The sequence below is a fragment of the Podarcis liolepis genome (genome assembly GCF_965112155.1).
Source record: "Podarcis liolepis genome assembly, chromosome: 16".
NCBI lineage: Eukaryota > Metazoa > Chordata > Lepidosauria > Squamata > Lacertidae > Podarcis > Podarcis liolepis.
In genome coordinates, this window is record NC_139567.1 from 28,519,351 (window position 1) to 28,663,150 (window position 143,800).

The 143,800-nt window shown below is 47.7% G+C and overlaps 1 protein-coding gene across 2 annotated transcripts; it reads left to right on the forward strand.

Moving 5' to 3' along the window:
- Window positions 1–420: 420 nt before the first annotated feature.
- ETS1 (ETS proto-oncogene 1, transcription factor) lies at window positions 421–109,708 on the forward strand. Of its 2 annotated transcripts, XM_083479335.1 has the most exons (10): window positions 421–523; window positions 7,750–7,832; window positions 15,338–15,482; window positions 82,980–83,099; window positions 83,926–84,126; window positions 87,707–87,784; window positions 88,500–88,751; window positions 90,643–90,903; window positions 102,694–102,812; window positions 103,499–109,708. In XM_083479335.1, the coding sequence occupies exons 2-10, from the start codon at window positions 7,761–7,763 to the stop codon at window positions 103,712–103,714; spliced, it is 1,464 nt and encodes a 487-aa protein (XP_083335461.1). In that variant the 5' UTR covers window positions 421–523; window positions 7,750–7,760; the 3' UTR covers window positions 103,715–109,708. The 2 variants fall into 2 exon arrangements, with proteins under 2 accessions (XP_083335461.1, XP_083335462.1); XM_083479336.1 differs by lacking the exons at window positions 421–523; window positions 7,750–7,832; window positions 15,338–15,482 and adding an exon at window positions 49,409–49,833.
- Window positions 109,709–143,800: the final 34,092 nt, after the last annotated feature.

The following is a 143,800-nucleotide window of genomic DNA, read 5'->3' on the forward strand; positions in this document are numbered from 1 at the left end:
AACTCAGAATAGAGGAGGGACCCTGCATTGAGGGGTTGGACTAGATGACCCTGGGATACTTTCCAACTCGACAGTTCTGTGTTTCCATGACTCTGTCCACCTGGGCTAGGGGGAAAGGGCAGGCGAATGAGCTATTTTGTTCTGCCCCAACCCCCCGCCGCCCAATATGGCTTCTATCGGAAAGACAGTTTCATTTGGATGGGCTCCTGGCTTGCATAATTGCATTTGTCGGTGGCACCGCGCCAGGTTTCCCTTGCTGCGCTGCTGCTGGCGGTGCGCGGACGAGGGCGGGGCAGAGAAAGATGGCTTTATCCAGCTGCCCCTTTGCCTGCTGCGCCCCTGGCCACACCCCTCTTTCCATTTGAAGAGGCGCCTCTGCTAGGAGCATTGTGGTAGCTCCATCCTCTTTAGCCCCAGCCAAGAGGACTCTGCCAGGTAGTTGGATCAGAGTCCTGAGCCAGGCGTGGAAAGCAAGAAAACCTCCTCCAGCCGCGCGCAGCATTTTTCTCTCCTCTCTGCCCAGGCAAGTTGCAAAGGAAGCCAGTATAAAACTTTACTTCTTGGTAATTTCTTCCTATTTCTTGCTCTCCCTCCCCCCTTGGAGGTTGTGAGCACTGATAGCCCACGATGCTTTCTGACCTATGACTCGCTTTTTCTTCCAGCACTCCGTGGGGAAGGGGTTGCAGACAAGGGAGGGAACGTTGCAATCTGGAGTCAGGCACCCATTCCAACTCCCGCAGTGGAGAGGTGCTTTGTACAGGTGACGAATAAAGCAGAGGGGGAAGAAGTTTGTTTCTGGGCTCAGTGGCTGGGTCTAATTTTTCAAGCTTTGACATTGCTCGGTAGGCGGATATTCCGCAGGGTGTCCAGAGTTGGGGGTGCTAGTTGCTATGGTTTGTGTCCCTACTCAGAGTAGACCCGTTGAAGTTAATGGATATGATGAATTAGTTTCAATGAGTCTCCCCAGGGAAGAACTTTCGATACAACCCTATTGATTAGCAGTAGTGATAATAATAAAATATTACCTTTTTAATATTAATTTTTATTAGCTCTTTCAAAGGTTTTAACAAATTTACTTCACATGCACTTATATTTTTTCGTTTTGACTTCCTGCCCTTCCAGCCCTGATGTTTTTATTCTTATCCTTAATTGCTGCATTATACAATATTAACACTAATCTTATCAATCATCAACATTGGATGGCATGCTTTAGGATTCTTATGCAGATATATTCTGTGTCTGTTTTGAAGCATCCTCATTCTCTCCACGCCCTCCCCCCCCCCACTTCCCATTTCCACTCCTTCTCTTACAATTGACAAGAGTAGTAGCAGGGAAATGGAACTTGAATGAAGAAGAGCAAAGCTGTCGGCCTCGGTTGCCTGTGTCAGAAATGGACCAGTACATCATTTCGGCAGGAAGAAAATAGTGCATTGTGAAGAACGGTCTCCCAGCATGACCAGTATTTCTGGGAAGCATTGTGGGAATTTTTAGCTGCAGCTTATGTTTTCCATTTTGTTTTCTAACCTGGTGCATTGTACACAACTAGTCCTCAAAGTCTTCGAGGCTAAATAATTCCCAGTTTACGTATGTATTTATTGCGCTTATAGTCTCCCTTTTCTCCAATGAGTTCCTGTAGTGCGCGTGGTTTCCCCCCTCCCCATTTTACCTTCCCAACAACCCTGTGGGGTTGGCTAACCAGAGAGCGAGCAATGTATATTTCAGCATGACTGCTTGAAGGATCAAGCTGTCCTTTGTTTTTAAAGTACCCACTGGAGAGTTAATAACAAGAACAGCTTCGTCCTACAACATGGAAGCATGAGATAATGTGATTCGTCCAAAAAGAGAGAGACAAAATTACGCCCAGGCAAACAGTTCTTACCTTCCCCACCACAAGTTCCTAATTGAGACATAATGTGCAATTCTACCATGCTTTTAAAAGCATTGGGCAATACTGTCAAAGCCAGCAATTCCATGGAGGCTTTGAATATCATGCAGGAATCCCTCTCCCCTTGCTTAATGGCTCTTAAGAAGCAATGCCTCTGAAGGCCTGCCACTTTCATCTTATAGGTGTCTGCAGACAGATGACTTGTGCGGGTAATTATAGGTAGGAAACTGATGAGGATCATAGCCATAACTGGGTCTAACCTCTCCATCGGCTCTGGGCCTGGCTGGCCCCTTTGACCTGACTGAAGATATGCATTGCCCCTGGTCTGCAAATGATGTTATATAGACCACAGTTATTTTCGATTCAAGAAGTTCAGAAATGAACACCAAAGGCAAAAGAATGGAGACCTTTCGTGGACTTTAAAAAAACAAACAAACAAAAAACAATTACAGTCAAATGAAACTGAAGGCAGGATTTGAGATAAACGCAGAAGAAGAAAAATGATAAAATAATTGTAATAGAGAAACACTTTGTAATACAGTGGTACCTCGGGTTACAGACGCTTCAGGTTACAGACTCCGCTAACCCACCCAGAAATAGTACCTTGGGTTAAGAACTTTGCTTCAGGATGAGAACAGAAATCATGCTCTGGCAGCACAACGGCAGCAGGAGGCCCCATTAGCTAAAGTGGTGCTTCAGGTTAAGAATAGTTTCAGGTTAAGAATGGACCTCCAGAATGAATTAAGTTCTTAACCTGCAGGAGAAAAGGTCTGAGTAAAAACACTTTTGAGGTAAGGGTGGGAAGGTAACGTATAAAATAATGTGTTTGATTGGATGGTTATCGTGAAAACGTTTGAAAATTTTAATCTAAAATTTAATAAGTTTTGAATTTATATATATATAATTTGCCAAAGGCGAAGACTGGAAGCAGATACCATGCTGGTCACAGGGGCTGTCATTGAAAACAGCAAGTCACTTTTTTTAAAAAAATGCTCCCTTTCCTGCGGGGATCTCTCCCCCCCCCCCCCGCTGCCGCCTTCTCCAATTTATCCTCAGAACAACCCTGCAAGGTAGGTTAGGCAGAAAGATGGTGACTGGCTGAAAGTCGGCCCAGGAACAACAATGTGAATCTGAGTTGTGTCCAGCACACCAAGTGCAGCACCCCACAAAAGCTCTTCTCTTTTCTCTCCCCAGTCATGTTATACAACTGCATAGTAAATGATGCAATCACTGGGGTGTTTCCTTCCTCGTGGCATCCAGCTGTGTGGAGTTGGGGAAGGGAAGGGCACCAGGAGGACATCATCATGGGATATGCTTCCATGGCAAACTGGAGAGCTTGAGCTGGGGTTGCCCTTTGGGAAGCTGGCACTCCTTCCTTGGCGTCTCATTTATTTCTGCCTGCAGCCTAACAGGTCTTCCCTTTCCCACTCCAATTAATGGGTAGAATCACCAGCTAAACCTTTAATCAATTAATTGCCGAGGGTTCAAGATGTGCACTTGTCTAATTCTATGAGTCTGTCTTTGGTTCTGGTGTGCTACTGTAAGAAGGTGTGGAAAATAGAATCTTAAAGTTGGACTTCCTTTGCCTAACGATGAGAGGTGGGGTTTTAGACCATGGGTAGGCAAACTAAGGCCGGGGGTGGGGCGGATCCGGCCCAATCGCCTTCTCAGTCCGGCCCGCGGACGATCTGGGAATCAGCGTGTTTTTACATGAGTAGAATGTGTGCTGTTATTTAAAATGCATCTCTGGGTTATTTGTGGGGCCTGCCTGGTGTTTTTACATGAGCAGAATGTGTGCTTTTATTTAAAATGCATCTCTGGGTTATTTGTGGGGCATAAGAATTCATTCTTTTTTCCCCTTTCCAAAATATAGTCTGGCCCCCCACAAGGTCTGAGGGACAGTGGATCGGCCCCCTGCTGAAAAAGTTTGCTGACTCCTGTTTTAGACCATTTAGACTCCTGTTTTAGGCACCTATTTGAGTGATATGCATTCACGATTCCTGCATTGTAAGGGGTTGGACTAGATGACCCTGGATGTCCCTTCCAACTTCATGATTCTGTGATTCATTTAAGCTGAGTTAATTAGTTGGGTAAATGGCAAGCCATTAACGAACAAGAAGCCAAGAAGGTTTAATTGCTTGAGAGCCCTGCTATCCATTGCACCTTTTCAGCCATCCACATCTTCCTTTAATTATCAACGGCTGCTGCGCTCTGGGACTGAGACCTAAAGTGGAGCAGCCCTCTGTGGCTTTAATGGTCACCCACAACCTGCAATCTGTTGGGTTCCTCGCAAGTGCCCTTGCCTTGACCTCCTGCCTTGTCAGTTTTACCAACCGCCTCTTCGATGCTGTTGATTGTGATGTTCGCCAAAACTAATTAGGCCTTCATAGCTCCTGCCTCTCATGTTCTCGGAGGCTAATGGTGAGCAGAGGAAGGCAGGATATGGGATTTTATAAGCAGAAGTCATCCCCCCCCCCCTGCCCAGACCAAATTGAAGAAAGCCAGGACTCGTTCGCATGTGTATAGCTCAACTGGAGTCTGTACCTGTAGTAGCTCCCAAAATTCACTGGCCAGGATAGATGGCTTGCTTGCTGGAGATGCGGAGTGGAAACTGGCCACTGTGGGCTTATGGAATGATGCCAGTTTGGGGTTGTGTATTCCAAAGGGCAGGGATGCGGGTGGCGCTGTGGGTTAAACCACAGAGCCTAGGACTTGCTGATCAGAAGGCTGGCGGTTCAAATCCCCGTGACAGGGTGAGCTCCCGTTGCTCGGTCCCTGCTCCTGCCAACCTAGCAGTTCGAAAGCACATCAAAGTGCAAGTAGATAAATAGGTACCACTCCGGCGGGAAGGTAAACGGCATTTCCGTGGGCTGCTCTAGTTTGCCAGAAGCAGCTTAGTCATGCTGATCACATGACCCGGAAGCTGAACGCCAGCTCCCTCGGCCAATAAAGCTAGATGAGCGCCGCAACCCCAGAGTCAGCCACGACTGGACCTAATGGTCAGGGGTCCCTTTACCTTTACCTTCTTCCATAGGGCAGGAACCTGTGTTGTCTGGTTGTGAGGCTAATGTAATAATTGGAAAGTCCCAGATTCAAATCCTGCCACTTCTATGGGCTCATTTAAGGCCACCCCAATGAATTCATGACAAGCCATGTTCCCACCTGCAACATAGAGATAATATGTAGGGATAATAATATTGATCTACCTTACTTGGAGGTTTAAAAGGTAATGTACTTTGAACACTGTGAAATGCTGCTGCTATAGTAAGAATAACAGGTTGTAGCCAACACTAGTCCTGCTCAGAGATGGTCCACTGAAATTAATGGATCCGACTAACTTAAGTTCATTAGTTTTGAGTACAACTTTGTTCTATACTATATTAGGATTATTACTACCACTATATCTGATTAGCTTGTCTAAATCCCAGGGATGTGGGTGATCACGTTAGCTCATTTATAAAGATTTCACTTCACATGCTCCACTTCACTTTTTGCGCAGTCACCAGCTCGGCTATCCGTTTGTAATTGTAACTGTGTATTTGTTTACTTGCACCGAGACACCAAAAGGCCAAAGAGTTTTGACAAAGGTCGGCTGCAGAGCAATCCTCATTCTTTGCTAAAGCAGCTGGCTTGTTGTTCTAGTACAGGCTTCCTCAACCTCGGCCCTCCAGATGTTTTTGGCTTACAACTCCAGTGACCAGTGGTCAGGGATGCTGGGAATTGTAGTCTCAAAAGTAGTTTGAATCATAGAATGGTAGAAAGCTTACTAGTTATAGTCAGTGTCAGCAAAATGTTTAGAGACCAAGAAGGTCTTGGTGGAGCTGCCCACATTTAGCCCACCATGCAAATATGGGAGCTCTACTGATAGACAGGATTCAGTATTAAAGCTTCAGACCATCCAAATGTTTTCTATAAAGCTCCAAGTAATTAAGAATTGTACTCAACAAACTTACTCAGAGTAGACCTATTTAAATTAATAGACTGGAGTTAGTCATGACCATTAATTTCTGTGGGTCTACCCTGAATAAAAGTCAGTTGAATACAATCCTGGGCATGTTGGTTCGGATGTAAATCCAAAAACCTATCTGGGCTGCAGTCTCATTGAACTCAACTGTTCCCTGTGTTTCGGGGGAGGGCAAAGATGTTAAATCCGGGATGGAGAACATGTAGCCTTCCAGATGTTGTTGGACTTCAACTCCCATCAGCCCTAGCCCATGCGGCTACTGGTCAGGGATCATGGGAGTTGTAGTTCAGACACATCACCACTCTCCCTGTCAGACTATCATAGCCTGGAATTCACCCCAAACCACTAAAGAACAGCGAGGACCAGAGAGAGACCTTCCCTGGTGGTTGGATTGACCTCAGCGCTGGATCTTCTTCCTTCTGGTTCATCCAAGCAGTCAACTTCAGCCTTCCTTATAACTGAGTTAAAGTGGGCTTTCAATGACCATGGCTTAGCACTGGGATATTTTGTTTGTGTGTTCTTCTTTCGTAATTGAAATATTTGTTACTTACGTAGATGGTGCACATTTTGCCAGAGCTCTGCATACTTTCATATGTATTGGTTCTATACTATCGCATGTCTCACTGCTCTCTTTATTGCTTGTATAATCTCAGGAATATCCATCCATCAGTGAGAGGAGTCCAAGATGCTTAAAGTGAGATATTTCTAGCCCTTAAGAGAAAGAAATGAAACTACCAGTTTCTGCCTTTCTTGCCAGCTGTTTCATGTCACAATCAACCATAAGGATTTGTTTTCTTTTTTGAGCTGCCCCCATCATCCTAATAAATTGAAATCTGCTTTGCCTTTGAGCTTTAAAGAACTCCCCAGTTTCCTTCAGAGCTAAGAGTCTCAAATACTGCTGGGGATGGGGCTTTGAAATGATGAAAAATGACCGTGTTTTGTATGTTCACAAAATATCAAGTTGACACTGCACTCAAACTTCTGCCATTGAGAGAAGGGGAGGAATATAATAGCAGACTCATTCCCTGGATTGTTTAGTATTCTAAGAAACCAGGGAAGTTTTTAAAGGTTCAGTCCGCCATCTTGATTCTGCAGCTTGGGGCCCCCAAACCTCTTTCCTTACGAACTTACCTGAACCCTACATGTGTCACCAGAAGCCATTGTCTGTGTGTCTCCAGTGAGGGAGCTATGAAGGGTGACAATGAAAGAAAGGGCCTTTTTAGTGGTAGCTCCCCAATTACAGAACACTCTTTCCAGGGAAACTTACCTGGGCTCAACATCGCCAACATTATCTCCCAGGACAAAACCTTCAGGTGTTTGGATATCCATTTAATCATAATGTAGTATGGCCTGGTTTGGAGTTCAGCTTTTAGTAGAATCAGATTCATTTTATTATTGTTGATGTACACTTTTATTGTTTTTATATTTTACTCCACGTTAGGAATTTTAAATGCTTCAGTTGCTATGCATTCTAATATTTTGTAAGTTGATTTGAGACGGTCTGTAAAAAGCAATTAAATAATAATAGTACCAGCAACCTCATCTTTTCAGAAGCCTGAGTCCAATGAACAGAGGGTTGTCTCTAATTTAGCGCTAAGTTAAAGTCATGAAGTGGAATCCTTGTTCTGCTGGTGAAAGGTTTTGCACTAGTGGGATGTTGTTGCGCAAGAGAATGCATAAACAGGTTGCTGGTAATTTTGTTGCACAACAGACTGTTGTGCTCAGTTCTTCTGTTGCACAACATTACAACCCAACCGCCCACTCTACGTAAGGGTCTTTGGACCAGCAGACAGAGAACATTGGCTACAGCCTAAAGGCAACGCAGACAAGAGAATCCACCTTCTGCATCATGTCCATCTCTTGGGAATTCGTTTTAACAGGTCCTTTCCCATTTCTGCAGGTGCTTCAAAGATGATGAGTTACTATATGGATACGACTATTGGAAGCCCAGCCCCCTATCCTCTGGCCCGCCCTGCTGTGATGGTAAGGAAGGCTCTGCTGGGCACAATATTTGGGTGGGGAGGCAACACAAGGCAGGGAATGAACTGATCTCAGCCAGGGTTCAAATCAACTGAGTTTAAACATTCAGAATAAACAGAAGATTCAATTCTGTGAGTGCTTGCTTGGGTGGTTAGAGCATGGCGCTGATAACGCCAAAGTTGCAGGTTCAATCCCTGCATGGGACAGCTGCATATTCCTGCATTGCGGTGGGTTGGACTAGAATGATCCTCAAGATCCCGTCCAAATCTGCAATTCTGTGATCCTATAAATAAGTTCCACTGAGTTCACTCAGACTTCAGAGTAAGCAGACTTCTGTACAGGCTGGAGATGGGAGAAAAATTGGATTCAGTGTGTATTTGAAGGCAATCCTACATAATCTGTACTTTCCGAATCTGCATTGCAAGGGGTTGGACTGGATGACCCTCTGGATCCCTTTCAACCCAACAATTCTATGAAACAAGATGCAAGGCGGAATGCAAAGCATCCTTCGATAAGTCAAACTTCCTGGTTTTCTAAGTGAACTTAAAGAAATGGACTTGAAAGTTGGGCTTGGTTCATGCGTGCATTCCACCCCTTGATATCTCAGCACCTGATAGTCCACTTCACACATGCCTTGGTGTGGGGATAGGCATTCAGGGTATCCCCCCCTTTTTATTGGTGCTCAGGCAGGAAGGATCTCGGGGTGTCAGTCTTGATTCATGTGAAAGGCAAGGGGTGCTGTGAGTTTCACATTCCCTGCTGCCTTCCATTGCGAGCACAGCCTGCTCAGACCGGTGACTCACATCTGAAGATGTGAGCAGCCTCCGTCAAGGAGCAATTCTGAGGAGCATGAGATCTCTGCAGGGTGTGACCCTCACACTGGGAGCTGCCAGTCAACCAGGGTGGGGGGCTGGTTTTCTGATTCCTTTGCTTTGGGGCCAGCTGCCAATAAAGGGAAAGCCTTTCTGCCTCCTCTCAGAAAAGGGTGTCTTCAATGCACAGAGTGCTTTTGTGCTGGGGTCTGTCCCCAGACATGTGCAAAAGCATTGGGCTTCACTCCCAATCTGCCCCCAGCCACTGGACATCACCTCCAGGCTCTGTCATGTACCCTAGAGATCGACCCATCAATGTGCCCCCAGACCTGGCGTTGGCTTTTTCCACAAACACCACCTTTGCAGTTCAAGAGTTAGCAATCAAGTGGCCATTGCCAAGGAAGAGGAAATGGTTCATGAAACAAAGAGTGCAGGAGAGGGGACAAATTTGTACAAATGTTGTCTCTGCCAATTTACATGGGATTGCACCCAAGGTTAAAGGCCAGGCATAGGCAAACTCGGCTCTCCAGATGTTTTTGGCCTACAACTCCCATGATCCCTAGCTAGCAGGACCAGTGGTCAGGGATGGTGGGAATTGTAGTCCCAAAACATCTGGAGGGCAAAGTTTGCCTATGCCTGTTAAAGGCCCTTAGTGCAGCGGTTCTCAACCTGTGGGTCCCCAGATGTTGTTGGACTACAACTCCCATCATCCCTGAGCTCTGGCCTTGCTAGCTAGGGGAGATGGGAGTTGTAGTTCAACAACATCTGGGGACCCACAGGTTGAGAAAGGCTGCCTTAGTGGGCTCCTCCTTCTGCCGGTGAAATGTTTTGCACCAGTTGTGCAAGAGGATGGACGAGCAGTTTGCTGGTAACCTCGTCGCACGATAGATTGCACAATTTGTAGCACAATTTCACGCTAGCACAATGGTCACACCAGATTTCCACGTTGCAGAACATGTTAAAACCTCACTTGTCTGCTGGCTCAACAGCCCCTGAGCTAGTGGACAGAGAACACTAGATACAGCCCTGAGTCTAAATACGCACTTCGAAAGAAGGGTCCTGGTAGATTCCTGCATGCCCCGGGGGGCTTTGCAGAGCCTAGAACTGCGTCTCACTGAGAGATGGCACTCAAAGAAAATAAGGTCCTGTTTGTTATTGAGGTGTTTCTCGTGTGAGGCAGAAGAGCCTCAGAAGCCGGGAGAGAATGCAGAACACATCATTGGCAGAAGGTCTGCTGAGCCTGCTATTATTTTGGGATAACAGGAAAAAGAGTTTCCTTCCCCTGAACTCAGCTGTCCCAAGGTCTGGCCCCATCTAGGCAACTGGCCTCCCCCATTATCACCCCCCACAAGCTGTTTCCTTGTTACACCTTTTCTTTCCATAGATGGCAAACAGGAATTGTAGCCAGGATTTTTGTTGCGGGGGACGGGACAGGATAGGCCTTTTGTTAGAGGGGGCATAACCTCAGTTTGCTATGTATCTTTATTTAATTTTATTGATCTAGGGGGGCAGCTGCCTCCCCTTGGCTACACCCATGTGTGCCATATTATTTCTGAAAGACCTGCTTGTTTAAGCCAGTGGTGTCATTGTCCTGCTTGCTTCTGGGGTTAGCAGTGGGGAGGGGGAAATACATTGTGGTGTTTTTTAAGGGCTGTGGTTGATGGTTTTTGCACACACACCATAGGGTTGCCTCATTGTCGTTTTCTGACACAATCTGTGCGTCGAAATCCAGTCCTCCTTTGAGATTTGCACTTCTCTGAATTTCTGTAGCCAGGCAATGGGTGCAAAAAAACAACCCCACAAACCTTCTGCAACATGGGAGTAAAGGTAAAGGTAAAGGGACCCCTGACTATTAGGTCCAGTCGTGGCCGACTCTGGGGTTGCGGTGCTCATCTCGCTTTATCGGCCAAGGGAGCCGGCGTATAGCTTCCAGGTCATGTGGCCAGCACGACTAAGCCACTTCTGGCGAACCAGAGCAGCGCACGGAAACACTGTTTACCTTCCCGCCAGAGCGGTACCTACTTATCTACTTGCACTGTGATGTGCTTTCGAACTGCTAGGTTAGCAGGAGCAGGGACCGAGCAACGGGAGCTCACCCCGTCACAGGGATTCGAACTGCTGACCTTCTGATCGTCAAGCCCTAGGCTCTGTGGTTTAACCCACAGTGCCACCCGCGTCCCTAACATAGGAGTATACCCATCCAATTAAGTTCTACTTAGAGTAGACCCATTGAAATAAATGAACCTATATACTGCCCTTCAACTGAGGATCACAGGTCAGTTTACAATATAAAAATACAAAAACACGTAGCGTAGTAACATACAAAACAATAATCACCCCCCACCCCAGGGAGTTGTCTGTCAGGGATTCTTAAGCAGTGATACCTGCATTACAAGGGCTAAATGATGCCTCATATAACTCATATAGCCAATGCTCTTTTTAAGGGGGTGCTCAAGGGTAGTGCAACAACTTCATGGTGAGTATTGGCGCCTGTTTTTCTAGGGGAGGGGAAGCACTGCAGCTCATACAGTACCATATAGCTCAGTTGGCTAGGGCTGATAACGCCAAGGTTGCAGGTTCGATCCCCATATGGGGCAGCTGCACGTTCCTGCATTGCAGGGGGTTGAACTACTAGATGATCCTCATGGTCCCTTCCAGCCCTACACTTCTGTAATTCTACTCTGAGTAGGGCGAGTGCTGGAGGCAACCCTGCAGTGCCCATCTCCCTCCCCTGAGTGCCTCAAAGTTGCCTCTTGTGCACTTGGGGCTACTAAGGGCAACTTGGCCGAAGGGTTCCCAACAACGCACATGTCCGTCAATCTCCCCGGTTTGCTTGCGTTGACCCTCCTGGATCATCTTGACGTTTGTGATGGCATCCAGTTACTGGTAGCCATGCTCCACGGTGGAATTCTTCCCAGGCCAGCTTTGGCAGTTTTGTTGCTTGAGGATTCTGACTCCGTGGTGAGCTGTAGACAGTCAGTGTTATTTCTGAGCCTGGGGAATGTTGTGGTTGCTCTGACGGAGTCAGAATTTCGCATGTCGCCCTTGCAGGGCTTGATCCTAATAACTTCTGATATCGGTGGAAGCTGAGCCTGCGTGGGAATCCTCTCCAGAAGCATTAGTCAGTTTCTGGATTAATCCTGCTTGGCATTCTGGGCCCATAAAGCGCTCAGAGACATGGCTCGCATGTACTCTTTCCTGAAACGTATAGCCATGAGTATACATACGGAGCCAAAGAATATTAGAAGATTTTGGCCAATGCAAATCAATGCATGGAAGTGGGGGAGTGTGATGGTGGGATTGTACCCAGGCGTCTCTGTCGCAGCCCTGGCTGCCTCCCCGCACTTGACCTGAGATCTACCCCAGGCATAGGCAAACTCCATCCCTCCAGATGTTTGGGACTACAATTCCCATCATCCCTAGCTAACAGGACCAGTGGTCAGGGATAAACACTGACAACTGGGAAACACTGGCCTGCGAGCGCTGTGATCAACTCCGCCCAGAAACCAATGTCCCCACTGTGGAAGCCAGTGGTTCTCCAGGGTTTCAAGCAAATTTCTCTGCCTGCCCTACCTGGAGACACCAGGGATTGAACCTGGAACCTTCTGTATGCAAGGCAAGTTCTCCATCACTGAGCTACGGTCCTACTCAAGGTAGATGCAGCAAATGGCCAATTCCAAGCCTGGGCTCAAAGGTTGCTCCTTCACCAGTTAAGCCACCCCTCCCCCCCAAAAAAGCAGCTTCTCTTTGTGACCTAAGATCTGTTCCAAAGGGCAGTCTCGTGTGGCAGCAACTTCCAGGGAGTTTTCTTGTCCATTTTCTTTTACTTTAAAAAAGAAACAGAGTTCCTGGCGTTGTTTGTCTAAAATTATTCCTGCCTTCCTGTCGCTTCCTATTGCTGAGCCTCCCCCAGCTCCCTTGGGGACAGGGACGTGTGACAGTGCCGCCGCTGTGCTGGTGGAAGGATATGGGTGGGGCAGCAAGGGCTGCAGAAAGCCGCCCTCCGTTTTGAAACAGGCTGTAAGAGTCGGGCCAGAGCGTTAATGTTGGGTTGCTTCCAGAGTATTGGAAGGAAGAGATGCCCAAACAGAGATGCGGGCAATGGGGCAGTTTCAGATGCTGGATTTAGGGGAAAGACCATAGCTTTGCATGCAGAAAAGTAGGCCATAGCTTTGCATGCAGAAGAGTGCAGGTTCGATCCCTGGTAAGGTCTCCCTTGCTGAAAATCCAGGAGAGATGCTGCCAGTCAGTGTAGACAGTACTGAGCTAGATGGACCCAATAGTTTGATAAGGCTATAATAGTTCTTACATGGCCCCATCTTTTCAAGTCAGGGATGTGGAATCTGTGGCACTCCAGATGTTGTTGGACTGCATCACCCATTGGTTATACTGGGAGTCATGCAACATCTGGACATCTGCAGACACCCCCCCAAAAAAACCCCTGCTTTACAGAATCATAGCATTGCAAGGGACCCCCAAGGAACAGCTAGTCCAATCCCCCTACAATGCAGGAATCTCAGCTAAAGCATCCCTGACATACGGCCATCCAACCTCTGCTTAAAAACCTCCAAGGAAGGACAATGGTGACAATGGAGTTGTGTCCATTGATTTCGCAGGGTTTATTCTGAGTAGGACTAACTCAACCACATGTGCATCACTTCCCTTTCTTCATCCTGTAGGAAGCCGGACCCCTCCCCACTGTACTTTGGGGGCTCCTCCAGCTCATTCTGCTGAGTGGAGTGGCCCCTGGATATCTGCCCTAAAGCCCTGCCCCGATCGCACCACCGGAGTCAGGGCATGTTTCTAATGTCTTCTAAAGACATCTCTTTTTGCCCAGGCGTTCTCTGACCCGTGAGACTTGACCTTGTTATTACTGAGTATATGTTTTTATCTGCTCATAGAATAACGTTTGACTGTTTTTATTCATTGAATTTATATTTCTCCCTTCCTCCCAAAGGAGCCCCAGACAGCAAACGCACGCCCAACTTCAAAACAAAAGCATGGCAAAGCATTCTAAAAACAATTTTAGTTACAAACATCTCAAGTTTCACTTTGCACAGTTTCAATTGAAAAACATTCTAAAGCAATTCTGATTAAAAATATTCTTCCGACCAGTGATCTCAAGGTTGCTGGGAATGGTCTTTCCTCAGCCACCAAATGTAAACAGGGATGTTTTCAAATTCACCCTGAAAGTTAATAAGGAAGGAAGGAGAAAGGCGCACCTCACTGGGGAGGTGATTCCGCAATCAGGGAGCCACCACTGAAAAGGCCCCGTGGCAGCATTGCCAACATTTATGTTGAAACTGTTTTCTTTTCAGAATCTAATGATTTGCAGCATGTTCAGCCCTTTCTGCCTCTCTTGACTTGTGTGGGAAAGAGAGGGAGAATCACACAAACACTGCAAAGAGCTGGGGTTTGTGTGTTGTCCTTTCTTGGTGTGGAACCTCCTAGGAGCCACATTCAGTAGTGGGTTTTCCCATTGTACAGTCCAGATAGGAGGTTTGTGCACCCCCGGTTCTCCCCATCTCCAGATGGAGCATCTTTCCAGTTCAGGGGTCCAGTCCAGCTGGATAAGAGCAGTCAAGGAGGACCTGGATTGACCTGGGTGAAGGGATAGCTAAGGGAGAATCCCAAATGCTGCACAGAAAAAGCTGGAGAACCACATGTGCCCTATTCAGCCCTAGGGGCTCCCTATCCCTGCTCTGGAGTTGGATGCACTGAGTGCACCAAACACCCATCAAATGTACCTGTGGACCAGGGTGCACTTTGTAGAAACATTTGCCAAGGCTCCAGTCACTTTCAAAGAATCACAGAACTGTAGAATGGGACAGTTTCTGCAATGCAGAAATAGGCAGCTGTCCCATACAAGGATCGAACCTGCAACCTTGGTGCTATCAGCAGCATGCTCTAACAAACAAAGCTACAGTGGTATCTCGGGTTAAGAACTTAATTCGTTCTGGAGGTCCGCTCTTAACCTGAAACTGTTCTTAACCTGAGGTACCACTTTAGCTAATGGGGCCTCCTGCTGCCACTAAGCCGCCGGAGCACAATTTCTGTTCTCAACCTGAAGCAAAGTTCTTAACCCGAAGTACTATTTCTGGGTTAGCGGAGTCTGTAACCTGAAGCGTCTGTAACCTGAAGTGTCTGTAACCCGAGGTACCACTGTATCCAGGCTCAAAGAACCATAGCATGGTAGAGTTGGAAGGGACCCCAATGTTCTTCTCATCCAATCCCTTGCAATGCAGAAATCACAACTAAAGCATCGCTGACAGGTGGTCATCTAACCTCTGCTTCAAATCCTCCAATGAATCAGAGTCCACCACCTTTTGAGGGAGTCCGTTCCACTGTCAAACAACCCTGACTGCCAGAAAGTTCTTCCTAATGTCCAGTCAGGGTCTCCTTTCTTGTAATTTGAGTCCCTTGGTTCGGATCCTACCTTCTGGAGCAGCAGAAAACAAGCTTGCTCCATGTGGGCGCCCTTCAGATATTTGAAAAGATGGCTCTCGTATCTCCTCTTGGACTCCACTTTTCCTGGCTTAACACCCCTAACTCTCTCAACTGGTCCTCACAAAGCTTGGACCCTTGATCATCGTGGTCCTCTGCACGCTTCCCAGCTTGCACACTTTGAGGTGACTGCCTTCGGCGTCATTCCTCTGGAAACCTTTGCTCAGCCAGGTGTGCTTCTCTTTCCCACAGAGGCAGGGAGATGTCAACCCTTACGAAGACCCGTGGGCGACCTGTGGGTTCCAGTCCACCTGCTACCAGCAGAGGGCATTCTACCCACTCTGGGACGAAGCTGCCATCCAGGAAGTGCCCACAGGGCTTGAATATCACAGCACAGGTAGGTCTCCTCTTGGTTCTGGCAAAGGCATTTTCCTATTTCCCCACCGCAGAATCTCTCCCCCCCCCCCCCCCGCCATCATGTCGCACTGTGTAGAGGGAATATTGATTCTGGAAGCCCGGCTTCGGTTCTTGACCCCGTCACGTGGTCTCTCCCGTTCAGCCTCAGTTATCTATCCTAGCTGTCTGCAAAATGGGAATATTCATTTATCCTTTTCGTGAAATTGACACATTGCTTGTTTGTTTGTTTTTAAAAAAGAAAGGTTTACCAAAAAAAATGTGAAACAATAAAATAATCAATAGGGAAAGAGTAACAGCAATTTAAGACTTTCAGAAAGTTAATAGATGAAACCCGCCCCCCAACTTTCTAGGCACCCGGACAGGCTTGACGAAACAAGAGTGTGTTTTTTGGCAGGTGCCGAAAAGGGTACAGCAAAGGTTCCTGCCTGCTTTCAAGAGGCAGGGAGTTCCAAGGTGCAGGTTGTGCCACTAATGAATTCTTGCAGGTGTTATGTGGCACATGTAACAGTTCCAGTTCCGCCAATGCGGTCAAGTGGGTACATATGGGGTAAGGTGAACTTGTAGGTAATAATCCTAGAACTGGCCTCCCTCATAGGATTGTTGTAAGCATTACAAAAAGACTTTGCATCAAATGCTCAAAGTGATGACGACTTGCTGAATTTATTTATCAGCTTTAGAATTCAAAGACTCGCAATGTGGTCCTGGCTGTGTTGCTTTTATTGTAATCATCTGTGTGATTTTAATGGGAGTGCGAGAGTTTTAACTCTTATCAGTGTTTAGGTTTTTAAAAAATACTATATTTTTAGCTCTTCTTATTTGTATTTGTAAGCTGCCTAGAGTCCCTATAAGGGAAAAAGGTGGGGTCTAAATAATTACATGATGCTAAGAATAACCATGGCTGCCGGCATGTGCGGGGTTGATTTTACAAGGGATGGAACTCATGCACCCAGTGGCGTAGCGTGGGTTGTCAGCACCCGGGGCAAGGCAAGTAATTTGCGCCCCCTAACCCATGGATTTGCACCCCCTAACCCGTGGATTTGCGCCCCCTAACCCTAACCCCCAGATGTTGTGCCCGGTGCAGCCCGCCCCCCTGCACCCCCCACGCTACGCCACTGCATGCACCCATGAGGAGGAGCCTGGCGATGCCTCCTGCTTGTGATGGTGAGGCAGAAGGAAACTCCATGTTCTCCTGAGGGCTGTTGCATCAGGGAAGGGAATTAGCTCACTGGCAGAACACCTGCTTTGCATGCAGAAGGCCTCAGGTTCAAGCCCCCCATCTTCAGGTAGGGTTGGGAATGTGCCCTACCTGAAAGCCTGGAGAGCTTCTGCCTGTCAGTGTCAAGAGTATTGAGCTAGAATGGACCAGTGGTCTAGCTCAGTGTAAAGCAGGTTCCTAAACGGTCCTGAATGCTGAGGACAATTAACTAGGGAAGCAGGCTGCTGCTGCTTCCACCTTCGTGGGCCGCTTTCTGGCAAGTCAGGAACAGCCAATGTGCTGTGCAGCTCCCCTCGCCCTGTGCTGTTGTTGACTACAACTCCCATCATCCCTAGCTATAGCAGCTTAAGTCCACCAAATGTTGAGAGTGCCCTGCTTTGGCCAAGCTCAGCTGGACTAGGTGGAACCAGGGCCTGCCTGATCCTGTGTACAGTGCTGGCTGCCTCACCTCAAAAAGGAGATTGTGGACTTGGAAAAGGTTCAGAAAAGGAGGACCAAAAGGATCAAGGGCATGGAGTGACTTCCCTTTGATGAAAGATTGAAGCATTTGGGATTATTATTATTTTAGTTTAGTTTATTATTATTTTAGTTTAGTGAACCTACCCATTCTTAAGGAAATCAGCCCTGAGTGCTCACTGGAAGGACAGATCCTGAAGCTGAGGCTCCAATACTTTGGCCACCTCATGAGAAGAGAAGACTCCCTGGAAAAGACCCTGATGTTGGGAAAGATGGAGGGCACAAGGAGAAGGGGACGGCAGAGGACGAGATGGTTGGATAATGTTCTCGAAGCTACCAGCATGAGTTTGACCAAACTGCGGGAGGCAGTGAAAGACAGGAGTGCCTGGCGTGCTCTGGTCTATGGGGTCACGAAGAGTCGGGCACAACTAAACGACTAAACAACAACAACAACATTTAGTGAAAAAGTGAATAAGAGGAGACATGATAAAGGTCTGTAAAATTATGCATGGCGTGCCGAATGTGGACAGAGAAAAGCTTTTCTCCCTCTCTCATAATGCAAGAAGTCGTGGACTTCCAACGAAGCTGACTGCTGGAAGATTTGGGACAATTAAAAGAAAGTCCTTCTTCACACAGTGTATAGTTAAATGGTGGAACTTGCTCCCTCCGGAGGCAGTGATGGTCCCCAACCTAGATAGCTTTAAAAGAGGATTAGAGAAATTCATGGAGGAGGAGAAGGCTATTGATGGCTACAGGATGGCTGTGTTCTGCTCTAAGGTCAGAGGCAGTGATGCTTCTGAATTCCAACTCCGGGAAACCACAGGAGGGGAGAGGGCTCTTGTCTTCAAATCCTGCCTGTGTGTTTCCTATTGGGGCATCTGGTTGGCCACTGCGAGAACAGGATGCTGGACTAGGTAGCCCCCCCCTTTGGCCTGATCCAGATTGTTCATCTTATGTTCTTATGACCCAGCAGATGCTCTTCTTCCAACACCCTTCTGTTTCTTAAGGTAAAATGTTGCAACAAGTGCAGGGGTTTCTCCCGCGGCTTCCTCTATGCAACGACTGTTGTTGACTGTCAAAAGCCTCCTCTCGTCATCACTGTGCCACCACCACTTCCTCTGCATTCATCCACCCGCCCTTTTCATGCTGCAAAGCTTTTGCAGGTTGCAACTTTTCTTGTTGGGGGTCCATTTGTTCTTAAATATTTGTTCCTTTCTTTTTGAAAATGCAACTTCAGAAACTCAATGGGATGTACAAACCAATCAAAGGGAAACAAAAAAAACCAAAACCGTGGCTGTGACTGAGTGAAGTACAGAGATTGTTTACATCATCTTCTTCACCTTCAGGTTTAAGAGGATGCTAGTTATACCAAACAGTGGTACCTCCAGTTACAAACGCCTCAGGTTACAAACGCTTCAGGTTACAAACTCTGCTAACCTGGAAGAGTTACCTCGAGTTGAGAACTTTGCCCCAGGATGAGAACGGAAATCGTGTGCCGGTGGCACAGCAAGAGGCCCCATTAGCGAAAGCACGCCTCTAGTTAAGAACAGTTTCAGGTTAAGAACGGACCTCTGGAACGAATTCAGCTCGTAACTAGAGGTACCACTGCATATCGTGCTTTTAATATTCTGCTGGGAGCCACCCAGAGTGGCTGGGGAAACCCAGCCAGATGGGTGGGGTATAAATAATAAAATTATTATTATTATTATTATTATTATTATTATTATTATTATTATTATTATATTGCTGGGCACAACAGTTTTCTTCTTCAGCCTTACCATGAAGCAGGATAGGGATTTCTCTGGACCAGGAGTAGGGGATCTCAGGGGTTGGTGCCCCTGTTCCTAGCCCTCAGCAGTCTCCTCAGGTCATGCCTCTCCAAGGCCATGCCTCCTCTTCCAGGCTCCACCCCTCACTACTCTGGCCCCACCCCCTCCTTACATGCTTTCGCCTTACTGCAGGGTGTCCTTGCATTGTAATAATCCCTCTTGGTTGCCTGGATAGAAAATGTGTCTGTAGGAACCTCTTTGAATTGGTCAGAGGGCACCTGGAGTCCTGTGTTCAGTTCTGGGCACCACAATTTAAGAAGGATGTTGACCACCTAGAACATGTGCAGATGAGGGCAATCAAGATGAGCAAGAGTCTGGAAGACAAGTCCTTATGCAGAACAGTTGAAGGAGCTGGGCATGTTTAACCTGGAAAAGTGGAGACTGAGAGGAGTTACAATAGCCATCTTTAAATATCACATGGAAGAGGGAACAAGCTTGTTTTTTCCTGCTCCAGAGGGCAGGACTCAGACAAATGGCTTCAAGCTACAAGAAATCAGATTCTGACTAAACATCAGGAAGATATTCCACTCTCTTGGTGCCACCACAGAAAAGGCCCCGCCTCCAGTCCCCATTGGCCATCTCATGTAATGAGGGTGCAGAGACCCAGGCCTGCAATGTCAGTCTCAAGGGCCAAATAGGAACATCTGGGAGTAGGCTATTTTAATCCATATTATTTAGTTAGTTGACCTTTCATTTGTGCTTTAAGAGATTTATGCACGCTATCCCAACAATTCTCACTACAACCCGGCAAAGTTGGCCATTATTACAGTGTTCTCTTGTTTCAAGCTGACAGAGAAAGCTGGGAGAAATGACAGTTGCCTCAGGCCACTCAGTGTTTGGGGCTGAGCTAAAATTTTAATCAAGCCCATTTCTGTCCAGGGCCCATTCTGAGATCGCACATAACACTAGTAGTGTTTACTTAGACAGTATTGACTCCTACCAGTAACCTGCAAGGATTTCCCCCTCTTTGTTCTTTTCCTTTTTTTATTTTAATGGGGTTTAATGTGGGGGATTTTTCTGTCTGCCTTACGGCTTCACATAGGCAAGGAAGTCCTATATTTGTGTGTATCTCTAGGTGCTCAGTTTCACTTCTGCTCTGACTGCACATGTGTGCGCAATTTGTGGGGGCCACTCTCAGGATTTGGCTCTGGCTGTCAAAAAAGACCCCGGCACTTCCAGATGGGAACCATGGGGAGGGGTGCTAGTCGGGGGTTTGACAGAGGTTCAAGAAATTGGGGTGGCAACGGATTATTCAGGCTGTTGAAAGCATCTCCATCCTTTTCGGTTGTTTTTATGGCTGGGAGATTCGGGACAGATAAAAGAAAGCTCCATATTTTTCACTCTATAAGACGCACCAGACCACAAGATGCACCTAGTTTTTGGAGGAGGAAAACAAGAGGGAAAAAATTCTGAATCCCAGAAGCCAGAACAGCAAGAGGGATCGCTGTGCAGTGAAAGCAGCAATCCCTCTTGCTGTTCTGGCTTCTGGGATAGCTGCGCAGCCTGCATTTGCTCTATAAGACACACACACATTTCCCCTTACTTTTTAGGAGGGGAAAAGTGAGTCTTATAGAGCAAAAAATACGGTACTTTTTTCACGTTTTCTGTGGCATTAGCTACCCCTCCCAGTTTGGTGTTATCTGCAGATTTGATGAGCAAACCCTCAGTACCTCCATTCAAGTCATCTATAAAGATGTTGAACAACAATGGGCCCAGTACAGAACCCTGAGGCACCCCACTTGTCACTTTCCCCCACGGGGATCTGGTTAGCCGTTGTGAGTACAGAATGCTGGACTAGAAGGGCCTTTGGCCTGATCCAGTTGGCTATTCTTATGGCTTTATATCTTCCCATATCTCCATCCACAGAGCATGGAAGGGCCCTTTTGCTCCCTATTCGGACTTCCTGTGGTGGGGAATAAAGCAGCCCAAGATAAGTGCAATGCAGGGCAAAATCACTCATGGGGGAAAACCTTCCTGAATGAACAAGATGGCTGACTGCACAGTTTAGGCCCCAGCACCTACTGTAGTTCGCAGAGTCTAGTTTCAAATGTTTTTTTTTATAAAAAAAAAATGCCACCCTGTAACCAAATTTGAACCTATTTGGTGTGGGGAGTCGTTTTACCTTCCTCAGAAGAATTTGGGCCTTTGGTGCCCAAAGAAAGATTATTCACATGCTCAATTCACTATTTGTATTCCGCTTTTCCGACAGCAGATGTCAAGCTCAAAGCAGCTTTCAGTAACCACAATGCCATTAAAAATGCAACTAGTACAGTGGTACCTCGGATTAAGTACTTAATTCTTTCCGGATGTCCATTCTTAACCTGAAACTTTTCTTAACCTGAAGCACCACTTTAGCTAATGGGGCGTCCTGCTGCCGCCGCGCTGCCGGAGCCCGATTTCTGTTCTCATCCTGAAGCAAAGTTCTTAACCTGAAGCACTATTTCTGGGTTAGCGGAGTCTGTAACCTGAAGCGTATGTAACCTGAAGTGTATGTAACCCGAGGTACCACTGTACTGCAATGTCCATGACATCAAAAGCACAGTAGCGTATAGCAGCAAATTCCTTCGAAACCATCAATGCCATTCAGTAAAGTCATAGTCATTCAAAAATATTGGAAAGAGCTGCTGAGTGCCAGCTCTTGTGTTAGGTGAGACCCTCTCTCTGGGAAAAGGCTGCTTCTTTGCTCAGTGAAGCAGGCAGCACAACTCCCAGAAAGGAAAATCTTCCATGGTTTTTTTTTAGATAGATGAGATAAGCTCATACGGTGCTGTCGCTGGGCCATAAATCCCAGGCTTTCGGACTTTTGAAAGAGAGATGGTTTTGATGCAAGAATCTGTTCAAGAATGTTATCACTCTCCTGGAGTTCCAAAGATGTTTCTAAGGAGCTATCATTTTTTTGCTGCTGACGCTGGGAGAGAATCTTCAGTACAAATGGCATAAGGGGAGCAGGGGATGAGCCACTGTTGCAAAACTTGGAGGAAGAGTCCCATTCCGGAAGCCCTTGGAGCCACAACTGATAGTGGCAGGGCAGTCCATCACCAATTGCTTTGATCCTTTCAGGAGAGGCAAAATTAAGACCAGCTGAGGCTGCCAGGTTGCTAGATGCATCTGATGGAACAAGGCACTACCAAAAGAACCCACATCCCGAATCAACTAAGCAAATCAAATGTATTCCCACATTATTTTTCCTCGTTTGCTAAATTTATTCATAGGCCTGGGGAATGAATAAGGATTATAAACCCATTATTTACTGACACAAGTCCTCCTCTGGCTTCCAGGTTTTGTGCGGACATGTCCTTTCCTTAATCATAAGGACTAGAAACCTGCAAGAAATAAATAAATGGAAGGCAGCTGTCACATGAGCCCACTGTAAACTCCCAAGTTTTATGTGAGCCTGTCTTCCCCCCCCCCACACACACACATTTAGGCAGACTGCCCAATTTTTAAATGTTTTAAAGTGCTGCATAAATATTCACACATTGATCGGCCCATTCACTATATTATTGAAATTTTACTTTAAAAGGAAAGCTGCTGCAAGGATTATGGAGGTAGAGAGGTTTCTTAGTAACATTATGGGCACTAGCCAATCAGTACTGTGTACAGCAGGGGTGGGGAACCTTTGTCAGCTCAAGGGCCACATTACCTGGTGTGCAGCCTTCCAAGGGCCACCTGCCAGCAGTCAGCTGGATGAGGAACAAAAAAATGAGTGGGACAAAAGCTGATGGAGCTACTGAAGAGTCTTATGAACTGCTCTGAGATCTTCGGATGAAGGGGGTATATAGAATCATAGAATCATAGAATCATAGAGTTGGAAGAGACCACAAGGGCCATCGAGTCCAACCCCCTGCCAAGCAGGAAACCCCATTAGAGCACTCCTGACATATGGTTGTCAAGCCTCTGCTTAAAGACCTCCAAAGAAGGAGACTCCACCACACTCCTTGGCAGCAAATTCCACTGTCGAACAGCTCTTACTGTCAGGAAGTTCTTCCTAATGTTTAGGTGGAATCTTCTTTCTTGTAGTTTGGATCCATTGCTCCGTGTCCGCTTCTCTGGAGCAGCAGAAAACAACCTTTCTCCCTCCTCTTTTGTGACATCCTTTTATATATTTGAACATGGCTATCATATCACCCCTTAACCTCCTCTTCTCCAGGCTAAACATGCCCAGCTCCCTTAGCCGTTCCTCATAAGGCATCGTTTCCAGGCCTTTGACCATTTTGGTTGCCCTCCTCTGGACACGTTCCAGTTTGTCAGTGTCCTTCTTGAATTGTGGTGCCCAGAACTGGACACAGTACTCTAGGTGAGGTCTGACCAGAGCAGAATACAGTGGCACTATTACTTCCCTTGAAGTAATTTATATTTATATGCTGATGGTGGTGGTGATGGTGATAGTGTAGGGAGAGGTTGGCTTGGGTAGTCCTCATTTCCCCCAAAGCTCTTCTGAACTTGCATTGCATTTGTCTCAGAGTGGCAGCTTTCAGAGACAACCACATGCTTGTCTGCTCCTCAGACTCGACTCTGGGGTGATTTTTCAGTCTGAGTTCATTTTGTGGAAAGGTGGGCCTCAGGTAGGCTTGTCATATGTCAGGAAAATTCCTGACACATCCTGGTTTTCAGGTGTAAAAATGGCATGGGGGGGATTTTGGTGAACTGGCAAAATGTCAGGGAATACCCGGATGTATGGCAACACGATGGTAAAAGCAGCAAAAACAGCTCCGAAAGCAATTTTCAGAGGAGGTTGCCCCCAAAAAAGCTCAACCATTTGGGGGTATGAAGAATTTTACTTTTTGAAATGTGGCAACCCTAGTCTCAGCTTGACGGTCTTGTATATGCAGTGCTTAGGAGCATTCTACCTCTCTGCATGAGGCCTGAGGCAATAAAAAAAAGCCTTCCTTTCTAGTACTCCTGTGCCCTGGAGGCAACGAGGCAGGGAGGGCATGTTGCAAAGAGATCAGCATCTGACAACATCTCACGTTTTTGCAACCTGAGGCTGAAAGCCACAACTTACCAGAAATAGGTTCTTCTTTCCACACAGTCCTGCTCAGCTGCATTTTTGGTGGGGGTGAGCCCCGCTTTGAAGTTGTACGTTGGGGAGTTGTTGTCAAATGTCTTCTGAGACTTACAGCTCTTCTGTTTATTGCTCCTCCCTTCTGATTGTCTGTGGGGAAGTTATATGTCAATGACCTTGCCATCCCGCTTTGCTTGAGGGAGGTTTCTGCATCTTCCTGCCCATCACTCCTTCATCCTACGCTGTTCAGGACATTTCCCCTTCACTTTCCTAGCTGCAAAATGTTGTTTTCTTTTTCGTTGTTGTTGTTGTGCTGGGGCAGCAGAGCATTTTATTCCACTTCGGTCACATCCACACCATGGCATTCAAAGCTTGCTTCGCCAAAGAGAGCCAGTGTGGTGTAGTGGTTAAGAGCGGTGGACTTGTAATCTGGTGAACCGGGTTCGCGTCTCCACTCCTCCACATGCAGCTGCTGGATGACCTTGGGCCAGTCACACTTCTCTGAAGCCTCTCAGCCCCACTCACCTCACAGAGTGTTTGTTGTGAGGGAAGAAAGGAAGAAGGTTGTGAGCCGCTTTGAGACTCCTTAGGGTAGTGATAAAGCGGGATATCAAATCCAAACTCTTCTTCTTCTTCAAACCTTTATTGGGCATTACAAATATAGGCCACCATAAAACATCCATATATAAAATTTTAAAATATATACAGATAAACAGCCATGTAAAAATATTTAATAACTAGGGTTTTCATTGGAGGTTCTTCCCACCAAATAGTGCCATTCACTTCTGGTGTTGATTAAAAGCTCCGCCACCCTTGCAGTTACTACCGGGTTAATGTTACACAGATAGCATCTGATACCTTCATTGTGCTGTGATGTTAGACTACCCAGAAAAGGATATAGCATGCATTTGCATAGCTGGTTGTACAGTGGACAGTAGAAAAGAATATGTTCTACTGTGTCCAGCACATTCAAAAAACATCCGCAATGTCTATCATTTCTGGGGATGTTTAAATATCTGCCCGTGACAAAAGCTGAGGGGGGAAATGTTCAGCCGGGGTAATATAAAAGCCCTGCGTTGGACTAGAATTATTAATTTTGAAATATAAGTGCCCCTGTTATCTGCTGGATTAAAACCATAAAACTTGGGGGAGAAAAATTTGCAGCTGACTCAATGTTTTGTTTTTCAATGGCCCTTAATCTGATTTGAATATTACAATAAATATATTGCTCACTTGAATTGTACAAGAGTTCCAAGTCAATACCAATAGATCTGATTTTGCTGTGTAAGAGTTGGAACCATCTGCATTCAAAACACTGTCACGCCACTTCAGCAGCTGTTGATTTCCCCAAAGAATTCTGGGAACTGTAGTTTGTGAAGGGTGATGAGGCTTCCTAACAACTTTCAGTGCCCCTAGCAAGCTGAAGTTCCCAAGGTTCTTGGAGGGAGGCTGCAACTGTTAGTGTGGTATAAGGGTGTTTTCATTGTGCCAAAAATACTCACATGTCTGGAGGTAACCTTACTGAAATGAGCTTCAATACTGTACCCGCAAAGCAAACTTTTTTGGGGGGTGGCAGACAGAGAAAGGGCAGTCGTTCAGCTGCGGAACAAGCACCCTGCACGCAGAAGGGACATTTGACAGGGTGGTCTGGGAAGGGCCTAGATCAAATGTGGGCAACCTCTGGCCCTTCTGGGTGCCCTGCATGGCCCCCTGGGCACCCCTCACTTTGCACCGTGGACTGCCTGATGCCAAGCTTGCCCATTGCCGGCCCTGCAAAAGGGTTGGCTGCCTCGGTGCTGCTTCTGCTGCCTTTGCTGCAGCGTGGTGAGCGCCACTTCCTGTTTCCAACCACAGATTGCACCTGGCAGAGCATCTACGCCGCAGGCGAGGGTGGGGTGTTTGTTCCTTTCAGCTGGAGGGCTGATTTCCTTTCTGTGGCCGTGGTGGGCGGGGCCAAAGGCAAGAGTGGGCGGAGCAAGGGGTACCAGTTTTGCCTTTGAGCTTGCAGGCTGCTTCCTGCACACACTCTCATGTTCGCAGCCTGCAAGAGGCATCAGAAGAGCTCCAGGACCCAGGCCAAAGCCCTCCAGGAGGGCTTAAAGTTGGGCTGGTGAGGGGTGTGTGGTCTGAGGAGAATGCCAAGGGCCACCTTCGGCCCCCGGGTTCCTGTAAGGAGTGCTGAACCAGACGGACCATTTGCTTGGATGATAGCATCATAGAATAGTAGAGTTTAAAAACCAAGGTTGCCTCGCTAAAGTTTCACCTCCACCTTAAAAGTCACACAAGGAATTGGAGTGGGGAGACATCCTGGGAAGAGCACAGAGAAGCATGAGCAGTCCTCCCCTGTCATTACGTAGAATCATAGAATTGGAAGGGACCCTGAGGGTCATCTAGTCCAACCCCCTGCAAGGCAGGAATCTCAGCTAAAGCATCCATGACAGATGGCCATCCAACCTCTGCTTGAAAACATCCCAGTGTGTGGTTTTCAGAGAGGCATGCTGCCCCTGGATTATCGCAGTTGCTTGCCCGTGATAGACCTGTGCTCCATGAAATGGTCTAATCCGTTTTAAGCACACACACAGAGAGAGAGACACCAAGAATATCATCTGGCAGGGAATGTGGAAGTCGCTGACATCTGCCTGCCTCCCCTCAGAGCCAAACCAAAGGGAGTCCTTCAGTCATCTCTTTTCCCATTGAGAGCTAGGGGAAGGTTGACTAGCTCAGAGGCGCATGGACCGCATTTCAGAGATGCTCTCTTCCACAAGCCTCTCAAGAAATATTGGATACGTAACATCCAATGGGTTGGAAGTTTTTTCCTGGATGTAACATTCTTGGTACTCCTTGTGCCTTTGATGGTTTCAGTCATAGGTTTTTGTTTCTGTGTACTGTGCAAGTTGTGTGACCACACCTGTTTGATCTTACGGCAGTCCTTTCATAAAATCATAACATTGTAGAGTCGGAAGGGACTCTCGGGGGCCCTCCAATTCAAGTCCCCCAATGCAGGAATCATAGCTAACCACTTTCCTCTTACCTGCCTATATCTCATCACAAATATCCGGAAAGCCAGCTCTGTCATTTCTCCTTGTGAATGTAACATGGATTTGGTTCTCTTTAGGTTTCTGTGTTTGTCTTGTGAAGTTCCGTTTTGTTATTTGGGCTGTATAGATACAATTCAATAAAAAACACTTTCAAAGAGAGAGAGAGAGATGCTTTCAGTGGTGGGTGGCTTGACTTGAGGGGTGGCGGAGGGGCAAGAAGACCCTTTTTCTCTCTCTCCCACCCCACTCTCCCCCCCCCCTGGAAGTGGTCTATAACCCCCTGCACTTCCCCCATTCATACTTCTTCCTCCCTCATGGAGTTCCCTGGAGGAAAGTTCTCTTTGTGTGCAGCTTCTGGGCCCAATTCCAGACCCTTTCTGGGAGGGGAGTGTTTGTGTGTGTGTGTGTGTGTGTGTGTGTGTGTGTGTGTGTGTGTGCTGTGTGCTGTGTGCTGTGTTGTGTGTGTGAAGGCCAAGACGGCTCAGCAGCCGATGGCTTCTCCAGCTGCAGCGCATTTTCAGAGCCACGCTTAAAAGAGAAGGCGCTGCATTTTTTTCACATTCTTTTATCCTATTTTTAACTGCAGCCTCCCACCTCCTTTCTCAGCCCCTTCTGACATCCCACTCACACTCCCCCCCCCCCATTCACGGACGTCCTCTTGACTGCCGCCTCCCCCGCACTGCCTCTCCGGAGGAGATGAATGGACTCCTTTTCTCAAAGAAGGCACATCTGCGTGAGACGGGCTGGGAGGGAGACCCCAAGAGATTTGGGTAGGGATGGAGGGGGGATGCTGGCAAGGGGTCTGCGGGCACACTGGGGGCCCTCTCCCCCCCCCCCCCGATCCACACACACACACACACGATCCACACACACCCCTGTTATATTTCCACAAAGTGGCGGTGGACAGGGAGACACAGTTGGCAGGGTGATGTAGCAGGACAACAGAGGAAAGATAAGAAACATTAGAGAAGAGGGAAAGAAAAGAGGCCAGATTCATAGAATCCTAGAATTGTAGAGTTGGGAGGGGCTCCCCAGGGTCATCTAGTCCAATCCCCCCCTCGCAATGCAGGAATCACAGCTCAAGAACTTCAACAAGACGGCCGCCCAACCTCTGCTGAAAAACCTACAGTGAAGGGAAGTCCACCAACTTCCAAGGTAGTTCATTCCGCTATCAAAGGCAGCCCTGTTTAGGGAAGTTTTTAATGTCTGGCACTATATTGTTTTTAATATTCGAGTGGAAGCTGCCCAGAGTGGCTGGGAGGGGTATAAATAATCTATTATTATTATTATTATTATTATTATTATTATTATTATTATTATTTGGGGAGCCTCCCAATATTGAGGAACCATGGTTCCCAACATCTCTGACCACTGGCCTTCTGGCTGGGGCTGATGGGAGTAAGAGTCCAACAATACAGTGGTGCCCCGCAAGACGAATGCCTTGCAAGACGGAAAACTCGCTAGATAAAGAGTTTTCCGTTTTGGAGGTGCTTCGCAAAACGAATCTCCTATGGGCTTGCTTCGCAAGACAAAAATGTCTTGCGAGTTCCTGCGGGGGTTTTTTCCTCCCCCCCCCTTTTTCTAAGCCGCTAAACCGCTTATCATCTGATCTGATAAGCTGCTAAAAGCCGCTAATAGCACTAATCCTCTAATCCGTCAATGGGCTTGCTTCGCAAGGCGAAAAAACCGCTAGACGAAGAGAATCACGGAACAGATTCTTTTCGTCTTGCGAGGCACCACTGTATCTGGAAGGCCACAAAATTGCCTGCTTATTTATTCATTTACAGTGGTACCTCGGGTTACATACGCTTCAGCTTACAGACTCTGCTAACCCAGAAATAGTACCTCAGGTTAAGAACTTTGCTTCAGGATGAGAACAGAAATCGCACGGCAGCAGCGGGAGGCCCCATTAGCTAAAGTGGTACCTCAGGTTAAGTACAGTTTCAGGTTAAGAATGGACCTCCGGAACGAATTAAGTACTTAACCCGAGGTACCACTGTATTTCATGACATTTTTATCCCAAGGAGCTCAAGCTGGCATACACAGGTTCTCCCTTTCCCCATTTAATCCCCGCAACAACCCTGTGAGGTAGGCAAGGCTGAGAAACAGCAAGCTTCGTGGCTGAGTGGGGATTTGAACCTGGCTCTCTCCCAGGTCCTTTTCTGGCCTTAAAACTACTACACCACATTGGTTCTTACCAGGTGTCCTGCCTTTGGTGCCAAGGAAATCCCTATGCATCTCATGGTGCTGGTCCACAGGAAGGCAAAATAATGGAAGGGCAGTTGCATCCTGTGGGCCTTGCGGTTGTCCAATCCGGGGTCCTTCACTTCCTTTCTCCCTCGCTGTCTTTTCATGCCTCCTGCTCAGCAATTGCAGTCTGGAATCCTGAGCAGGAGCATGTCATGATGATGCCCAGGAGCTCAGTGTGAAGGAAAGGATGCTTTGTGCTTTGGTGCGTCAATACAGGCCTTCACGATTCAGCCACCATTCAGTTCCATTTCACATTGATGGGGAAACTGGCCTAATCTGCCCTTTCCGGAGCAATAATACATGAACCAAGCACAGCGCCAGCCGTGGAAATATGCATTTCTCTGAATTTTGCAATGCAGTTCTCCCACCGAGTGACACGTACAAAAACGCACACAAATGCATCATGTTCAGGGGAAAGGGCTTTGCAGATAGGCATACCTGAGGAGAGAGTCATGCTAAAAACGCTGATGTTAATGTTTTGCTTTGTTTAAAATTTGTAAACTGACGTGGGAATGTGGAGAAATGAGCTTAGTGGTTGGAAAACTGAGGGAAATGGAAATACAGTGGTTCTCGCAAGACGAAATTAATCCGTTCCGCGAGTCTCTTCATCTAGCGGTTTTTTCGTCTTGCGAAGCAACCCTATTAGCGGCTTAGCGGATTAGCGCTATTAGCGGTTTAGCGGCTATTAAAGGCTTAGCGGATTAGCGGCTAAAAGGCTATTAGCGGCTTAGCGGCTATTAAAGGCTTAGCGGATTAGCGGCTAAAAGGCTATTAGCGGCTTAGTGGCTTAGAAAAGGGGGGGGAGCGGGGGAAAATCGGAACACTCACAAGACGTTTTCGTCTTGCAGAGCAAGCCCATAGGGAAAACCGTCTTGCGAAGCAGCTCAAAAACGGAAAACCCTTTCGTCTAGCGGGTTTTCCGTCTTGCGAGGCATTCGTCTTGCGGGGCACCACTGTAGTCAGAGCCATTAGATAGTGGAACGCACAATCTCAGAAGGTGGTGGACTCTCCATCATTTGCCGGGGGGGTCGTTGAATAGCCACCTGTCAGTGATTCTTGAGCTGTGATTCCTGCGTTGTGGGGGGTTGGACTAGATGACCCTCGGGGTCCCTTCCAACTCTACAGTTCTAGGATTCTGTGGGAGATTCGCCCATTCCCTATTCAGGACTCTGCTTCTGTGTGAAAGCTCGCCAGTCTTGTGTCTTGCCACACTACTGCTGCCTGGATGCAGTCTTGGTTCAACTTTGCGCGCGCACACACACACACACACACACACACACACACACACACACACACACGTCTTCAGACCTAGAGGCAATTGAGTGCAGACAATGGGACCTGCATGTTTTGCTGTGCCTTAACTCAAGGCCTGCTGCCTTCCATGAGGTTTGCTGGCTGCTCACGAGGTGCAACCTAAGCAGCAACATTCACCGTAGAATCGTGGAATTGTAGTGTTGGAAGGGACCTTGAGGGTCATCTAGCCCAACCCCTGCAGTGCAGGAATCGCACACAGACCCCTTGATTGAACACAGCTGCCGCCAACTGGGGTGTGCGGGGGGGGGGGGAGCCAGTTGCAGTTGCCCTCAGCCCAACACTCAGCAGCGCCCCCCACAGACAACCCAGGAAAACTCAACTGTGGCTGGAGGTGGGAGCTGGAGCCGCAGGGAAAAGTTCCTCCACCTCCTGCCTTATCCCATCTTTATTTTTCTTTCCCAACCATTGCTTTGTAAGCTCAAGTGACTTCCTCTCTGGGGTTTATCTATGAATGGGAATCGCTGGGAGGGGGGCAGTGCTGCGTGCAATCCCAGCCAAGAAGAAAAAAAAGGGGGGAGCGGGTGGGAACAGAGGGGGGTGGGTCTGAGACCCTGAAAATAGCTTGGGCTTTCTCTCCACCCACCCCGAACCCCCCCTGTGCTGCTTGGCAGAAGGGAAGCCTTCTCTTGCCAGATGTTCGTTGTGTTTATAGCTGCTGGAGCAGGAGACAAAACTCTCCCATTAATATATCTCTCTCTCTTAACCTGGTGCTGGAGATGTCAGAACTCAGAGGCTGCAGCTGGAAAAGGCCTGTGGGGCGGAGAGGGAGGGAGCAAGACTTGGGGGGGGGGAGCAGGAGGAGGAGGAGAGGTGTCTGCCCTATTCAGCCAGTCTCATCACCACACCCACTCCTGCCCCCCTGGCATGCGAAGACAACCCCCCCCCCCACCATGTGTCGCATGCACAAATGCAAAAATAGGCAGTGGGGGGAGGACAAGAAAGGAGAAAGAAAAACAGCAGCAGATTTTTTCATTTCAGAAAGTAAACACTGGGGCCACGGGGGTCTGGAGGTTATGGGAAAAGAGGAAGCCATCGGCCTAATCGGGCAGCCACACACTTCCCTTCTTGAAATAAACCAGAAATCGTGGCCTTCACAGCCGCCTTCCTCCTCCTCCTCCTCCGTGCTTAACCCTGCGCTTGCCAACAATGCTGAGCCACGGACAAGACTGTGGTGCGGCGGAGGAAGTCCTTTGGTTATTTGTCTACATGCACCCTCTGACTCCCAGCCCACCCACTCATCCCAATCCCACTTTTTATGGATGGAGGCTCTGCGCTTTGAAGGTCTTCATGACAGGCAGAAAGGTGTGGCGATGGGAGATGCTTTAGCTGCTGGTTTTCTGCTGGGATTGCAGAGATTTTTTTTGGGGGGGGGGAGAGAGAAACTGCCACCTTACAGTCCTTGCCTGTATCCCTAGGGAATGCTGAATCAGTGGCTAATTTATTACCCATTAATTTGTTGCACCTTTCCCGCCAAAGATCTCAAAGTGTCGTGCAGTGGTAACTCGAGTTACAGACGCTTCAGGCTACAGACGCTTCAGGTTACAGACTCCTGCTAACCCAGAAATAGTACCTCGGCTTAAGAACTTTGCTTCAGGATGAGAACAGAAATCGTGCTCCAGCGGCGCGGCAGCAGCAGGAGGCCCCCATTAGCTAAAGTGGTGCTTCAGGTTAAGAACAGTTTCAGGTTAAGAACAGAACGAATTAAGTACTTAAGCCGAGGTACCACTGTATATGGTTCTCCCCATCCACATTTAATCCTCACAACAACCCTGCGAGGTAGGTTAGGTTGAGCGGCAACGATTGCCCCCCAAGGTCACCTGGCCAGCTTCATGATTTGAGCTCTGTTCTCTCCTGGGTCCCAGTCCCAGTCTCTACCCACTGGTGGAGAAGGCGGTTGTTGCATTCAGGCCCTGCTTGCGAGCTTCCCAACCTTTGTAACATCTGGTTGGACATTGTGGAGACAGGGGGCTGGACTAAATGGGGCCCCTTGGTCCTGATCCAGCAGGCTGTTCTTACGTTCTCTTCTTTGACCAAGATGTCCGAAGAAGGTCTCTAGAAAGACTCTTCCAGTGCTGGGCCTCTGCTTGCGGTGCTTAAAGAGATCAGCAGCAGCCTTGCAGACCTCTTTAGATGTCTCAAGACTACAGCTCCGATCAGCCTCTGCTGACCGAAAGATTTTGAAACTTAAATGAGGATTGCATGGTGAGCCAAAGTGCATGCAGTGGGCAATTTGGGAACAGTTTGAAGTTGCTTTTTGACTCAGATAGCAGATCAGCCCTTTTATCTGGAACTTATCTGAACTATGTGAATTATTTGTGCCTGCAAAACTAGGCTTGCTACGGTACTAAGAGGAGTCAGCTTAAGACTCCAAGCGCAAGATCAGAGCACCACTGATCCTAATGCTTAGCAGCGCTTTTTATTATATTTTAAAATATTTCTATGCCACTTTTCCCGGAAAAGCTTGTCCAAAGCTACTTCCAGCAATTATATACAGGCAGCCCCCTGTTTACGTGGTGGTTACGTTCTGAGGCACTGTGTGTGTCGCTGCAATCACATATAATTGAAACCCATTGAAAAAGTCTGCAAACACCTTCCTCCACTCCATCCCACCCATTTCATAGGGTTGTAATATGTCTGTTGGAAACATTGTCTGGGGGCAATTGCTGACATTTCCAGGAAAATCTGGATGTATGGCAACCCAAGCTCAACAAATTTGGTAGAACTAAAAAATTCAACAACTTTGCCAAAGAAAGATCAACAACTTTTGTATCCAGATTTTCACTTTTTGAAATATGGCAGCCCTACATTTAGTGACATTTCAGTGAAGTCTTTATGACATTTCTGGGTCGCTTCCAATGCACATATACATGGTCGCACACATATTGAATGCATGTAAACAAGGGGCTTATTCCCAAAGAATAAAACCCATTCAAATAAACAAGCAGGTCCTTAAGGCTTTCCAAACCCTCGAAAGTGTAGTTGCCTACATACATCTAGTGGAAGGAACCGTGGGGCCATCCCAGCAAAGACCCTGCCTTGAATGGCCATCCATCTCACTGATCTAGGGATCAGGCAGACCCAGAGGGCCTCCAATTGAGATTGCGTTATGTGAGCAGGCAGGTCTAGGCAAGTAATTTGAGCCTAAACCATGTAATACTTTAAAGGTTAAAACCAACAGTTTAAGCTTGGCCTGCAAGTGCTCTTGAAGGCGGCGCAGCTGAGGGGTGTTATTGAAACTGATCACTGCTGCAGCATTTTGAATGCTTCCCATACGTTATATCAATAAGTCTTTTTGACGACTCTGTAAGGAAGGCCAGTATTATTATCCGCACATTGCAGATAGGGACTGAGGTTGAGTGATAATGGCTTGCATAAGGCTGTTGTTGCAGTGGCAAGGATCTGAACCCAGGGCTTCTGAACTGTCACCACTGTGGCTTGTGCATGGAAAGCATGCATTAAAGCTGTTGCACATCCCCCATTTGTTTTAATGGGGTTCACACAGAAAAAACTTTTGGTGGGTCATGCCCTATGTGGCCTGCGTTTGGGGAACCCACAACCTTTAATCCAGGAGAGAGAGATTACCTCCCAGTGCCTCTTCCACGTGGGCACTGTGTTGGCTGCTTTGGTGACACCCCAGCCACCACACCAGTCCCCACCTTTGTCTCCTACCTGTTTGCCTGCCTGGCAAGGAGGGACACAAGAAGGTCAATTTCTGGTCCACCCTTTCATTGCTACCTGCAGTGCTGTTGCCATTCTGCTACAGTTTAGTTTCTGGCCAAAAGCGATGCCATTCATCTCAGTGTCTGCAGTAGCGGAATTTTGCACAATTAATTAAGTAGTTATCGAGGTGATGATGCTGCTATTCCACCCCATTCATTTCCATATAAAGGAAACACAATGTGAACGGGGAGAGGAGTCATAATGTACCTACCATTTGTGGACTGAAAACAAAGGCATTGAGTACCACTCGTATTCATTGGGTGGATTTCCATTCCAGATGCGGGATGAATAAGTAAACCCCTGCAATTTCTACTCCTGTTTCTGTGGGAATTTTCTGACATCGCTTCTAACAAAAGGGGCACTTTCCTATGAAGGAAAGCAGCAAAAATGTCCAGTCTTAACGGACTTGGAAACGAGTGGCCAGTAAAGAATGTAGGTTGGATGTGTAATGGTGGAAAACAGCAAAGAGGCAACTCAGCTATAGACCTTTGAAGGTCCCACTTCCATATACGCAAGCCCACATATAGGTGTTTTGTTAGCATCCATCAACCTTCACCTTTCTGGTGCTGTCCAGATGTTTTGGACTCCAACTTCAGCTCTCCGTCAGCTTGGCCATTCTCCCTGCGGCTGGTGGGAGCTTTAGTCAAGAACATCTGGAGGGCATGAGATGGATGCACAGGAGTGTCTCACACTCTTTCAAGTTGGAAATGCATCTTTCTTCTCGGAGAGGACAAAGTTCTTTTTCTACACCGGGGCTTGATCTAGACACATTGTTATGGCTATCGGTGGTTGCTCGAGAGCAATCAGGCAAGGTGCCTCACTGGTCTGTTCTAAAGCTTTATTATTGGTGCTAAAAACCTTTACAATGCAGAGCGCCTCTATTCCACGTCTTGCTCATTCGCTAGCAGAATCTGAGAGTGGGCGGTCCTTAAATCTTCCCCAGCAGAGTAGTCTCTTGACCCCCAGCCTACGCCTCCCCTCTCTGCGTGAAAGCCTTCTGCGCAAGGAAGGCCTGGGTAAGGGGGGACCTCCCTCCTCCCCGCTTTGCTCAGGCAAGGTGTCCTGGCACCACCTTGCATCCTCTGAGCCCTCCACCTCCTCCCCACTAGAGGCGTGGCTTCCTTCCTCCGCTGAGGAGGTGCTGCTTCCCACGATCTTTGGGGGCTCTCTGTAATCCATCCGCCTTCCTCCCCCCCTCCCCCACCCCTGAGCCGATTGCAGTTCCCTGGCACACATCAAAGAAGCGTTTCTGTTAAACTCATTGTAAACATTGTATGGAAATCGGGTTGGCAAAAATGGAACTCCACAGCGCCATCCCGTTTCACAGTGTTAGAATGCATAAACAACACATATGCAGTGGTACCTTGGTTGTCAAACTTAACCCATTCTGGGAATCCATTTGACTCCTGTTCAGAAAACAAGGTGCAGCTTCCAGTTGGCTGCTTGAGCTTCCTGCACTCAATCAGAAGCCATGGAAGCCACGTCGGATGTTCGGCTTCCAAAAAATGTTCGCAAACCGGAACACTTATTTCCTGGTTTGAGCTGTTCCGGAGCCGATTTGTTCCGGAGCCAAGCTGTTTGACAACCAAGGTACCACTGTAAAGCGCTTTTCCTTTGCCAATACAGTGGTGCCTCTTCGTCTTGCAGTTTTTTCGTCTTGCGAAGCACGGCTATTAGCGGCTTAGCGGCTATTAACGGCTTAGCGGCTTTAAGAAAAAGGAAACAAACTCGCAAGAACTCGCAAGACGTTTCATCTTGCGAAGCAAGCCCATAGGGAAATTCGTCTTGCGGAACGACTCAAAAAACGGAAAACTCTTTCGTCTTGCGAGGCATTCGTCTTGCGAGATACCACTGTATAGCTGAGACCTGGGTCATCATCTCCGAATGCATTTCTGAAAGAGGAGATGCTCTCCTGGCCAAGCGCGACACCATCCACTAAAACACGTTCAAACATTCCCAGTGGTTCCCTTGTTGCCTTTCACCGTTACAGGATAACCTCTTTCCTGTGGGCTTTAGAAGGCTTCGGCTGCCTGGCACAATTGTGATGCATTTCTCAGTGAATTAAAGATTTTCCCAAAGCAGGCAGCTGTGCCAGACGAGCGTGGAGGGCACCCCTCTCCGGCGGCAGAGCTGAGAGAGTGGGATTGTGCCTCTACCTTTGGAAAGAGCGTTTCTTTATTGGAAAGTGAATGGGACACGTCTTGGCTGCTCTGCCATCGGGGAGCCACAGAAGAGGCTTTATTTGGGTCTGGGACCATCCTTGGGCGGCAGGCGGGGGGGCAGAGCGAATCCTCATGCTTTGCCAAATGCAGCACCAGAAAGGAAGATGTTGCCAAGTTTCATGTATGGATGCAAATCTAGAAAGGGTGAGTATAATGGCAGTAGGAATGCACTCCCTCTCCCCAGGGTGCCAAATGGGACAGGGCCCAGGTGCTCATTCTGGTGCCCAGGTGCTGTGAATGGGCAGTTTCAAGGCACCCATTGCTCCCCTTTCTTGTGCCTCCTTACCTTCGAAGTGGACTTGGACCTCAGATCCGTAGAGGCCAGCCCATGAAGACAAATGGCACACCCTGCCCCACCAGGCTCAGCCTGCCCCATGCCTCCCTTCTTCATAGCATGGCTCCCCAATCTCCGAGTGGTGCCAGATCCCAGGGTTTCCAAGTGCACTTACTCAGGGTCCATGTTTCCTTTTGTAAATGAGGCACGGAGACTCTGGTGTCTTTATGATAAAGGGTTAGTTTACGCATACGTACAACCTGAGCATATGATCAGTGGCGTAGCGTGGGGGGTGCAGGGGGGGCCGCCCGCACCGGGCGCAACTTCTGGGGGTTAGGGTTAGGGGGCGCAAATCCACGGGTTAGGGGGCGCAAATCCACGGGTTAGGGGGCACAAATTACTTGCCTTGCCCCGGGTGCTGACAACCCACGCTACGCCACTGCATATGATGGAGGGGATCAAAGCATAATCACCCCAGAAGGGTCTTGCTTCTCTCATAGCTGCAGCCCTGGATTCAGGCATGGTAATCTGCCTGCTGCTTTGTGTCCTACTCTAAGCTCTGGCTTTCTCTCTTGAAGGAGAGGCCCCAAACTGAATTACAGTCATACCTCGGGTTACAACGCTTCAGGTTGTGTTTTTTCAGGTTATGGACCTGGAAGTACCGGAACGGGTTACGTCCGGGTTTCAGGGGTTGTGCATGTGCAGAAGCGCTAAATTGCACTTTGTGCATGCGCAGAAGCACTGAATCTCAACCTGCATGTGCTCAGACGCACCGCTGCAGGTTGCGGACGCTGCGGGTTGTGGTGCATCCCGCACGGATCACATTCGCAACCCAAGTGTCCACTGTACTTGGATGTTTTGTTCTCTTAATGGCCCTTTACTTCAAGTCCACCCAAAAACAATTGTGGGCAGGATTTCTGCATTACTAGGGGCTGGACTAGATGGCCATTGGGTCCCTTCCAACTGTACATTTCTATGATTCTATGATACCCAGGCTATCACCTCAACACAGCAAGCTCAGTCTAGCTTAATTAACATTTAAGACATGCTGATTCCAGGGGATGAGAAGTATCCAGCACACAAATTAATACACATGGGTCTGGCACCCAATTTTAACACCTCAAGACTTAATTAAATTGTAATACCTATGGGACCAAGGAATTAAGGGCAGTGTAGCATCCACAAACTCATAGCATAATCATAGCATTGTAGAGTTGGAAGTAATCCAAAGAGTCTTCTAGTAGTGCAGGAATAACATACAACCTTACAAACAACCGGTCTGGGGGTGGCACTGCCCATTGGTTTTGCTCTTGTGGAGCTCAGCAGGAAGTGGGGGGTGGGGACACAATGAGACTGAGGTGACTCCGCCTCTCTTTGGCTCTGGCTCCACCTCCTGTGGCCTCCCTGCCTTCCACGCTAACCATCCCAATGGGCACCAGGACACTCTTAAATAGAGCGCTGTCAATGAGAGGAGCAGGTTGCAGGTCAGTTAGCCAGAAATGCAAGGCACTTTAACAGGGAGGGACTAGAAAAGACCAGCAGGTGCTAGACCATCTTCCATTTCCCCCTCTCAAAGTGGAAACAAACCAGGGACACAGGGAAGGAAGAGCTGGAGAAATGATGCTTGGGTTCTGCAGTAGTTCAGGTGAGGGCCACAAAGACCTGCCCGGTGCTCTACAACTACTGCAATGCACTCTACGTGGGGCTACCTTTGAAGGTGACCCGGAAAGTGCAATTAATCCAGAATGCGGCAGCTAGACTGGTGACTGGGAGCGGACGCCGGGACCTCATAACACCGGTCCTGAGAGATCTGCATTGGCTCCCCGTACGTTTCCGAGCACAATTCAAAGTGTTGGTGTTGACCTTTAAAGCCCTAAACGGCCTCAGTCCTGTATACCTGAAGGAGCGTCTCCACCCCCATCGTTCTGCCCAGACACTGAGATCCAGCACCGAGGGCCTTCTAACGGTTCCCTCATTGTGAAAAGTGAGGTTACAGGGAACCAGACAGAGGGCCTTCTCGGTAGTGGCGCCCGCCCTGTGGAACGCCCTCCCAGCAGATGTGAAGGAAATAAGTAGCTATCTTATCTTTAAAAGACATCTGAAGGCAGCCCTGTTCAGGGAAGTTTTTAATATTTAATGCTGTGCTGTTTTTAACACTTGATTGGGAGCCACCCAGAGTGGCTGGGGAAACTCAGCCAGATGGGCGGGCTATAAATAATAAATTATTATTATTATTATTATTATTATTATTATTATTATTATTATTATTACACTAACTGAAGGCATACCCAGAATCCTCTGCAGCATGTAGAGAATGCTGCAGTAGATGTTTTGAGGTTCTTGAGCGAAGGAGCTGAGACAGAAAGAGTTTGTTATGGAAACTGCCTAACTTGCATTTCTCAAACCAATGCATGAACCGAAACATTGCTATTTTTCAAAATCTCTCTGAAGTTTGCGATGCAGTTCTCCAGCCAAACAATATCTAGAGAAACGTATATATTATGGGCAAATAGAAGACAGCACTTTCCGCTCCTGTTTGGAGGTAGAATATCTGACAGCCGCCCTTGTCTACAGAGGCATAGAGAGCAGTTTCTGATAGCCCAGTCCTTCACGCGAGGAAGTCCGTCTTCCCCTCCCCAGTTTCCCTGCCTCTCACTTCATTAATGTTTCAGATGTTTATAAATGAGAGCAATGATCTGCTTAGTTTCCAGTTTGGGTCTCCAGGGGAGACGCTCTCTAAAGCACTTAGGAAGTTTGGGAAAAAGTAGCCCTATATAAACGATGATCTTTCCTCCCCTCTCCCGTGCTTCTGCTGAACAGTTAGCTGTGGAATTTGTTCCCATAACTGTCTCAGGGTAAAGTATGTCAGCTTGGCAGAGAGGAACCCTATGGGGGAGGACGTTGTCTCCCAATTCTCGCCATTTCCCAATAAATTTGAGGCAGGTCCCCCAAGTGAGCCAAACAAAGCTTGCCTGTACCTGGATTACAGGCTCACGGCTCTTTAAAAGCAAAACATTTCAGCGGGGTAGAAATAATAAATTATTATTATTATTATTATTATTTATTTGACATGTAGCCTGGCCAAGGGTTGACTGTGGCTCAGTGCAGCCTTGGACCACCTCAGCTCCTGGCAACCAGCACCCCCTGGTCAGCCCCAGAGGTACCATTCGCCTGTGGAGCTTGTGGAGCAACAAACAGCCACAGGAACCTTTGGGAGGCAGAGATGTGAGGGGGCATCTGAGGAGGGAGAGAGGAAGGGAAAGAGGGACAGAGGCCAGGGTTGCCTGCGGCACTCCTGACCATCATTCAAGGCACCCCAGGGTGCCACGGCACACTGGTTGAAAACCACTGGCCTAGGCATTGATGTGTCCGGCCAGAGATAATCCCATTAAGGGTTTATGGAAAGAAATCCTGTTAGCTGCGCTGTTTTAGCACCACAGCCCTTTAAGTCGTCTCATTCCCTCAACATTCGCATACACGTTTCTGGGCAATCCCAAACTATTTTGGAATAAGAGCAATATTTCCACCAAGTGGCATGATGTTAAGCAAGCTTATGAGATTTATTCTGTCTGTCTGTCTGTCTGTCTGTTTAATATTCCAAGGTGGCGTACATGGCTCCCCCCCCCCATTTAATTCCTACAACAACCCTGTGAGGTAGGTGAGGCTGAGAGGCAGCAATTGGCCCCCCAAGGTCACCCAGTAAGCACCATGGCTGAGTACCCTGGTCTTTCCAAGGTCCTAGTCCAGTGCTCTAACTAATATACCACACTGTTGAATTCATGCAGCAAAGCAGGCTACCTAGCCAAGCTCTTCTGGCTCATGGTACATTTTGGACATGTTGGTCGCAGTAGCGAATGCCCTACCTGTCCCGACTAATGGACAAGCTAGACAGCTGGCTTCTTCTGTACTTACATAATGCAACGAGTTCTTGGCCAAGACAATGGCTTAGATAAGAATGAGGGTCCTGAGACCTGGGGAGCAACTGTGCCCCACCAGAACTCTCCTCAAACCATGCTCCTTTCCTTATTTCCCCTTCACTCCATGCCTGCCCAGCTTTTCCCATGCCCTCCTTCAGAACTTGCTTGGAATTGTCCTTGAACTGTGGCAATGCCTCTTGGCTTGTCTGGATGGAGGCATGGGCTTGTACATGCAGGAAACCTTGACTTTTGCATGAAGACTATTATTTTGGAGGGGTAAGCATCATGTCTGTTGCTCTGCCAGATTTTGCATCTGACCATGTCCACCACTGCTGTGTGCTTGTAGGTCACCCAAGAGGTAATGTGGTCTTCAGGCTAAATAAATTTCTGCCTCCTTGGCTTAGAAGATGATGGTGATGAGAGAGAGAGAGAGAGAGAGAGAGAGAGAGAGAGAGCAGAGGGGAGGGGACCGTAAAATGTGTTGGGGGTCATAGGTCATTGCTGTAGAGAAAAGGCAGATTAAACTGTCAACATGGCCAGCAACTGATGCACCCTGACCCAGGGTCAGACCTTCCATCCCACACATTTACCACATTCGTTTCTGGAAGCCAAGATGTTGAGATGAAAAGGTGTAACACATTCGCTTAGGATTTCGTTTCTGAAAGAGGCTGCTGCTGTTACGTGTTTGCTGCTGATGGACGCTCCCTCTCCCCCATGCAAAGGCATCTCAGCGATGGCTGTCTGTTGGCTGAGGAATATCTCGTTCTTCCAAAATCCAGGACTATTAAAAATATTTTTGCTGGTTCTTTTAGGATGTGCTCTGGGTATATTTATCAGTAGTCACTACATTTTCAAGAGGTGAATGGCAGATATCATTGCCTGGAAAATTCTTACATATACCATTAAACCTTGATAAGTAACTAAATTTCGTCTTGATATCTATCACTTTCTGAAAAGTGTAATCCAGGTGTAGAAAAGCTTTATCTATCAAAAGTAGCATTACCTCAGGTCAAGCCCCTGCCCATCCTTCTGAATATGCTTTTATGTTTAAACCAGAATTTGACTAGATAAACTTTGTGTGAAGGATCTAGGAGTCTTTGTAGGCCACAATCTTAACATGAGTCAACAGTGTGATGCTGCTGCAGCAGAAGCAGAAGCAAAAAACCAGCTAATTCTATTCTAGGCTGCATCAACAGAAGTCTAGTGTCCAGGTCAAGGAAAGTAATTGTACCCTCAATTCTGCCTTGGTCAGACCTGAAGTCCTGTGTCCAGTTCTGGGCACCACAATTTAAGAAGGATATTGACAAGCTGGAATGTGTGCAGAGGAGGGCAACCAATATGATCAAGGGTCTGGAGATCAAGCCTTATGAGGAATGGTTGAGGCAGCTTGGTATGTTTAGCCTGGAGAAGAGAAGACTGAGAAGTGAGATGAGAACCATCATCAAATATCTGAAGGGTTGCCACATGGAAGATGGAGCATGCTTGTTTTCTGCTGCTCCAGAGGCCCTAACTAATGGATTGAAATGACAAGGCAGGAGATTCCAACTAAACCTTAGGAAGAACTTTCTGGCAGTAAGAGCTGTTCGGCAGTGGAACAAACTCCCTCCAAAGGTGGTGACCTCTCCTTCCTTGGATGTTTTCAAGCAGAGGTTGAATGGTCTCTCTTAGGGATTCTTGAGCTGTGATTCCTGCATCACTGGCGGTTGGACTAGACCTTTGGGGCCCCTTCCAACTGTACAGTTCTGTGATTCTATATGCTTCTGTGATCATACGCGCACAAGACCCCAGGTTCAATACCCAATGGCATCTCCAGGTAGGACTGAGAGAGAACCACTGTCTGTGTGAACAGTGCTCAGCTAGATGGGCCAATGGCCTCATTCAATATAAGGCAGTTTCCTGGGTTGCTCTGGGATTGAAGACTGGGAGAGCTAACCTCTTCTCTACTGATGCTTACTGGATGCCAGGAATGAATGAATGGATTTATCAATGGCTGTGAATGAGCTGAGTCCTGATGGAGAAATTAAAATTCCCTTGTAGCAATAAAAACACACACCAAAGTCTCGGAGATCGTCGCTCAGCAGATGTCCAACAATGAGTTTCGAAATACGAAAATAACTTTCAACACAAACAGAGCATCACCAAGAGTGCTGCTTCCACTGGGCCTGGCGTGGCTGTGTCTGGCTGACCGAGAAAAGCTAATCAGGAGACTGGCATGGGGAGAGAGGCATGTTATTTAATTAGCCGTACAATGCAATGACTCGGAGGCACGTGGTGGCCCTAATGGAAGGAGATAGATGTCCTTTTAGCTGGGCTAATTGTTCGGAAAGAGCGGGGTCTTTGTTCAGGCCCTGCATGCGGTCTGTGATCTTTCAGAGCCTCAGGGGGCTGCCCCTGCTTATAATTTTTGATGGATCTATTCAGGGCCGCTTTGCAGCGTAACAAGAGAAAAACAAGAGTTGCATTGTTGGGCAGCCAGGAGCTCCGTCCAAGAAAACCACCCCAACAAACCCAAACACGTGTGGAGGGAGGAGGGCTGCTTCGCTTCGCCAGGAGAGCAGATGGGCCAGGAGGCGGGCTTCCCAAGTCAGAAGGCAGCACTCTTAATGGTCCTTAATGGATGGATGCAGGAAGCTGCCTTGCACCCAGTCAGATCATGGATCCATCTGCCTTAGCGCTGCCTACACTGACAGCTCTCAAGGATTTCATAGTCACTTATCTACAAAAAAAATACTTTCATGCCACTATAGCATACAAGATACCAAAGTGCTTTAGAAAAAGAATATCTACGTACAAGGGAAAGAAACCACACAACATTTTAAATTCAGAGGCAATCAACTATTATGAAAAGATTTTTCTGCAAGCAAACGAAGGAGGAAACTCAATAACTGGGTCCCTTGGAGGAATCCTTCACGTCTCTGTTCCGCTCAGGTGTGCAGGCTCTCAGCCAATGGATGGAGAGGTGTCATTTTGCCAAAACAAAGCCAAGCAGGAGTTTGAGGCAGCTTTCCCAACCAAGAGAAATGTGGGATTTGGCCTTCTCCGCGCTGATCTTTGCTCCTTCCTGCCACTCCGCCTTCTCGCGCTCTCCCTTCAGGCTTGGCGTCTGGGATTTACTGGCCATCACTTCCGTGGGAACCTTTTCCTCTTTTTTGGTGGGGAGGGAGTGATGCTGACAGCCCAGGCTGGCTGCTCAGCTGTTCAGGGCAGGCCTCTCTCTCTCTCTGCTTTCTGCTTTGTGCTCCGTTCCAGGAGGTTTTGTGGTTTTGCTGTGGGAGGAGGAAGAGGCTCGTCCTGAGAACCGCATGGAGCCTTGAACGCTGCGGAAAGGAAACCGAGGAACAGGCAGGCCCGCTTTCACACTCCGGGGACCACAGATGCATTTGAACAGCCTTGTCCTCCCAGCATCGAAGCTGCAGGTGCTATGTGTGAACCAGGCCCTGCCTCTTTTCCTCATCCATATCCATCGTGCAAGGCCTCCCCCTCCCCCCTTGTGAATTACCCTGTGGTGTGTGTGTGTGTGTGTGTGTGTGTGTGTGTGTGTGTGTGTGTGTGCTTTTGCTCCTCCGTGCCTCTGGAAGTTACAACATTCCAATGCAATGCAGAAAAAAAGAAGAGATTATGGGCTTGTGAAAATTGCATCATCTCTCTCTCCATCTGAGCCTGCAATGAGTCGTTTCCAAAGCCAGCTGCTTCTTTTATGCTCGATTTCAAACTCTTTCTTGCATGGCTAGGGTTGCCAACTGACTTGAAGGTGGGGGGTGGCGTCTGTGCTTGTGATGAAGCTGCCCTGCCGTTCTCTGGAGCACCTTGGCCATCGAGTTCAATCTGCAGGAAACAGGAGGCGAAGTTTGTCACGACAAGGAGGCAGGCCTGCAGTTCAAGCTGCCATTTGAAGCATAGGAGCAGGGCCTGGTTCAGGCAGTTGGCAACCTTGCCCAAATTCCCTCCCTTTGCAATGATTCATCTCAAGATGGACTTGCGGCAAATCTTCTTCTCTCATGATGTTCCACTCATTCATGAGTTCCTCTGCCTACCTTCTTCCCCTAATGTTTTATACTGTATATATTAAAAATATATGGCAAAAGAGACGTGGGAAAACTGGAACCTTTCAGCTGGGGGCAGCCCCCTAAATGTCCCCATAGAGCAGAATATGACTGCTTTCTCCTGCCACAGGGAACTGCCTGAGCCTTTGTATCGTTAACCATTATTAGACCAATCCCCACCCACATGTCAGACCTATTCGCATGCCTAGCAACCAACGTACCACATAGTAAGGCAAATACAGCCACACTTAGTAGTTCTGGAAGCAAAGGGTTGAGAAGCTACAGGGACTTCCAGAGGAAAGGAGCAGTCCCCAAGGTGGCAAATCCACGCACCATTTGCTGGGAGATTTGATAGTAATGATCGACATAACAGGACACAGCACTCCTCATTCCAGAAGCATGAGCCCTAGCACCTCTTTCCACTAGCAGGCTGCCCCTGGAAGGCTCCCACAAGAAACTGCAGCCCCAGGCTGGGTAAGGTCCCTACCTCCCTTTGCAGCAAGCATTCTTGAAAGATATCGCTCACCCATTCCCCACATGCCTCATGATGTACACTTGGGGAGGTTCTGTGACATTTGTGGGTCTCTGTCCCCTTATATATATTCGATAACTTCTGGGCTGTAGGATTTCACACAATGATGGTGGATGATCATGAAATTTGGATTGGGGTCTGGAGAAGACGCAACACCTTTTCTGCACATCATACATGTGCACCACAGTGCTTCCCAACCTTAGTCCTCCATCTGGTTTTTTGGACTACAATTCCCATCATCCTGACCACTGGTCTTGCTAGCTAGGGATGATGGGAGTTGTAGTCCAAAAAAAACAACGGATGGAGACCCAAGTTTGGTAAACCCTGCTATTTCTCTGCAAACCAACGTTATGCATTTGATCCCTGCAGCTGAGCATATGAACTGATCCATCGAAAAGCCCAGCATTTTAGCTGGCACCGGGCAATACGAAAAGGCTGCCTGCTAAATCTGGGTTGACTTGTTCACATGAGTGACTCACCACTTGATTCGGCAAGTCAGTATGGATGTGTCTGCGTGTGAACCAAGCGCGTCTCAAGAAATACATTGCAGTTGCTCAGCACGCAACTAAGACTGTTAGGTTTTCTCACAGAAAGAACCACAAGAAACAGGTTGCTAATGACGTTCGTACTCTCCTTTTTTTGTAATAAAAAAACCTTATAAATATATAGATGTATATGTATATGTATATACCGGTAAATGGACCTCTGTGAGTCATACACGCCTATCTGTGCTCTGCCGTTTGTGGTCGGGTGTTTTTGCTACAGAAGTTGCAATAAAATACTTTATGTGCAAACCAAGACGCCCTTCCCCCCAGAACTTCATTTAGGCTCACGAGCTCCTGGGGTGATAGAGATCTCGGCATAGTTTGTGGCAGGAGCGGTCCCAACCCCGCCTTGCAAAGGAAGGATCCTTGGTTTCAGGTGAAATTGGTGGGGGAAATAAGCAGTCAGCACTTTTGGGTCTTAGTCCCCCCTTTTTATTTTTTTTTACTTCTCACTGATTTGAAATGCAACTCCACACATGCTTAATTTTCTGAAAGGTGGACCCACTGTGGATTCCTCCAGGCTGTCTCTCATCAATGTCCCCTTGTTTTCAGAAAACACATTTGTTACTAAAAGCCCTCCTCTGTTCTCTCTTCTTCTTCTTCTTTTAAAAAACCAACCCTGCAAATATAAAACAAAGAGGTTGTACAAAGAGAAAATAGCATTGCGTCCGCCTTTCCGTGTACAAAACAAAACCTCTTCCACCTTCAACATTTTAACTACACTGAACCAAGTATTAAAGGCAGGGGGGTTGCAGCCTTGCATGTGGGTGAAACACAAGACAGTTTAAAATGCCGCCATGTACAGTTTTGATCGTCACATGTCAAAAAAAGATATCAAAGAGCTGGAAAGCTCCCTTACAAGGAAAGGTGACAGTGTCCGAGGCTTTTTAGCTGGGGAGGGAAAGGTGAACAGCAATGGTCAAGGTTTACAGAATGATGGACAAGGAGAAAAAGTGCCAGCACTTCATCTGGTGATGCTGAGAGGTGGGCAGCTGACTCCTTCACACAGGGCAGAGTTGAACTATGGAATTCAAGTTTAGATGCCCACCAAACTTAGAAGGCTCTAAAAGGAGGTTAGACAAATTGTTGGAGGATAAAGCTATCCATGGCTCCTTGCTACCTCCAGGATCAAGGGCAATCTGGCTCTGGGTAAACAACAAAAACAACATTTTTATTATTTGTACCCGCCCATCTGACTGGGTTGCCCCAGCCACTCTGGTCCATCCAGAGTGGGCTGTTTCCTTCAAGCCCTGCTTGGGGAGGTGGGTGTCTCCCAGCGGCATCTGGTTGGCCACTGAAGGAAAGGATGCAGGAATGGATGGACCTTTGGTTTGATCCAGCAGGACTCTTTTGATGTTCCTGCACCCACTAGCTAATTTGGTAGTATAGCCGTAGACCATGTTTGCCTCGTGGAACTGGACTTCTCCAAGGCAACCCATCTTCTGTAAGCAAGGTTCTCCATCTTGCCCAAATTCAAAATGTCTTCCATCCTCTGCTACAAGTGTGGGAGAGTTTGGGCTTTTTCTTGGGAGAGATTGGGAGCTTTTTCAAGGTTGTGACTCAGAATAAGATGGTCACAAAAGAAGGGCAGCATCAGGGACCAAACCATATTAACTTGCTCAGCAGCATCCTTCCAGTCCACACCCACTCAAGAGAACTAATATGAACCTGGGTCCAGTTCTGGGCACCCGGGTCTGTTAAGCCAGATATTGATAAGCAGAACATGTGCACAGGTCTCCCACCCCTGCATTGCGCCACTTGCTCTCTCAGCCCATCAAATTTCCTTTTGCATTCTGTATTGCGGGACTGTGGAGCCTGTGGCCATTCATGTATGGCTGGGCTCCAACTCCTCCCATCAGCCTTGACCATTGGCCATGCTGGCTGGGGGTGATAGGAGTTGTAGTCCGGCAACATCTGGAGGGGGCCTCCCAGGTTCCCTCATCCCTGCTCCAGTTACAGTGGTACCTCGGGTTAAGAACTTCATTCGTTCTGGAAGTCTGTTCTTAACCTGAAACTGTTCTTAACCTGAGGTACCACTTTAGCTAATCGGGCCTCCTGCTGCTGCTGCCACGCCACCGCACGATTTCTGTTCTCATCCTGAAGCAAAGTTCTTAACCTGAGGTACTAATTCTGGGTTAGTGGAGTCTGTAACCTGAAGCGTCTGTAACCCGAGGTACCACTGTATTGGGGTAGCATCCCCCAGGAAAGTAGATGTGCAAGATCTGTAATAGCTGACCTCTTGCTCTGTCCTCGTAGTCAAATGCATGCCCTCTCAAGTCACACTCAGTCCATAAAAATGTATCGAATTGTACAGCTATAATGGATGTGAAGAGCTTTGGACGCTGTAAATGTGAGTTATTGTGATTCATCATGATTAATGGATATGTAACAGAGGGAGAATCGTCCTTCTGTAGCATTGCTGGTCACCCTAGCGGCAAAGGAAATCATGAAAAGGGGGCATTAAGGGGAGGGGGCCTGCCTTAAACCTCCATGCACTGAAAACACTCCTTTCCCCTCCAGACAATCCTAGGGAACTGTAGTTTTCCCCCAACAGAGCTACAGTTCCCAGCAACCTGCCCCAAATTCCTACCACTGTATGTATGTATGTCTCTCTGTGTGTTGTATTAAAGTAGCAAGATTTTTTTTTAAAAAAAAAAATCAGTTCTGTGTGTGCAAGAGAGAGAGGAAACTCACCCCCCCTGCAGAACCACCACCTCCCACTTTATGAAGAGGCTGAGTTCTTCTTTTCTTCTTTATAGACTGTGTGGTATTCATAAAAACAGGGGTTCGTGTGCTGTTCAGGCTGCATGAAGGGCTTCCTAAAGACCCCTCTATTTAAGCAAGCATTCCTGGGCTCATGAGATTCATCACACTGCTTTGTTGTTGATATTTAACTCAATATTTTATTGATGGCACCTCTGCTTTTACCGATGCATTTCTTTGTGTTTTCGGTTCTAAATGTCACATAGAGCTTTTCCTTTCCGTTATCTTACTGTGTGCTATATACCAGTAAACTGCTTAGGGATTTGGCATATTAAGTGGTTTGGCGATGCCAATGGTGATGGTGATTCCTCGGAAGGTGGTGGACTCTCCTTCATGGGAAGGTTTGAAGCAGAGGCAGGATGGCCACCTGTCAGGGATTCTTTAGCTGCCATTTCTGCATTGCAGGGGGCTGGACTAGATGGCCCTTGGGGGTCCCCTCCCACTCTACAATCCCATGACTCTTTGACGATGAAGAAGAAAGCAAGACCAGCACCCATTTTCTTTTGCTCCCAAGGGACCAAGTAAAGCGTGAAGTCCCATCCCCCTTCCCGCCTTCCCCTTTCAGTGCCTGATTACAGCTCTGGTCCTGAAGGGAGCCTTATTCCGGATTAACTAATGCGGAGTAAGTAGAGAAAAAGAGAGAGAGAGAGAGGAGCCCCTCTCCAGAGCGCGGTCCAGAGGCGAAGGCGCTTCGCGGAGGGTCTGGGCGGCGGCGAAGGGGCGGAGGCAGGCGGGTCCCACCCCGGCCGCTGTCACGGAGCGGAGCCCGGCCCCTGCTCCCTCCTCCCGTCGGCGGCAGCCCAGAGAGCTCCGCGCCAACAGCCGCTCCTGGGCTGGGAGAGAAACCCACGGGCAGGCAGGAGGCAGCGGCGGGGCTGGCCGGAGCAGGAACGCCCCGGAGACGAGGCACGGGAAGGCGGAAGGCAGCGCCAGAGCCAGCCAGCGAGCGCGCCACGGACGGAGCCCGTCGGGCTGCCCCGCAGGCGGAGAAGCGGGCGCGGGGCGCACGGCGGCAGACTCGGAGGGCGCAGCTCGGAGTCTCCAACTTCGGGGGCGCGGGGCGCTTTCCCGGCCAGAGGGGCCGAAGGATCCGACCCGGAAGGTTCCCCCTCCCCCTCGTGGACCATGAAGGCGGCCGTGGACCTCAAGCCCACCCTGACCATCATCAAGACCGAGAAGGTCGACGCCGAGATGTTCCCTTCGCCGGGTAAGTGGGCCGCTGCGCCGCGCTCTCGGTCCTTCGCGTGTCCCGACGACGCGCGGGGTTACTGGCCGGCCCCGCTCTCCCTGGGTCAGGGCCGAAGGGTCCCCGGGCGACGGCTGCGCTCAACTGTGCTCCTCGGTAACTGCGCCTTCCTGGGATGGGCTATCCTGTTTCCACGGTCTTTGGCGACGCCTCTTCTGGGGACCCCCCCTTCCTCTCCGATACCACCGGCTTTCTTCCACCCCTAGATTGTCTGGTTTGTGCCCGGGGTCCCATCTCCCGGTGTTTCTTTTCTCCCCCTGAATTGGAGTTCGTGGGGACGCTGTATGGTGCAAGCGAGTGGTTTGGCTTCCCATCCCAAGTCTAGAGAGAGCTCTGGCCGGCTTTCCGGCTGTTTCTTGGGTTAGGCAGGGCAGGCGCATCTTCTTGACAGTTGGACCACAGTCCGGGAGTCCTTGCCTGGAAGCTCCAGGGAAGCGTTTTTTCCCCTTTGGGTGTAATTGACTCTTCTCTTCTCCTATCTCTCCCTCCTTCCTCTGTCTTTTTCTCTCTCTTCCCCTTTTCCCTCCCTCTCTCTCTGTATGTGTTTTGAGCGCGGCTGTACTGTACTCCAGGAGAGCTAATAGGTCTGGCTCGGAGCGCCTGTGTGGGCTGAAATGTCCCGTTCCTTCCCACCCGCACCAGCGCACGAATCACACACCATTTTTACAAGTGAGATTTGCTGAAAGTAGCACATTCTCCTACCTCCCTTGTATGATCAGCTGGAGATGGCAAGGGGGGGGGGCGTAGGGGGAAAGCGGGCAAAAATAAGGCATTCCAATCCCCTATCAGTGGGAAGGCTTTTTTTCATTCTTCTTTCTCTTTAAATTAAGAAGTCAGGTTTTGGGGAGGGTTGATTTATTATTATTATTATTATTATTATTATTATTATTATTATTAAAATGCTTCTTTCTTTTAACTCATCCTTCTGGGGGTTCCGCTGGAGGAAAAGGGCAGTGTAAATTGACAGGGCGTAAAACTCAGATGGGGCGAACCTGGGTTCAAACGCCTATTTACACAGGAATCACACTGACAGTGCAAGCCTGTGCTTGCCTGCTCAAACATAAGTCCCACTGAGTTCCATGGCACTTACTCCCAGGTAAAGTGCACCTAGGACCGTGGCCTGAAGCAGGGTTGGAATGTAATCCATAAATATATGGACACAGAAGACAAAAACAAACCATAATCTCTTGCTGAGAGAAAATAAAATGGAGGTCCCTTTTGTGACTTTTTTTAAAATACTCTTTAAAAATAATATTCTTAAACACACACAAACACATTTTCCCCCATCTAGAAATTTAGAGTTTTGTTCCTTTGGTTTTATAAATCCATCGGTTGCAGATTACCAAAAAACAGACAAAAACACCTTGATTTGGATGCTTGTGCCTTATGATAATCGGCTAATATCAGTTCTGCATCCTCCAAGACTTTTTTTTTTTAATGCTGTGTTTTAAATTCTAGTGACACCTCAGTGACATATTTATCAATATGTTAAACCAACCTCTGCCAACCCAGAGCCCTGCACTTGCTGCTGGACTACAAATCCCATCCTCAGCCCCAGGGGCCAGCACAGCCAACGTCCTATCAGCTCTTGTGTCCTACAACCATGGCCAGGTTGAGAGGAGCTGTGCTAGACAGCTGCTTCAGGGCCGTTTGCACCTCTGCCTCTCCCCCCCCCCCCACGCACACACTACAAGAGATGCTGGGGAAACTTTCTGATGGAAGGGCGGGGGCAGGGGTGTCCGATGTTATCTGGAGAGATGGTTTCAGCCCTAGTTGCTAAGTTACTGTGTGACCATCAATAATTTTAGCTCTTCTTGTTTGCGGTTAACACTTAGGCCCAGTCTTGGATGCGAAATGCAAAGGCTTGCTAAGTAACCTCGTATGACTAGGTAGCCTGCTAACAATGCAACCGCTGGGTTCTTGCAAAGGGTGTATATGTGGACGAGATGCTCTTTTGCGCGGGTAGCAAAACTGAATCTGCAACGTGGGGAAAGGGTTAAGCTCAGTCTGATGATCACCCACAGCTGGACCCTCCTCTTGGCTGACCCTCCGCATCTGTACACTCCTGGCATCTGTATTTACGGATGTTAAACTTCTCGCTTTCCCCCAGCCATTTCTGAGCCTTGTTCCTGAGTTTCTGGGAAAAGCAGGCCCAGGTTTCTGCTGGTGGAAACGCCTGGTGAACGGGAAGAAAGAGGTGACAGCTGGCAACCAAAATCCAGCCCGCCCTGCTGATTCCTAAACTTAAGTTCAGAAATTCATCCTATCAGTTTGCAAAAAAGTCACGCTGCCTAAAAGAAAGAAAGGGGAAAGTATCATCTTTCATTGTAAGAGGGTGTTTTTGTTTTGTTTTTGTTTTTTGCTTCATTTCTGAATGGGGAATTGCAGAATTTTCCATTCATGAAGAAGGATCAGCGACTCCAGATTTTGTCAAGGCAGAATCCTCACTACCCAAATTTCTGATTGCTTTTCATCCACACTATTTTGCATCCAGAAAATTACCAGGGTGTTGGGCGTGTTGAGCTGAACAACTGAATGATGAAATGAAGACCTCCGTTCAAATCCTGCCCTAAACTTACTAGGCGCTCTCCTCTCAGTCCCAGCCCTACCTTTCAGGGTTGTCGTAAGGATAACTGAGATAATGTATCATCCTTGGGAGGATAAGTGAGACAATGTGTGTGAAGGGCTTTGAGAACGCTAAAGCACCACATCAGTGCTAAGCAACTGTTAAACCAAATCTTCTAAACAAAAGCTACTAGTCCACAATAATTGTGGCTAGCTTGCTTTCCCCCTACTCTGCTTGCCTGTCCTTATCTGTGTTAGTCATTTATGGCACAGCAGCCTCCTGAAAAAGATGTGGTAGAGAAGGGAACCCTTCCCACAACATTATTTCAGTTTCCAAAAGCTTCCTGTTCACCTGGAGAGAAGTCCTATTCGCCATAGGTGATCAAGCAAGAGGCTGTTGAATTACATCAAGCTGGTGATGGCTCCTGGCTAAAAGAGGATTTGCCAGATTCACAGAGGAGAAGTCTACCAGCGGCTGTTAGTGACGATAGTTGTGTGTTCAGATGCAGCAATTTCAATTGCGACAGTGGTGAAGCAACAGCAGGGGTGGCCCACTGCCCTCAGCTGCTCCCTGTGGGCTTACCAAGGGCATCTGGCTGGTGGAAATGGGGGGGGGGGTTCCTAGGTGGACCTTTGCTCTGACCAAGCAGGACCCTGCTTGTGTTCTCGTCACACCAGAGGTCCATTTAGGTCTAAAACAGCGGAGCAGAATGCAACCAAATCCTCAATGTGGTCTTACTCAGTTTAAAATTGAGCTCTTGCATTGCACGGGGTTGGACTAGATGGTGCTCCATCCAACTCTACAGTTTTATGAAAGTTTGGTACTTATTCATATGGAAATGAATGAATCTGTGTCAATAGCAGCTCTCATTGCCTGAACGTTTAAGAAAGTTTCCTGTGTTCCTTATGATTTTGTACAGCGTATTCCAGGGAATGGCAGCTCTTTCTCCAAGCAAGTACTCTCTGGATAGTACCTTTTAGGTGTGGTTAAATCTGTTACTATGGCTGTGCCAGTCAGGGGCATAGCAGGGTCTTCTTAGTTGTGGCTCTGGCGCAGTGGAAATCCACGTCTAAGCAAGCTCATCTGCATATGGTAGCCCCACCCACAAAGTTGAAGGCAAACCATCTGTGTTTATGTTGGCACAGCCAGGGCTCAATAAACCTCTGGTTTTTTTCTGCCCACCTGGGAATACAAAAATGGGGAGAGATTTCCAAGAACCAGGCTACCCCGATATGTGATTTAGAAACTGCATTTGTCTTGAGAGGTCATCGGCTGTGCTGAGCTGGTATGCAAACTTCTTCCTTTCAATAAAAGCATTTCTATTTATTTCTACACCTTTGGGACTGACTCTTTTGCTCTTGTTTTCAAGGGGCCATTTGCTGATCTGAATCACTCTTGACTTATGACTGGCTCCCTCTCCATGGCTCAACCCTCGCGGTTTGCCTTAAGCCTTGGCTGAAAGGGTGAGGCACAAATTTAATAAGAACCAGTGTGGTGCAGTGGTTAGAGCATTGGACTAGGACCTGAGAGACCAGGGTTCAAATCCCTACTCAGCCATGAAGCTCACTGGGTGAGCTTGGGGGCCAGTCACTGCCTCTCAGCTTAACCTCCTTCGCAGGGTTTTCGTGATGATAAAATGGGAAGGAACAGAACTATATAAGCCACCCTGAGCTCCTTGGAGGACAGGTGGGATACAAATGTTAATAATAATGCAATAAAGGTAAAGGGACCCCTGACCATTAGGTCCAGTTGTGGCCGACTCTGTGGTTGTGGTGCTCATCTTGCTTTATTGGCTGAGGGAGCTGGCATATAGCTTCCGGGTCATGTGGCCAGCATGACTAAGCTGCTTCTGGCGAACCAGAGCAGTGCACAGAAATGCCATTTACCTTCCCACCGGAGCGGTACCTATTGATCTACTTGCACTTTTGACGTGCTTTCAAACTGCTAGGTTGGCAGCAGCAGGGACCGAGCAATGGGAGCTCACCCCGTTGCGGGGATTCGAACCACCAACCTTTTGATCAGCAAGTCCTAGGCTCTGTGGTTTAACCCACAGTGCCACCCATGTCCCAATAATGCAATAGAAGAGAACAAAATACAAATAATGTGTTTTGGACTGCCTCCCAGGAGCTTCCCTCCAAGTCAACTGTGTTCATGCTCCCAGTCCGCATGGTACTCCCATATCCCAGGCTTCAGACTCTGCTTAGCTTCTACACATCCAGGGATGAGATCCCATACTGGGAACAATCCATATTCTAGGCATTCCTTGTGCACATGGAAACATCCACCCTTTCCTAGGGATTCCTCAAGCAACATCATGAAACCAGGAGCCACGCCAGGTGAACATGGCTTTAGGGCTTATAATTTATCGATGAGTCCAGGGGATGGTTCACTAGCACAGACTAGTGTGTATGGCGCATGAATCTCTCTCTGCAGGAGTTCTGTCTCTTTGCATCAGGGTTGGGCAACCTGTAGCCCTCCAAGCTTGCTGGACTACAGCGCTCACTTTCCCTTGGCCTCTGGCCCTGTGGGTCGGGGCTGATGAGAACCAGAACCCAACAACCTCCGGGGGGAGGCTCCTAGTGCCCCGTCCCACAGATGTGGGAGTCCTTTTGGAGCATCCTGGGACTTTGGTCCTACTCCAGATACAACTCACATCACCAAGCATGCCAGCAAAGTTACTAGTCCTCTTCAGAATGGTGGTTCCTTGGAGGAGACACTGACTCAGGGATGGGGAGCCTGTGGCTCCCAAGATGTTACTGGACCCCAACTCCCACCAACCTCAACAAGAATGGTCAGTGGCCAGGAATGTAGGGAGCTGAAACTCAGTAACTTCTGGAAGGCCACCAGAATGGCTCAGAATGGTCTCGGGGAGCGTTGCCTCCTGTTTGCACCCCTCCATACCAATGTTCGAAATTAGCCAGGTGCCAGGTGTCTTTTGTGACTGGCATGGGTCCAATTGCAACCACATGGAGATCTCTGGTATGTCGGGTTGATGGCTGGGGAAAGCAAAATGTCACTTCGAGAAGGATCTGAAATACTTCCCTTGGAGCTTGAGTTAGATTTATTCTGGCTTGTTTTATTTGGTGTTTTAATATGTTGTAAACCACTTTGAGATTTGTTCTTTCAACTATGAAGTGATATTGAAATGGAAATAATAATAATAATAATAATATCACATGGGGGAGACAATGCCTAGACATTCCATTGTGGCAACTGCAGCCTATGTTCAAGGTGCCATTTGCAAATTAGATTATACTGTATATCTGAGTTTCTAACACTTCTCAGTATGTAGAGATCTTCTGGTAAGACCCTATTCCAGGTGCCATCTTTTGCCGGCCTTTGTGTCCTGTGGAACAAACTCTTCCCGGAGGCTTGTTTGGTACAGACATCAGCCTGCTTTTGGGGACAAGTGGGAGCCCAGCAACTTGGTACCATTTCTGTTCTGCCAGGCTTTAGGAAACAAGCCCTCTGCTTAGTAATGGGCAGCCAGGATCGCTCTTGTTGGCACTGGATCAGTTTAGAACTTATAGGCTTAGTTCAAGGGTGGGGATGGTTATTTTTTTAACTCAAGGGCCACATTCTCTTCTTGGCAACCTTCCAAGGGCCACTTGCCAGTGGTGGGCGGGGTCACAGACAAAAGTGGGTGGAGCAACTGCTGCAAATGTTGCCTTTATATGAAGAAGGCTAGTTTCTACACACACAATCGCACATCCCTCTCTCTATCCTCCATCAGGACAGTCAAGAGGCATGGGCAGAGTTCAAGGACACATCCTAGGCAGGCCAAAAGACCCTCAAGGCTATGAAGCAGGGCCTGTGAGGAGGTGGCCCCATTGGAGAGATCCAATGACCAGAGAAAGAGGTTTTGAGGGCCACATTCCTCACCGGTGGTTCTGTTGTTCTTAAAGAATTGCTCCTTTGTTTGTAATGATCCAGACCACGTTCTAAGCTAGAGAACCGGAAAACCATTAAGTAGCAATGAAATGGCAAACTCCCCACTGGTGTCAGAGGAGCAACTGTATAGAGATCTGGGAATCAGGGCTGTTCAAAGTGGCAACTCCTTCCTTTGTAGAATTGCTTCCAGCAAAGAGGCTTTTTAGCAGGGATTCCTGAGCCTAGATTGGGCCAGGTGATGGTATCTCTCCCAGATGCATTCAAATGAGCCTACGCAGAAGGTGGATTCCTTAAAAGAGGTGGCTGAGCCTGAGGGAGGTTGTTTTGTCTTTCAGACCAAGCCAGGCCTCTCCGTTTAAACTTCTTGCAGCAGTCGTGAGCTGCCTAACCTATTTGTAGATGGTGGAGCTGCAGGGACTCGTTGCATGTGCAGTTGCGGCTGGGAATCAAGGACTTTGTGAATTGGAAGAGAGAATTCCCTCCCCCCACCCCCATTCATGCAGAAGGGACCCCTCTTAAAGCCCATTAAAGCCTAAATCTGATTCTTCCTGTGCCTTGGAAGACTGTGGGCATTTTAAAGTTGAGGCAAAGTTCAAACTTGGGCAGCAGAAAATGACAGAAACCAAAAAAAAACGATCTCCTAGTGAGGACACTCATTCCAGCAGCTTCTGTCTTGGTAGATGAAGCCATGTTAGAAGCCAAGGAGGAGGACCAGACTGTTAAATCATCCAGTTTAATCCCTCCCCACCATTCACTTCTGAAAGAATCCCGTAATGGGTTTCAGGACTGATGATGTTCTGCAGGCAACAGCCAAGCTGGGGGAACACATCAACAAGGCTTTGCCTCCAAAAGGCTCCTGATGAAATCCCCATCATCCCCATCATCCAAGCAAGGCATGGAAAGCCCTGATGGACCAAGGCTTTAGGCTTGGTATTCCTCAAGCATCCTGGGTTGCCCACCTCTGCAAACTTCATCCATCTCCAGGCATCAGTGCAGGTTCAAACCGTGCAGCCCAAAAGAGGCCCTTTCCAAAGGCAAACAGTTGGCCTCTATTAAATATCAACATGACTTAGGATATATTCCTAAAACAGACCTGCCAAGTGTCCCTATTTCCCAGTGACAGTCCCAGAGATACAGAAGCTGTCCAGGTTTCTGATTTGATCCCGGAATGTCCCGCTTTTCCTTAGGATGTCCTTATTTTCACCAGAGAAATGTTGAAGGGTATGGTAGGACATCTCCCGAGCCAAGGAGATAAGTAACTATACAACCTTTGGAAGACATCTGAAGGCAGCCCTATAAAGGAAAGTTGTTTAATGTGTAATGTTTTATTATGTTTTTATACATCTTGGAAGCAGCCCAGAGTAGCTGGGGCAACCCAGTCAAATGGGTGGGGTATAAATAATAAAATTATTATTATCATTATTATTATTATTACAGAACGAAACATCCCTATTCTCATCAGGGAAATGCTGGAGGGTATGCTAAGAAGCAGAACTGAGTCCTACCTGGCTTTTCCCCTGCAGTGCCAGAGAAAGATGTTTCCCCATGCTATAGGGAGAACATTAGGAATCTGCCGTCTCCTGACTCAGGCTGCTGGTCTATCCAGCTCTGTATTGCCTACACTAAATGACAGCGACTCTCCAGGGTTCCAGCCTTACCTGGAGTTGCCAGGGATTGAACCCAGAACCTTCTGCATGCCAAGCAGATGTTCCACAATCTGTTTGCATTTCTCTGTAAGCACTTGACAGTGGATTGATGGGGCTTGGTGTGAAGTCCACCCTCCCCCCTCAAAAAAAAATATGTTCTGACATTTATTCATTCCCACCTTGCAAAAAGCTGTGCAGGTAAATCACTTGGAACATATTCTGGTGATATATATATATATATGTTAATTAAAATAATGCTATAAACCTTAGTCAGTAAATAAGTAGAGGAAAGGCAGGCAGTGAAGGAATTTAGCGGGTTTCCCTGTCTATAGGCTGTTGTGCAAAAGAGGCAGCAGTGTGAAAAAGAATACCTGGAAAAAAATATCACAATCAGGTTAAATCGCAAACAGGATTTGAAGCATGAGAAGGAGAAGCAAAATGATAATATTTGAAATAGAAGAATGTGTCTTAGGTGGAATGCTTATTAGAATGCGGTATGTAGATGACATGAGATTAAGAACAGCACGGAAGGGAAGGCGGGAAGTTTAAAGAGAAATGCATAGCAAACTTAAAAGCTGGAAAGATTTTAAAGTTTAATAAAAAAATTCACCCAGAAAAAAAGACGAGAGTCTACACAAAAGCTGGTCTTTCTTCATGTGTGGAATGAGCTTCGGTGGGGGTGGGGGGCATTGATTGTTCGTGTCTGAACTGACATATGTTTTGTTGCTGTGTTGATCTCAGGCCGCAACCAGGTGTGACATGTGTGACATCCAGTCACGAACATCTTCCCCCAGAGAGTTTTGCTTTCGACCAAAAGCTGCTAACTTTTGAGCAGAGGAGTTGCAGATAGCAGGGGGCTGTTTAACCTCTTAAGGGAGAGTCCATGCAGCGTTCGAAACTCCCATTGCTCTAGGCGTGTTTTGCGACAAGGAATTTCATTAGCGGGAGCCGTTTCTGAGCTCTGGGCTCAGTACGGCACCTGATTTCAGCTTAAAACTGCAGAGAGGAAGGAGAGGATGACCCTTTTCAGCCTCCCCACTTCCTGCCACTCTCCAAAGACGGGAGAAGAGACCCTCTTAAGAATATTAGGGGGGTGGGCAAGCGAAGCATGGCTTTGTTTTTTGCAGTCTTCAGATGAGGACTAGACCATGTGAAAAATGAATGTAAGATTTTAGCTGCAGTTCATTCATTTTCAGCTTTGTATTCTTGTTATAAAAAATTGTGCCTAAACATTCCATTGTTGTGCCCATAACCTCGGTTTAAGGTGCCATTTAGCTCCTAACTTTCATATCTCAGTTTCTAGGGCTGTGTCTCAGTGGGAGAGCATCTCTTCTGTATGCAAAAGGGCCCTCCCCCGTCCCACTGAAAAAATATTAGATAGCAGAAGAAATACCTTTGCGGAGCACTGCAGTTAGTCATGGTGGGTTAAAGGAGGACACAGTAATCTTTCCCAATCTGGGCCCTACCTGTACCTGAGATGTTTTAGATTATACCTTAATCCCCTTAATAGCTGACCATTGGCCAAAACACCTGGAGGGAACTAGGTTGGGGAAGGCTGGCACCTAAAATGACCTGGAAAAGGCAAATTATTGCATTCCTCCTGACAATTCTCAGCTAAAAATTCTCAGCCCCCACCCTAAGCTTATTTTCCCCCAGTGAGGAAAAGATACCCAGATTGAAAGGCAGCTGCAGGAGGTGATTTCAAGTGGGAAATGTTGGAGGGGGAGAGGAATCAGCAGAAAGGACTCAAAAGCTTTCCCTTACTTCTTTGGTTCAAACTCAGAGCATCCAGGTTGAGTTTAAAAACAGCAGGAGTTGAGGAGGGCTATTACACTGAGAGAGAGAGAGAGAGAGAGAGAGAGAGAGAGAGAGAGAGAGAGAGAAGTCCCCCCACCTTAGACTGATTTTTCCTTTCTAATTCCTTCTAACTGGAGACCCAATATAAACTATCTCCTTATCTGTGTTGTGTTTGAAATGGGAATCTCAAAGCATTTCTGCAGCCCAGCATTAAGGGAATAATTTCACGCTTCGAGTTACAATATTGGTGGCTTTGTGTGTGTAATATATTAATAGATTTCCTGTATTTGATCAATGCAGATTTTCAACCTCAGCTGCTGCACTCTGCTTCTCTTTGCTACCAGGAGCAGTGGCGTAGCGTGGGGGGTGCAGGGGGTGCCGGCCGCACCGGGCGCAATATCTGGGGGGGCGCGCTCGCACTCGCAGCTCTCTGCCCCTACCTGGCTCACTCACTCTCTCTCACTGCAGTGCTGGCTGTGCGAATCCGATCCGAGCCGCTGGGTCGCCGCCCACTGTGGAGGGGTGGGTGACAGGCGTGCGGTGCGGAGAGAGAGCGAGGGACTATCTGGGGGAGGGACAGTGCAGCGGCCGCCCAGCGCAGCGCTGAGCGCGGGAGAGAACCACACCAGACCAGACCAGGCAACAGCAAGAAGCTGGCAGCGGCGGCAGGTTAGGGGTTAGGGGGCGCAAATTACTTGCCTTGCCCCGGGTTAGGGGGCGCAAATTACTTGCCTTGCCCCGGGTGCTGACAACCCACGCTACGCCGCTGACCAGGAGGCAAAGAAAAGAACTAATTGGGAGAAAACTAATAGTAGATTTGATAAATTGGGTGCCAGAAAGCCAACTCCTCTGTTTATTTCAGCTCCACCAAGGCCACTGTCTTTTTATTATTATCTGGCACTAGGGATGGGGAGAAATTCGATTCATCCCATGTTTTAAAGGTGAACCTACCTAGTTTGCACGTTTCAAGTGTGAATAGGAGAACCAAAATGGGCATCCTTCCGAAATCCCACTTCCCCCAATTCTGCAGTACAGTTCTCCAGCCAAGTAACATGCACAAAAGTGCAAATATTGTGGGAAAGGTGTGCCCAAAAAGACACACATTTGTGAAAATAGCATATAAAATATTAAAGAAAATTGCTCTGCAAAGATGTCTGTATTAAACAAAATTATGTGCAAAAAAATGTGTACATCAGAAGAGATGCACGCTAAAATGCTGGTGAATTTGCATGAGAACTTTTTAAAAAGTGGTCTGTTTTGGAAATGTGGGGAAAGATAAAACAATAAAATCAGAAGGAATTTGCAACCATACTTTAAAACATACGAAATGTTAAAATACTACAACAGGTTAAAATTCGCATCAACTTTCTGAGCATTTCGGCAGAAAGTTCTTAGCAGGTGCAGAAAAGAGTACAGTGGTACCTCGGGTTAAGTACTTAATTCGTTCCAGAGGTCCGTTCTTAACCTGAAACTGATCTTAACCTGAAGCACCACTTTAGCTAATGGGGCCTCCTGCTGCCACCGCACCACCGGAGCACGATTTCTGTTCTCATCCTGAAGCAAAGTTCTTAACCTGAAGCACTATTTCTGGGTTAGCGGAGTCCGTAACCTGAAGCGTATGTAATCTGAAGCGTATGTAACCCGAGGTACCACTGTACAGTTTAAGGTGCCTGCTGAATATCAATAGGCAGGGAGTTCCATGGTGTTTGGTCACCCAACCCAGGCAGGCACAGACATCAAGACCATGTCTTACCTGCTGGAATGGCCACTTCCCCCCACTGCAGCACCTGCCCATGTGGGATGGACTATGCAGGATCTGCCACTTGCATCCAGCCCATCATTTGTGCCTGGGGCCCCTGAAGTCCATAGAACTGCCATGGGCATTCCTGTGACTAAACCGAAACATTGCAGTCAGACATTGTGGTTCTCCCACCCACCCCACAACAACCCTGTGAGGTAGGCTAGGTGCAGAGAAGGCAGTGACCGGCCCAAGATTCGTGCTCAAGTGGGGATTAGAACCCGGGTCTTTCCCTGGTCCTAGTCCAACTGCTACACCATTCTGGCTCTCAAATCCCACCACGCCTCAACTGCAGAGCGCATGGGGAGGTTTGGAAGAGCAAGCATGGACTTCAGCCCCAAGTTTATGTATTCAGATTTGTCTCTCATCTTTATTGATGGAGTTTTGAGTGTCCTGTTGGTTCCCGCCCTAGATAAAATCACTGCCCCTCTTAATGCCAATAATGTTGGGGCATGTTGCTGGTGTCTGTCTGCACATGTACCCTGGAGCAGCGTTGGCGGGGGGGGGGGTGTATTATGACTGGAGAGTCCCAAGGAACAGATAGAAAGGTTTGAACCGCCACATTTACCGTATTTTTCACTCTATAACACGCACCCGACCATAACACGAACATAGTTTTTAGAGGAGAAAAACAAGGGAAAAAAATATTCTTAATGAAACAGTGGGTGTATGATTTTTGTGGTTCATGCTGTGGCCACAGACATGTGATCTGACAGTGAGTTTGGAGTAGCCCAATGCAAAAATCCTGAGGATCCATGTAGATCCATGCTTTGTAACCACGGAGGAGGGAAGGAAGGGGAACCATGGATCCTCTGCTCACGACTGCAGCAGATCCCTACCACCACCCGCAGGCATTCCCTCCATAACACGCACAGACATTTCCCCTTACTTTCAAGGAGGAAAAAAGTGAGTGTTGTGGTGCAAAAAATACGGTAACTCTCAAGCCTGAGGTTCCCCATGCCTTCTGTACATGGAGCTGGGCGTTTTGGACCCAGACCTTGCTGCAGTCTTGAGATTGTCTGCTTTGTTCTCCCCCCCCCCTTTTCTTTCTAAAAAACCCCAGCAGGTTTCTTGACTTTGTAACTGAACTCTTGGAACTGCGTGGGCAGGCATCTGCTCTCGACTCGACAAACAAAATCAACCCAGTGCAGTTTAAATAGCAGTTTCACATGAAAAGCAGGTAGACTTCAGAATATGTGGTTTCGCCTGCCGCACGTTGCTTTCAGGGTTTTGACTAAAGCAGCTCAGATGCACAGAAGCTTCTATATTTGCTTTGCTCCACATCAGGCCTGCAGCGCTCGAGATCCGCACTGGGTGGCCAGCTTCACTCTTTCAGCTGGGCTCTGCTCCTCTGCAGCCTTAGTTAAACAGCAGCTCACTCTGCAGATGTGATCAGGGCGGCGGCGGCAGCAGCATGATCCTGACTTTCTTGTGAAAGCTTCTCTTCTTGATCCCTGCTGACCGGCTTGCTTTTAAAGGCATACAAGCAGGCCACGCTGTTTTCATCCTGATTGGTTCATAGAATCATAGAATTGTTGGAAGGGACCACGAGAGCCATCTAGTCCAACCCCATTGCAAGAATATTTTGCCTAACATGGGGCTCGAACCCGCAACCCTGAGATTAAGACCTTCATGGTCTAGTAGTTGGCAGTCATGACTACCCGGCTACCATTTTGTTTTGTCGCTCCACGATCTTGATTCATGGCTGTCAAGTGCTGCTGAGTTAGTTTCATTGCAGTGCACAGTTTACGTAAAAATGTGTAAAGTCTTCTTTGGTGAAAAATCAATCAATAATAAATCAATAAATAAGATTTAGAAAAAAAATAGTTTCATTGCATTTTCACGTTAGCTGTTTCCATTGGTGTTAACAGCTCCATCTTTGAGCCTGTCTAGCCAAGCCTGTATTATTCCTTTGAATCGATAATAAATCTCATTCATCCGGCAAACAACGCGCAGTTTTCAAATGGAATTGCCCACTGGCAAAGTGTTGGGGTGGCCCTTCAGTTGCAAAGTACAGACACAGAGCCAGTTCCTGCCGCTGCTTCTGTCCTTTGTCTTGGCAACAAGGCTGCTTCTCGCCGGCTACTCCTTCCCTGCCTTGCTTCGCTTCCCCTTTTCCAAGCAGATATCAAATTAAACAGACCTGCCTTGCCGGCCAAGAGCTCTCTCCCTCCGCTGGCCTTTGGCCATGCTTACATTCTCCGTCCAAATATTGTGGACTCAGTAATAAATATTTATTGATTCCATCATTTCCCACATTTTTCCCAGGTGTGCTGGATGTTTCTCCAGGGTGGGGGCAAACCACGTCATCCCCCGGTTAGGTTGAGTTGCAGATGACCCATCTGGCTGGAATCTGTTGTTTGGCTTCCAGTTTTTTGGCTCCGTCGGTGACTCAGCGCTCGACCCCAAGGCTCGCAGCTTTTGCATGAGTCGAGGTTGCTGCGTTTCCCAGCTAGAGAGGGGCCAGCTGTTTCCATTTGCTCCCAAAAGAGCAGCTTCACCTGCTAAAAGGAAGAAGAGGACTTTTCCAGCCCAGGCACCGTGTTCCCAGCTGGGTTAGCTCAGGTGGTAGAGCATGAGACTCTTGATCTCAGGGCTGTGGGTTTGAGCCCCATGTTGGGCAAAAGATTCCTGCACTGCAGGGGGTTGGCGAGATGGCGCTCGCATACCCACCAACATTTCTCTGATGAAAATAGGGACATCCTATTTAGTAGTAGTACAGCGGTACCACGGGCTACAGACGCTTCAGGTTGCAGACATTTCAGGTTACAGACGCTTCAGGTTACAGACTCTGCTAACCCAGAAATATTACCTCGGGTTAATAACTTTGCTTCAGGATGAGAACAGAAATCGTGCAGCAGTGGTGTAGCAGCAGTGGGAGGCCCCATTAGCTAAAGTGGTACCTCAGGTTAAGAACAGTTTCAGGTTAAGAACAGACCTCCAGAACAAATTAAGTTCTTAACCCGAGGTACCACTGTAGTAGTAATATTTTTATTATTTATAACACACACCCCTATCTGACTGGGTTGCCTCAGCCACTCTGGGCGGCTTCCAACATATATAAAAACAATAAAGCATTAAACATTAATATATATATATATACAGGGCTGCCTTCAGATGTCTTCTCAAGGTTGTTTTACATTCTTAAAGGTGCAGGAACCTTGTCCTCTTTTACCTCAGGTCACCCTGCTGGAGAAGGAACTGCCTGGAGGAACCACTCCCTCTATTTGGCTACCCTGGGAGCTGTTTGGGCCTCTCTCTTTTTTAAAAATATTTTTATTAAGCAATTTCAACATAACAAATTATCAGACCATATAATCACATACGTTATTCCCCCCCATTCCCCATACCCCCCTTCAATCCCTCCCCCCCCCACAAAGGACTTCCCTCAGCTCCTCTCTCTGCTTTCTCTGCACATATTATTCTCTGCATGTTATAAAATTATACATATCCTTGCCTTATCTATCATGTAATCAGCCAATAAATTTGTGAACGTGTATTCAAAACCTGCCAAGGAGTCCAGTTCATTTTGTTGTTTTTTTAGATAATTTGTAAAAAGTTCCCATTCTTCCTTAAAGTCACGGTTGTCCTTATCCCGCAGTTTGTATGTCAATTTAGCCAACTCTGCATAACTCATCAATGTTTCTTGACGCTGTTCTTTCATTGGGATTTCCTCATTCTTCCATCCTTGTGCTATCAAGACTCTTGCCATTTGGGCCTCTTTTTTAACTTGCGGTCAAGGCAGCTGCCTTATCAGCACAAGCTTCGAGGGAGGGGACCCAGAGAGGAGCAGATCTGATCGCACAGTTCTAGGGAGTTTTTTTTGTTTCCCCCCTCTAGGGTTATTTATACCCACCAGCAAAGAGCAATTGCTAAATGCATTTGCTTCTCTGCTGAGGGTGTAGCTTCCTGGAGGAGCCAATCACAGCCCAGGGACTGCTAATGAAGGCGACCTAAAATTGCCCTCTCATTACCTGCTGGATTGCAGACTTTTCAGCCATTCACCTCATTGGTAGGGTAAACAGTGTGTTTGCCGTCAGAGGGTTATAAGGAGACCTCGGCAACTGGATGCATTGATTCAGTTATTCAAGTATGGAGTTGGAAAACAGGTCACTAATAGTAAATGCTTAGAATTCTTTTACCCAAACTTCTGGGCTGCGTGCATATCAATTCTCCTGTGTTTTCCAGGATACAATGAGCTAGTCTGGGTAAATGGCATTGTTGTGCCATTTATATTATATTCTTTTATCATTGGAATGTTTTAGATAGCATCGCTGCAATTGTTTTTCGGCAGAAATGTGAACGGATAAAAAATTATTACCGCCCCTTAGTCTCCTTACAAAGCTGTTTTGGTTTTCAGAGTGGAGAAGGCAAAACCAAGTATTATGTACTGCAGCTAAAGTGTTGCAGTGTGGAGTGCTTGCATTCAGCATTCCTGCCAGCCGCGCCCCTTTCCAGGATATGCCATTCCATTCACCTCTCCGTGGTCTTCTCTCTCCGCCCCCACCTTCCCAACAGCCAGTCAGCTTTCTATGGCCACTGGGCATGTTCAAGTAAGGAGGGGGGAGGGAGCAGGGAAGGGGAGAGAAATTTGGTTCAGTTTCACATTTAAAGGCAGACCTCCCTAATCCACACTTTCTGAAAGAATACACAAACTGAAACACAGAATTCTAAACTCTCTAAATTTTGCAATGCAGCTCTTCATCCAATTAACTTGTGCACAAATGAATATACAGTGGTACCTTGGGTTAAGTACTTAATTCTGGAGGTCCGTTCTTAACCTGAAACTGTTCTTAACCTGAAGCACCACTTTAGCTAATGGGGCCTCCTGCTGCTGCTGCGCCGCCGGAGCACAATTTCTGTTCTCATCCTGAAGAAAAATTCTTAACCCGAGGTACTATTTCTGGGTTAGCGGAGTCTGTAACCTGAAGCGTATGTAACCTGAAGTGTATGTAACCCGAGGTACCACTGTACTAGGATAAGATGTGCATAGAAATGTGTATATCAGTGAAAGGAACATAGGAAAGGCATTATATTATGGAAAATTGGTTTGTAGTGTATATATTTTGTTCATAAAATTTAGACACTGCTTGATTGTAAAAACAAAAACAAAAAACCCTCAATGCCTCCATTAGGCGAAATTTGCACTCAAATACAGACGAATTTTCACGAGGATTCATTTTTATTAAAAACAAAGCACAAACTGATATGAAAATCTGGAGATGTGTATTTAAGGTTGGGAAAAATGAGAAATAGAGTGTGAAGTTGTCAGATGCACCCTCTCTTTTCTCAAATTGTCCCTGGTCTGCTTTGTGGGGTTTCCTTACTAGCTTTAAGGCAGGGGGAGCCAACATGTTGTCCTCCAGATATTGGACTACATCTCCCATCATCCCTCAGACAATTGGCTATGCTTACTGGGGCCGATGGGACTTGTAGTTCAACAACATCACTATGTTGGTTTCTCCCACCTGCCCCGTCCTTAAGGCTTATTTGTGTCCCTCAAAAGCTACCCTTCCCTCCTTCAGATATGCAATTTTGTAACTGGAAGGAAGTGTCTGAAGTTAATTTGACTGCTGGTAAGTTCTCACTGAACTCAAGTGTCTTCAGGGTTCTCACACTTGTTATTGCACTCACCTGATCAAATGAAAGAACCCTTTTCACTGATTTAAACATTTATAACACTGCAGCCCTGTCTTCTACAGATTTTGTGAAATAGGTACGATCCACCAAAAGTTGGGTGAAACTGCTTGTGTAGTGTAGGATCTGGATTAAAGGAGGGATGTCTGCTGAGCCTAGTCTATCTCACAGGGCTGCTGTGTGGATAAAATGGGGTGCCACTCCAATTTATGCCACTCTTGGCTTCTCAGAGACTACAACTCCCATCAGCCCCAGTCAGCACTGGCCAGCTCTCGGGGATGATGGGAGTTGTAGTTTGACATCGCATGGAGTAGACCACGCTGTCCTCCCTTCCCATACAGAACCCTGTATCTACAGTTCTTGCCACAATCACCCCATGGGGAATGAGAGCCAGGAAGAGATTCTCTTGCCAAGGAACAACCATTGTGCTTTGAGGGGAAATGTTGTGGCTGTCAAGGGCTTCAGGGGAAAGGGCAAGCGATGTTTCCAACCATCACTTGCTTCAGCTTTTTGGTTTTGCAACTTTTGAATCTGCATTGCAGCTATTAAGCTATTGTTGTTGTTTAGTCGTGTCCAACTCTTCATGACCCCATGGACCAGAGCACGCCAGGCACTCCTGTCTTCCACTGCCTCCCGCAGTTTGGTCAAATTCATGTTAGTAGCTGTACCTCCTTGATCAAAGCTACTAGGAAACCTGGTGGTCCCTGAGCTTTTGTAACAAAAGACAGGAATCAGTGATTAAATCTGCTGTATGGATCCTCCATGCCGAGTCCACATTTATCCTGATTTGCTCACACGAGGTATATGTGCTGGTTTGACTATGCCCAGTCTCCATCGAGCATTTGCTCTGATTCGTTTGCGGCGAGGTTATATAACAATCCTGCGTTCATCCTGATTTGCTCACGGGGCAGGCTCAAAATGAGCCAGGGATTAATACATAGGTAGGCAAACTAAGGCCCAGGGGGCGGATCCAGCCCAATTGCCTTCTTAATCTGGCCTGCGGACGGTCTGGGAATTAGCATGTTTTTACATGAGTAGAATGTGTCCTTTTATTTAAAATGCATCTCTAGGTTATTTGCGGGGCATAGGAATTCATTCATTTTCCCCCTTCAAAATATAGTCCGGCCCACCACATGGTCTGAGGGACAGTGGACTGGCCCCCTGCTGAAAAAGTTTGCTGACCCCTGGATTAATAGGAAAATCATTTGCCCACCCCACACTTTTCAAGGCATTTCCCCATCACTTTCCAAACTGCAAAAAGTCATTTTTTTTACAAAAGTATCATTGTTGCACTGGGCCTACAGCATGCTCTAAATTACTTTAAATGTGCAACTCTGAAGTTCTAGGATGTGCTTGCATCCTTCCCACAAAATGGTCAGCCTTCAAGGCCTTTTTTATTGCTTGGGTAGCCATTGACATGTGCATATCTAATCAACCTATATGGTTACAAATGCAGTATATATTCAGGCCGCATACGCATGCCATGCATTTAAAGTGCCATGGTACTTCTTTGAACAGTGATGGTTCCCCCCCCCAAAGAATCCTGGGAGCTGTAGTTTGTTAAGTGGGGGGTGAGAGTTAGTAGGAGACCCCTCTCCTATTCTTCTCTGAGCGCTACAGTTCCCAGAGTTCTCTGGGAAGAGGGATTGACTGCTAGGTCATTCTGGGAATTGCAGCTCTGAGAATGGAACAAGAGGGTCTCCTAAGAACTCTTTTGCATTAGCAAAACAGAAGTATAATAAAATGTGGTGTGGCAAAGATTGTTGCATGGATGGTGTCATGGAAAATTGAATGCCTGCTCATTTTGTGCCTGCCTGCATCTCTCAGCCTTAATGGACCTCACAGGGTTTTTAGGAGGATAAAGGAAGGAGATGCTCTGTCTTAAGCTCTCCCCAGATCCTCAAAGGAAGGCCGGGATCCAACTGTGAGTAAATAATAACATAGGAGGACACAGACAACACCTAGGGAGGAATTGGGGATGGGGAGGACCCAGGAGTTCCTTGATGTATTTCAGTGAAATCTTCTCCAGTTACATCCCTGGAAGAGTCCCAAGAGATGCAGCCTTTGATGCTCATCGCGTCATTTCTGCTTCTAGTCTGGTGTCCCTTAGTGTGCCCCAAACTGTTGGGGGGATTTAATTTTGGCACACAGCAATCGTCTCACTAAAAGGGGGGCGAGGAGAGAAATGTAGAGGACAGACTCTGATGTCTCAGGCTGTGGTCATGGCAGGCATCGGTGGTTGGCCTTGCTGGGTGTCTGGCTGCCTTTGCCTTGGGAGGGGGCCCACTGCAGTGAGGCTGAGATAGGTTAATGCAGGGCGACCATAACTCTCCATGAGGCCATCTTGCCCAGGAACCCCGCAAAGCCTAGAGCTGACACTGTAGACATTTTTGTGCCTCTTTGAAAGGTCCAGAGGTTAAGTACTTGACAAGGTGCCTTTCACCATGTCATCCTCTTGCTCCATCTGTCTTATCTACACCAGAGGTGAGGAACGTTCGCCACTCTGGCCAATCTTGGCCTGCCAGTGGTCCATTTCTCCAAAACCATTGCCACCCATCAATCAGCTGAGGTCACTCTGATGGGGGGGCTGACATCAGCTGCTGGGTGGGGTTCAGTTCTGTGTTGGCTGCATGTGTGAACCCAAAGCAGCAGGATCGAAGCATGTAAAATGAGAAGTTCCTGGGTCAAATCTCACCCCAACCTTGAATTCACTAGCTAGCCTTGGGCAAGCCACTCTGCCCAGGCCTCCATCCATTAGCTTAGGAAATGCATGCAGGGTTGCTGTGCAGACAGCCTGACATGCCTTGAATTCTTCATATGTCGTGTATCGATGCTGAGTAATATGATTATAGATTGAATACATTATTACTTCCAGCCTGCGAATGAAGGAAACCAAAACAACCCCATGCATAGGATGAAGATGGTTTCTCATGATGATGATTTATGTTTTGCAGTGTACACATTCTGCATTTAAAGTCCCACCCCCAAAAAAATAAACCTAGGAACTGTAGTTTGTTATGGATGCTGCGAATTGTAGCTTTGTGAGGGGTAAACTGCAGTTCCCAGGAGTTTTTTGGGGGTGTGTGTGCTTTAAATGCACTTTAAATAGGCAGCATTTATCTTACAGTCTTCCTCCGAGGAGCTGTGGGCATTGTATGAGGTTCTCTTTCTTCTGTTACCTTCCCAACAACCCTGTGAGGTAGGCTAGTATAAAAGATTGCGACTTCGTAGCTGAACTAGGATTTGAACCCAAGGCATCTTTCCCCACCCGTTTTACTTGGTTATCATTCCTGGGCCGCGTTGCCTGCAGCTAGGCCTGTCTCTAGAACTGCTTGAAACGGGGAGTCAGTTGCAGAGGCCAGGCTGCTTTTGCACCGGTGTGGCTGCATGCCAGCGTGTGTAAATGCATGCTTGCTAATCTGGCGGGCCTAATAAGAGACAGCAGCTGGGAGGGTCTGGCCCAGTCCTGGCTCTCCCCTCCTCTCTGACTAGGCAGCGGAGGAGGAGGCAGGCTGGGCTCTCCTCCCTTTCATCTCCTCCTGCTCAGGCTCCACTCCCCATGTCAGTTGCCTTACTCATCTGGGCTGGCTCTGGAGTCAGCCCCAGCCAGCCAGCCAGCCAGCCAGCAGGAGCCAGGCTGGAGAGATGGAAAGGGAGGAAGGGAACAGGAGGGAGGAGGGAGGGAGGGAATCTCATGACATATCTTGGGAAAAGTCTGTGCTTCAAGGAGATGTTTTCTTTGTGGTCATGAAGGGCCCCCCCCCTCACTTCCACCTCCTCCACTCCTTTGCCTTCGTCAGAGCCATCTTTTACGAGGCGCTCTCTCTCTCTCTCTCTCTCTCTCTCTCTCTCTCTCTCTCTCTCTGTTTCTCAACCACGAGGGAATGAAGCCAGCCCAGGCTGCTAGGAGGCCTCTTGGACCAGCCGCCTTCAGCTTGGCAGGGCCTCCAGAGGGCAGGTTGGATGTCCAAGGGGTGGGCAATCCAAGTGGCAACATAGAGTTGGGCTTTGCAGTCGCTCTCTGCCTCTTGGAAAGGGGATAAGAACCAAAGAGTGCAAGAGGAGCTCTAGTGCATCCGGCCAGTAGCTTTTTAGCCCAGCATCCTTGCCCCATGGTGGCCATGCAGATGCCACAAGCAGGATTCAAGCACAGGAGCCCTGTCCCCTCCTGTGATTTCCAGCAACTGGCGTTCAGAAGCATTGCTGTGTCCAGCTGCAGAGGCAGAGCAGAGCCATTGTGGCTGGTAGCCACTGATAGCCTTTCCTCTCCACAAATTTGTCTAATCCTGTTTTAGCGCCAACTAGAGATGCTGGTTTTCCTGGTGATAAGAAACCTGCCGTTATTGTTATTGCCATTGTCCTGTGGTCTGAAATGCATCCTTCATATTTGTGTGGGGGGGGGGGTTGCTTTGCGGGAGGCAGTGGAAGACAGGAGTGCCTGGCGTGCTCTGGTCCATGGGGTCACAAAGAGTCGGACATGACTAAATGACTCAACAACAACAACACTCTTTGGACACCTTTTCGAACTGTAGTTTTAGCCTCCACTTCTTCTTTTACTCTCCCCCTCTCACTTATAGGCGGAGACCATTTTGCCCCTCCTTGAACCCTCCCTCTCTCCCCTTAAAGGTAAAGGGACCCCTGATCATTAGGTCCAGTCGTGACCGACTCTGGGGTTCCGGCACTCATCTCGCTTTATTGGCCGAGGGAGCCGGCGTACAGCTTCCAGGTCATGTGGCCAGCATGACTAAGCCGCTTCTGGTGAACCAGAGCAGTGCACGGAAACGCCATTTACCTTCCTGCCGGAGCGGTACTTATTGATCTACTTGCACTTTGATGTGCTTTCGAACTGCTAGGTTGGCAGGAGCTGGGACTGAGCAATGGGAGCTCACCCCATTGCGGGGATTCGAACCACCGACCTTCTGATTGGCAAGTCCTAGGCTCTGTGGTTTAACCCACAGCGCCACCTGCGTCCCCTCTCCCCTTACACCCACCAAACAATTTTCTTCTGTTTTTGGTGGACTTGCTAATAATTAAGCATAGATAACTGAGGCAGGCAATTGCCTCTTGCATTGCAGAGTCTTGCCTGGGTGACCTGAGGTCTCCAGATAAGCATATCTGCCTAGTTGTCTAGCACAATATTCCAATGCGGCGAGTCTAAAATAGGGATTCATATTCCCAGAGCAAACTCCAGTTTTGCAGAGCTCGTGTGATGTCCTGATGGTCTGATTATTGGGCTAAGAATCCACATCATCTCTCAGTCAAGACCTTCCTCACAGGGATGTTGTGAGGACCAAACTGAAAGCAGCCACATAGCCCTGAGCAGCTTCAGCAGAAAGGCTGGATAAAAATGCCACAAATAGTTATATAAATATCTCTTTTCTCCACCCTCTGCCAGCCCTCACATGGGGAGTGAGTGGTGGTTATGACTCCCTCGGGAGTTGATGGACCCGCCTTCCTTGGAGGTTTTTAAGCAGAGCTTGGATGTCCATCTGTCCTGGATGCTTTAGTTGAGATTCCTGCAATGAAGGGGGTTGGACTAGATGACCCTTGGTTTCCCTTCCAGCTATGATGATTCTATGACCACAGTACTTGCTGACAGCCCACTTTGAGATACAGAGCCCAGGCCTGAAAACTTCCCCAAAGAGCCCCCCTACCACTAGTCACTGACCAGAATCTAAAGTAGAGATATTGTGGACTACAACTCCCATCATTCATGGCCATTGGTCCGGTAGACTGGCGTGGGTGGGAGTCTGAGTCCAGTGACATCCGCAGGGTCACAGCTTCCCCACCCTGTGTGCATCTGAACCAACCTTCGTGGTGGGCATCACCCACTTGCTTTTGGGTCTTAGTCACAGGCCTCTGGTTTCTAGCCAGGGAACAGCCGGCCAACTGGAATCTTTTCATAGGAGGGGAAAGCCCGCCTGAAATTTGGAAGAGCTAAAGGGGAGGGAAGATGCCAGAGAGTGACTGGGATCAGTGTCATCTTTGTCCTTTGCCATGCGGTTTCCATGTGTCTTGCGTTACACGGTGATTTGCATAAATGAGGGGGCAAGAACTTGATGGATAGAACTTGACTTGTGGTCAGGCCAGTAGTGGGAATTTCCAGCCTAGGGTGGATGAATGAATGGCTTCGTAAATGCTTATTGTTCCATGCATGCATGTGGGTGTGTAGGGGAGGCCCAGGAATAACATAATAAGAGTCCTGCTCCATCGGGCCAGTGATCCACCTAGTCTCACAGTGACCAACCAGATGCCCATTATGGGGAATCCCTTTCCCCTCCTGGTATTCAGAGTCATAGCAACTACAATATAGGCCATCATGACTACTAGCCATTAATACCCTTGTCCTCCGTGAATTTATCAAGCAATCTGGTTAGCTTTTTTGTGTGGAGGGGGGTACCTTAGGCTCCCATTGCTTGTTGCCAATCTCATGGAACCCTTGACCACTTTGGGGCATGCTTATGGACTCCATTTTTACGTTTGTCAGTGGCTGAGTGGGTGTTACTACTTTGTGGCTCTCTCTCTCTCCCAGTAACATCTGGTCCCATTAAGGGTGGCAGAGTCGCTTCCTATTTTATTGCCATCCAACTTGGTGAGCAACATCCAGGAAATGAGGAGCCCCTGGAAACAAGTGGCTTGGCGCTCGTTGGTTTTTGCTGGCGTGCGTGGTGAAATCTGGCAACCACATTGTGTGAAGGCAACATTTATATGGGGAGCTGGTTGTGTCACATGACTGCTGGTGCATCGGATTCATCCATATCATTGCATCAAGGCCACACTGTTTGGGAGTCCTTCCACATCTGCGATTTGAACAGTGGTGCTTTGAAGGCTTGTGGCTTTGCCACCCATTGACATCCATAAATGCCGGCACTGCGACAGAAATGGAGATGGTTTGCAATTGCAGACCTATCAGGTGACTGGAACCAGGAGATGCACATCCACAGTCAGGGAGGCTGCAGTGGTGGAAGGTGCCAAGTCTAAAGAAAACGGCTGGTGAGTCGCTGCTGCATAGGGGGGCCGGGTGGCAGAGGCAAGAGAGTTGAGTACAAATGCCCTGGCAGAGCCAATCTGATGTTCCTGCTGCCGCCCCACCCTCCTTGTTCAGCCAACCATATGGATGAAGCCTTTGTTTGTGAAACGCCAGAGCCCTGCACGGGGCGGAGGAAGGGGGATGTGCTGGGTGCGGGCCACCCCAGGTGTCACCACTGACAAAGGGGGGGCGACAAAATGCTGGGCGGCACTCACTGTGGGGCCTGCAGTGCGCCCGAGCCACGTGCCTTGTGGTGGCTTGGGCACGCGCAGGCACTGCGCTGCCCAAACGGTCCACCCGCTGCCTTTCCCCAAGCTGTAGGGCAGCTGAGTGGGAGGAGGCAGGCAGACTCTGGAGGCCCCGCAGTGTGCCCTGCCCCTATGGGTGGCTTGCTGTGCCCCTGGGCATGCCGCCCCCAGTGCCTGAGTGGCTTCCTCCGCCATTGTCCGTGCAACTTGTGAACCAGTCCATTATCTCTACCATTAGTGTCTTATAAGAGAGATCAGTATTGTTACTGTTGTGAGAAATGTGAATGAGAAGGCAATTAAGTGTGTATGATTCTGCGGGTTGAGGAAATATGGGAAGTTTGGGCAGCAACCCAGAATGTGAGTGTATCTCAATGCAGAGCTTGCATTGCCTGTTGGGCACTCAAGTCTGCAACCCTTTGGCCAGCACTGCCTTGGCTTTGGTCTTGCACAGGTTGGCTCCTTGCTTTTCCCTCAACCACAAGTGCCTGGAGGCCACAGAAGCTGGTGTCCTGGCACCCCGAAGCATCTCTTCCTGAAGAGGTCTCTGGCTACTGTGGGAGACCTTTGAGCGCTCCAAGCTGCCAACAGCCTTCCTGTGAGTCCGTCCAACTGGAAGGCTCCATTCCTGCAGTGGTTTCTTTCTAGTTGCTGGTGAAACAAATCCAGCCTTTTTTCATATATTTTTTTAAGGCATCCTAGCAATTAAATCGCTTCTGGGCTTTGGCTGTGGGTAAATGGCCATCAAATGAATGAGCGATTCTCCCACTTCCAAGGACTGTGTGGGTCGCCCTGCCACCCGCTTGCCTTCTCTCATTCATTCCCAGCCTTGGCGTCTATTACAAGTTGAGCTGACCCTTTCCCCCCTTGTCCTCTTCACTTGATCCTTTGGGGAAGGATTAGAGCTATTTAGCAAAGTGGTTAGTGGGATTAGAGGCGATTATCTCAGGGGAGGCTGGCTGCTTTGAAAGGGGGGGTAGGGGGCCTGGCATTGGTATGGAGGGGAATTCCTTGATGTAGAGCTGCAAGGGTTTCTAAGAAAACCTGCCCAAATTCAGAGAAATCTTGAAATTTAGCTTTCTTTCTTTCTTTCTCTCTCGCTCTCTTTTTGCAATATCCATACACACTTGACAGATGTCTTCTCTCCCCTTGCACCAACCAACAAGTCTTATTGCAGAAGAGAATGTGGGGGTGTTGCTTCCAGGGTTGGTTACAGAGTGTGTCTGGTTTAGAGTGCTACAAAATGCTGACAATTTGGCCTGTTTCTTAACTGATCATTATTAGGGGGGCTTTCTGCCTGGGATGTGTGTTTGCCCATATGCGTCTTGGCAAGCCTGAAGGGAGTATGAATGGCTCCAGGAAGCAGCAGAGACATCCTGTGCACCCAGATTTGCTTTGCACTTCTCAAGACAACAGGTTATTGGGGTGCAAAGAAGCAAAACTCAAAAGAGGGGTAGGACTCACGCATTTAGCTATCAGAATGGGGAGCAGTGGAGGAGTTTCCCAGGGTCAGGTCTGGTAAGACTCTGGCTTCCTGCACGTGGAAAACTAGTGTGGCAATGGGAAGTCTGGACCTAGAACAGCTCAGTCAGTAGAGAATGAGAGAATTCAACTCAGAGTTGTGGATTTGAGCCTCATGTTGGACAAAAGTTGCCTGCATTGCAGGGGGTTGGACTAGATGACTCTCGCTCCCCCTTCCAACTCATCAAGTCAACCAACTCATACAATGACTTCTTTTCTGCTGGGAGGCTTTTGTTTTCAGTGTGCTCTTTTAATCATGTGACCCTGGAAACAAAAAAAATATGCTGTCTATAATGGTAGTTATTTGACATTTGATCACCTCTTTGTGGGAAATGGTGCCTGGAAAATACAATGGCCCAAAATTATGCTAATTGTGCACGTGAAATATAATTTATTGGTCTTGTGTTTCTGGTAGGATTTCTGTGTGGAGACCATTACCGTATACATAATTTTTTATCTCTGGAAATCCAGTGGAATATTTCCATAGCATGTGGTCCTTTGTGTTGGTCTCCCCAATGGAGGTCAGGCCATGAGAGATGGACTTGCTCAAAGTCTTGGCCAAGGACTTTGGGTCCTGAGTTTATCAATACTTGTAGATGGATTGTTGAACAAAGTAGATTTTGAAGGAGAAAGTGCCTGTGGAAATCTCTTTATAGTGTCTCCCTCTATGTGTATGTTTGTGGGTGTGGGTGAGTGAATACATACATTGTGTTAACTACAAACTCTCAAAACTGGCATCTCCTGTAAATTTATAGCCAAACTAGCACAATACTTCAGCATAGACTTTGAGGGGACATGGCCATGCTGTTTGCAGGTGTGTGTCTCTCTCTCTCTCTGTGTGTGTGTGTGTGTGTGTGTCTGTCTGTCTGTCTGATTGTATGCCAATACTCACTGAGAGGTGGTGGCACAAAACTCAGGGTTTGTGGTACAAAACTGGCACTTAAACCTTTACACCAGTTTCAAGGGGATACCAGGTTTTGAGGTTTGTAGTTATGCAAGTTACGCATAATGTGGATCAAGGTCCTCAGTGAGAGGTGCCACCCTGTTTCTTTATGGTGCCCTCCAGGTGTTATTGGGTTGCAACTCTCATCGAACCCAGGCAGCGTTGCCCAATGGTCACAGGAGGGGAGAGCCATATGCTGCTGTCACATAGCACTTCCTTCTATTTCCCCTGATGATTCCCAAACTGTTAACCTCCTCATTATATTCAAGCGTTCACATGACGTAAAAACCACTTCCTGAAATATAGCAGAATATAGCACAAATTTAGCGCTCACTTCGTTGTTATTCGCTTCCATTAAAAATCGAATGCAGATTTAGACATTATTACTTTACTTTAAATAGAAACTTTTAAAAACGAAGAGGCAGGGAATCAATAGCTAATAGTCAGCAGAACCTTCTAGAGCTACGTAAACAACACATGGTTCTTTATATGTATTTGGTGTTTATGAATGAACGTCAGACATCTCTAAGTTGAATAAGGGCAGTTATTTTTAAATCCTGGGTGTTTTACGTACCTTCCATAAATACTGAAATACCTTATATACACACAATGAGCTATCTCTCTGTGTGTTGGTGGTAAGGGATGAAAGTTATATGTGCAATTGGGGGGGTGGAGTGGGTTGCCCCCATGTGCTTGTGTTTGAATTGTAGCTCTTTGCAACTCTCGAGTAATCCTGGAAGGAAAGTCCCCCTTTGGCAGTGCAGTCCTAAGTCCCAGATGGGTGTGCATGGGATTGCAGTCTCAGCCGTGGTGAATGTGAGGAGGACCAGCTAGTGCTATTTATCTAGAAAGAGAGGTGCTGGAACTCATGATGGATGCCTCCCTCCTTGTCTTAGAATGGCAATGGCGCCCACCTGAGAGATGCTGGAACTGAATTCCAGCGAGTTCCGGGTGAAAAAAGTCCTGGGACCAGGCACTGAAAAGAGGGAAGGAGTACCTTAGTGGACATCTTTCTAGGTGACTTTAAATAATTCCTTGCTGTTGTTGTTTATTGGGAGTGGCAAAGGAGCAGGGAGTCCAGTGTGGTGCAAACGCATCAACAGAGCTTCCCTGGCATACCTGCTGGGGCATTTGCCCTCCCTCCTTAGGGAAGCAGCAGCTGACCACCTGTCAGGAAGTGAGAGAGGGGTCCCCATCCCACCTTACCAGCCACTTCTACCTCTAAGAATCTTACCTTATTCTCAGGCATAGGTTGCACCAGGGCAGGGTTTCTATTGATTTATGGTGGGGCAGGAAGTCCTCGCACATGCTGATTCTTCCCAGCATCTAAACAATGCCATTGGCACCATGATTCACCTATTCCTGGAAAAAAAATGCAGTCCAATCCTTATTAAATCTCCAGCTGGCAGCTGCAAGGATGGAAGCAGAGCAGTGAAATAGATGGATCCGGCAAGGCAATGTTTATTTTTTGTTTTTCTTTTTAATTTGTTAATTTTATTTATTTCTTGATAAATGATACAGAAAATAAAAGTAAAATAAACAAATGCTGATACAAAATTGACCAAAAGAAAAAGAATATACACTCTACACTACAAACATAAACTCCACACCACCCCCACTACCCTGTGACTTCCCTCCACCACGACTTGACTTCATTTAGTTCAAATTTGAATATTGTCATTGCGTTCTTTGGATTATTTTTTTCAGCAAGGCAATATTTGTTGTTCTACCACCTGCACCAGAACCCTTGCATGGTGATCTTCTCAAGGCCAATCTGGGCTTCCTGCTTCTTGTTCTTCTCTGCTGCCCAGTGTTGGCTGGGTCCCATTGGGAACTGGGAGGCTAACAGTAGGTGGCACCAGAGCCAATGATGGGCAAAGCCAACTCATTCCAGTTTGGTCCTCCTCCCTGCTGAGTTCTACAAGGGGCAACTCTGAGACTCAGGAGGAAGAAGCTGTTAGGCAGCACTGCCTCCCATATCTGGTGGATGGGGTGGCTGGTGGAGCAGTGTGCCTTTCACTCGAATGGGCCAGCCTCTGCTGCTGCTGCCGCCTCCTTCAGTTTCGGGGTCTGCAGAACAGCTGGAGTTGCTCTTTGCCCTCGTGACAATGATGCATCGGGTATCTTTCCCTGTCTAGTTTGAGTAAGAAGACGAGGATGGGGAGTGGTGGGGAAGAAAGATGTTTTGCTCCTGCAGAAGACAGCAGTGAGCTTGGTCCCTGACCTCTGGCTCCATCCATCAGATCCTGAGACAGGAGGGGCAGCAGAACGGCTGACCAGGTCAGGCTACTCCTGCTGTGACCAACCGGACATTGATTTCAGCTTGGCTACTGTGTGAGTTAGAGGAGCAAGGAAGCCTCTGATGGAGACCCACGCAGATTGGGACACTCATAGTAGAGCAATAGGAGTGGGTGATGCCCTTTATCTTATAGACCCCAGGGAGGAACATGGGTGCTCTTTCTTGCCATTCCAGTTTCTCCCTCTCCCTGCGTGGCCTGGGTTTTAAACATAATTAGATTTGCGGCAAAAAAAAAGAAGACCTACCCTGGTTTGGATCCCAAGAGAGCCAAAGTTGATGACAAAGTTCTTTCTTTTCTTTGCTGCTTCACATGTGCAAACCCAACGAGGAGTTATTTTACTAGATGCAAGTGGGATGGCAATGTACGTTGCCCCACATGCCAAATTACATTTTGGAATTCTTGTCCATAAGGAAATTGGGGAGGAGATGCATTTCCATAGATAACTTTTCCTCCCCTATGCTTATTGAAAGGTGTGTTTTGGGACCACTTCACACACGATAATTTTAGGTGTGCAGCTAAGGCTATTAAACACACACTTAAGACACAGCATGTGGATGTGACAAACATGGTTGTGAATGCAGCAGCGCAGTGAGCTGTCTTATGCTGAGAATGACCATTGGTCCATTTAACTCAGCACTGCCTGCACTGACAGGCAGCAGCTGTCCAAGATTTCAAGCAGATGTCTATCCCAGCCTTACCTGGAGATGCTGCTGGGGACTCATCCTGCAACCTTCTGCATGCAAAGCAGATGCTCCACCCCTGAGTCCAGCACAACCACATCCTACAGGTATCCCTGAGTGCCACAGGGAGTGGCTGTGAAATCAGCCTGCCCGGTGGGATGACACTGAATGGCCCACCACATCACATGTGCAGCGGCCCTCCAGGGTAGCAAACCTGGCCCCTTGATTTCACAAGGGGTGCTTGACCTTTGCTTGCACTCTCAAGGCCGGTATCTAAACTTCTTCAGCTTGTCCTGGAGCTTTGCTTTATCTCAAGTTAGTTACCATCCGTTATCTGCTGCAAGGCTGATGTTGCAATAGCAACCCTGCATTTTGCTGATGGTTGTGGGTGAAAATGCCATTGTGAAATCCGAACGCTTTGCGGGGCGGAGTCGGGTTTCGGTATCTGCTCCTCGAGATCTAGCATTGCGCTCTTGTAAAACTCAAGATTATCCATGTATAACTGGAACTTGGATGCAACCAGGAGGAGCTGGAATCTGTTGGCTCTCCTTGTGCCCCTGTGCAGTGGCGTAGCGTGGGGGGTGCAGGTGGGGCCGGGCGCAACATCTGGGGGGGGCGCTCGCACTCGCAGCTCTCTGCCCCTAGGGCAGAGGGGGCGCAAATTACTTGCCTTGCCCCGGCTGCTGACAACCCACGCTACGCCACTGCCCCTGTGATATTAGCAGAGATGTTTTAACAGGCCTTCCGTCCTGTTCAGTTTCCTCAAATGCCTGACTGAAGCAACAGTGTTGCTCCCCACACTCCTTAAAGGCTGCAGACCCAAACAGACCTACTTGGAAGTACAGTGGTACCTCAGGTTACATATGCTTCAGGTTACATGCGCTTCAGGTTACAGACTCTGCTAACCCAGAAATAGTGCTTTAGGATGAGAACAGAAATCATGCTCCTTCGGTGCGGCAGCAGGAGGAGGCCCCATTAGCTAAAGTGCTGCTTCAGGTTAAGAACAGTTTCAGCTTAAGAACGGACCTTCAGAACGAATTAAGTACTTAACCCGAGGTACCACTGTACACGTCTTTGAAATCAGCAAGGTTTACTTTTGAGCATTCGTAGGTTTTGGGTGTAAGACAATGCATACTGCTACATATTGAGGCTGAAAATCTTCATCCTGTGCATATTTACTTGAAAGTAACTCCAATGAAAAGGGACGCGGGTGGCGCTGTGGGTTAAACCACAGAGCCTAGGACTTGCCAATCAGAAGGTCAGTGGTTTGAATCCCTGTGACGGGGTGAGCTCCCATTGCTCGGTCCCTGCTCCTGCCAACCTAGCAGTTCGAAAGCATGGCAAAGTGCAAGTAGACAAATAGGTACCACTCTGGCAGGAAGGTAAACAGCATTTCCGTGTGTTGCTCTGGTTCACCAGAAGCGGCTTAGTCATGCTGGCCACATGACCTGGAAGCTGTACGCCGGCTCCCTCGGCCAATAAAGCGAGATGAGCGCCGCAACCCCAGAGTCGGCCATGACTGGACCTAATGGTCAGGGGTCCCTTTATCTTTACCTTAACTCCCATGAAACAAACATAGTGTTGAGTTACCTGGTTTTTTCTCCAGCTCAATAACGCTGGCATTGAGATTGGCTGTTCAGTGACCTGATGCGTACTATATTATGTCTCTGAAGGCTCTGATCCCATGTGATCACACTTACTCTCTAGAGAGCATTGCTGAACTTTACCGCCCTTCATCTAAAGATCACAGGATGGTTCACAGCATAAAGCTTAGTGGGCTTCCTTTTGAGTAAGTGTGCATGGCCTCCGGCTGCACACCTCTTTCTGGTCCATCTGTTTTTCTCTCTGCTTGAAGAGGGTTAGTCTCCTCCTCCCTCTCCCCCCCCCCCGCGTCTTCCCCTTGCCCCAGGTTGCCTCTGAATCATTCTCCCATAGCCGGGAGAGCAACACAGCTGCCCTCCAAACCAGGCTGCAAAGGTGATGGAGCAGTTTCTGGGTGGTCTCTTGTAACCTCCGAGCTCTCTCAAACCCATCATTAAAAACAAGCGGCTCGAGGGTCAGGGAAAAGTGTCCTGGACACTTTCTCTCACTGTTATCTCAGAGCGGAAGACGGATGGCAGAGAGCGCTGGGGTGTGTGTTTATTTCTCCAGAGCCTTGGCTAATAAAACCTTCTAAATATCCAAACGACATTATTTAAACAATGCGTGGAATCTGTTACTTATTATCCAATGGCCTGATTATCTTTTCCCACACCAAACTCTTTAACTGGTGAATGTCTGCTGACCGGTTGCATCTGAAAATGTTAGCTCTTCTGACCATTACAGCAAAACCTGTGGTTTATGTCTTCGGTTTTGCTTAGAGAGTGGCCAACCTTGACTGTTCTGAACATCGGTGAGAGAGGAGGAACAGAAAAAAGAAACAACAAGATCCTCCCTCATCATTATATCTTAATTTTCATCATTTACAGGGGGGATGTTGTTCTCTGCCAGCTCTCACCTGGGCTCACCCTTCTCTTCTCACAGCCTCTCAACCTGTGACATTTCTCCTTGCCCACCTCTCACATGGGGTCCAAACTGTCCTTCCCCTTCATCTGTAGACAGTTCTTATCAAACTACAATGAGAGATTAATAATATGCCTGGTAATCGTGGAGGAAAGAGGGCCTTCTCGGTATTGGCACCCGCCCTGTGGAACACCCTCCCGTCAAATGTCAAGGAAATAAACAACTATCTGACTTTTAGAAGACATCTGAAGGCAGTCCTCTTTAGTGAAGCTTTTAAAGTTTGATGTTTTATTGTATTTTTAATATTTTGTTGCAAGCCACCCAGAGTGGCTACGGAAACCCAGCCAGATGTGTTGACTCATTTAAATGTGTAGCAAATATAAAACTGCCCGTTGATGAACTTTCAGGCTGGGAGAAAAAGGTCACGCCAAGGCAGGTGACTTGCGATGACCACTCAGGACTCAGCACCTGGGTCACGATTGCTGTCTCTCCCATCGTCCTGAGTTTTAGAACTGAACCATCCTCATTTCCCTCCTTTCTCTCTCTTCCAGATATGGAATGTGCCGACGTGCCTTTGTTAACTCCAAGCAGCAAAGAAATGATGTCGCAGGCGCTGAAGGCCACCTTCAGCGGTTTCACGAAAGAGCAGCAGCGGCTGGGAATCCCCAAAGGTACAATGAGCTCCCCATGAATCCAGCTCTGAACAAACATCGGCTGTTTCGCTGAATGAGCTCTCGCATCCGCTTCTCGGTCATTTGGTTGTGCAGATCAGGGTCAAAACCTCTTTGCAGCAGCGACTTCCCCTAAAGCGTTTATAACATGGCTGCTGAACATCTCCACCATTCCTGGGGAGCAAAAAGGTGTAAATGTCACATGCATGCAGGACTGGCACTTGATCAAGGAAATTTTAGAAAATTAACCATAGGCGCTTTAGTCCATTAATGGGAGGTGTAAGGTGATCCATTAACCAGTCCATTCAAGTTGCACATGGAAGAAAGTAACAGTTCCCCCAGTGTGGTGATCATTTGCTTAAGATTCCTTTGAGCTCCCCTGTAGCTCAGAATAAGCAGTGGTGGCTGCTCTATGGGTTCATAGACCACTTTCGGGAAATGTGCCTGAACAAAGCGAAATCACTCTAAACAGTTAAAGTCCACATGAAAAAATCCACAGCACCCAGTAGAAGTAGAAATTCAGACCGCAGGAGAGAGAAAATTCAGCTAAAGTGGAGAAAGATAAAAGGCTCCAAAGTTTAATATGGTCCCTTCATGGCCTTTAATCTCTCCTTTCCCAGTGTGATGATGTTTCCACTATATATTAGATTAGGTGTGAGGACCCTGAGCTACAACCCCCATCATCATCCCATGGATGCTTGATGAGGCTGATGGGAGTTGTGGTTCAGCAACATCTGGAAGGCCAGAGATTCCCCCACCTGCCTTATGAGATGGTGCACAGAGCAGCTGCATTTCAATTCCTTTCTCCTGTGACTTCTTTGCGCAGACCCTCAGCAATGGACGGAAACCCATGTCCGGGACTGGGTGATGTGGGCGGTGAATGAGTTCAGCCTGAAGGGCGTGGACTTCCAGAAGTTTTGTATGAATGGAGCTGCCCTCTGTGCTCTGGGCAAGGACTGCTTCCTGGAGCTGGCACCGGATTTTGTAGGAGACATCCTCTGGGAACATCTGGAGATCCTGCAGAAAGGTAATACTACGATAGGCTTCGGCAAGAGCGTGGCCTTTACGGTTGTGGCTCACCACTGCAGGGAATGCTCTTCCCAGGAAGGTCTGCCAGGTGCCACCATTAACCCCCTTTTGGTGCCAGGTAAAACCTCCTTCCTCTCCCAGGCATCTGGCAGATTGTGATCAGCATCCTGCTGTTTATTGCTAACACTTTTCTGCTGTTGACATTTGCTGTTGTAATGGTTTTATTGTCATGTATTGTTTTCATTTTTATGCCATGCATTAGGCTCTTAATTTGTTTGGAAGTTGGCTAGAGACTTTTTTGTTGTTGTGAGCAACTAGTAAATCAAATGAGCTATAGCAATTGCAAACAATCTCAGGGACAAGGTGCCACCGCGTGAGATTCCCTAGATTCCCAAACTCTGTCCTCTGCACTCCATCACTTTTGCCTGGCTGTGTCCCTGTCTGCTCTCAGCTCCAGCCTTTCAGACCAGGATCTCCCCCAGATCTCCCTGGAGATCTTCTGAGCTTCGCCACTGTTCACATGCCTTCCCCGCTGCCTAGCCGAGTGATGCTGCACACAGTCTCTTGAGAGAGCTCTTCCACAGCTTTTCACTCAATGGGCTGAGAGGATCTCTTAAGAAGAGTAGAAGCTGAATGAGAACAAAGCCACAGCACTAGAAGAGTTTTGCACCTTTTAGCAATGCCTTAATGACTTGTCTGTTCCCTGTGGCATGGGGATGGCCCTACCATTAGGCAGAAGGAGGCAAGTGCCTCAGGCAGCAGATGCTGAGGGACAGCAGTGGTTGCTCCCTGATGGAAGCATCCATTGGCGTTTGCCACAAAGCGCTGACCAGGGGCCCTAAATTAGTCTGCTGCTTCTGATGCATGGAGGACTTGTCCCACCCCCCTAGTGCTGAAAGCACATTCAACAACCCAGCCAGCCAGCTTCTAGATCAGCCTTTCTCAACCTGTGGGTCCCCAGATGTTGTTGAACTACAACTCCAATCACTCCTAGCTAGCAAGGCCAGAGCTCAGGGATGATGGGAGTTGTAGTCCAACAACATCTGGGGACCCACAGGTTGAGAACCGCTCTTCTAAACAAATAGTGGGAAGGGGCTGCCTTTATGTCCTCCACCTCAGGCAGCAAAATGTCAAAGGCCAGCCCCGCTGTGAGTTCCCCCACATACAGCCATACTCTCGTCATTTACCTCTTTGCCAAAAGCAGGAAAGTTTCATGTTAAATACAGCCCAAGGGAGCCCGTGTGTCCCATACAAAGTCCTGAAGTTTATTGCTGCCAACCTGTGAGTGTTTTGGTGTGGGGGGCTGTAGGATTAATTCCTCATTTACCCAAAGGCATAGAAGGACCTTCAGCTAGTCCTGGGTCATGCTGGACCAGCATTGAGAAACAGACCTGCATTCATGCCTGAACAATGCAAACAGGCGAGACGAAACCAATTGTAAACAGAGTGTTGCCCACTGAGATGTTTGCAGATCATTTGGGGACCTTCTGCGATAGGTGGAGACAGGTGCTCATTGTGCTGTTTTGGGTGTCAGGAGAGGGAGGGGGCGTTTTTTTCCCTTCCACAAAAGCCACCAGGGAACATGGATTCTGGTACACCCACACGTGCGCACCCCAGACGCACATACCTGTGGCTTTCTGAAGGTAAACATGCTCAGTTGTAGGATCTCATGGGGCGGCAGCTGACATTCCCAATTATTTCCATATTTTGCCTCATTGGTTCTGGTAAATGCTTTTGAACAAGAAGAAGTTAAAACCAGGACACTGAGAATAGGATTTGCATGAGCACCACTGTTTAACTATGCTCTGTGTTATTAAGTGCCATTAAGTCCCAAGTCTACGTGACACAACTGCCCTAACCACAGGACCAATGGGACAGTCCAACTGGCATGGATGTTTTTGCAAGAAGGTGGTGACCTTGCTTCCTGACTTTTGAAGGAAAGGCCTCTTTTCTTCTGCTGTGGCCTTTCACGTCTGCATTAACAGTGCTGCTCTAGCCTGCCTTGGTCAGACCCCACCTGGAGTCCTGTGTCCAGTTCTGGGCACCACAATTTAAGAAGGACATTAGTAAGCTGGTAGATATGCAGAGGAGGGTGATCGATATGATCAAGGGTCTGGAAACTAAGCCTTATGAGGAACGGTTGAGGGAGCTGGGTATGGAGAAGAGAAGTCTGAGAGGTGATGGGATAGCCATCTTCAAACATCTGAAGGGCTGTCACACGGAAGATGGAGCAAGCTTGTTTTCTCCTGCTCCAGAAGGTAGGACCCAAAACAACGGGTTCAGATGACAAGATAGGAGATTCTTACTAAGCCGTAGGAAGAACTTTCCGGCAGTAAGAGCCATTCGACTGTGGAATGGACTCTCTCAGAAGGTGGTGGACCCTCATTTGTTGGTGTTTTGTTAGCAGACGTTGGATGGCCATTTTTCATTGGTTCTTTAGCTGTGATTCCTGCATTGCAAAGGGTTGGACTAGATGACCCATTGCATCCCTTTCAGTGCTATGATTCTGTGATCCTATGACCTCACGTATTGGCCAGCAAGGAGGAGAACATCCCAAACAGGGCCCGGCTGCGGCTCTGGTTTGTTTCTGCTGAGCTCAGACAGAGACTCGCCAGAGATAATGTGCCTTCATTCAAAAGGGCCTAATTTTGGCCTCCCTCCTGGGGACGGCAGCGATGAAGGGGGGTGGGCTGAACAAACCGAGTCCTGTGTGAACTGCATCTCCGCATCCTTTGTGCCCCCTCCCCTCCTGGCAAGGCTTGCCAAGCCGTGGGGTGTGTGTGACCACAGGGAAAGGCAGGGCCAGGTTGCCGTGGTCAACTTTGCATGGGGGTTGCAGTCAGACAGAGGGCACTGCTGACTGCGGGGAAGTGGAGGCTATTTTGGAAGGGGGAGACAAAATAAAAGTGGAATGTGCCCAAATGAATGAAGCAATCGCAGCCAGCATACTGCTGTTTTTATTCCAGTCATATGGCCTGCGGTAGGTGAGTCACCTCTTGACTGCAAGGTTTTGTAATTGCTGATGGGGTTAGAGGGCCCTCCCCACACTTCTGAGTGCGCAGGGGGGGTCATGTATCCTGGCATGACCCAGTCCACCAAACAGATCAAGAACGTCTCAGATGATGGACATTGTCAGGCTTGATAGAAGGGGAATGTGGTTGTGCAGTTCTGAGTAAAAACCTTGAGACTAGATAATATAAAAGATTTTGCTACAGGTCCATGGAATGTCATGTTGGGTTTGGGTGTGAGAAACTGGTGGTGCCAGCCTGTGCATGTTTACCTAGGAGCATACCCACCAACATTCCTCAGGTGAAAATAGGGACATTTCTCACCCCCCCAAAAAAAAATGACCGCCCTTGACCCTCTATTTTCGTTCCTGCCCCCCGTGCAGGGCATTTCCTATCAGAAGAAGTGTGAGTGCCACCACACCAATGGGACACGGCACATGCGCCCTCCACCGTCCTGAGAAAACCCTTTAATACAATACAAATATTTTTTATGAATGAATGAATGAATGAATGAAAGCTACTGGTACTTACTGGGTATCTTCCCTTTCATTCCTCCCATCCTCTGTGCAGAAGAGATAAAGCCATATCCAGCAAACGGAGTGAACGCAGCCTACCCAGAATCCCGCTATACATCAGACTACTTCATTAGTAAGTCTCCCTTGTTTTTCCCCTGTTGAGTACAAGATTTAGCACTGGGAGTCCTTTCAACATTTAGGCAGCATACGAGAGGAGCAAAAGCACCGAGGGCCTTCTTGGCAGTTCCCTCACTGTGAGAAGTGAGGTTACAGAGAACCAGGCAGAGAGGGCCTTATCGGTAGTGGCACCCACCCTGTGGAACGCCCTCCCATCAGATGTCAAGGAAACAAACAACTATTTGGCTTTTAGAAGACATCTGGAGGCAGGCCTGTATAGGGAAGTTTTTCATGTTTGAATGTTTTATTATGTTTTTATATCTGTTGGTGGCCACCCAAAGTGGCTGGGGAAACCCAGTCAGATGGGTGGGGTACTATTATTATTATTATTATTATTATTATTATTATTAATTGAAGAAATGTGACTCTTATGGTTTATTTCTCTTAATTAATGGTGATGATATTATTACTATTATCATTATGGATAAAAGCAAGAACTGCAATGGTTCTGTGAACTTCCCTGAGACCTCCGGGTATAGGGTAGTATATAAATTCAGTTAACAACAACAACGGTGCTATTTTTCTAGAAAAAGAGGTTCTGGAACTCTCCACAAATGCCTCCCTTAGAAGGTGCCGGAACAGAGTTCCAGAGAGTTCCAGCTAAATAATAATACTAATAATGCTGCCCTGGGTGGTCATATTCAGTTTGGGGGTCTTCTTTCCGCTCTCAGGTTATGGCATTGAGCACGCTCAGTGTGTTCCTCCCTCGGAATTCTCTGAGCCCAGCTTCATCACAGAGTCCTACCAGACCCTCCATCCCATCAGCTCCGAGGAGCTCCTGTCTCTCAAGTACGAGAACGAGTACCCCTCCTCCGTCATCCTCCGGGACCCCGTGCAGATGGAGTCCCTGCCTACCGACTACTTCACAATCAAGCAGGAGGTCGTAACGCCGGATAATATGTGCATGGGGCGCACTAGCCGAGGTAATGGAATACTTTAAAAATCACAAGTCGGCAACCCTACCCCATATATAAGAAGGAATGAGATTTTCCCAAGGAAAAGGGCTTTCCACCAAAGGCTGGCATCGCTCTTTTTTTAGAAATTAAACCAGTGGCCTTGTTTGCTGGGGCCATAGCTGTCAACTTTTCCCTTTTCTTGCAAGGAATCCTATTCGGAATAAGGGAATTTCTCTTTAAAAAGGGGGAAAGTTGACAGCTATGGCTGGGGCTGATGGGAGTTGTAGTCCACCAGCATGTAGAGAATGCAAAACTTGGGCTCTCTGGTTGAGTTATAGGCCCCTTAAGCTTCCCAAAGTTGCATTGTCTAGAAAGACTTCTAAAACCTGGTCCTCCAGCTACCTTGCGCAGGTGATCCCTACCACACCTGAATTAGAGATGTTGAAATAGGACACAGCAAATATGTGGGCAGGCTTGCCAGCTGTTCAGCCTCCTCGCCTCTGTCCTTGAGATTTAGTAGCTGGGTCTTCACTGCCAGCACCTCTGCCAGCGGAATTTGCTCTTTAGAGATCTTACACAATCCCAGCAGCTGCTTTCAGTCCAGCTTGGGAAATTACTGAACTTGAGTGATCCTCTTATGCTCCGAGGTTGTCAGTAAAGAAGAAATGATTGAGCAACAATCAAGCTGAGGAATTCTGGAGAATTCTCCGTGTCTCTCCCTTTTAAAAAACAAAACAAAACAAAGAAACCCTTCTGAATGTGTCTGGTTAAATAGGGGCTCATGTCCTTGACTGGTATAAAAAGTCATAATCTGCACAGGGAGGCCACAGTTGGCAGGTTTGGCGTCTGATCAAGTGATCCCTCGAAAGACAAGACTAAATAATTATTATGCTTCCTTGGGAAACACAGAACAGTCATTAGCAGGAAGAAAAGGTAGAGGTGCTTTGTGTTTCCTGTCCACATTCTGGTGCAATGAAAGGCTTTGGGCACATACATAAAATGTGAAAACATGCTAGAGTAAACCTGACCAGCAAATCGTGAAGCCAGAGTTTAAAAGCCACTGGAGATGGTGAATGCGTGTCAGGTTCTGAGAAGTTAGATTTAGTTGTTTGATTTCCCAGTGTGTTTAAACTGAGGTACTGTTTTTATTTTATTTTTTAATTTGTCATATTGCCTGCTGCGTTTATTTATTTTGAATGGATCTTCTTTTTACTGCTCTGTAGTCACAAAACATCCCATTGGAGAACATAAAATCTGTTCTGAAGATGAACCTCAGGATTTGCCCATTTCCCTCAGTGAATCTCTAGCTTTGCAAAAGGGAAGCGGGCTCTGGCATCACCTGCTCCTTGACCATCCAAAGAGGAGGCGACCCTGAGGCCTTCTGCATGCAAGGCATGCGATCTGCCTCTGTGCTGCTTCGCCTCCTCTGCAGTTCATGGAGGGGGCTGGGAACTGCGTCTCTTTGTGGGGTGGATGATGCAGCCCCCAGGACTCCCTGGGCAAAGTCGAGTGCTTCCAGTGTACATTGGGGTGGGCTTTGATTGCATGGGGTTGGATCCGCAGGGCCTGCGCCAAACCAAGCAGGGCTTCTGTTGGTCTCTGAATCAGCATCTTCCTCAACCTTCACTCCCCTTTAATATGGGGAATCCTTTAACCTGCATGCAAGCTTTCTGCTTTGTTATTTATTTTTTGCCTTTATATACCACCTTGTCTGAGGAGCTCAGGGTGGTGTGCGCGGTTCCCCTTCATTTTATCCTCACAACAACCCTGCAATGTAGGCTAGGCTGAGAGGCTGCATCCAGCCTAGGGTCACCCAAGTGGGGACCTGAACCCTGTCCTCCCCGAGGCCCTAGTCCAACAATCTGACCACTAGGCCCCACTGCCTCTCCGCTAACCTCGTTTCCTTCTCGCCTCGCAGGGAAACTCGGGGGCCAGGATTCCTTTGAGAGCATCGAGAGCTACGACAGCTGCGACCGCCTGACCCAATCGTGGAGCAGCCAGTCTTCCTTCCAGAGTCTCCAACGTGTCCCTTCCTATGACAGCTTCGACTCTGAGGACTACCCAGCGGCCCTGCCCAGCCACAAGCCCAAAGGCACCTTCAAGGACTATGTTCGAGACCGGGCGGACATGAACAAGGACAAGCCCGTCATTCCTGCGGCCGCCTTGGCTGGCTACACAGGTGAGGCCCTGGGGGTAGCTGGGCAGACAGAATGCAGGCCCTTTCCCAAAATACAAACCTTGATCTCTGTTTAGTGCCCTTAGTTATGTTTAGCATGTCTGTAGTAATGTCAGATGTACAAAGTGCTTTGCCTGCACCATATCTATGCTCCTCAGTATGTTTTTTCTGGGGGGAAAGGTGCGGGAAATCACTGTGAAGTTTGTCTGTCTGTCTGTCTATTGCGGGCCCAGTCGCAGTGCCAACCCCTGAACCCCAGGCAGTGGCTAAATGTAAGGTGTGATTAATAAACTCAAGCAGACAATGATCTGAATTAGAAATGGCCACAACTTCATTGATGGATATTTTGGCTCCGCTAAGGAAACTGAGTTCCCCTGAGTTCCTGCTTTTAAAAAATCCCTGGTAATCCTGACAAATAGTCCTACAAGGCAGACTGCTGTTGTTTCCCCCATATTCCAAGTGAAATGAGGGTGAAGGCTTGGAGACAGCAGTTTGCCTTAGTTGCCTAGTGGCACAAGTGAGATTTGAACTCGGGAAGCTGCAGTTCAGGGGCTGCCTTGTATGCAGAAGGTGCAGTCCACAGCATCTTCAGGCAGGGCTGGAATGGGCAGGTATCTGAAACCCTGGAGAGCTGCTGCCAGTCAGTGTAGGCAGTACTGAGCTATGCGGGTGGACCAGTGTCTGATTCCAAGATAAGGCAGGGATGGGGACCTTGTCAGGGCTCTCCAGACACTGCAGGACTGCAATTCCCAGAATCCCCTGGCCATTGGGCATGCTGGCTGCAAGGGCTGCTGGGAGTTGGAGTCCAGCCACATCTGGAGGCCACAAGTGAGCCAGCCATGAACTGGAGCCTTCCTGGCTCGTGCTCTTGTGTCTGTAAATAGGCTGTGCCAGAGGAAGGGTGGGAGATGCATGCAGGAACATGTGTATTTATGGACGTTTACACATAACTGAGTAACAAATGAAAATGAATCGAAACCCTGTGACTCAACCCTGGGGAGCCAGCTTGAAACAGATCGCTAGGTTAACTTGCCGCCTTTGACTCCCGATGCGAAAGTGATACTTCAGATCCAGATACGAACAGATATGTGACTTTGAATCGGGCGTGCGGAAGCACCTTTTCAGCTAGAAAGAAAATCTAACCGTTTACAAGCACCTATAAACTCGCTAAAATCAGCCTGCAGATGGGATGAGAGGCAGCTTGTCTGTCTCTTGACTGATGGGGCATCTCTCACACAGATATATGTTTGCGCACTAAATCGGAGGAGAGCAAATTTCAGGTTTTCAGCGTTGTCCTTCTTTGCTAGAACCGCAATGCCTCAGTAGCAACCCTTGACTCCGTGAGTCAGGTGGGACGAGAGGAAAGATTTGCGCTTTTGACAAGCTCTCATGCAAGGTTCTTCCTCCCCAAGTGCAGCGCCTCTACTGGGGCTGGGAACCGGTGTGTGTTTGTAGGGTCGGGAGATCATTTTTAGGAGCTGTGCACAGAAGGAAGTGGTTGGATGCTTCAGCTTCAAGCTGTGATGAGTGCTTTCTGTTTGCAGGAATAGGTGCTGATAAGAAAACTGGGCGGGGAGTGGGGTTCTGGAGACTGGCTCCCTTCAGCAGTGGGAGTATGGTGATCTGAGCCAAGGGAGAGGAAAAATTGAATCATTGCAAAGCTGCTGGAGACTTTGGGAGATTAGTCCACACCCCACATGGTGTGAGCGTCAAAACAATTACATTCAGTTATATTGTAGGGGCGGGAAAACATTTTTGGCCCAAGTGAATGTGACTCTCACCTTTGCACGGTGGGCTAATTTCTCCGCACACCCCTCTCTGTCCTCCATCAAGCCAAGCCAAAGGCATCCCAGCCAGACAAAAACAGTCCCAGAGGGTGCAGGGTCAGGCCAGGGAGCAGTATGGCCTGTGGAGAGCAGGGCCTTATTCAGACTCTGGGCCTGATAGAAATAAACTTGCCAGGAGCTGCTGGCACCAAAGCTGGAAGCTGGTATAAGTGTAGTAGTTAAGAATGGGAGTTGGGAGCTGTGTTCAAATCACCTCCCTTATGAGCTCACCAACTGAGTGTAAACAAGGCACTGTAGTCTTGGCCAGAGTTCCTTCCTGTAAGGTGGGGAGATGGTTGCCGCATTGTCTTGTCTTACAGGACTGTTGTGAAAACGACTAAGAGCATGAGATTCTTAATCTCAGGGTTGCGGGTTCAAGCCCCACCTTCAGCAAAAGATTCCTGCATTGCAGGGGGTTGGACTCGATGACCCTTGTGGTCCCTTCCAACTCTTCTATGCTTCTGTGTGCGAATCACTCTGAAGACACGAAACATGGCAGGGAAGTCAGTATGTGAGAATCCTCTGAGTGAACATGGATGAAAAGCACACAGCATTTATTTATCTCTGCGATAAGCTAAGAAGTGGGGCCCTGGCTGTACTGCTCCAGCTTGGCTGCTTGCTTGGCTGGCAGAGAGGAACTTTCCTTTTTATCACCAGGGGCCCCAACCCTCCGATGGTATCTGCCTCCGAGCTGCAGAGGTGATGAGGCTCAGAGGAAGCCTGGCCCACGTGGCTTTTGATGTCTCCTGTGGCAAACAGTCAGCCTCCTTGAGCTCTCTTATCTGCCCTCCACATCTTGACCTCATTTCACAAGTTGCCTCCTTTCACAAGTTCACAAGGATCCTGCCCTTGGCTTTCTTCTGAAACGAGAGAATTCACAGAAAAGCTCTGTGGCCCCTGACTACTAGTTTGCCGCACTCGCTCGGGTGCTCTTGTTAGATTGGGTGACTGGAAAGACACACACACACACACACCCTCTGGTGACTGCGCTGGTTGGCTTGGGAAAACAGGGGCGAGAGAGAATGCCACCCTTCAGGCGGAGCTGCTTAATTCAGGTTGGCCCGACTCCATCGAAAGAGGCCAAGGTTGTTGGTGGAAAGGGGACGTGCCCATTTTACAGGCTCTACCATTAGATAGAAGGATGCAGCAGGGACAGGGAGCTGAATGTGCTGGGCAGCTGCCTTGTGGGCCCCTAAGCTGGCCTGCTGCCTGCACGTTCAACAGCGGGAGCTGCCCCATTGCCAGGGTTAAAGGAAGGGGCAGTTCACATTAGCAGCTTAAAATACAGCAAGGTCACAAACACACACACACACACACACACACACACACACACACACACTGCATTTCAAGTCATGTTTGCATGGGGTTGTTCAAGTCATAAGGGGGTGGGGATGTCTTCACCCAACACTCGTGGCCTTTGGGGTTCACCCCTCTCCATAACCACCCAAACGTCTATTCGTGAAACCATCCTCTGCACATGTACACGTTACCACTCACTCATCCAGTATTCTAGTTGGACTGAAGTGGGTTTGAGACCACAACACCTCCAACAGCAGTATTTGTCAAGGAAGTACAGGATCGCTATGGATTATAGCTAACATAGTGCAAACCTAACAATACCCAACAATGGGAGCGGACTGGATGCAGAGTAAGCGGTCATGTGAACGCACCTTCAAAGCTGGAAGTCTGCTTCTGCTCATGGGATGGAGGAGGACTGCTTAGGGTGCCTTTCTTTGAAGGGGTGCCTGGTTTAAAAGCTCTCCTTTGGAGGTTGCTCACAGATACAGGGCCACCACCCAAAGGCCCTACTGGTTTTGTTCTCCTCCCAGCACAGTACCCAGATTTAGGAACAGAGACATGGCAAGATCCAAACTCATCATCACCTGGGTCAACTCAAGCTGCATTGAATTTCCCAGGAGGTTGTGAGCAACCACCTATTCCTTTGACGTTAAAGACAGAATTACCATCATTCACATACGGCAAAGAACAAGGTGTGTCATAAGGAAGGCTCACAGTTCCTAGCATGAGGTTGCCTTTGAGCCGACAGAGGAACCCAGAAGGCGAGTCCTCACCCTGCTTCAGTAACTCGGGTTCCACCTGCTTGAAGTTTGCAAATGAGAACAAAATTAGCTCTTTGCATTCATGGTTGGCCGGTGTTGCAATTTTGTTTTACAGGCTGTCATTTTACCGTCTTGTCCCTTAGGTGATGAAAATTGCAACAAGAATAGTCCTGCCGACTGCACAATTCCCGCATGGGTCTGTTAGTCTGACAATAATACTAATAATTATAACATTAATAATTTTATTATTTATACTCCACCCATCTGACTTGGTTTCCCCAGCCACTCTAGGTGGCTTTCAACATATAAAAATAATAATAAAACATTAAACATAAAAATGCTTCTGATGTAAGCACGGCTCCTGTAAGCTTGGTAACAGCTGCCACAATAACATATGGGTGAGATCTCCCTATCCTCTTCCCCAAAAATCAACAGAAAAGAAAAGAAAACCCATCTACATAGGACCCTCTTGCTCTCCCCTCAAACTTTAAGGTCGATGCTTTCTGAGTCATCTTTGAAAGAAAAAGTTTCATCACCTTGGCTCTGATCTTGCCCATATCCTGAACTGATGCAGATGCAGCCAAGAGCTGTCTCTGCTGAGGCCCGAGCAGAGAGGGGATAAGCTAGGACTGGCCATGTAGTTCCCACACCAGGCTTCTCCATTTCAAAGCAGACGAAAATCTAAGGGTTGAGGGACTCCTCCTGGCATTTCCACACTCCTGGCTGGGTGTGCTACAACGAAAGCCTAGAAATCTGCCATGCAAATATGTCCTGAGGGGAAATGAAGCTCTTTCCAAAATGGGCAAAACCTCCCCATCATCATCATCATCATCATTATTATTATTATTATTATTATTTTATTATTATTATATGTGGACCCCACCCATATGACTGGGTTGCCCCAGCTACTCTGGGTGGCTTCCAACATACATAAAACCTAATGAAACATTATACATCACACACCTCAGCCTTGATTGTTGGTCGGGGGTAGGTGAGTAGGGCTGCAGATCATAGCCATGACATGCTCTGCCACACCCTGTGGGTGGGCATGCAAAGCCCCTGGGCAGATGAGACCTTCAAATAACCCCCACCCCAAAAAAACACATTACTTTGTACCCCAAAGAATACCTGAACAGAGCTTTCAGAAGGGGTGGGGGGGTCATACCCAAAAGCAGGAATGGGAGAAAACACATAAGCGAATATTTACTTGTTACTAACATGGTTGCTTCTCAGTTATAAAGGTGGGTCCTTTTCCTCTTCTTTCAAGCTGCTGATGTGCAACAAATAAGTAGGTATGTTTAGACAGGCAGGCAGCTCGTTTGCTTACTTATTTTCTGCCTCGTAGCTTCACAACCTTTGCAAGCAGTTTGTCACATGACAGGGATGCCGCACACTCTATCCCTAGTATTTTGTCCCATTGAAATCAGAGCCCAATAAAATGTGGGCGGCTCTCATTTTTACAGCTGCTTTGCAAAGCGTCACTGGGAGAACGACAAAAAGCATGTTGAGGCCAGATAAAAACCGCAAGCAAGTAAACTTCCCCTAAACCCCAGATGTACAGAAAAGCTACATTTTAGATATGGTTGATATTTACTAGAGTTCAATGCTAACTATATGGTTTGGTTGAGATGGTTGCATCCCAGTGTGTCTTGCAACACATAGGGTGGTAATCTTTTGAGTGTGGTTGTTTTCAATGTTGTTTTCCAGGGCAGAATGTGACAGGCTAGAGGTATTGATTGGGGGAGTCAGGTAGGTCTTGGTTGAGGTTGGCAGAATCTAGAGCCAGCCCATTGCGTTTCCTTAAACCCCAGTATTGGTTGCATGATGGAACATGGTTCTTCTGACCAGACTAGCTAATAGTTAGTAGAACCAAGGGGACCCATGTGATGTAACTGTGGAATATCAGGCAAATAAAATAGGGGCACAAACGTAACGCCCTTATTTTCATGCCCAAAGCCCCTGCCCCACTCCCCATCCTGCCTCATGACACAGACCCAAAGACACTACTCTGCCTGCTAGGCAGTGCATAAATTGATTCTGCAACATCCCTTGAAGATCCTGCTTCATAGCCCACTAACCTCTACTCAGAGTAGACCTATGGAAATTAATGGACCTACGTTGGCCATGCCTATTAATTCCATTGGGTCTGCACTGAGTAGAAATGAGATGCAATAGAAAAGCATAACTGCCCACCAACAGGCTTCATGGTCTAAAATATTCTGCACGAGCTGTAGCAGCACAGGTGCCCCTTTGGCATTCAGGTGTCTTCCCTCTCACCTGCGCATGCTGGAGTCGAGGTGCCCCACTCCGTCGCTCCGAAATGTCAATTCTAGGAGACGCGGGAATGGGTCACTCAGGAATGACATAGTTACCAGCTCCCAACACAGCTTTAACAAGGCATTCCCAGAAGGCAAAAATAGAGCCAGTGTCTTAGCGGGAGGTGGGGGTGGGGCAGCAGCGCTAAACGGAGTCTGTGCATAGTAAACTCTGGCAATGGGAGCATCTGGAAGTGGTGCCTGTAGATGTACATTTGCCACACACCCACACCCAGAGGGACTTTCTCCTCAAACAGGGTTCCCACTGTAGTCCCCATTTCATAATCCGTTTGACGAGTCATATTTTCCCGGTGATGCCAGAGAATTCCTAGCGTGTGACTGTCTCCCGACGGCTGCTGCTCAAGGGCTCCCTTCACTCCTCTGGGGGCGAGACAAGGCCCTCCTTTGTGAGTTGCATTTAGCATGTGAGCCCCCTCTGGCTGCCTCTATTCTTAGCGCGTGGGGCTCCTTCTCCAGGACAGAGGTCAGCAGGCCGCTGTCAAGGGGCAGACCGGAACTTTCTCCCTCTTCCTGGTGGGTGGGGAGGGGGTGATGCCTTTTGTGGCGGGCAGTGGGGGGGGCAGGTCTTGCCCGTGCAACTGACTGGGCTTGGTGGATCCTGCAATGGGTTGAGCTTGCCAGCCTCCGGCTTCCTTCCAAAGGCTTTGAGGATCACGTCACAAAAGGCAGCTTGTCGTCTGCTCCTGCCGCGTCCGTGTCGGAGGGGTCCTCCTGTTTGTAGTGCGCGGACTCTGTGTCTCTAAATGGCATGGAGGAAAGCCCAGAGATCTTTGAGTTCCTGTAGAAATTGAAGTCTGAACCAGAAGGTGGTGGGCTCTCCTTCGTTGAAGGTGTTGAAGCAGAGGTTAGGTGGCCATCTGTCAGGAACTGTTGAGCTATGATTCCTGCATTGCATTAAAAAAAGAATCAAGACTTTTTGAGCTCCACTCTCGCTTTCTTCCTGCCCAGAGCAGCCTTGCCCTCTGCCTGCCTCTCTGAACCAGCAGGGCCTCAGTGGTGGCAGCCTCTCCTCCACCTCCTTGCCTGCTGTCCAGCAGCCACTACAAGTTGCCCAAGGGAGGAGGCCAGCAGTGGCAGTCGTGGAGAGGCAACAAGATGCTCCTTTGCAGCTGCCACTGCTGCTCAAGACAAGCAACAGCTCATCCTCCTCTCCAAGCTCAATGGCAGCGGTACTGGCAGGGGAAATAGGGACATTCCAGGATCAAATCAGAAGCCGGGATGGTTTTCATAATTCTGACACTGTCCCTAGAAAGATGGAACATTTGGAGGGTATGCAAGCAGCGTATTATAACAAGGTGCAACTGAACTGGGATCTCTAGACCAGGAAAGACCTCTTCTGCAAGTCCAGGGCTGAGTATAAAGGTGGTCAGAGTCACACAGTGATGGTTGATGTCTTTTCCTTTCTCCTTTTCCTGGTGTTGTGTTTGCTGGTCCTCCTTGTGTTTGCTGTTAGCTTTCAGGAAGAGCAGGAGGCAGGTGTGGTCCTCATCCAGCCTTGGCTAAGCCATGAAATCTTGGCTCCTGTTCTAGCTTTGCTTGGCACAAGAGAGGTGCAAACACAGATCAGGCAGCTCTCGCTAAACCTTGACTTGTTAGGAATGGAAATGCCCTGTAGCTTGAGATGCAGGACTGAATGCTTTTTCCTTCTGGGCAGCCTTCTGAGGGCCACAGAGCAGTGGTAGGCAGGGCCAAGGAACAACAGGTGCAGATTTTACTATCTTAGAATAGGCTAGTTCCTACACACACAGCCCTGCCCGCCCTCCATTCAGTCAAGCCAACAAAGAGGCCTGATCAGAGTTCAAGGACATATTTCCACCCAGGTGTAAACAGAAGAGAATCAGGGCCTGCAATGAGTTCCGAGGGCCAGTTGATGAGGCCTCAAGGGCCACATTCCACTCCTAGGCCTGGGGCTTCTTGCTTTTGTCCTAGGAAGCGATGGAAATTCGGGGCAGCCAGTGAGGGCTTTGCTCGACGGGACTGTCTGAAATATTGCCAGTTTTGTTTTTAGTTTAGTTTTGCGCTTGCCTCAACATTTCGCACCAACTTTGTACCTTCACTGTGGATTTGTTGGTGGTAAATTAGAAGCATCTGCTGTTACTGCGGTTGCTGGTGTTGTTGAGCAGGGCTGATTCCTGCCCTTCCTTGTTTCATTGCTTGCTTCGCAAAATAGCTTTTAAAAATTATGAATGGAAGGTCATTGATTCATCGTTCACCCACAAGAGGGGTGAGTGCTCTTGTGCTTGTGGGCTTCCCAAGGTCATCTGATCATCCACTGTGAGAACAGGATGCTGGGCCAAGATGGGCCATTGGCCTGATCCAGCAGGCTCTTCTGATGTTCTTATCAGGAATAGATCCATTGCATGGAAAGGCGGGATCTTCAGGAGGCCAACATGTTCCCCAGGACTGTGGAAAAAAACCAAGGCCGTTGCTGTTTTTTTTGAGTTGCATATCCAAGCTAGCTGTGAATTTCTCAGCATCTTGGAAACCCAGCTCATGGGAACTTGGAAAGTTTTCCTGGCTGGCTTTGCCAGGCTGGTTTAGATGTGGTCCACATGGCCACAAAGAACTTGGCAGGCTGAGACCGGCGTTGAAGGGCCATTGCAGAGGAGGGTCACATTAAGTTTAGGAAGCTGTTTCCTTATCCTGAATCGGACCCAAGGTCCGTCTGGCTCAGCAGTGCCTTCATGGACTGGCAGCAATGGCTCTTCAGGGCTTCAGGCAAGGAATCTCTCCCAGCCCTTACCATGAGATTCCAGGGACCGAACCTAGAACTTTCTGCACTCCAAGCAGATGTTCTGCCCCTGAGTTATGGTGTCCCTTAAGAGGCAGGAAAAAAGGAAGAAGGTAAAGTGTTTGAGGTCCCTAGATATTGAACATCAGGAAGAACTTTCTGGCTGTAAGAGCTGTTCAAAAGTTGAGCAGACCCCCTTGGAAGGTGGGCTATCCTTCATTGGAGTTTTTTAAGCAGAAGTTGGATGGTCATTTGTCCTGGATGCTTTAGCTGAGGCTCCTGCATTGCAGGGGGTTGGACTAGATGTCCCTCAAGATCCCTTCCAACTCTACGATTCCATGATGCTGGAGGGGAATGGCAAATAATAGCAGCATTCCCTGACAACCCGGAAACCACAGCAGACCTCAGGAGAAGTTGCCCGTCTGCTCTTGAGTGCTGCTGAGTCAAAGAGATGAGTGCGGGCGAGGGGTGTGGTCTAGAGAGAGTTCTGAGGGCTGGACATAGAGGGCCGCATTCAACTCCTCCCAGAACCTGAGGTTCCCCACCCATGATTCAATGTGTCTAACCCAGTCAACCAAAGTAGACAGACTGTCAGCCCCTCGGTGTGTTTGTGTGTGGCTGGAGACTGGAAACTGGGGGTGCAGCTGACGCCGGGTGCCCGGAGGTGGGGGATATATAAAGCACAAGCCCCGTGGAAGAGAGGCGAGAGCCAGCCACTCCTGCTGGCCTATTTCTGGGGTCTGCCTCCTCTCACCTGAATAGCCACAGCGCTGACTCACTGGCTCCGAGCATTCTTGCCCGGGGAGTCTTTGCAGCTTGCTCCTGCATCAACACGCCTTGGATGGAGGCCAAATAATTTCCATACCTGCCTCCTCTTTATCACATCTTGGTAAACACTGCCAGGGAACAAAAAGTCAAGGTCAGGGGAGGCGGCTGGCAAGACGCGGGGGCAGGAGCGTGCCAGAGGTCAGGTCTCGGCCAAGGGCCCTTTTTCGGCAGATGGGGGGGGGGAGGCCCGTGCATCAGGGAAATGGTGCCTCCTTTGCCTGGATGCAAAAAAATAAATAAATGTCATATTACTTAAGCAACTGGGGAACCAGGGCTGAATCTTTGCCCGGGAATCATCCTGCAGATTTTCGCATTCAGTGGCAACACTGAACCTGCCAGGTTTGCCTCTTCCTCTACTGATGCCCTTGGGGCCTGGCAAAGGCTTTTGCAAGAGATGTGCCATGTGGCATGGCATCACTACATGTGGTACCTCCCTGCTGCTGCCCCCCCCCACCCACATGCTCACCCACATCACGGACTGGAGACCCCACAGCCCAGGGGCATCGCGGCTTGCACTGTTTGGATTAGAGATTACTCAAAAGACAGCTCACCCTTCTCAGTGGACGCCATTGCGTTGCCCTCTGCGATCTGACAGGAGAAGCCCCTTGGACTGTTTCCCGGGCAGCAAAGGGGGTTCTTGGATCGATCCTACTGCCAGGGAAGCTGATCCTACCCACTCGTTCAATTGATGAATCTTGAGCAGGCATGCGGGTGGGCCGCTCTTGAGAGGCGGGTCCAGCCTGCCCCTCTGGTATATAATGAAGGCATATAGCTTGCACTGGAGCCACTTCTCCCTCCCTCCCTCCCCATATTGCTGTCACATGTGGTTCTGCTGGACTTTGCAGTAGCATAGTCGGCTGCCGTATTTGGCACCAAGTTGGAATTTCCCCTAATTCCAGCATTCTGGTTTTCGCCATCCTCATAGTACTCATCACAACTTTGGCGGTTTAGGCTTTGAGTAGGTGTAGACTTGGACGGAGGGGAGGTTATGGCCTCTGCCTGCCCCTCTGAGAATGGAGTATCCCGTTAAAGGGATCCAGAGGAGATGCTTCTGTCCAGATGCCCAGGTGGAGGCAAGGGGCCACAGCACACCCCAGATGCAATCCAGCAGGGGGGTTATTCCTTCATGTAGGTCAGGGACTCCCTCTTTTCTGGCTGACCCCAAACACAAGCCCTTCCGGCTTATTTTTAGCCCACTTTGGGTGGGCCAAAAGTGGTGGCTTCTACCCAATGCCTGAGCCAAACCTCTTAATATGTATTCAATAAAATTGTGGCTTGATTTTACCCAAAACGCTAGTTGTCATGCATCTTGTTCTTGAGAGTGGGGTGGTCTGAAGGGCAGGAGGGACACCTTGCCACACAAAGAGAACCAAAATGGCACCACTGGGTGTGCCTTTTGTAACATCTAGCTGAGGTGTTAAGTACTGAGTTTAATAGGATCCAAAATGCAGCAGTCTGATTGGTCCTAGAACAATAGAACCCAGAATGCAGCAGTCTGATTGGTCCACAGGAGCCACCCAATCCAGCTCCAGGTGGCAGTGAATCCACAACCTGATTGGCCTACAGGAGAATCCCGGAATTAGCCAATCACGTGGGGCCCATTGTGTAAATAATGTATATAAAGCAGACATTCTGGGGGAACTTCCATTCTTCCTCACCACTATGAGCTGAATAAAGAGCATGAAATCGACTCTCGACTCCAAGTATATTTCATGAACCCTCCAATATTGCATAATACCTGTGTTTATTAATAGCCACAATATCCAGAGGTGGCTTAAACCCAGGGTGGGTGGAGGACCTTCGATCTGTAGGCCAAATTGAGCCGGCCAAGTCTCCCCAAGGTGAGGGTTTTTCAAAAATGGCAAGCAAGAGTCCTTTGGGTCACTGGCCTGGCAGGTAGCAGACCACTCAGCCATGAAGGGTTGAAAACTTGGTTGGACCTAGTGGACAAGGCGCCTTGCTATGGATTCCGTTCTTAATGCTGTTGGGGTCCTTTCCCTTTGCTGTCTTAGGTAGTGGACCGATCCAACTGTGGCAGTTCCTGCTGGAGCTCCTCACAGACAAGTCCTGCCAGTCCTTCATCAGCTGGACAGGCGACGGCTGGGAGTTCAAGTTATCTGATCCGGATGAGGTACGTATGGGCCTGAATCAGGCCTGGAGAGACACTCATGCTATAAGGGAAGGAATAAATAAATAAGGGCCTAGAGCAGTGGTTCTCAAAAGTGAGTGGTACTGCTTGTAGGGGGCAGCACAAATCCCTAGGGGGGCACTAAGAGGTAAGGGGGCAGCAGGTGGACTTTGGAGATGACTATGAAACTTTGAAAAGCTGGTATCACTGGATCAAATTTATATTTTGTGTTGAATTAATTAAACTAAGGGCTTATCCGTACTTACCATCCAGGCATGGTCCATGCTTGAGTAAGGGGGGTGGGTTTGTTGCCCCATGAAAACCTACTCTTTAAAGCTCAATTGGAGCGAATGGCAATCTAATACCCAAATTGACGTATTTAAAAAGTCCACCTCCTGTCTCTCTTCATCGCCTTTCCGTCCCTCCTGCACCCACACCAGATATTTACACCACTACTGAAGGTCTAAGAATCATGGAGTATCCTGGGAACTCTACTTCATGAAGGATGCTAGGAACGGTAGCTCTGCAAGGTTAGCACCCTTAGCAAACTACAGTTCCCGGGATTCTCCATGACCGCTAAAGCTGCCCGGGGGTATTTTGCGTGATTGGCGTTGACGCGTTTATTTCCCTTCCCTTCCGAGCTCGCCAAGGACTTTCTGTGATGCTTCTGGTGTCCTTGCCATTCCCAGGTTGCAAGGAGGTGGGGCAAGAGGAAAAACAAGCCCAAAATGAACTATGAGAAGTTGAGTCGCGGGCTGCGTTACTACTATGACAAGAACATCATCCACAAGACGGCCGGGAAGCGCTACGTCTACCGTTTTGTGTGCGACCTGCAAAGCTTGCTGGGATACACGCCTGAAGAGCTACACGCCATGTTGGATGTGAAGCCAGATGCCGATGAGTGAAGGGAAGGAGCAGGCAAGAACAGAAGTCCTTGTAGATGGATTCAGGGCATCCATCTAGGCGTTCAATTGAACTTCTGTCGTTTGTATTTTTTTTTACTGTCATGGTTTTCCTTTTAAAAGAGAGAGAGAGAGAAAGAAACAACAATTTCCACTGGTTGTAAAGGGGGGGGGCACATCATGCTTTTGGATGAAACTGTGACATATTTTGGCTGGGAGGAGAAATGGAAAAAAAATATATTTGAATGTCCTTGGAGAGTTTTATTGGGGACTGATATTTTAAAAGTCAATGGGGGAAAGAGCGTAAAAGTTAACCGCCCTGTTACAATTGCATGATAAATAAAGAACTCCCCGCCCTCCCTCCGAGGTGCCATAAACTGACAATCCATAAGCTCATAAGGCTCCCTTTTGATTTTAAGAGTGAGGAGTGGCCTTTTGGGGGTGGGGGCAGAGCATCCTCTTCTGCAGGGAAGTCACATTGGTGGTCCTAAATAATTTTGCATTTCAAAGAGCAAGTTTGCTTCTTAAGAGGGACCAATACCTTTTTTTTGAATTTGTAAAAAGAATGTTATTTTATTAAAATTTTTGTGCCAGTATTTTTCTCTAAAATAGTCTTAAGCTCTAAGATGGTCTTGGTATTGCAATATTGTGTTGTCGTTGGTGTTTTTATTTTTGTTATGCCAGCTGCGAATTCTATCAGCATTTTTTTGGTGGTGGTGGGGAAATACAGAGGCTGTGTAGACCCCTCCAGAAACAGAAGCATTTAACTGTTCAGTAGAAAATCCAGATACACCCTAGGAGTGGTGGGTGGGGAGAGATTTGTGGGTGAATGACTCTTTTGCTTTCACACTGGGTCTCCCACACCTTACTCTGTTTCTGCTCTCCCATTCCAATTGGTGAATCAGTTTTGTGTCTTTGGGAGGCGGGGAGGGGCTCTTTCCATCAATAGTTTTATTTGGACTTTCCTCCACTTTCCCTATGCCTTTTCAAGATATATTAAAGAAAGGTATTTCTTCCAGCGTTGAACTTTAGGATTGTTTCCAATCCCCTAATTGGTGGGAGGACTCAGCCCTCCATGTCTAATTGGTCGCTGATTCTTCAGCTTACAGGCCCCAGTTCCTCAATATCTCAGGTTGTGCTTAGAATGGGGTACTTTGTAAACAGAATAGCTCTTCCCGCGAAGGTCCCCTAACCGTTCTCAGGTCACCAGCGTACATGTAGGAGTATCGTGGAGGAATCTGCCTGCTGGATCCACTCCTGGTGTGTAGAACCTTTCCACAAAGTCAGCTCATTAAGTATCAAGTCAGGGTCAGCAGCCGTGAGCCTAATTCATAGACACACACACCTATTTGCAGTTTCCAAGTAATCTCCATGCCAAACTATGGCTTAGGTAGGGGGAATGTGGGCTCCTGGAAGTGGGATAGATGCCATTTTGTTTCTCCTCCAGTCCTGATGCTCTACTGTGTGTGCAAAACCTTGAGCTCCAAACCTAGGCCGTCCCAAAGAAGCAAATGGGAACATTTCCTTCCTAAAAGTGGCTTTTTAAGTTCCTTTTTTATTACAGAAGAGGGCAGTTGAGGTGGTGAAGTGAAATCTACTGATTTATTTGCCTTCCTTGCTCCTTTTTAATGTTCATGATTTTGCTGATGCCATTGAGGCATTGTGGGTGTCGGCACCCTCCCCACCACCCCTCCCCAGCTGTGATTTACAGTGGCGACACCTTGTTTTACAGGCCTGGCTGTATCCTTGGCAAAGGAGCCACACCAACCCCACCTCCCTGAGTATAACTGCATGTTTGCAACTACGTGTTTGTCAAATTCGCACTTAATAATTTTTACACCAGCCCTTAATGGATCCTAGATCCACATCACTGCGGAAATGTATTGTGTGAATTGACCAGGGTTCCCCTTAGAACAAAACTGGATAACTTAAATCTGTGACCTTAAAGCGGCAAATAGTTGAATGTATTTTAATTTTTGCTTCACGCTGAATCATTTCAATCATGCAGAATTAAAAGAGGGGGAACTCCTGGGTCAATGACGGGCCAGCGGAATTTGAAGCAGATCAGGATTTGAGATAATAACATCTCAGGTTGGCAGGGCTATAAGAAAAAAAGAGCAAACACTGTTGTTGCTAAGGTCCCTTTCTCACGAACGTCAGAGGAGGTGGTAAATCTATTTCAGGTTGCAGGCTGCAGCTGGCAAGATGGAGGTCAGTCCAGAACAGTTCCCTGCACACACAAAAAAGCAGACAGAAGGAAGGAGTAGAACTGTAATTAATTGAAAAACCAAATTCAAGGTTGTGCCCAACTAGGTTCTACTCAGAGCACAGACCCATTGGAAGTAATGAACCTAAGTTAGTCATTTTTGTTTTATGTATTAAAATGTAATTTATGAATCGCTTCCCATGAGATATCCTGAATTGATAAAGAGTAGAAAGCACATCAACAACAAAAACATACCTAACTGCTCTGAGTAGAACATTGGAAAGAACCACTGAACCAGAGATGGGAAACATTTGGTTCTCCAGGCACTGTTGAACTACAGCTCCTATCATCCCCCAAAAATGTGGCCCAATGGCCAGGAGTGATGGGAATTGTAGTTCAGCAGGCAAAAGTTCCCCCACAGTTGCCCCAGACATTACACCCCTCTCCTTAGCATGCCAGTCTTTCATGTGCACTGGCTGGCTTGGAGCTTATTGGAAGAGGAGCACTTGATATTTCATGCCTCTGACCATCTGGCTGGGAACAAGGAAGAGCTTCCATGTATTTAGCCATGGCTGATAGGAGATCTTGGTTTTGATTGGTGGGAGATAAAGCTCAGCATTTCTCGGGACAACATAGGACATAGTTTCTGAGTCAAGGATATTGATGGTGGGTGTTCCTGGAATGGGTGTAATGGTGACTGAATCTCCAGTTCAGCTAGATTTGATTCCAGTAGAGAGGAAGAAGAGCCAGAATAGAAGATGAGAGGAAAGAGGGGGTAGTGGAGGTGGGGAAAGGTTGTATCCATAAAGCCAAAAAATGGTGCCTTTCAGCGAGGCATTAGGGAGCCTTTGGCTGTCCAGATGTGGCTCAACTACAATTCCCATCAACTCTGACCACTGCCTGTTTGCCAGAGTTGTGGAGCCAGAGTTTGGCAACATCTGGAGGGCCAGAGGTTCCCCATCCAAGCTTCAGAGTTTCCCAAACTTGGGTCTCTAGCTGTTGTTGGAATTACAACTCCCATCATCCCTATCAAGCGGGACCAGCGGTCAGGGGTGATGGGAATTGTAGTCTGAAAACAGCTGGAAACCCAAGTTTGGGGAACACTGCTTTAGATGTAGGCAAAGAGGGGGAAACACCTGTGGCCACAAACCAGCCAACAGGAGAGAGAAGAGAAGCTGACATGAAGCTATAGGAAACAGCCAGTATTGCAGGTGGCATTTCTGAGTCCCAGAACTACTGAAGCCTGTTCCTGTTGCTGGTTAAGCACCCAACAGGGATAGTTCCACTGGTCTGAAAAGCATAGTCCCAAAATGACCAATTCGCCTGATGAGCTACTCAGGTGTCAGCTGGAAGTTACACTACCCACATGAAGCTACACCAGAACCTTTGGAGTGCTCATCTGAGAGCTTTTGAGCACTGAGTTGTCCCATCTGTGACGTAGACTTTGGAAACTTCTGTTTCTGTTTTCAATTAAGCACAGCTCACCATGTTGTCCAGACTTGATGTGGCTTAAGATTAGATGTAGTTTGTTGAAACAAGCCCATTACAAACCATATTTTAAGAAGCTGGCTTGTTTCAACAAACCACAGTTTAGGTATCAGACTAAGCCCTTCACTGTGGTTGAACTAAAACCAAGTAGAGCCTTCTGAGCTCTTTGTGGCCACATTGGAAAGAAGGAAAGGGGGTAGGAGTGGCTCATCCTTGCAGTGCTCAGCTGTACCTTGCAAGTGATTAATTCAGTAACTCCAGGAAATTCAGTTCAGAAAAACAACAAATAGCCATTTTGCAGCCCAATGGCATAAGTTGTTGGGTTTTCTTTGCAAAAGCAATTCCTTCACCGGAGAGGCAGATTAATAAAGAGTGGGAGAATTGCCCACTCCAGAGTCCTGCCACTAGCCTGGATGCAATCTAAGGCAGCAGCTGGAGGGAAACGAATATGGCAAATCCAGGGCTGGGATATTGTCCTCCCTTGTTGGGGGGACAATAGAACTTTGGGTCCTGGGGGTGCAAGGCCTCTCTGTACATCCACCCCAACATGCCCATTTTTCCTCTTTCCTGACAACAGAGCACTGATGGGGAACGATGACTGCAGCGGTTCCTGTGGCCACAGTGAAGAGGTCTCCATGGGTGGACCTCCTCAGTACCCTCTAGCCCCCAGGGCACCCTCTCAGGGCCCACAGGATTGTCTCTTTAGACAGTATAGTACAGTGGTACCTCAGGTTACAGACGCTTCAGGTTACAGACTCCGCTAACCCAGAAATAGTACCTCGGGTTAAGAACTTTGCTTCAGGATGAGAACAGAAATCGTGCTCCGGCGGCGCAGCGGCAGTGGGAGGCCCCATTAGCTAAAGTGGTGCTTCGGGTTAAGAACAGTTTCAGGTTAAGAACAGACCTCTGGAACGAATTAAGTTCTTAACCCGAGGTACCACTGTATTATATTGCAACCTGCTTCCGAATTACCATTGAAAATTCTGATCTGATAGTTAAACAACTTGCTCTAGCGGATACGCAGAGGGAACTTGGAAGACACCTTTGCCAAGGATAGCTTTTAATTAATATCTGAAATATAAGGACACCCAATGCTTTTTTTCTGGGGGTATGCAGGGGTACGCATACCCCTAAACATTTTGTGAATCTAAGTTTGGCCTCATTGAGGGGCAGTATTTAAATATCAGTAGGAAAATGAGAGTACTCCTAAACATTTTTTGTAAGGAAAAAAAGTGCTGAGGACACCTCTCTACGTTTTGGGTGATTTTTGAACCTCACTGTCTTTAGAGAACATATCTGTGGACCAATCCCCACATGGCAAGGTTTGGATCGTCGGACCAGGAACCGCCGTTCATTGTGGCTTCCTGCTGTGTGTGTCTGTATGTTGGTAGACATTGTTTCTCGTTCTCACATGGCCTATTTCAGTGTACGTTGTTCAGAAGACCTACGCCTAAAAAGTGTTGAGTGTGGAGCATCTCTCTGTGGCGCTGTGTTGATGTGCCAATGTGCCTCCTCTTGCATTCATGTGCCTGGAGATTCACCTCCTTCCTTCCTTCCTTCCTTCCTTCCTTCCTTCCTTCCTTCCTTCCTCCCTCCCTCCCTCCCTCCCTCCCTCCCTCCCTCCCTCTGTTCTGTTTCTGATGGGGTCTCTGTAGCGCCAGTGAACTGTGCACTCCATTTCCAAAGAAGTTTGAATAGATGATAACTGATGTATACATATATGTTTATGACAGAAATATCTCCAGGAATTAACTGCCTCAGTGAAACAAGTTATTATTTGAGAAGAAGAAAATGTATGTTGTTTGTACAATTACTATTTTTTGGTCTTTGTTTTTATACCTGGTTTTTGTTTTGGTTTTTTTAAGCTGATAATTTTAGAAGAAGAAAAAGATTGTTATATTATGCTGTTCAACTATTTTCCAACTTGTATTTTCATATAATTTATATTTTATAGAACTGAAAGGGAGAAGAAAAAAAACCTTAAAAAGCAAGATTTTTTTTAATTAAAAAAAGGAGGAAAAAAAGCAGGTGCTTTTTAGGAAAAAGAAAACCAAACTCATCTGAGGTAGCTTAGAGATGTAGCGATGTCTGTATGTATGTGTGTGTGTTTTTTTTTAAAAAAAGAATTCCAAAATGCAATTCCCTCCCACACTGAAGACTTAATAGGGAGCGGAGTTGGTTTTGTTTTAATTGCTGATGCTGGCACATCATTCTTCTGGAGAGTCTTTTATATACTGTAGCCTTATTTCATATTGTATTTTAAACCATTTGAAATTTAAAAAAATAAATAAATCACAAAGCTATCCCTTGCCCTGGTCATGGTTGTCAGCATGCTTGGCCTTGTCTTTCGCTGAAGACCACAGGTCACATCGGGGTGGAAAGAGAAACACGTACAGAGTGCCAAAAGGCACGTAGGCAACCTGCTTACAGAGCAGTCATCCCCATTTGCTTGCATGAAACTTACATAGATGTTTGATTATATATCCAGTCTGTGTTCCAACATTCACTCAGTAAGCTAAGTAAAAGCCACGTCGGATGAGGTCAACGACCCATCTAGCTCAGCATCCTGTTCTTGCAACGTCCAACCAGATGGCCCAATGGGAAATCCACAAGCAGGATCCGAGCATTGCTGCCTCTGCACTCCATTGACTCTCGAGACAAATGGATACCAATAACAAAAATAGCTGCCTCCAGCTGTGGAAGCATAGCACAGCCTCCATCATGACCGGTAGCCAAAGACAGCCCTCTACTCCATGAATTTGTCTAACCCTATTTTAAAACCAAACTGGCAACCATCACGGCCTCCAGTGGGAGTGAGTTCCATAGTTTAACTATGCGCCAGGTGAAGAAGTTCTTTCTCGATCTGTCTTGAATGTTTCTTCTTAAACCACTTAGAGGTTTTGTTATAATTATTTAATTGTTGTTCCTGTTGTTTATTAAATTTATGGGTCACTTTTTCTTGCCAAAGGCAACTCAAAAGCCAAAGAAACGAAAACCCAAATAGATACATTAGAACAAACAAATATATACATTGAAATACATTAAAAACACCCACCTTTGTGGAGAATTGCCCAGGGTTATTGAGCTTTTTGGAGGGGATTACCCAGGAAAACCCAAATAGATACATTAGAACAAACAAACATATACATTGAAATACATTAAAAACACCCACCTTTGTGGAGAATTGCCCAGAGTTATTGAGCTTTTTGGAGGGGATTGTTGAGTTTTTTTTTGGGGGGGGGTTGCCAAAAAAATGCTCAATACACGCTAAATCCACCTCCCATCTGTCCCATCGCTGGTAGAACTGCAAGTCGCCCTCCCAACTGCCGGAGCATCAGCCAATCAACACCACCCATTGACGCAGCAACCAATAGCACACACAATAGCCACTGGTAGCCTTGGCAGCAACCAATCAAACGTCCACCCTATGCACTACCCATATATAAGACGACCCCTACTTTTTAGCATGATTTCAAAAGAAAAGAACATAGTCTTATACATGGAAAAGTACGGTATGTTGCAACCACTTCTTGAAAGTTCCAGGACTGTCCCTAATTGGGCAAACATATCTTCCTATTTTACAAAGTGTGGGGCGTGGGGGGGGGTGTTTGCTTGGTTGCGAGTGCCATGAAATTTGCAAAATGGGCTCGCCTTCCCCCAAACGGTAAGTGGGTCTCGTAAACAAAATTGGTTGCGACATATTACAGTCTGATGCCTGTAAATGGAGAATAAGAATTTTAAAAGGCTGGCTTGTGCCTACAACACAGGCTGTTTCTCCACACCTCCTGGATGCTGGTCTTTGTTTCTCATCCAGGAAAGAAAATGATTTAGCTGACTCAGCTGTGCTGCTCTGCCCAGCCTCTGTGGGGGCTTGGAAGTCCTGTTTGTGCAATGCCGGGGACTTTGCTGGAAATGCAACAACCCCCCACCCACAAACACCCAGTAAACAGCTAAGACTCAGCTACCGGGAGATCAGGCAAGCTCTGCCAGTTGGTACTGCCAGTTGGAAAGTGGTGTGGCTCAGTGAGTTCCTGTATCAGTCTAAGGCAGCAGCTTATAAAATTTATAGGTAAAGGTAAAGGGACCCCTGACCATTAGGTCCAGTTGTGACCGACTCTGGGGTTGAGGCGCTCATCTCACTGTGTTCCATTAAAAGGACCATTAGGTCCAGTCATGACTGACTCTGGGGCTGCGGTGCTCATCTCTCTCTATAGGCCAAGGGAGCCTGCGTACAGCTTCTGGGTCATGTAGCCAGCATGACTAAGCCGCTTCTGGCGAACCAGAGCACCGCACGGAAACACCGTTTACCTTCCCGCCGGAGTGGTACCTATTTATCTACTTGCACTTTGACGTGCTTTCGAACTTTCCTGCTTGGCAGGGGGTTGGACTCGATGGCCCTTGTGGTCTCTTCCAACTCTATGATTCTATGATTCTATGCTTGGTTGGCAGGAGCAGGGACCGAGCAATGGGAGCTCACCCCGGCGTGGGGATTCGAACCGCCAACCTTCTGATCAGCAAGTCCTAGGCTCTGTGGTTTAACCCACAGCGCCACCCGCGTCCCTATACAATTTATATGCTGCTTCATTGAAAAGCAAACAAAACTCAAAGCGGTTTTCAAAAAGATAAAGCAATAAAACCAAGAAAAAAATTACAGCGAAGGGTCAGCTTCAAGCAGTAGCATAGCGTGGGTTGCCAGCACCCACAGCAAGGAAAGTATTGCATGGGAGATAAGGTGGGTAGGGAAGAAGGATTTTATTATTATTATTATTATTATTATTATTATTATTATTATTACAACTTCCTTTCTTTTTTTTCCTTTTGAATTTTTGTGTCCCTAAGAATTTTGCTCCAGGGCTGCCGTCCCTGTGGCCCTGCCCAAGCTAGGCCCCCGGCTTCAAAGGTTCCTGCTTCGCCAGTTAAACTCTGGACAAGCAATCAGGGACAGCCTGTGTGTTTGCAGTTAACAAAATACAAGCAGAAGTGGGATTGTCCACTCTGGGGACCCAGTCTCTGTTCATTTGCTTCTGAATACCAGTTGCTGGAAGGAAGCTATAAGAGGGGAGAGGGCTTTTGTGCTTGACTACTGCTTGTCGGCTTCCCACTGAAGGATTTGGGTGGCCACTGGGTGAGAACAGGATACTGAATGAGATGGACCATTGGCCTGATCAAGAAGGGCTCTTCTTATATTCTTGATTTGGGGACCATCTTAACTATTGTGTCCAGGTGGGCTACACGAAAATCATCAAGTGAGTTGCAGCAAGTGTCCCACTGCTGCTGAAGAAAACACTGAGCTAGATGGGCCAGTGGTCTGACTCTGTATAAGACCATTTCTTCTATTGAGACATGTTGGGAGCTTCCAGTTCATCAATTCTACCTGGCCAGAGAGAGAGAGAGAGAGAAAGATGGAACGAGAAAATGGCCATGTTGAGTGAAGGTATACCAATTAGGAGTCCTTACCCTCTGTCTTCACCTGAATTCTAGCCCTGTCTTTATCTCTCTCTTGGCTTGTTAACAAGTTCTGGACACACAGCCTCAGCCCTCCAAAGAGCTTAAACATGGCAGCTTCATCTGATAAGGTCCTCTAGGGGAGCCTGCCTGTTAGCAGCTGCTTCTGAGCAAGCCCCACTAGATGGAGAGGCCTCAGGATCTGGTTAATGTTTAGGTCATCCTAACTGCAACAGGAATGGTGTCAAGCCATGTGTCGACTGAGCGTCATTGAGAGGAACGGCAGGCAGTCTCCTTAAGCGGGTCTCTTGAGCCTGACATTTAACGGAGCTCAATGGAACATGGAGTTCAGTGGGGGGTTGGCGCTGTGGGTTAAACCACAGAGCCTAGGACTTACCAATCAGAAGGTCGGTGGTTTGAATCCCCACAACGGGGTGAGCTCCCATTGCTCGGTCCCAGCTCCTGCCAACCTAGCAGTTCGAAAGCACGTCAAAGTGCAAGTAGATAAATAGGTACCGCTCCGGAGGGAAGATAAATGGCGTTTCTGTGCTCTGCTCTGGTTTGCCAGAAGCGGCTTAGTCATGCTGGCCACATGACCTGGAAGCTGTATGCCAGCTCCCTCGGCCAATAAAGTGAGATGAACGCCGCAACCCCAGAGTCGGTCACAACTGGACCTAGTGGTCAGGGGTCCCTTTACCTTTTAATGGAACACGGAGCACCATTTCTTCATTCCTGTGGGATCCAGCCAGCCTCCCTGCTGAAGTTGCAGGCGTTCAAGAGTGGGATGGTTGCTCAACAGACGCTTGTTCCATTTCTTCTCTAGCCCACTCTTACCCCTGAGGTTTTAAGGGTGGGCAAAAATGTGTCAAATGATAAAACCACAATTACAAATAAATCTGCACTTGGCCCTGAGGCTCTGGCTCAAGCTTTTAGTGAGTGTCCATGAAGATGATTAATTTATGTAAAAGCATTTATTTATCATTGCATTTGTTGGTGTACAGTCCACACAACAACCCTGTGAGGTAGGTTGTGCTGAGAGGCAGTGGCTTGCCCAAGGTCACCCAGTGAGTTTCATGGCTGAGGGGGGGATTTGAACCCTGGTCTCTCCCAGGTCCTGGTCTGCTATGCCACACTGATTCCCCGGACTGCTTATTTTAATATCCTAAAGCTGTATACAAAATCAACATAAAAGCACTGAAACAGTATAATAATGAACAGTAAGCCAGCATTAGGGATTCAACAGTGGCAGAACAATGCCGAGTGCCTGTATTCCTTTCCCAAGACTCCAGTCCTCCTGATTCTAAGCGAAGTTCTGTTTAAACAGAAACAGACAAAATGTCTCCATGCAACCAGGGGAGAAACAGCACAGAGTGCTGCTGCTGCTGCTGCTTCCAGTGGAAACTCTCTTTCTTCCTAAGGTGGGAGTCGCAGCCCTTGGAGTGCGTCAGCTCTGGGGAGGTAGCGGCCTGCCCAGGGCCTGCCCTGTGGAAAACAGACCGGCTCCTCTTCCAGCTGCAGGTGGCCTCAGTGACCAGCCGACTGGTTGGCTGGCGGCCGATGCCCAGGCTGGCTTTCAGAGTCAGCACTTTCCACGCCTCGCACTGTTTTCTTTCCACGCTGGGTTTTCTCCTGCTGGGCGAAGGCTTCTGAACGGTGTCCAACAGAAACTTTCCAGTCCCTTCCTTCTTTCTTTCTTTCTTTCTTTCTTTCTTTCTTTCTTTGCCTCTGTCCTCTGGGCTCTGGCCGACTCTCCTGCAAAGGAGCTGGCCTGCCATGAAAGCCGTCCGCACAATGGGTGCTTGTGCCAGGCGGCTCCTTCTGAAGGCCCCCCCTTTTTTTTGCTAGGTACAGCGCTTTTCCCTGGGGGGGATGCATACCCCTAAACATTTTGTGAATATTTGTACTTTTGTCCATTTACTGTATTCATTTTTCCAGATTTGAACTATAAAATGGTGGTTTTCTTGAGTCAAAATGAGAGCACCCCTAAACATTTGGGGGGGCAGAGCACTGGCTAGGCATAATAAAGAGGGCAAACTTTTTTCTGGAGCAGCTAAAAGCTGGTTCTTCCTCCTGCTTGAAGTCCAGTGGGAGAGCGGGGTGGGGTAGATGGACCAAGGGGTGGGGTGGAATGGCAGGAAATGTGACCAGGGGCTTTGCACACTGAGCTTCAGGGGACACTTTTCCAGCTCAAGGGCTGCATCTGCTCAGGGGGCATGTCTTGGGGGGGGCACATGACAGTGATGGGCGGGACTATAAGCAAAAGTGGGTGGGGGAATGGATGTAGCCTCAAGGTTAAGAAGAGTCTGCTGGATCAGACCCATGGCCCGTCTAGTCCAGCATCCTGCTCTCACAGTGGCCGAATTGCCTGCGGGAAACCCACAAGCAGGATTTGAGCACCAGCGCCCTCTCCCCTCCTGTGGTTTCCAACAACTGCTATTCAGAAGCATGGCTTCCTCCAACTACGGAGACAGAGAGCATAGCCATCATGGTTTGTAGGCACTGGTAGCCCTAATCTACAGGATTGACAAGCTGAATTGTCGGCAGCCCAGAAAGGCTCTGGCAAAACCCCCCATCTCCCCAGGCAAAGTGCCAGAGCATTTCTGAATCCCTGGCCCAGGCCCCACTGCCACCCTCAAGACGAGGCCACAGGGACTGGCATGTGGCCACCCCTCCCTGTTTTTTTAGCCATAAATATTTCCCCGATAAATCCAGGGCAGGTGATAAGAAACAGTCACACAGACACACACTGGCAAGGGCATTTGGGGACAGCTGTTTTAGATCACCCACCCACCCAACAAGGACTGAGTGGGATGAGCCGAAAAAGCCATCATGGAAACTCTGAGTCATCTAACGCAGCCCCTCATAGCAGCAGCAGCACCACCAAGCTGGGGGGGGGGTGTGGAATTGAACAGTGGGAAGAGCAGAGAGAGCCACGTCACTGAGGCAGTGACCCTGAATGCACTTACTCGTGAGTAAGACCCGCTGGTCCTCAACCCCACGTTGAACATTTGTGAGGTTTTGGGATGCGGGTTCCGATCGGATTGGCGCCCGGGTTTCCAACTCGTCTCAATCTCTGCCAGACTTCAGTTCCACAGCTGGGAAATGAAGCCACATGGCTTTGGGTTGTGCTGCTCCCCACCCCCACCCCACCCCTTCCCCAAGGCACAAGCAGGGGGCTTTACCACCACCCCCCTATCTCATTCATAAAGTTGTATGTATGCAGAAGAAGAAGAAACCAGCAGATTGCCTGTGTCTCGCAGAGAGTGATAGAAAACAAGTAACAAACAGAGGAAACAAATGTTCCTCTGGTGGTCAAGGGGAAGTCAAAGTAGATTATTCAAGGTGCAAATGAAAGGCACCAATTAAAAGATTGACATGTTTTGGAATGTCTGTACCCTGGTCATGGATGCATAACCTTGTGTAACCGAATCAGTTGTGGATGTTGTACAGTGGTACCTTGGGTTAAGTACTTAATTCGTTCCAGAGGTCTGTTCTTAACCTGCCACTGTTTTGCAGACTTCTTTGCACAGGGATGGGGAACCTGCAGCGCTCAAGATGCAATTGGACTACAACTCCCATCATCCCTGACTGCTGGCTGGGGCTGGTGGAGGCTGGTATCCAATCAAATTTGGAAGGCACTGTGTTAGCTATTCCTGGATTAGTTTTATACAGTTATTATGACTACAGTGGTACCTCAGGTTAAGTACTTAATTCGTTCCGGAGGTCTGTTCTTAACCTGCAACTGTTCTTAACCTGAAGCACCACTTTAGCGAATGGGGCCTCCTGCTGCCGCTGTGCCGCTGGAGTACGATTTCTGTTCTCATCCTGAAGCAAAGTTCTTAGCCTGAAGCACTATTTCTGGGTTAGTGGAGTCTGTAACCTGAAGTGTATGTAACCTGAAGCATATGCAACCCGAGGTACCACTGTACTGTGGTCGCTGGTGTTATCATGACAACAGCAGCCATACAGCTTCTATATGTAGGAAGGATGCACCTCACACAGCAATATGTCTTCACGGAATTCATTTTTATAAAGACCATCTTAGATTAAGGTCTGGTTAACTACAGCGACAAATTATCCCCCTTTTTTTGCAACGTGTTTTGTTTTCAACATGGGTACTATTTCTTGTTTCTTCTTCTTTCTCGTGTCTTTTCATATTGTGTGCGCTTTTTAATTTTGTACTTTTAATTTTTCAATAGAGAATATAAATAAAAACAGAGCAAAATGTCTTGGGTTGGCGCTGCCTTCCTTGGAGCAGGGACACCAGACAAGCCACTTGATAATTCCAAGAGTTTGGTGCCCAGGATCATGACGTGAATTGACATAAAACAGGCAAAGGCTCATTTATAGCAAACGAAGACTGGCCGGGGGAGGGGAGGAGATCTCACATGCACCGTGCTCTGCAATGCACCCAGGTGCCTTATAAGCATAGTAATGGGGGGGGGAAGGTTAAGGTGGGGGAAAGTTGCAGGAGATCAGGGGCCTGCTGCAGAAGCCCCACCTCCCTTCAAGGCCCCTCCAAGCATGTTAGCCCCAGAGCGTGTCGGTTGGCCAAAACTGCCTGTTAAGGGGTGATTTTCCGAGCCAGGACTCTGGAAAATGTGGAGGGATCATGATCGGGGAAAGAGAAAAGAGGAGCTTTCATTTTGAACACTGCGTATTTCTCTCACCACTCAGTAAGGGCAGCCAACCCTCATGCAGCTGGGATGGGAGGCCGGCAACTTGTAATTTTGCCACTCCATTGACTGGCCTACAACTAGGGGAAGCAGCTGCAGCTGGAATTAGGAAACAGGAAAGCCGAGCGGACAGGCTTTTCCCTCTGCACTTGGTCTCTCTCTCTCTCTCTTTTCACTTTTATCCATCACAATGCCAGCACGATTTTTGCCACTCTTGTTCTATACATCACTGGCGGTCAAAAGGTCTGGCCCATGAGCCACATCTGAGTATGGGAAACCCACTGTGAAGGTGGGAATTCAATTCAGTTTGCATTTAAAGACACAGCGACCTAAACTTCACATTCCAAAACAAGATGTGGACCAAAACACAGAAGTACTCCATGGCACCTGAAATTCCCTGGATTTTGCAGTGCAGTTCTAAAGCCAAGTAAGGTGTGCAGAAATGTATTTGCCAGGGCAAAGTGTGCATCAAGATGAATGAAAACAATACGCCAAGTTGCATCATAGACTAATAGAATTGTCATACAAGGGGCTTTGCAAAACTGCTTGTTAGGCAAAACTGCATACACAATAGTGCGATTTCTGTTCTTATCCTGAAGCAAAGTTCTTAACCCGAGGTATTATTTATGGGTTTGCGGAGTCTGTAACCCGAGTACCACTGTATTATTAGGAAAAATTCACCCTAAAATGCTGATGAGGGTGTTTCACATTTTTTAGGTTCACAAACTTATATGAAAATGTGCAGAACTGACCTTGAGGTTGGAAACATGAGAAACTGAGAGGAAAGGAAATTGACAGATTGTCACGCCCTTAATTTGTATGGGCCATAAATAATGTTCCGGGCAACATTGGCATCCTGTGGGGATCCATCAACCTTGTGAGGCATCCCGTGGGCATCACCATCACCAGGGCAGTAGGACCATGTGTTGTGTGGTCATTAAGCTGCTGCTGGTTCACTGAAGGCTCCCTGAAGGGGCTGCTGCGGCCACAATTGTCTTGCTCACTGATCTCGCTAGCACCAGAAGTGGGTGAGACAAGCAGTGGTAAATTGGCAGATTCCTTGGCAAACAGCTTGAGAGATGGATGGAAAGCACTGCCTGGCTGGATCTGCCAAGGGGGTGTCAAAAGCTCCTGCAGCCAATTGGAAGTTGAAGAACCTGCGTCGGGCGTTACGGTTCCAAAGAATGTTCGCAAACCGGGACACTCACTTCCGGGTCTGCGGTGTTCAGGAGCCAAAATGTTCGACTTGCAACATTTCTACTGCTCTTACAGATGGAGGTTTCATTCACTTCCAGTTGCTAATACCATGTGTCCTCTACGAATTTATCTATCGGAATGTGTGCACTTTAAAAAGAAAAACTGGTAAAGAGGCCCTCTGTTGCCCTGCATCACATTCAGTGCCTCTCGTCCCCCCTGGAGTGCTGTTTTGCTCCAAGAATATTTATAAGGCCTTCCCAGGCCCTTCCTTAATCATTCCTGAACTTTGTCCCTGTGACTCTCTCTTAATCAGCCCCTTCAGCTGCAGAATTATTTGTGTAGCTCCCAAGCTCCTCCAGTTGGCTTCGATCTTCCCCCGTAATGAGGAATTAGTGGCAGCGAGGTTGGCTTTTCACACAGAAACACACACACACAAACAGTGCCTTTTTTTGGGATTGCTGCTTAAAAACAGGAGCTGGGAGTTAGAAGTGCAAATATTATGATAAACAAGTATAATAAACAGAACTTCGGGAGGGGAAACCAGACCTTCTGTCCCAAGGCATCTGCCAACCCCTCACAAAGCAATTGCAAAGAAGCTTCTCCCTCAAGGGAGAATTGTGCTGCGACAGACCTGGGGAAGGAGGAACGAGGGACAAGATTCCTCTGCATCTTAATGGGAGCCCAGCTAATTTGCCCTTCCTGAGACAGTGCACAAAGTAAGATGCAGCAACACCTCAAAACTCACACCTTTCCAAATCTTGGCTTTCCAACCAAAGTAAAAAAAACAAGCGCATCATATATTAGAATAAAGTGTGCATAAAGTGGACCATTAGGTCTAGTCGTGGCCGACTCTGGGGTTGCGGTGTTCATCTCGCTTTATTGGCCGAGGGAGCCAGCGTACAGCTTCTGGGTCATGTGGCCAGCATGACTAAGCTGCTTCTGGCAAACCAGAGCACCGCACGGAAACACCGTTTACCTTCCCGCCGGAGTGGTACCTATTTATCTACTTGCACTTTGACGTGCTTTTGAACTGCTAAGTTGGCAGGAGCAGGGACCGAGCAACGGGAGCTCACCCCGTTGTGAGGATTCGAACCGCCGACCTTCTGATCGGCAAGTCCTAGGTTCTGTGGTTTAACCCACAGCACCACCCACAACCTATTAGTGAAAGGAATATGCAAATAGGCATTCTATTAGGGGGACTTGCTTAACCGGAATGTGTACATTGAGTTCCATTTCCACAGTGAAGGTTTCTGGGTTTGAATGATGGAGGCAGGAGGCAGGCAGGGAGCCGGGCAACCTCCTGGAAACATGCCTGGTACAGACTCAATGAGGATCCTTTCCCATCCCCAGACAGAGGGCATTTCTGACCACCCTCCCTGGACCACTTGGCTCCATCACCTTGGCATGCTGCAGGTTTCTGGAGCCCTCAGATGCTGTTACCTCCATGTCTGACTCCGGCAAACTATTGCCAGAATCCCTCCAGCAGGGTGAACTTCCAAGTCTCACAGGTAGCGAAGGCAGCCCCGTCTATCCCGCCAATCTGCCATCCGGCCACTGCACAGGCCTTGGCAGAAGGCTCAGCCTAGTCCTTGCAGCAAAGGCCTGGGACATCTGGTTCCAATCGGGCTGCCCGTTTGCAGCTCTCTGGCCTCTCCCCCTCCTCCTGGTCTGCTCGAGCGGAAAGATTTTGTAGGAGCAAAGTTCTCGGTAAATCACCGGGACGGCTGCAGCGGCCGGCATCGCTGGAGGCTCATTTTTCATAGGAAAGCTCTGAAAGCAAACAGTGGGCAGTGGGGGAACTTGCTGCGCTCAGCAAGAAATCCCAGCTGCCCCCTGCCAACGCCCAGCCCCTGGGAAAAGTGCCTCACTCAGAGACGCTGGCACAGTATTCTGCACAGGCCAAGGCTTGGCTTTGCCGTGACAAACACTGGTGGAGTTGCAGGTCATTCCCCCTCCTTCACTGACAAGCAGGGCTGGCCCCACGAGGCCCCTTTCATGACAAGGGGGTCCGCACCCCAGAAGATCAACTAGGAGTCAGTGCACGAATGGAAGGAAAGGGGAAACCCATTGGCAGCTCTGTTGCCACTTAGCTGTCCATCAGGGATTCTTCATATATATATTCTTTCTACAGTGGTAAAGGTAAAGGGACCCCTGACCATTAGGTCCAGACCGACTCTGGGATTGCGGCACTCATGTCGATTTATTGGCCGAGGGAGCTGGCATACAGCTTCTGGGTCATGTGGCCAGCATGACAAAGCCACTTCTGGCGAAGCAGAGCAGCGCACGGAAACACAGTTTACCCTCCCGCCGGAGCAGTACCTATTTATCTACTTGTGCTTTGACGTGCTTTCAAACTGCTAGGTGGGCAGGAGCAGGGACCGATCAATGGGAGCTCACCCCCTCCTGGGGATTCGAACCGCTGACCTTCTAGGCTCTGTGGTTTAATCCACAGCGCCATCCGCATCCCTTTTATACAGTGGTACCTTGGGTTAAGTATTTAATTCGTTCTGGAGGTCCGTACTTAACCTGAAACTGTTCTTAACCTGAAGCACCACTTTAGCTAATGGGGCCTCCCGCTGCTGCTGCACGATTTCTGTTCTCATCCTGAAGCAAAGTTCTTAACCTGCGGTAATATTTCTGGGTTAGCAGAGACTGTAACCTGAAGCGTATGTAACCTGAAGCGTATGTAACCTGAGGTACCACTGTACAGTCGTACCTTGGAACCTGAACGCCTTGTGAGTTGAACGTTTTGGCTCCCAAACGCCGCAAACCCAGAAGTGACTGCTCCAGTTTGCAAATGTTCTTTGGAACCCGAATGTCCGATGCGGCTTCCGCAGCTTCCGATTGGCTGCAGCAGTTTCCTGCAGCCAATCGGAAGCTGCACCTTGGTTTCCAAATGTTCTGGAAGTCGAACGGACTTCCGGAACGGATTCCGTTCGACTTCTGAGGTACCACTGTATACTTATTCAAAGAGATACCCATTACAAAGTATTTTTTTATAATATACTGAGGTAAAACAACAACTTTAGTCTAAAAGAGAATAAAGTCAGAAGGAAGAAAAAACAAGGAAAGGAGAAAGAAAAAGAGAAAGTAAGGGAAAATGGAAAAGAAAGGAAAAGTAAAGATAAAGAAGAAAATAAAAATAAAAGGACTTCCGGCTCTCTGTCCTGTAGCGACACATAGTATTCATTCCATAAGATCCAACCATTCTATCTTCTATAAAGCAGAATTTTTTCAATCCTCAAATCCAGATATTACAAGTTCATTTTCTCTTTCATGCAAAAAGTCCGTAAGAAATTTCCAATTCTTAACAAATGTCAGTAATGATTTTTCTCTAATTAAACGTGTTGACTTTGCCATCTCAGCCAAGTCCAATAGTTTTATCAGCCATTCCTCTATAGTGGGTAGCAGTGCCGTCAGCAGCAGCCATGGAGAGACAACGAGACGCTCCCTTGAAGCCACAACTGCCATCACTCGGGACAAGCTCTGGCGCATCCTCCTCCCTGAGCTCAGCGGAAGCAGCTCTGGCAGAGGAAGCAGGGACATTCTGGGATCAAATCAGAAGCCAGGATGGCTTTCATAATTCTAGGACTTACCTTGGAAAATCAGGACACTTGGAGGGTTTGGGTTTATCAACTGTGGTTAACTTTAGACACGGTTTAGTGTTATGCGAAAACCAGGCCATTATATCTGTCTTCACCCACAGAGCAAACTTTTTTCAACACATTTGGGAGCCAGACCCAGAAAAAGATGACCAGGAGCTGCTTTTGCCCATTTTTGAGCTACCAGGGATGTTACAAAAAGTGTGGGTTTGTTTTTTTTCTCCCTTTCCCTTCTCAGACTGGAAAAAGGAGTCGGTCAGCATTTCTTCCCCTCTCAAGAAACCAATACCCTTTTTGCGGCACTCTGCCCCTGTTGACCCCCCTCCTTACTCAGCAAAGTTCCCTTTCTGCTTTTGGGTACCTAAGCAATCTGCATCTGTTGGCACACAGCTTACTCGTTCCTCCCAAAGACATCATAACACAATAACATGGAGTGCTGTTCCCAGGCCTCCTCCTCTCCTCTGAACTTTCCAGAATTCCACCAGGCATCATGGGAGGTCCCTCCCCTGGCAAATCAGAGGGGATGGCTGCCAAAAATAACTCCCTTTCGTATGACGGGAAATTATGTGTCCACTCCTGGGCTCCAGCCTTGCTCTTGCCTGTCCCCTGCATGACCACCCGTCGTGCTTCCCTTTTTTCTGAGGCTTCCATGGCCCATTGAGGTCCCTTTGCCCTGTTCTGAGAAGTGCCTGCTGGGATGATTTATGGAACTAGTTTCAGCCGTGCAAAATGATTCCCTTAATTAAAATGTCAAGTCCCCTCCGCCTACACGTGAGCAGGCCTACACACCCGACCCAAGAGGAGGGGCTGCAGAACTCCACACCCTCTGATATTTCTCTGATGAAAATACAGTGGTACCTCAGGTTACAGACGCTTCAGGTTACAGACTCCTCTAACCCAGAAATAGTACCTCAGGTTAAGAACTTTGCTTCAGGATGAGAACAGAAATCGTGCTCCGGCGGCGCGGCGGCAGCAGGAGGCCCCATTAGCTAAAGTGGTGCTTCAGGTTAAGAACAGTTTCATGTTAAGAACGGACCTCCAGAACGAATTAAGTACTTAACCCGAGGTACCACTGCAGGGGAAAGCAGGACATTCTGGGATCAAATCAGAAATAGGGACAGCTTCTGTAAATCCGGGACTGTTCCTGGAAAATAGGGACACTTGAAGGGTCTGGAACTTTGTGTTTCTTCAAGAGGGTCAGCTATGCTGAAGGGGGGTGAATTCATAGCCGAAATCAGGACCTCAGACTCTTATTTGGTTCTCAGCTGATTAATGGAGAATCCCAAACAGGCCTGGAAAAACCACATTGATTCATGGCTTGTCTTCGGAAAACCCTGAACACAAATCTTGCTGTTGTGCTGGCTGAGAGCAGAGCCGTTGAAGGAAGTGGTGGGATTAGACCTGCCAGGGAGCAGCAGATGAGAAGCCTCGTGTGTCCCAGACCATCTCCACAGCCAGGCCCAGGGAGCCGGAGCTTTGGAGAGCATCACGCAGTGAGATAAAACAGTCCCCCATCTGGCCAGTGCTGGGCGGGGGGCAGAGGGGAGCGAAGCAGTGGGAAAGCAAGTGCTATTTATCGTGGGAACCGAGGCTCCCCTGGCCCACAGCAAGGTGTGAGGGAGAAGCAGGCCGTAATTCACCAGGCTCATAAGCAGGCGGGTTCCTGTTGTTGGCCTGGCTGGCATCCCATCCTATCAAACTCCCATTGTCTCCCAGTTAAAATCTGTGCTTCAGTCTGCTCCCAAGATGTCTCAGTTTCTTTATCTCTCTCTGGACTTCCTTAAGCCCAAGTTTGTTGAAAGTGCCAAGACTCGACCTTGTGGTCTGTGAGGGGTTAATTAATGGCAGGCGATGGTTTGGATGCAATGCCCAACTATGGTTTACTGCAGCTTCCCAAACTTAGGTCTCCAGCTGTTACTGGACTACAATTCCCATCATCCCTGACCACTGGTCTTACTAGCTAGGGATGATGGGAGTTGTCATCCAAAAACTACTTGAGACCCAAGTCTGGGAAACCCTAGATTAGTGTAACAACTATCTGACTTCTAGAAGACATCTGAATGCAGCCCTGTATAGGGAAGTTTTTAATGGTTGGTGTTTTACTGTGGTTTTATAATTTGTTGGAAGCTCCCCAGAGGGGCTGGGGCAACCCAGTCCGATGGGTGGTATATAAATTTATTATTATTATTATTATTATTATTATTATTATTATTATTATTATTCACACAAGTCTCAGGTTCATGTGCTCCCCCTTCCCCCAAAAAAGACAGTGAGGAGGAGATCAAGAGTATTCCATGAACCACAGTTTAGTGAAACATCCAAACCCTAAACTGTGGTTGAACTGAACCATGGTTTATTGAAACAAGTCAACTTCATAAACCATGGAGTGAAGTTAGCTCTGCCCAGTAAAAAAAAAAGCTAAGACCACACACAGTTTGTCTGAGTTGGTCATAATGATAAGCTTTTGGAAGTAAAAATCTCCAACCTCCTTCTTGCAGGTACCTCCTGGAGGTAAAGAGAGTGGAGTGCTTTATAAATTATCACGATGATCGAGGATGACTAATAATATTGCCCATTGAGACTGGTGGGGTAGAAGGCAGGGAGGCTAACAGGAGGCGGAGCCAAAGCCAGAGCCAGAAATAGGTGGATCCAACTATTTCTAGGGTTGCCTGCCTCCTCAGCTTCCTCTCCCCCATCCCCTGCTGAATTCTACAAGGTCAACAGGGACATTAGAAAGCAGGGAACTGGCAGGCAGTGCTGGCACTTCCTGTCACGGTCCAGTTCATGGGCGATCGAAGTCCCGGCAGGGGATGTCAGGACCGGGGGCAAGATGGCGGGGTGGGAGCAGGAAACGGGGGTCCAGAAGCCAGGATTCAGGAAGCCAAGGGTCTGAGGTTCAGGAAGCAAGGAGTCTCAAAGTCAGGGGTCCGAGGATCAAGAAGCAGGGAGTCAAGAAGCCGAGGTTCAAGGATCAGGAAACAAGAAGCCAAATGCAGCAAGGCAGGAAGCGTGTTTTGACCTTATAACCCTTCCCAGCTCTTGCCACCAGGTGCTGTGAGTTACCAATCGGCCTCACCTGTGAAGCCGCGCCTTGCCTCTTCAGAAGAAATTTAGGAAGGCCCCAGTCCTGCAAAGTCCTATTGGTCACAGGGCCTGGCTCCTGCATGCACACCTGACACCTCCTGGGCTGATTGCAATCATAGAACTGTACAGTTGTAAAGGACCACAAGAGTTATCTAGTCCAACCCCCTGCAATGCAGAAATCACAGCTGTAAGTAGGAAGGGAAGCAGGTGGGCGCCGACTGAGGGCTGACTGAGGTTGGTGAGGCAGTGCCCCATTCTCCTTAATGGACCAGCCTCCAGTACAGTTGCCAGCAGAAGCTCTTTCCTTCTGGCCTTGCGGGAAGCCGACATCCCATTTTACAGATGAAGCACACTGATCCTGCCTTGCCTTGTCACTCTCCAGCCAATGGACCACACAGGATGCTGACAGTAGCAGTGACTGTGGGTGGGGGTGGGGAGGCATTATTAATTCCATTTTGTTTATTGTTCCTAAGATTAGCTTTTTGGGACAAAGTCCCACTTCTCCTCTGCATGTTCTAGGACAGCATTCGAGGGTGGAAGAACCAGAAGGCTTTGCCGCTAAATTAAAATCTAATGAGAACGGGGTGGAAGGGGAGGGGTTGTGAATTAAAGCGGCGGCAGCAGCCAGTCGGCCAGTCCCTCCCAGGCATGGAGGCTGCGGTTGCTTTTCAAGACGGTCTTCCAAGAGAGATTTGCTCTCACCCTCCTGGTGTGCGTGGGCTTCAAACCCCTGCCCTGTAACTTGAACCCCCGTGCCCTCGCCTCCTCCCCCAGCCCCCAAACCATTTTATCGGAGTGGGTCCCCAGATTCCCTCGGTCCCTAACCAGCATGTAAACCCTGGGAGCCTAAGCACTGCCCCTGGCATTAATCACCCGTAATAGAAACCAGAACTGGCTCTCAGCCCCGGCTGAGTCAAGGCGACTTTTAAAGAAGGAGAAGAAAATACACTCGCACACTTTGGAAAATATACACATAAGCCTGGAAATGGTGCATGAAAGAAATTCCAGTCAGGCTACTTTGAAAGAATTAGCGCTCTCGCTCTCTCTCTCTCCCCCTCGCTTTCTCTCTCTCTTTAATGTAACTGGAAAAACATAAAGAGAGCAAAAATAGGAGCGATGATAATCTCCAAGGAAAAACAAAATGCAACTTTTCCAGTCTGTTGTTCAAAACCCAAGACTGGCAGTCTGAACTGGGGGGTGGGGGCGGGGGCAGGCAGGCAGGCACCCAAGATGTTATGGCACAGCCATAAAATTGACTTGATATCAACCCTTCTCCCAAGATGCGACGCCTTCAGAACAAGCAGCTTCCCACTGTTTTGTTTGCCCACAAACCACTTTTCCTTCAAAGTGGCATAAAAACATGAAATCCAAAATAGCAACAGTGAAATGCCATGGATTTTATTTTTTTTTAATGGACATTGAGAAGCAAAACATCTCAGCTGACAAAGAGCAGTGAGGCTGGCGCATAATCAGTGGTCAAGACACCAAAAGGGTCTTTCGGGGCAAGAGGGCCGTGGCCCAGTGGTTACAACATCTGCTTGGCATGCTAAAGTCACCCAGTTCCGTCCCTGGGGGATCCAGATGAGAATGACCTTTGCCTGAAGACCCAGAAAGTCGCTGCCAGTCAGTGCATGCAGAACTGAGGCAGATGGGTCAAGATGTCAGACTAAATTTAAGGCGGATTCCTGTGTTCTTGAAGAGGCTATTCACCACTAAGCGGGCAGCCTGTTAGCGAAGGGTCTGCAGGAATATCCAATAGGAGGGAGTTCCACCTCTCTGGTGCTGTTACTGAGAAGGCCCCGCCTGCCCTGAGTCCTTGCAAACCACACCTCCAACTGTGACAGCTCCCAAGATGGAGAGAGAGAGGCCCCACATGGAAACCCCAGGGGGTGTAGTCTCTCTGTAAGAGTTTTACACATCTAATCTATGCATCATGCCTCAGAAAACCAATGACTGAGGCTGTTGCCTTCTAGACTTGCTTGCCAAGCAATAGGATGTGGGACACAAGAACCAACTTTATTCCTGATACGTTAATTCAGAACCCTTTTCATAAAATCACAGTATTATAGAGATGGAAGGGACCTAAGAGGCCATGTACTGTAGTCCAACCCCCTGACTCTGGCCATCAACAGCTCTGGCTATGCCTCCTAACAGTATGTGGCCTTCAACCAATTATCCATAATGGGATGTGGCCCTCAAAATAAAATAAAAAAGTTTGCCTCCACTTGCTCTGATGCATCCATTTTGCAGATCTTTGCCATAGGAACAAAGGACTGGCCTGTTTCAAAGCACACAGCACAGCTGAACTGGGGAGAGATGAGTCTGCAATGGGGCATGGTGAGTGGGAAGGAAGAGGAACGCTCTTCTCACACCACAGGATTTTTCCCATCAGAGCAAGAGTTGGAGTGTGATTTAAAAAAAATTAAAAATGCCAAGAATGTGATGACAATCCCAGCCATGTCCTTCTAGCCACAATTCTCCCTGGAGAGCTATTCTACTCTAGAGCTTCTCCCAACTACAGTGGTACCTCGCAAGACGAATGCCTCGCAAGACGAAAAACTCGCAAGACGAAAGAGTTTTTCGTTTTTTGAGTTGCTTCGCAAGACGAATTTCCCTATGGGCTTGCTTTGCAAGACGAAAACGTCTTGCAAGTTTGTTTCCTTTTTCCTATGGGAAACCATTTCAATGCATTCCTATGGGAAACCGTGCTTCGCAAGACGAAAAATTCGCAAGACGAAAAAACTCGCAGAACGAATTAATTTCGTCTTGCGAGGCACCACTGTATCCCCAAATGTTTCTGGCCCAGGAAAAGAGTTCACAGGCAAGTCTGGGGGACCTGATGAACAGGGCTTCCCTTCGCTTCTACAGTCCCTGCCTGCTTCATGCCACTTTGATGGCTCAAAATGCTCTGTGAAGAAAGCCAGACAGCCTGTCCCCAAAGTGCTGCAATTATTAATTTCAACACCATATAAGGAGAGTGGAAGGAGTGGGGCTGGACTTTGCTGCTTGACAGCTCCAACTTCCAATCAAGGGTGAGAATCTTCAGGGTCCTCCTCAAAGAACCAAAATCTCAGAGTGGGCACATCTCGTCTCCATGCACCTGGCATCACAAAGTTTGAGTGGGAAGGGAGGTCATGTAGTCCAACCCCTGTCTGCTTTAAAGATAAAAAATCACAAGAAGAAGGTCTGTCATGGAGAACATTTGATAACAATGAACAGCAACCAATTTATGTTATTTATTGGACTTCTTCATGTGAATTCTGTCGTGTTTGTATATTAATATCTTCCCCCCGACCCCGGTACATTTTTATTGTTATTTTATCCCATTACTGCCCACAATGAAGAGTGGGCTGCAACTACTTGAAAACAAGTAGCTCCCACTACAAACATTCCTCAGAGTGGCTCACGTCATATGCAAAGAATGTTAAAAACAGCAACAACAGCCCAGCGTCAAGCGGACTGTGACAACTGGGCCACTCCAGCTCAGCTATGGGGGAGCGTTGCCCTCTTTCTCTCCCTGCCACCCCAACACCTTAAACATGAAACCCCAGGAGGGCGGGTGTCGGTGGCTCAGGTTGCCCTGTTCATTAACGAGCCCCAATAGCTGCATTAATGGCTCGGCCCTGTGATGTCTGAATGCCGGCCGCCGGAGTAATGTGACACGAACGAGCTGGGAATTAACCTCCTGGAAATAATAAGCAGGAGGGGAAAGGCCAGTCTTTTCCATGAGAATGGCGCTCCCCCTCTTTCCCACCCAGCCTCTCCTCTTGGGCCGCTGCCAACAGGCAAGGCTGAGAAGAGCTGCTGTCATAGGAAACATTTTTGTGAATGGCAGTGGAGGATAACAGCAGATGAGGGTGGAGGCCGGTTTTGAGCCAGCAGGGAAGGTCCTGGCAGGGAATCAGCTTGAACTGGACATCATCATATCTGGCTTATCAAAGAGTCACAATGCAAGTTCCAGTAGTTTTTTAGTTTTTTTGAGGGGGGGTGTTGCGTCATAATACCCATTCCCATCTCTGAGTGGGTCCCTTCTCATTGTGGCCACTGCCCCAGTCCCACTTGGCCTTTCCCAATCTGGGTGACTTTTAAAGTCAATTAAGCAAATTCATGGAGGATCAGGCTATCCAGTGCTAGCTGTGATGGCTACGCTATACATCCACTGTCTGAGCCAGGATACCCCTGTGCACCAGTTCCCAGGAATGGCAAGCGAGGAGAGCACTGTGGCACACAGCTCCTGCTTGGGGGACTCCCACAGGCTGGCTACTGTAAGAACTACAGACTGCAGAATGACATGGGTTCCCCTTATGCCCTTATGCACAAGCACTGAGAGGGAGCATGCAAAGCAAGCAGCCTCTTCACTGTTGGCATCCTCAGGGGCAGGCAGTTCAGGAGGTCCACAGCAGGGACGCTTCAGGGATGCATCCAGCCCTGTTGTGGCACATCTTTCATTCAGTACTGGGAGATGTTGCGGCGCAAGATCCCTGCAAGTTCTACCTGTGAATGTTCTACTTTGGGGGCGGCCAGAAGTTAGAGAGGCTCCTTCAGGTGACCTGCTTATTTATTTATTTTTTAAATAACTTTTTTATTCAAAATTTAAACAAAACATATTATCCAGAAACATATTATCCTTATTCCCCCCATTTTTCCTCCCTCCCCCCACCCTCCCACACAAACCCCACCCCCACCCCCGACTTCCCTCAGTTCCAGTCTTTGATTTCTCTAAAAATGATGTTTTCTGCATGTTACACAGTTGTATAGATCCTCAAACTATTTAGCTGATTATTATCAATAAAACGTTTGTGAATGTTTATTCAAAACCTGCCAAGGAGTCCAGTTCGCTTTGTTGCATCTTCAAATACTTTGTAAAGGGTTCCCATTCATCTTTAAAGTCACAGTTATCCTTGTCCCATAGCTTGTATGTCAGTTTTGCCAGTTCTGCATAGTCCATCAATTTTTCTTGCCATGATTCTTTAGTTGGGGTTTCTTCAGTCTTCCATCCTTGTGCTATTGAAACTCTCACCGCCGTTGTCACATACATGAAGATGTTTTTCAGTTTTTTTGGCAGATCTTTCCCTACAATCCCTAATAAAAATGCTTCAGGTTTTTTAACAAATGTTAAATGGAACGTTTTCTTCAATTTGTTGTATATCATTTCCCAAAAATTTTTGATTACCTTACAATCCCACCACATATGACCTGCTTATTTAGCATCCATCCTGATCTGTTTGCACACAGTTTACCTGGAGGTTATACTATGTCTGGTCTTACTGAGCATTCCTTCCAATCTGCTTCCTGCATTCATTCTGATTTGCCTATCTGATGGTTACATGTCTTTCTATTCATCATTTATTCCTCCACACTTTTCAATGCATTTGCCCAACACTTTCCTAACTGCAAGAAGTCGTGTTTAAAAAGTGGATTTGTTGCATTGGGGTGACAGAGCACTTGAATCTATTTCAACAGTACACACCTAAATTCCTGGTAAGGGCTTGAATCCCTCCTGCAAAATACTGACAGGCTGGGAGTGACACTTTTCAGGATTTACCAGCAGGTCTCTGGATGATTTGCAGGAGATTGGCAAGGTTTTATTTTTGCTCCCAGTTGTCTAATAATTGTGACAGTTAAAGGGCTTCCCCCTTCCTCAAACTGGGGTGCTGAAAAATGACACTTGGAGGGGCTGGGAACAAGGAGCAGGTTTGCGTGAGAAAGGACTTCTCTTGCAATTTCCATTTGACCTAACTCAAACTCAGTCATCCATTGCAGATATCAGAACAGCTGCAGGTTCTGTAATGATGATATAAGCCAGCCACAGCTCCAACCAAGAGGTAGTGAGGGAGGGCCCCTGTTCTTACTGGTTCTGCATCTTCATCTTGCCACCTTGTTATGACGTCTTGAGGAAGTCCCTGAATAGTGCTGGTCTGTGCTGGGGGCCTGAGCTTCTCGGATCACTTGTAAGCAACTCATATTGGTTGCTCCTCCAAGCAAATTTTAGGGTTCTTCTGCTGGATACAGGAAAGAAATGGCATGATCCACTTCTGATCCTCCTATGGGAGCAGCGGGAACAGAAGAGTATTAGGCTCCACATGATTCCTTGGCACAAGTTTGGCAGTGATTCTGGTCATCCTGAAAGCTGTATGCAGCATACTCAGCCAGTGTGGTGTGGTGGTTAGAGTGATGGACCAGACCCCACCAATCACTGAAGCCCTCTTCAGACATTACCAATACCTGATAAGTCACACACGTGTGTGAGGGCAGCAGGACAAGCACCTGAGACCCACCCCTTTGTAGTTCTTCTCATTGCCCTCAGTCTAAACCCAAGACTGGAGGCACCGGGTGAACTGGCCTAATCCAGGGGCCACATATTGGGGCTGCAGAGTGGAACCAGTGTGGATGGACACAGCCTTAATGACAAATGGGCTCCACTTGTTATTGTTTAATACAAAGGAGGGGAACTTGTTGTCGGACCAGTTGTCAAGGAGGTGCAGGGTTGGGGGTCCAGCAAAATCTGATGGGCCACCAGCTCCCTCAAAATCTGAATGAATTCTGTGAGGTGGAGGATAATCCCAGGCCTAAAAGACTGCTATATTTCCACTAGTTGGTTCCTAACAGGGGCTTCACGGAGGCTTTTGGCCCTCAGAGCTGATCCCTCCAGAAACAGCTATGAACAGAGGCAACAGACACAGACACCTTCCTGCCTTGGACGTTTTCACACTGACTAAACTGGTTTCCATGGGATTTCAGCTGCTGGCTGTCACTACATTTTCCTCTTTTTTTCCTTTCCCCCCTCTTTTTTATTTTTTGCTTTTCTCAAAGTAACTTTGAAAACAACAGCCACCACCACCTCCTGTCAATCCCCTTCCAAGATGGGACAAAGACCAAGGAAGCCGTTTCTCTCTCTCTGTCTGTTTGGATCCTGCATGGGCCCTGCACTCATCCTGATCCCAATGGAAATGCTTTGGTAACATTATGGTGGCCATTCTGTTCCTCCTCTTGTTTTGCTGCCTAACCAGGGGAAATTGGAAAACAGCATTGCTTGCCCAGATTGCCTGGTTGCGTAAATCCCTTCCCTCCCTCCCATCAGAGCCTATTATCACAGCGGCAGGAGAAGTTTAGATAACATCTATCCAGCTCTCAGATTGATTATCCCCTTGTGATTCATAAATCATGGCAGGGTGGCTTGCAGCCCTCCCTTTGGGGAGTCAGACTCGCTCTTCCCCCTTCGTAGGTGAAATGCCTCAGAGCTCGGTCTTCTCCTGAATATTTGCCACATACCATTTTCCAGCCCTTTTTGGCGGGGTAGACATTTCCCCCTGAAAAAGAGCACCATGAATGTGTGTGGACACTGATTGGTTTTCCTAGTTCCATTCTGTGCCTTTGTTTCCCTTTCCTGCTCCTCCTCTGGTGCCATTTCCTCCCTGGCTCCTGCACCTTCTAGGATTAATTGCATGGGGAAATCCCACTCAATCAGGAATCCCATAGTGAACGGGAGAAGTTTCCAATAAGTACCTAGCCAGTCAGGCCTGGCTGTGTGACATCGTATCAGATAACGGCTATTTAAAAGAATGAGCAAATGTTTTCACAAAGAGGACCAAGAAAGTTATCAGAGTGGGAATGGGTTTTCGCAGTATTGCTTTAAACATTTACAGTGGACCCTTGGATTACGTTACCTTCAAGTAACTTAACTTTCGGGTTGCGAACACGGCAAACCCGGAAATGTATACTTCCAGGTTTCGCCGTGCGCACATGCGCAGAAGCGCTCTATCGCACTGCGTGCATACACAGAAGCGGCGCCTCTAGATGCAGACTTTTCGGGGCATGTACGGACCCCCAGAATGAATTAAGTTCATATCCGTAGGGTCCACTGTAATTAAGATTAAGCACTGCAGAGGTATCAACATGGCTGCAAATCAGCCTGGAGACTACAAGTCCCCCACACCAAGTTCTTTGTCCCATAGGTGGTGTTTACCACAACGTGTGAAGTGCTGCTTCACAATCTGTTGGCACCTAGCACCTTCCTGGACAATGCAGCACTCATGTTGCCATCACACACAGTGTTAAAAAGACGACCATCATTGTGTATAAACCTGGACTACAAATCCCATCATCCCTGGCCAATGCCAATGCTGGGCTTGATGGCATTTGTAGGCCTAAACATCTGGAGGTCATGTTGGCTACCCCTGACCTAGACCTGGGGCAAGCCTGATGAGAAGCCTCATAAGGGTGAGGAGGGATCACTGACCTGCTCTGGCCCATTGCTGTTAAGAAACTGGTCCTCCAGGAGTTTGTTCCTTCAACCACCACTTTGGTGGGGCCACACAGGCTCAATCTTCTGTTGATATATTTCAGGTCTCAGGTTCAGGACTGTTCTATGGGCTTGAGTTCTGGTAATGCCACATGCATCCTTCCAGAATCATATTTTTCCTTTCCTTTTACTTACCAGCATTGCCCTACCCTTTTTGAGATGGGGACCATCGGAAAATTTACCCCTTCTTCTAAATGGGACTATCCCTGGCCATACCCTGAAACTTAGAAGGTGGCTTTGGCTACTTGGGGTCTCTCCAGCTCCCCTTGCCAGTCCCTTCTGACCATGGAGATGCCCTCAAGCCATGTGAAGATCTTTCCCAGTGACAAGGTCTCTCTTGCGGGCTCATTTCCTTCAGGGCAGACTCCTGCCGGCCACAGCAACACTGAGAGCTTCTGTTTCACATCTGCTCTTGTTTCTTCAGAGGCCTCCTGGGTCACTGCCTCTGCCCGGTCACCTCCCCTTTGAGCCCCTCGGAAAGGTCAGGGGAAAGCCACCCTCCTCCTCCTCCTTCTCCTCCCTGCCTCTGTCCTTTTGCAGCATTCAGAAACGCCTTGGATTCCACTCAGTCCATCATTTTCTTCCATGTACTATGGGCAACACCCACATTTCCTTCAAACAGCCCCCCCCCCCCCAGTTTCATGGAGACATTATCCCTACAACTCGCTTTCTACTCATGCTGATCTTTGATACCACCGGCCCCCCAACAATGTCCAGATAAGCCCAGCAAGAAAACCAACCAACCCAGTCTTTGGGAACAAAGGATACAGCCCTGGGTGTGGCAGCAGACACACAATGCATTGTAAAGCACATCCCCCCCCCACCCATAAATAATCCTGGGAGCCATAGTTTGTTAAGGGTGCAGGGAACTGTAGCTTTGTAAGGGATAGGACAGAGCAAGGTCTGGTTTTCGACATGATGTATCACCAGGGTTCCCCCTCCCCTAGAAAAAGAGGTGCCGGAACTTGCTTGCCCTTCTTAGGGGGGAGCACCAACTGATGATGGAAATAAGGATGGGGTAATGTCCTGGCCATTAGAGACATGGGTGGCACTGTGGTCTAAACCACAGAGCCTAGGGCTTGCTGATCAGAAGGTCGGCGGTTCAAATCCCTGCGATGGGGTGAGTTCCTGTTGCTCGGTCCCTGCTCCTGCCCATCTAGCAGTTCGAAAGCACGTCAAGTGCAAGTAGATAAATAGGTACCACTCCGGCGGGAAGGTAAACGGTGTTTCCGTGCGCTGCTCTGGTTCACCAGAAACAGCTTAGTCATGCTGGCCACATGACCTGGAAGCTGTCTGCGGACAAAACACCGGCTCCCTCGGCCTATAGAGCGAGATGAGAGCCGCAACCCCAGAGTCGTCCACGACTGGACCTAACAGTAAGGGGTACCTTTACCTAATGTCCTGGCCACTGTTACTACTTAGGGGTCTAAAACTGATACATTTTTACTTACCATCAACATATTGTTACAACTGCTTTTTTTATAGGGCAGAGCAACAGGAGAGGCAGGAATCGTGAGAGAAGTGATGACTGGCTTCCTGAGTTGTGATTTTTTACATAGCACGCAAACACATCATGATTCACGATATATCACCATGTTGAATATTTTGAAAGTGTTACCACCATGTGGACTTCAAACTGATTTTGGATGTATTAATACATCACCCAACCCTAATGAGAGGTGAACTACAGTTCCCAGGACTCTTTTGGAAGGTGATTTGAACATATGGTCTGTATGCAGGCAGTATCTCCATTGAAATAAATGACTGGTCAATGAATTGCCTGAAGGAAGGAGGGACCGCAACTGAGTGACAGAGCTTTGCATGCAGAAGGTTCAATCCCCAGAGCTCAGGAGGCATGTCAGGTGTTGAGGCAACCTCTTAGCTTATGCCTAGCCATGAACCTTAGTGCTCTGACTTCACAGCTGAACTGTGCTCCCTGCAACCTGACTAATGTTCAGGCATTGTAGTGAATTTGGGAATCAAGTCTTTGGGAATCATTGTGCTGAGAGTCCGAGCGCCATGCCCGTGATGGGGAGCCAGACCATTGCCCAGCCCTGACTGGAGGCCTCCATCCAAGGGCAGCTTTTCCAAGGCAAGGCACTAAACAGTCAGGTCTCGAGGTCTGTGGGTCCTGGCTACCCAATGGATAGCTCAGTTGGTTAGGGCTTGGTGCTGATAACCCCATATGGGACAGCCACCTATTCCTGCATTTCGGGGGATTGAACTAGATGGTCCTCAGGGTCCCTTCCAATTCTACAATTCTATGATCTCTCTTGATTCTATGATCTATGATCTTGATCAAGATCTATGATCTTGATTCTATGATTCTATGATCTCTTTTGGATGCCTTCAGTTCTCTTTTTTTAAAAAAAATATGCAAAACATTAACAAAATGCCCTGCTCTATAGCACCTGGCAAAGGCCAGGTGGACAGAAGTGGAAAACCCTAACCCTAACCCCACCCGACCACCACCACCGCCCCATGCCCATTTCCACAGCATCTGGGCTCTCCATAATCCTCATGGGCGCAGTGCATCTTTTAGAGCCGACTGTGCCCTGGAGTTCACTTTGCTGGTTTCGGAAAGGCAGATGAGACATTGCTTTCAGATCAGGAACATGGTTTTAATTTTCCTCTCAGATCCATAAAGCAGAACAGGAGAAAAGGAAGGGAGATTTATGGCTTCCACATCTCCTCCACACGCAGTTTATGTGCAGCATTTATCAGGTGTTGGGCACGTGGTGGCAGCTCTCGGGGAGTGCCAGAGCCTGATCAAAAGCCGGGCTCGGTCCTCGCCCTCCCTCTTTCAACATGCGCAATCTCATGATGTGATCTATAAATGGACACATTAACCTCTCCGGCTGGAACCGGAGATTCATTTGGGGATTTTGCTGTCTGAAGCCCCTGGAATAAGCCCCCTTTGCTTCTGTTTGCCAGGCTTGACTCTCATCTTCTTTTGACGTCTCCCCTTCTGCCTTCCTGGCCTTGAAAGCCTTAGATTATTGCTCTAATTCAGATTTCAGTTAAAGGAAGGAGGACACCCAGCAGCTCTATATGGACTTTGGCTGCCATACCTCTAAAGCACACAATGTCTTCACACACACACACTCCTGGGAACTGTAGTTTGGCAAGGCTGCTGGAAATTGCAGCTCATTGGTAAACTACAATTTCCAGGAGTCTCTGGGGGAAGCCATGGGCTTTAAATGTATGCTGTACGCACAGCTTTTGTTGACATTCGTCTTCGTTCTCTGAGGTGAACTGAAACAGCCAAGAGGCCATTCTGAAAAGCCTCTGGGAAAGCCTAGACAATGTATACAAAAGGGCATTATTTTCCTAGCAGAAAGTGTCCATAAAAATGCACGTATTACTAAAAATTGCATACAAAAGTGCATTACAGTAGGGGAAACTGCTTGGAAAAAATGTGTATATTAGGAGAAACTGCCTGCAGAAATATGTATATTAGGGCAAATTTACACTGAAGAGCTGATGGCTGAGGACTTTAAAAAATCACAAACCGATGTGGAAATGTGGAGGGCTGAATTTGAGACTAGAAAAATGGAAAAATGAGAGAAACCGAAATGGACAGATTTGCTCATCCCAAGTTCCAAATCAGGCTTCAGGAACTGACAGAGTCTGAAGTTGTTCACAAACGTGCTAGGTTCACCCTGGTCTCCACCTTTCCCTTGGCTGCCGCAGGAGGGCTCTTGCACCCCATTTTCTGCTGGTGGTGCGGTTCCCAGGGGAGGCATCTGGTTGCCCCCCCCCATGGGAAGGGACTACAGGACTAGGTGCGCCTTTAGCCTGATCTGTGGGGGCCTCCTGGTCTCCCCTGTGCGACTGTTGGCTTCCATTTGTCTAGCTTTGACAATCTGCTACCATATTGCCTCACCAGAGCTGCTTCTGCAGCACTACAAAAACACCACAGAAGTGACTCTCAGTGACCTCCTGCAGAGTGAAACTAGGCTTTATTTCACCTGGGTCAAAGACCCAGTTCGGCATTTGCATGATCACCCAAACATAGCTGTGAGCCTCAATGGTGTCCCTCTGGGGCAAAAAAACAACAACTGGCTAGCCCCCCTATACCTACGGCTCTTCCTTCCATTTCCTAAACTTAATGAAGAAAGAAAGAAAAAGGTGCAGAGTCCTTAATGGGGGTGAAATCATCCTGAAGTCAAGGCTAAGCTTTGAATTAATCCTGCTGAGAGGGACACTTTAACAGCAGCCCCAGGTGGCCCATCATTGGAGCAAGCAATTAGCCATTGATCAAGGAGACGAGAAAGCTCTTGATTCCATCTAATGCGCAAAAAACGACCGTGAAAATATTCCTCCAGGGATGTTCCTTCTTCTGCATCCTGAGTTGTCCCTGAAAACCACAAGGGAGGGGGAGGAAGAATCTGAACAGCAAGTGTCCCCCGCTAGATGAAGAACCAACAGTAGTGATAATTAGGTGTTTCTTTTTTCATTAATCCATCTTGCAAATCCAGAAATTACATTTTTGCAAAGTGGGCTCCGAACACAAAGCAGCTGCCTCAAAGGACTCGGGTGGGGAGCATCCTCATAAAACCCCACCCCAACCCAGCTGCAAATATTTCAAGGGCTGTCATTGTTTGAATGGGTGGCGGGGGTAGATGGGGAGGGGAAGAGGGCAGATGCGAATGTCGACATTTTTGAGAAACCACAATCTGATTTGGTCCAGCCACTGAGCAAAGCTTAGAAAAATAATTTCACAAGCAATTGATGAACGGTTTCCAGTTCAGAGCAGGCAAGGAAAGAAAAGTACAATGTGGTACCTATCAGACCCCAAGAGGGAGAGGCAAAGGCACAGAGATAGGAAGGAGAGGGCACGGAGAGAGCAGGGTGTGTGTGTTCAGCATAAGAGATTCATCTGTTTGCTAGGCTAGTGAACAAATCTGCCCAGGGAACATAGCCTGCCGTGTCCGGCGAGTTTTCTTATCTTCACATCCAAATCTCACACTTTGAGAGTTAGAAGTGCTGCCCTGTTGTTTCTTTCCAGAGACAGATGTGGTTTAAGGCTGCACAGCCCAATGAATCCCAAGTAAATCACCAGAACACTTTGTGTTCATAAGATGTTCACCTAAGTGGTCTTCAAAGTTCTCAACATTGTACCCTTCACGGCCTAGGACCCTCGTACCTACGGGACCGCCTCTCCCAGTATGCCCCATGGAGGGCCTTAAGGTCCATAAATAGCAACACCCTAGTGGTCCCGGGCCCTAAGGAAGTTAGATTAGCTTCAACCACAGCCAGGGCCTTTTCAACACTGGCTCCGGCCTGGTGGAACGCTCTGCCTCATGAGACCAGGGCCCTGCAGGATCTGATTTCTTTCCGCAGGGCCTGTAAGACAGAGTTGTTCCGCCTGGCCTTTGGCTTGGAGCCAATTTGATTCCCTCCCCCTCTTTTTTTCTTTCTTTTCCTTTCTCCTCCTGTGATGAGGCTGCATTTTAATATTTTAATGTTGCATTTTAATCTTGTTTTTAAGTTGTATTCATTCAACTTGTTTTTATTATTGCTTGTTAGCCGCCCTGAGCTTGGCTGGGGAGGGTGGGGTATAAATAAATATTATTATTATTATTATTATTATTATTATTATTATTATTACTCAAGCATCAGACACATGAAAACGATCTTACTGAAGATTGAATTATGTAACGTCCACAGCAGGGAGAATTCAGTATGCAATGGAGGTTTGCTGTGCAATTCAAAACGCTGGGTGCTCAAGGCTCTCAACCACGCAGGAAGGCTCCATGAACAGAGATGTCTCCCCACTGCAGACATCATTCTCAGTACAATGGAGAGGGAGGGGGGGCAGTAGGAGACACAATATTTTGGAAGCAGGACTAAATACATGGCCTCAACGCACCTTTTGGCACACTTCTGTGTGAGCAATGTGTGAAGAAATGGCAGAAATGCCAGAATCTCTTACATAGCAAATAGGCTTTAAATGTTGACATGGGGTTGTGAGCAGAGAGAGTGATCCTGCAGCTCAGAAATGAGCTGAGTCTACTGTAAGATCCCCGAGCAATGTGCAGTAGATCAGCAAAGGATTTCTAATCCCAAGCGGTCTAACTGAGGTCTTCTGATGGGGCACTTTTGAGGTTCAGTTGGCCTTTACCAGCTGGTGTTTAGTGTGGTAGGCCCTGCCCTGTGGAACTCCTTGCCAACAGAAGTTTGGCAGGAACCATCCCTGCTCGTTTTTAGACGTCGTCTAAAAAGTGTATGATTCAGACAGGCCTTCCAGGATGGAGATTCTTGCTGATGTGTTTGATGTTTTCATTGTTTTCATTGTAATACTGTGGTTTAGCCTTGTGATATTTTATATGTACGGGTGGTTTATAAATATCTTTTAAAATAAATAAAACTCCCTCGTCTTAATTTAGACAGCTAAGCTGAAGAAATATTTGTGGGTCAGCAGAAATGGGTCTTTGTGTGAAATGACTCCAAACAAGTCTCTTTGCTTACCCTCATCTCAGGCACACCAGACTTGCGACATCTTTGGCACCCATCTGTCTCCAGTTGGTGGATATGTGGGTTGTAGATCAGCACAAAATGGACCCACTAAAAGTCTGGATTCTGCCTTCTCTGCTCTTTTATTTTGGAACTCTTTTATCTCTTTGAAGGCTGCATAGCATCTTAACATTCAATGACAAAATTAATATTTTCTTGTACGTGACAACAGCAGTGAGAATGTTGATAGCCAGTAACTGGAAAGGAAATTTTGTTCCAACCAAAGAAGAATGGTTGAATAAATTATGCGAATACTTGGAATTAGCAAAGTTGACTGATTTGATAAGACAAAAACCAAAAAGTATAATCCAGAAACAATGGAAATGTCTAAATGATTATTTATGTAGACAAGGATTAAATGTAAAGTATTGGTTGTGTTTAGAATAGATTTATGAAAGATTTAGAAAACTTATTGATTAGAATATTTGTGTGAGATTGTATGGGGAAAATACGGAATAACAGATACAATCTTGCTTAAAATGTATATAGGAAGTGCAGTGTGAGCAATGGAAGTCAATCAATGAAATTTTATTATTATTTTCATATTGAGATATTTGTAGAATAAATTTGGTAGAAATTCTTCCCACTTTTCTTCTTCTTTTCTCTTAATTTTTTTCTTTTCTTATTTTTTCTCTTTTGTTCCTTTTTTCATGTATAGGCGCTTATTTGAAGTGTATATGTGTGTATGTATTTGCAGTGTTCTGCTTATATTTTGTAACAATTATGTTAAATAAAATTTATTTATTTTTTAAAAAAACATTCAAGGTATGGCCCTTCTGGTGAGCAAGTCTAGCAGCTGCAAATGGAGGTGAAGTAGGGAACTGTCCGTGGTCCTTGAAGTCCAGTGGATTTGATGGTTCTGCAAAGGACTCAATGGCAATGAAACTTACTACTGGAAACATTGCAGAGGTGCGCTGTGCAGGCGACATGAAAAGCTCATTGGGAAAGCAGAAATAAAGACATCAAGTCAAATACTGATGCCTTCTAAGAAGGCAAACTTATAGATCTATATCCTTCCTGAAGTTAAGCCTAAAAATATAAGAAGAGCCTTTGCTGGATCAGGCCAAGACCCATCTGGCCCAGCACCTTGTTCTCACAGTGGCCAACCATATACCTCGAGGATTGGTTTGTGTTAGGGGGAGGGACGTACCCAGCCCAAGAAACCAACATGTTTCATTGCCCATTTATAAATCATAGTATTTGGGGGCTTCTTAATTTTCAGAGCATCATCATCATCATTTATTTACACCCTGCCCATCTAGCTGGGTTTCCCCTGCCACTCTGGGCAGCTCCCAACAGAATAGTAAAAGCACAATAAAACATCAAACATTAAAAATTTCCCTAAACAGGGCTGCTTTCAGATGTCTTCTAAAAGTCAGATAGTTGTTTATTTCCAACTGATGGGAGGGTGTTCCACAAGGCAGGTGCCACTACCGAGAAGGCCCTTTGCCTAGTTCCCTGTAACCTCACTTCTCGCAAGGATGGAACCGCCAGTACCAAGTACTGATAGCTCGTCTGTATCTATATTTTGGAAAGTTGCTTGGCTGCAGTGTATTTGAACACCTCTTAAGATAGCACAACCAAATTTTGCTTGATGGTTCCTGAAATCAAGGAACAGCCTTTTGCCAAACTGGGCGCCATTTTGAATCCAGGTGGCGAACTGAACTTTTCAAAACACTTTCAACCACTGAGCCCATTTGTTTTGGGGTTTCTTTGAATTCCCAAGTGGAGCTGAGTAACGAGGCTGCTAGCCCTATAGATGGCGAATCCCTGAAAAACTTAACAAAGTGGCTGAGACTAAGATCACTTGTTCTTATCTCTGCTTCTCATTTTGTATTGTATTATGTTGTGCACTGTGGTTTGCTGTTGCTTTATTGATTGGAGTTTAGAAATTACCGTATTTTTTGCACCATAACACTCACTTTTTTCCTCCTAGAAAGTAAGGGGAAATGTCTGTGCGTGTTATGGAGCGAATGCCTGTGGGTGGCGGGGGGGATCTGCTGCATTCGTGAGCAGAGGATCCATGGTTCCCCTTCCTTCCCTCCTCCGTGGTTACAAAGCATGGATCCACATGGATCCTCAGAATTTTTGCATTGGGCTACTCCAAACTCACTGTCAGATCACATGTCTGTGGCCACAGCATGAACCACAAAAATCATATATCCGCTATTTCGTTTAGAATATTTTTTTTTCTTGTTTTCCTCCTCTAAAAACTACGTGCGTGTTATGGTCTGGTGCGTGTTATAGAGCGAAAAATACGGCACTTATTGTAACTGTTGAGTGGATTTCTGTTTAATTTTGAAATGCTGATATTTAATATTATTCTATATTGTTTTAATGAATGTTGAATGTTATTTTATTTGCATATTGTATATTGTATTATGCATATTGTCTTATTTATATGATGTTAGCCGCTCTGAGCCTGGCTTTGGCTGGGGAGAGCGGGATACAAAAAAAATTTATTTATTCATTTATTTATTTATTGACTCTGGGCATATTACATTTATTGGGGAAGAGCCTGAACGCTTTGGGAGAGCGGTCCAGTGAAGAGAAACAGCTGTCTGAAGAAGACAGAGAGGACGAGGACAAGTCAAGGAGGCACCTTATTCAGATTGGCTTCCTCTGGCCTTTGAAGCTGCTCCCCCTCCCCCTGTTTCCCAAGATGTGCCGTGTTTTGGAAGAGGCTGGTGTTCTCTCTAGCACTATCTATATATAGAAACTCTATACGGCTTTGATGGGTTTCCATAGACCCACATGATCCCATTCATGCTTTCCATTCTCTTAAATATTTATAAAGGTTAGAAGGGCAGAAATGTTTTTTTTTTAAAAAAAGAAAAGAAACAGAAAGCTCTTAGATATAAAGCCAACTGAAAAAGAAAGAGAGAGAGAGAGGAGCGCTTCTGTTCTTTGCCAGGAAATCTGGCATTAATCAAAGACACTGGAAAGAGGCTACGTAAAGAAAAAGAGGAGCTGATAACCTTTTATTTCTCCGGTCATCATTCACCGTTATTAATAACTTATCGGCATTGACAGACTTGATGCCTCCCAGCTGGATTTAGGTTTGTTTGGCTGAAGATAAATTGTGCTGGCTGCTTTTTTTCCCCCGACCAGCATGTGGGTGAAGAAGGCCTGGTTCCAGGCTGGATTAAATAATCATAATAATAGGAAAGATCCAGCAGCAGCTACCTAGATGGAAAATTAGACAAGGGATTAGTGCCTTGTATCTGTTAAAGCTTGGAAGCCGCTTCCAAGTGGCTGACCTTTCCTCAAGGAACGCTTAATGGGAAGAGAAAAATAAGCTCAGCTCAGCTCTTCTGCGTCAATTTGTCAGCTGGAAGACAGCAGTAAGAGGCCCTTCTTGGGATTACCTCACTAGGGCAGGAGCAAGGACCTTCTCTGTGTTGGCCCCTCAGGTTTGGTGTGTCCCCTTGCATGGACTGATGGATATTGTCATCATCAAATATCTAACCCACTCTTCATCATAAGGTCCGAGGCCAGATTACAATGATATAAAAATGCAATATTAAAATCAATTTAAATAATTTACAGCTACAAGTCCTGAGTCCTAAA

Coding starts and splice junctions, on each gene's coding strand:
- ETS1 (XM_083479335.1), top strand. CDS start 7,761: ATGATGAGTTACTATATGGATACGACTATTGGAAGCCCAGCCCCCTAT. Junction 15,483..82,979: donor GCTTGAATATCACAGCACAG/GTAGGTCTCCTC, acceptor TCTCTCTTCCAG/ATATGGAATGTGCCGACGTG. Junction 87,785..88,499: donor TACATCAGACTACTTCATTA/GTAAGTCTCCCT, acceptor TTCCGCTCTCAG/GTTATGGCATTGAGCACGCT.